Below are 139,081 nucleotides of genomic sequence, written 5' to 3'. Positions count from 1 at the left end.
TTTTTCCCCCCTCAAAAATCGGGACAGGATGGGAGATTTCTCTGGATAGGCTCAGTACCCTGACCCTTAGTACCCCTAGAGCAGCATATGTATCTCATGAAGCATTTGTGTAGCTCCCTCCGCCTAATGACCACAATGTGGCTGGACCAAGCCTTGACATCTCCTGTTAGTTTTAAATACGTGTGATGCTTATAGCAGCCCATATCACATATTCACCACAGATGTTGAAGGAAGTAACCTCACTTCAGAATAGTAGTACCATTATTTTTGGAGCTTTTCAGGGTTGGTGTGGAAAGCTGAAGCAGCTTCCCCTGGCTGGGTCTCAGTACCAGAGATGTTCACATCCATGATCTGTGAGTATGTGCAGTTGGGGGCTCAGATCTTAGCCTGAGATTTGAACTGGGCCTGGGCATGCCCACCCTTGCTATTTGAGTATGTTGCTCCTTTTTTATTTTTATCTCTTTTCTTCTCCCTTAGAAAACAAGAGCCTCAAAAACCAAATCCTGTTGTCTTTCTGTGGCTCCAAAGGAGAAGGCACGGGTGCACACTGCAGAGTAGCCACTCCGAGCATCCAGTTTCAGAGCACAGGTATTTTGAATAGTTTGTGGTAGCAAATCTATGTCCCTCTGGAACAATGAGTGTCCTGCTGCTTACAGGAGTATTTGTAGAAATCTGTTTTGAATGGAGTGTAAGGGATCTGTTTTTATAGCCCCAGTTTTCTAAGTACTTTGAAAAGATGTGTGGCAAAACCACAGACTGTTGTTTCTAGTGAATTTTTACTGAAGTTATGCACTGCAAAACCTAGCAAAGTGGAGAAACAAGTTCTGAAAAATACCTGTCTGATGCCCTGCATTGAATAAGGAAGTCTGAAAAACAGCTAAAGTTGTTGGACTTAATCCAGGGATTTTTAAGTAGAGTTCCAGGTCCTCCTTGAAAAGGGTTTAAGAGTAATTTCTGATTAATCAGCAAGCCCAGATTTAAGAAAAGTGGCTAAACTAAAAACACCTTTAGAGTTTGAAACAGCCCATAAGGATTGCATTCAGCCTGCAAGTGAGCATTCATTTCCAAGCTGAAATGAGCGTTCAAACTGGGAAAGAGACAACAGTGCAATAAGAGGAGAAAAGTTGGATCAAAGGTTTTGTTCCGAGCAGCATTTACTGCCAGTGCCCCCAGTTTGAGGGAAGGGAAAGACAAGGTTTGAAGTAGAATTAAGTATGCATAGAATGATGGAGTCAGCTTTGAATGACTTGGAAAACTTTTAGAAAACTCTCAAACAGATTGCTAGCTAGAGAAATTTCCACATAACCTCAGCAAGCGTTTTTCTGAAGGTAGAACTGGCTTTTAATTTCCCCTTGCCTTCACCCCTCACCCCCTGGCTCCCCTTGCCTTTTGGCAGTCCTTGGATTATGCGAGGTTGCTAACTTGGAAATGTACTGTTGAAACATCACCCTGTTAAACTGTAGCCCTGTCAGCTCTGTTCCCTGTGAGCACCCTCCAGGTTTTATGTGTGGTCTGAAAAGAGACAAAGGAAAGGTAACACCGTGAAGTGACAGTCCCTCTCTGGTGAGCACTTCATCTAATTCTGCACTGGTTTAAAGCTTCGTGGAAGCATTTGTAGCCTTTTATATTGTGTCTCTGTAGTTCCTGCCCTAAACTGGTAAAACTGACTGTGAATTACTATCCATTATTGCCTGCAGATGCTTGTGTTTAATAAGCAGAGAAGTTACTTTGACTGCTGAGTGCAGTACTGAAAGAATTTGTCAAACTTGTGCTTGCCAAAGTCTCTAGCAAAACTCTCCTTAATTTGGACTGTGAGGAATACCATATATCAGCATCATTCTACAATTTTTTTTTTTTTTTTTTTTTTCTTTTCAATAACTTTAGGCCAATCCAAACATGTCTTAAGTGTGAGCTGATTTCTTTGCTTTGGCCTTTTATATCTTCCGTCATTAGTCTTCTTGTTCTGTAATTTCTGTTCATTCAGTGTAGGGATTTCCAAAATATGTTATTTTTATAATATTGCTGCTATTGGTAACTCCTGCATCTGCCACACTTTAGAAGCTCACAAATTTAGATAGAGACAGTCATTGACAACAGTATGCTCTGCAAGTGGTTTCAAGCCTGAGAAACTGTCAGGGTTGCAGTGTGGAATTAGTTACCACTTTTCCAAAAAGCATGTTGATGGCTGCTTGAAAAAAGGTCCAAGACGGACACACCATGCACTAGAAAAAGCTTAAGCCTTCCCTGTCATACGATGATACGAGAGAGAGAAGTAATGTACTTTTGAAGTTCCCTTGCCCTTTTCCAGTCTGAGTCAGACTGAAAGTTCTTAAAATGTGTGATACATTCCCTATTCACTCCTTGTCTGTACATCTCCTGCCACAGACCCGTATTTCCCAATACCAGACGCCCAGTCTGCCCTTCTCACTGAAGCCTAAAGCCAGTGAGGTGATGGTCAAAGATGAACTGAATTATCCTAGATTGTTCTCACCTCCTCTTTGTATCCCTTCAAATTCAGAAACTAGTCCTAACATTTGATCAGGCACAACAATAAACTGCAATGGCTTCCTGGTTTTTTTAAAAAAAAGAGGATCCCATAGTTGCAAGTAATATATTACTGTTAAGGTATGTACTGAGCAACTTGCACTGCAGTCAAACTGAGCAGATGAAAAGATTTCAATCTGAGTTCTCATTTTAATTCCAAAATTATTATTTTTATCTATAGTCATTATACAAGCTGTTTCCTAGGAAAATATCTTATTTGAATCTGCTGATTTATAAGAATGACAGTATGTATATGTACTCCATGCATAGGTGATTTATGCACACATATATATCAATACATAGTAAAATTGCATATGCATAGGGCTGCATATTCATGTTAAACCTAATTCTGTTCTCATTTATGGTAATGTAAGTTGGGAGCAATTTCAATGAATTCAGTAGAACAGGGCTTATAATACTGGAATCATGTCTCAACAAGGATCATTAGTTACATGTGTGAGTAAATAGGCCCATGCTGGCTGCTTTGTAACTGCTAACTTACTAAAACAGGTCAAAATATTACACTATGAAAGAAAAAACAAGTTTTTACTCATTTCTACACCCCCGTCTCCACTAGAAATGATTCGTTTGCAGGCAATATTTCTACATGACCAATGTAGCAACTGTACTAGTGTTATCTTTGCTGGTAAGAGAGCATGAAACAGATCCTGCACAGATATAAAGCACTAACTCTGAGTGAGCTTGGCCAGTTTAGGCAAGTTTAAAATCTGGACAGATACGCCTTATGACATTCCGACAGTCTCCAGCCAAAAATGCTCAAAGAGAACAAAATGTGTGAGTGTATGGCATATAGAGATGTGGAAGAACCAGGAGCAGCCAGAGTGACTTCAGAGGAGACGCTAGGAAAACAACATAACTTACTGGAGAGGAGACATGTTATTGCTGCTCTGGGAAGCCAACATCTGCACCTCTGTGTGGGATGATATAAACCTTACGTTGGATTCCTGAGCACAGAGAGGCCATGTGCAAGCGAGAGGTACACACAGGCTTCTCAGGCTGTGAGAGCTCCAAGGGAGCGTGCCCCAAGCCAGCAACTTGTCCAATGCTATCCTGTGCAAAGTATTGCAGGCTTGGTAATATCTACAAAAACGGGGGCTCCTCTCTCTTCAGAAAGTCGGTGTGCAGAGCTTCCACCTTTTGCTAATGGCCTGTAGATTGTGAGCCCCTTTGCCTTCCTCACCATGTCCAGGAAAAACTCCTTTGAGTGAAACCATCTACTCAGCTTTCCCAGCATTCTGCCTCCCCCTGCTTTAGCACAAAACGCCTTCACCCTCTGACTACAAAGGGCAGTGTAGATAGAGCTTCTGCTGTGCCCATCCTTTCCTTCAGCTGTTTCATCTCCTTCCTCTCCAGGGAAGGTGAGGGGTTGGTGGTACACCTAGGTTTTTCTCACTTATGAGGAGTTTGATGAAAATCTTCAGTCTCTGTGTTTCTTTTTCTTGCACAAACAAGAATGAAGAAGAGCAGTAGCTGAGCATGAAACTGGGGGACTGTAATTTGGAGAGCAGCCACAGGGTGGTTCCAAAAGGGGAAAGCGTTCATGGAGCACAATTACTGTTGTGGGTGGCATTTGTGCACTTCTTTGGTTACCACCATTCACAGAGAGAGAATCTTTGAAGAGCTCCTTCTTGAAAATTATTTGTGGTGGAAAGGGAGAAGATCTTTCTTTGTTGAAAACATTAGGAACCAAATGGAGAAGAACCCATTTTGGAAGCTATGCAGGCAAGAACAGCTACTGCCAGTGAGTGGATGGGAGATGAAGCAGAAATGGAGGAATAATCTTTTTTCTCTATTGCTACACTTTTCCCTGTTGCATTTGAGAATGCTACTCTACCTTCTTTTTCCTGTATTCTGCTATGAATGTATGAAGAAACCTGTTTCAGGGTACAGTTACAAAGCAGTCTCAGTTTCTCACCTGTATCTAAGTTGTATCTCTGTATCTTTATCTCTTTATGATAAAGGGATGGGGTTTCCCCCTTATTCAGACCATGCAGTACAGCTGGAAACAAAACTTAAAAAAACCCACCCTGTGCCTGTTCTCACTTGGAGCTGCCAACACTGCATTACACACGCTCTGCTCTCTTGCTAGTGCCCTTGAGCAGATGTAAGATGAGTCTGGTGCGTGCTCTTCATGCAGAAGAGGGGAAGGCTATCTACAGGTAACTGAGCTGGTTGGCATGAAAACTCCAGCCATAACTCTTAACTTTCTGTTTAAAATTAAGCAAAGATCTGCAGATGCATTTTACTGCACACTCAGAGCAGTAGCTTTTGACCTCATAAGAAAATCCTGAGAGTAACACAAAGGCTTGGGTGTACACTGTGATATTACAGAACATTTATGAATCTGGTTCCGTAAAACCCTTTTCGTGTCCCTATGGAGGATTATTGCAAATCTAGTTTTTGCATGACGTTACATTCCCCTAGTCTTTATTTTAAAAAAATCTCAAGAATTCACTAACAATTACTTCCTCCATTATTAGTCTTTTGTTTACAGCAATGTGAATTACTGGGTTTAGAGTTAAGGAGCAATAGCCACTCTTTGGTCAACTTCTTTCTATTGCCCTTTTCTGTGACTGAAAGAAATCAATTTGTTGTTAATTGGCATTTACTTTGTTATACATGTCAGACTATCATTGTAGGGAGTTGGTGAAATTTAAAAATTTTTTGGCCATTTTCTAGGTCTGCCCGCTGAGGACACGTTCAACACAGGTATATCCTGCTGCACTCTTCTGGCTGGAATTAGAACTGGCCAGAGCAACATTTCATTGCTAAGAGCAGGAGGCGATGCTGGCTCTGCCACGTGGTAGATGCCTGTGTAAAATCTAACAGAGGCATGCTTTAGAGAACTAAAATCTAAATTTTCTTTTCCTTTTATATCGAGTGGCTCATAGCCATAATACCCCAGGCAATGCCTCATTGACATGGATTCCTCACAGCACCTTGCATTTTCCTGTGAGGCCTGTTGGTCAGTGTACCAGACCCAAGGTCATGGAGTGTGGAGCACAAACCAACTGTTACCCCTCAAACATCGGGATAATAAATATACATGATCATGTTAAGTAGTGGAAATATATCTAGTGTTGCACATCTGGTTTCAGGGATGCATTAACCCAGACAAAAACAATAGTGAAATAGGGAAAGTAGAATAATTTCCAGGTCAGTAATAATAACTGTTCACACAGCACTCAGGGGAAATCAAACACACATATTTGCATTCAGATATGTACTACAAACACAAGAGGTCTCAATATCCTTCTAGAAAAGCATGCCAGATCTTCTTTGAAAAGTTGTGGTTTTAATCACATTAATTACATGTTGGATTTGGGCGGAAGACCACCATCATGACATTACATCAACAAATTTTGCACTAACATAAATACCACAAAGAATCCTGCAAACTAAAGTGAGCACTCTGTCCCAGAAATCTCTGCAGAGCGTGGTTTAGCAGAGCAGATGAGCAATGTCGCCCTACTTGGCACCCTGCTTCTGAAATTTAGAGTTCCTTATGAAGTAGTGATGCTTTTCTAAAAGGGAAGATTTCTGATTTCCAATTTCTCATTTTGTATTTACAGTTCCTATCTTCATATTAAATCACTCTTTCCTGGATGTATTTCTCTTGTGCTTTAACATGTATGTAAGTAGAAAAAACCCAAAATTGCACAAATTCTGTGGACAGCAAAGAGTACACCTTTTTCCTAACTTTCATCAAAGGAGAGTCTCTGGGCATTTTAAATGAAGATAAAAATGTTTAATTCTGCTTACAGAAAATGCTTTCAAGTGAAACATACATTGCAAAGAGAATGCTCCCTCCCTAGAATTTTGGCCTTGAAACCTCACTGAAGGCCCAGAACTGAGTCACAAGGACAGTTTAAATGCTGTTTTGTTTCTGCTCTTGGTAGAATAATTATATGCTGCCATGTTAGCAGAAGAAGGTTACCATATGGAAGAAGCAGCTAGGGGTAAGTGGATATTCAAGAAAGTTGTAAGCTTTATAGGAGCTGTGTTTGACCTGGAGGATAGTCCAAGTTTTGGGATGCAGGTGGGTGATCCCGTGTCCGTCCTGGTGCAAGTTTCAGCTTACAGCCTTGTTGTGTCTTCAGGATGCCTTACTGCATACAAGGGCATGCACCCAGGGTTATTTTCATGCAAACTTCAGGGTTTGAAGTGCACTGACAGTATGGTTGGGTTGGGTGTACTTTGAGGCTTTTTCTGTGTGATACAATGACTTTTTCATCCCCCTTTTCCAACCTAGGATCCTGGCACAAGGTGCTGTATTCTTCTTACCAGCTATGTGGCTTCTTTGCACCAAAGCAAAACTTCAGAACTATAATTTAATTAAATGAATAGAAAGGGGGGTTACTTTTAGTCCTGAGAATTCTTACAGAATCTAAAGCTAAGTGGAAATAAAAAAATGTGAGAAAAAGGACCCAAGCTTAGAGAGCTTAGTGCCACCAGCACATTACAGTAAATGTGGTTTGGGAAAGCTCAGATATTTATCATCGTATTCCACCAACCAGCCAGTCCAAAACATAATGCATTATAATTTCAAGTGTTGGTAGTATTCCATTTTTATCTGTTGTTTACAGTGTGAAAACCAAGCCCAGTGTTGCATCCTTACTCAAGGACTATGTTGCAACATCTTTCTCACATGGACTGTGACATAAGGAAAGATTATTCACATAATCAAATCATGGCCTTCCTGTTTCCTCAGGCCTTTTGCCCTGAAAAGGTGACTCTCACTTTTAGAGTGCTAGCTGTGAGTAACAACACACAGCAAAAGTACATTATTTTTTAATTTTTAAATTAATACTGTCTGAGCAACATCATGATGCATGAATTGACAGGGACTGTTAGAATTAATGTCTCATCAGTCAAAAGCATTGAATTCACACCAGCAGGTAACATGCTCTGACAGAGAACAAAGAGGAGAGAGTTGTATCTTCAATGTCTTCCAGGTCTGCAACAGCTGTCTAGGAGGAAAGAATCAAACTGCAAAGTATCAGGACTGGAGTTGAACCCTGATAGCCAGGTCTGCCTGTCATCTCACCATTATCGTCACAACACATTTCTTCAGCTAAATTCAAGGTGGAAGGAGAGGTTAAATTATGGCACATTCCCAAAAAAATGAACGTACCACCTTAAGCCAGAGACAATACAAAACAAGGATCAGCTTTAGATGGAATGTGGGTATTTGCTGGAAAAGAGTGAGTGAAGCATGAATCAAATTCTACCCAGAGTTTGCAAATCAAACAACTACTGAATTACAAGTGACTTTTTTCAAAGGACTGCAAGAATTTCTTCTAGATTACCAAGGGACTCTGTCTCATGGTGAATTATAAGCAGAAGACAGGTGCAGGCATTGATTTGCCTAAAATATTCAGTTTGAGACACAGTGGAACTTTCTGCTGTTTGGTTAAAATTCCTTGTCCTAAATCACAAGCAGTTCTTCCTCTTTCACTTAATCCCAAAGGGACTGTTATAGCAGTGGACACTGAGTAAGTGAGCACATTATCAGTCTGTTCATCCAATAAATACCCCTTCTGCTATCTGTGCATGAACAGAAGGGAGTGAGTCAAAGCTGAACAAAGAATTACAGTGCTCTTGGAATTCAGCCTGCAATCACTTCATAGAATGCCACCTGAACTCCAGTATGAGTTATGTTGTAGGGTTGGAGTAAATTTTGCTCCTCGGCTAAGGTAAGTTGTAGGCCTTGTGCCAGGTGTTGCAAAGAGCATTAATACATCTCATCTTGCAACTGTTGTTGTGTTCTAAGGCTGAGTCTGTTTTCAGTATTTTTCTCAGTGCAATATTTGCAGCTTCTAGTACTGCCTCAATGCCCCGACTTGTAATATTTTGCGGAAATGAAGGGGCTGAGAGCATGTACATATGTATATAACATTAGCATATAATAATGGTATGTTTTATGACATGAGTAAAAGCTGCTAAGAAACTGGCTTGTAATTCTTCAGGCATTCCCCACAAAAACTACTGCTGAGTCAGCCCACTGAGCTGGGTAGGATCACACCTTGCACATGCTCCCATGGTATTTGTCCATTGGTCTTGTCTTTAGAGAAGCTGCTGGTGGTGACACAGATTGCTGGACTGGTCACTGGCCTTGTTTCAGTTTCAGAAATACGATCTTCCATATCAATTTCAGATATAGAACTACGGCTTTTGAACAGCTGGAGATGAAAGGAATGTGCACCTTTCACATCTCAGTTGAGAGACTACACCAGGATATGATTGAGATGATTTCAGGGTGAGCAGCCATTAGCAGCATTTTGTTGTTGTCCCACATTGACTGTGATGTCCTACACAAGCAGGTGGTGTAGTTGTACTGTGAACTGGGGAAATCATGATGGTTCTGCTGCAAGATTCTCATGTCACACCATCCTCTGCCATAACAAAACACCAGCAAATGGCTTGGCACAGAGAAGGGTAAGGTTCTTTCCTGAGGTGAGGGAAGGGAACATGCCCCACCCTGATGATATTGTTTGAGCTTCAAAAGAGCCTCTCTTTGAGACTTCTTAATGTTTCTTAGTAAATTGAGGTGCTGCTCAGAGCAATTAGAGACCTGACCTCAAGGGAGAAATGATTAATCCTTATTTTTAGCACCTTGCATTTTTTGAGTGCATCCCATAGAGTGAAGTAGATTAGTAAATAAAAGAAAGACAGGGGAATGTAAGCATAAAAAAAAATAATTTTGTCATAAGCAGATGGTACACTTGTATTAAAGCCAGATGAGATGCAAAGATATTGTAGCCTGAAAGCTAAATGTCTCTTGGAGCAGTGCCCCCTAAGCATAGTTAGGTCTTAAGTTAGGGATCACAGTACTTTCTGAGAAGATAGAAGTTTATTTTCCTTGCTTCAAATGAACTTACCTGTTTGGCATGCAAAAGCATGATATTTATAGTTTAATAATCCTCTGATGAAGTGCTCTTAATTCTTATTTAAAACTGGTTTTGATGGCTATACATGCTTAAGAGAGTTATATAAGGAAACCTTTCTTGAAAATCTGCGTATGTAACAGATGGGTATTACTGCCCTGTAAAATAGATTATGATTTCCCAGGCATCAGATTTGGGAAATCTTGGTTTTGTTTCTTACTCCTGTGAAGAGACAAAGCCTAACATTGACTTGGGAACCCTGTGCATAAGCAATCACTGGAATCATTAGTAGACAGAGACCTCTGGTGGAAACTGTTCAGTACTTCAGGGAAATACAGATCTGTTTTAGAATAAAGCTTGGAAAACCCTCCTGGTGAGAAAGGTCAGAGGTCTGGGAAGGACTACATTAACAGCAGCATAGATATTTTTTAATGTGGCTTTTCTCTCTGTCCTTTCTAGGAGAGCTGAATGGCTCTCTTTAAAGAAAATAAACTAACTTGGATCTGTAGACAAGTATAACAATGGCAACCCTTCAAGCTGCCTCTGGGAAGCAGCAGTCCGTTTGACCCAGCAGTTTGGCACACTGCAGTGTGTCCAGGGTGCTGGCAACAGCCATGCTGGGAGTGCACCTTTGGCTACCGCAGGGACCCCAGGGAGAAGAGAAAGTCCAGATGGCCAAGTCCTTCTGGCGTCTGCACCATGGTATAGCACGAGCATGTGCTGAGGAGCTTCAGAGAGAGCCATTACCATCAGCATATGACTGGCGAGATGTTGAAGCCACAATTCCTGTGCTAGTCTGTCTTACAGAAGCTTCCTCATGGATATTTTCTTTTATTAATAGTTGTGCTTTTGGACACAATGGACAGCTTGCAGTACAGTGCTAGTGCCGCAGCTCACAGCAGGTTGAATAAAGCTAAAGCAGGGCTTGACCCAATAGTTCTTCCCAGTAGGTTGCAAAATTTGGCAGCTGTCATAACTACTAGCTTCCCCCTTCTGAAAAGGAAACTGGTTTTGCTCTAGGACAGCAGGAGAGGAAAAAAAAAAAACCAGCAAAGCCCCCAAGAGTCAACAATTGTCCACCACACATGATTCTGAAGAGTCCCAATTTCATTTCTTGACAACAGGATTCAAGCTTAAAAATACAGGAACACTTCTGAAAATCCAACTCACAAGCATCTGCTTCTGTTTTCTCCCCAAATCTATAAGAATTCGCACCAAACTGTCTAGAAGTATAAACTGATCGGTCAGTACGTTAGTCTGGTATGGTACAGAGCTACAAGCAGTATAATCAATGCAGTTTGGAGTAAATTATGCAATAAACTGGCCTCTGTGAAAAGTTTAGAAGTTAATGGAAAGATTTCTCCTGCCTTCAAGTTTTTGATTGTGCTCAAAGAGAGCATCTCCACCAGCTGCATAGTACACATACATTGTAGATGCATTTCAGCAGTTTCCCAGGGCATTTACAATTGCAGTTTTCTTTGCCTTAAACTCAGCAGAGTGTAGCTGGTGGCCATGTGTACAAGGAATGGTAGAGTATTTTTCAATGTGAGTGACAGTTTGACGGACATCTTGTAGCGGTTGGGATATTAGTTTCTAAACTTAAGCTTCCCAATGGAGTTCCCATTTTTTGTAAAAAATCTGCAAAAACTTTCTTGTCTTATCTTCAGACCAAAGGCCAGTTTAGAAATCTCAACTTGGTAGTATTTTATAGTTCTCTTGGTTAAAGTTTCTATCAGTTAATTTTTATACAAACACATTCTTGCTTCTGCTGACAGAGTCAGTACTGAATACTCGTGAACCACTTTAGTTCACACATGTCTTAATTTAAAAGAATATCAAGAGTCACAGTTTTTCTGTTTAAAGAAAAAATTAGATAATCTTGGCCTGAAGCTCTCTCATCCAGTAGCCAACCCCAAAGTCCAGCCTCTATTGCTTGTTCAAAATTCCTTCTCAGTCAGTTTTCAGGCTTCAGTTCTGCCTTATTATTTGACAAACCACTTCTCACCAATCCTAGATCTACCTTAGGAATTCCTGGGCTGCTTGGCTTTTGATTTTCAGGAGAAACCAAGGGTCTTAAAACTTCTGTCTTACACAAAGAGACCATTGATCAGTCACTGATGTTTAACGACGTCCTCTAATACTGCTTTCCTAAAACATTGTTTGACTCTTCTTGGACCTACACTAACACTAGTTTTCTCTGGTAGATGGAATATGAAGTCTAGAATACTTAAAATAAAATGGATATAATCCCTAAAACACAGAGTTGCATTCATACAGATTAGTGTCCCTGTCATGCCAGAAAAAATCCCTCCTAACTCTTACATTATTTCCTACTAATCGTAAATAAAATTCACACTGTGATAATCCTTGCTGTGGTATTTGGCTTGAATGTTCTTTGTTTCTCCAGATGCCATCAGTTTTTATAACCTGTCTGTACGTAGATTTTGTGACAAACATTTGTCACAGATATAGTCTCCACTGGGCTGTGTGTTAGACATGTGCAGAACAAACAAATTTTCTGAATTTTTCATACACTCCACCATAACATTTTCAAAACCACATCTTTACTGAGATTTGTATTGCTTATTCCTGTGAGCATTCAGATCTGCACTGACATTTTAGGTAACTTAAGTATTCTGGTGGCCATTTTAGTGTCAAAGGAGAAAATTTAATATATATAAGATGTTCTGAGTGTTTGGTTTCCATGTCATTCTCAAAAATATTCTGAAAGGTTGAGTAATTCAAACTGAATATAATTTGAACATTTTTTGGCATTACAATCAATGTTCATAAAGAAACATGTGGCCAGCTTAGGATCATCAGTACAAAGCTGCAAATTGACTCCATTATTTTACAGAGGATCAAACACTAGACAAAAGTTTACTGACAATTATTGTGTTCAACTCTGATGAAACAATGGAGATTGCAGATGGAAGGAACATGTAGCCCATCAAATCCTTAAAAATACCCATTGTTTTCTGTTAGTGTTTTTACCTGTTATGCACATCATTAGCATTGTAAGGAAAGCAAGAGTCATAGTACATACATTCCTGAAAGTAAGCCAGCTTTAGAGAAAGCCAACATTATCTTCCTTTCACCCTGCAAATAAGAGAATTAGAAGTATAACCGAAAGCAAGAATATTTGCAAAGTCTTGGAGGCCACTTTAAAAGCATTTGTATGTTACAAATGATCACAGAAGTGAATATTAAACTATACAAAGCTGAATTTTGAAATTGTAGAGGTTTTGGCAAGCAAGTAAGAAGCCCTTTTCACATAGTGTCATCTGTTTTTACTTTTGCACTAAAACAGTCCTGCGGTATCCTTTTAAATAGTGCAGGAGCCCTCAGCTGGGCCTCCCTGACTTGTAGCACAGAACCCACCAAAATGTAGAAAAACTACATAAAAACCCTCTAAACAGCAAGAGCCATGGGTCAAGAGTGCATGTGTGTATGCCAAAATATAGGGCAGGGCTGTGTGATTTGTGTAGATTTTACAGACTAGAAATTAAGCCAGTTTTGTCACCATTTTGACACCTTCTCCTAGATGAAGAATTCAAACCAGCCTGAAAACAAAAGCCCAGCCTTTGAAATTGAATAAATTAACATTTTAAAAGCAAACTCATTCCCAGCAGTTTTGTTAGCCAGGAAAGGGAAGAGTCCACTAAATCCAGTAGAGATTCAGCTTTTGATACTGCTCAGGCATATCCCAGTGTACAGTGACACAAAGTGAAGAGATGGCATCTTCAGCCTTTTGAAGTAAGAATGTCTGGTTTGCCTCCATGGGCTGTTTCATATGGAGATGTCTCTACTGCAACATTTGTTCTAGTCTGCCTGGAGTTTCCTGTAGGACATCTGAGCGATTCAGTCAGTATATGGATAGACAGTAACAATACAGCTGCAGGCCTTAAGAGCATCATAGCATAAACTAGATTCTCATCAATTGCAGTAATAATTGTGCATGTTCAGCCTTGACTTTTGCTCTTTTGTGCAGCAGCATCACCAAATGCCACTGCCCATTCCATGGAAGACTGGAGCTGACCATGCTATGTGGTGGGGCAATAGCCTTTGACATGCCTAGCAATGAGCATGCCGTGAATCTGAGAGCAAACATTTAGGGGCTCAAAGCCCTAGTTTTCAAGTGTTTGAATCAAGCTTCAAACAAACGAGCTTGCAGGAGCGCTTCACTAAAAAAAAATGAGGGAAATGGAGCATTTGTCCTTAATTCAAACCAGAGTTGTTACTGACAGAAGAAGGACACTTGTAAAGATCAAAGCTATTGCCAGAAAAAAAGGGGTAGTTAAAGGAGAGGGTAGTGCAGTATCTTCATTTCTACAGATACTTTGCTGTCTGCAAAACACTGAGAGAGACTGCACATAAACATTTTTACTGTCATGTCACATGATGGTGCTGCATTGAAGGTGATAGATTTCCTGGCAAACGTTTGTGTGGAAAGGCAAACATATGGCAGAGTGATCTACTATGAGACGGCTCTTTGGACCTCGCCAGTCCCCCAGGAATGCTCGGGATCAGTGAAAGCCAGTAGGTTCCTTCCAGTGTGTGTGTGTGTGAGAGAGAACATGTGTGAGAGGAAAAATGAGTTCATATTCAGTGAAATAAAGGAATGTCTGATGTCTGAGGGTTTACATTTGTGTGTATACTTTGCGGCATACCATTTTACATGATATATGTACACAGTTTAAGCAATATGCAGTATAAATTTCATCTAACAGTTTTTCATTAGTAGTCTGTAAATGCGCAGAGCTACATAGTTTTTTAAGACTGAAATTCTGTCCAGAGAACTCAAAAGCAGGATCTTTCTGGTTGTGCAAGAGCGCAGTGAGCATTTATGGGAGCTTCGCATTCGGCAGGCTTGTGTGAGTGTGTTTCCTTTCATTGCCTTGTGCAGCAGAGAACTGGGTACACCACATACACAGTGGCCAAATTATTTCTTGTATTGCCGTCAGCAAAGCTGCACCAAGACAGGGCCATTTGGTCTATTGACCTTTGTTACAACTGCCATTACTGTAAACTACTTATTTGCTGAGAAAATAATTCCTTGCTTTAATCTGACACTTTATTAACCTGGGAAAATTAACACAAAATAGAACCATTTTTACCTGTTCATTTAAAGCCTCATTGCTGAAACAAACAGACAGACAAAATGCACAAAGTTTATATAATGGCCAGTACTAGATATAAAATAACTTACAGCTTGTGGTATAGAACAGCCTGTTGTTCTATATTCCTTGTTCATATTACTGCCCTAAATTTCAATTCTTCTTATCCCCTGTTACCAATGTTAATTTTGTTATGTGGACAATATTGATATCCATGTAAATAGTTTATATTGGTTTGAATCCTTCTATATTGGATGCTGAAGTCTACATCCTATGAGTCCCCTAAGATACCATTGTAAGGTAAAAACCGTCCTGGAAGATTGTGAGTGAGGACACTAAATGGGAAAGCAAACTGCAGCTCATTTCAATTTCATACTATTGCTGCCTGAGATTTGTCCTTCACACAGAAGTATGGAAAAGTAGATCTTTTCCTGTGGCAGGTCCAAAATAACATGTAGGTCCAGAGCTCTGCTTAAACTGAGGCTTGTGTGGCAGCACAATTTAACTTAAGGTCTGCAGTGTCTAACTAGTTGTATCAATTCTTGCCTTTCTACTGATCTTCTGCTAGCCATGCTCCAGATGTTCACTGTTGATCACTGGATGACAAAAAGCAGCTGTGAATGTTCAAACTATTTCTCCTCTTTAGGCACCATGGCCCACTTGGCAACAAACTCTGGCTTTATCTTCAGAGGGCCAGCATCTGCCCAGCAGAGCAAGCTGCCAGGCCCTCCAGCTGCCAGGCCCCATGAAGTTGCAGAGGAAGGATACAGCACAAGCAATTAACAGAGGCATTACATGAATGGGCAGAAGATTTGGGTATTGCTTTTGGTCCCAAAGTTCCTGCTCAGCTCTGGACTGGCATTGTGTCCTTTGAAAGCTTTAGTGGGAGGTTTGCCTGAGTAAGACAGGAGCATCATGTCCAGTGGGAGTAGCAGTCTATTAATACCTCTCCCTTATAAGACTATCCCTGCCAATTCTGTTTGGCTGCTTCATCTCATGATATTCACTTTGACTTTCTTAATGCTAACCAGCCTAAATATTTTATGCTTGTCTTCCAGCAATATACTAAGTCCTCTGCTGATACTATTCAGTGAAGATAGGTTAGCATTTTTCTTCTGAAAACGTTTTTCTCCTGAAACATTGTAGTTCCCTGAACTGCAGTGGGAAGGTTTGAACTGGGGTTCATGTTCAGTAGGATAGCATCCACTTAAATGTGACAGCTAAAGAAGAAAAACAAGTGGACAGAAACAAGTAATTTCCTTATGAAGCCTCTTTGTTCTAATTACATAGAAAGGCTGTCACTTCTCTAATGTATGTTTCCTGGCTTATAATGATGTCTCTGCAAATAATACACATCTGCAAGGACGTGTATTATTCTGTAATATTTATATTGGTTTTGTATCTTACTGTGATTTTACATTTTGGTAACTCAGTTTTACAAATCAGTGATACAAATCAGAAGCAATTTCACTGCATCAAAGTAGATAAAGTGGCACAAACAGCAGCAGAAACAGACCTTTGACTTCTAAGAGGAGACCTAGTGCATGTTGGCTGTTTGCTAGCAACTGCAGTAGCCCTGGGTTTTATTGTAATATTTATTATTTATAAACGTGTAACTTTCCAAACTCAGAAGAAGAAGAGGCCTTCTTTGAAGAGGGCAGTGTTGAGAAAAACAAAGTCAGACTGTGTGGAAAAAGATACATTATACAACAAAGTATCACTGAAACACTGGGCAAGGTAATATTAATTATACATTTTAATCTTAAGTGTTATTAAGCATGTTAACTTCCTTTCCTCCTCCACAATCTACTCCTGACCTTTTCTTTCCAGCCTCTGTAGCACTTAATTCCAGGTTCCTATGCTAACCCTCACTCATTAGAGGTGTGGTAGACCTAATAAGATATCCTAGGTTTTCTGGGAGGGATGGAGTTTTGAGAAAGGAATTCAAAAGAAAAGAGGTTACAATTCTTAAAAGGACATATCATGACCAGGAGTACAGGCTGCAGATCTCTGAGAGACAAATAGGTGAGCAGGATACGAGGTCTGGTTAATGGAGAAACAACCAACATGTGGCTGCCACATGACAAGATGTAAGTAGGAAAGGGCAGACTTGCAGGCCATCCCAAGAAACATGATCTGGAGGTAGAGGGTATGTGGAATGTGTGAAGAAATGTGATTTTAAGAAGTTCCCATGGGAGGCAGCTGGAACCAGTTCTTGCATTGTGCAGGGTGGTGTGCTGATCTTTAAGAGTACAGCACAAGGTTTAAGCAATAGAATGTCAGACCAAGTGTGGTGGTGGTGGATTCAACCACTTTGGTTCCTGCATCCCAGCTTCCATCCTGCCCTGGAGAGGAAAGGAATGGCTCCCCAGAGAGCTGAGTCCTCATTTGTTGGCAATGTTGAAGGGAGAGAAGGTAACTTGCCCTGTTTTCTACTTGATCAGTGATGACTTACTTCCCCTGCAACCCATCAGGTGTAATACCATCCATGTCTACTTCCCCAGGCATTTCTTCATGCCTGTTTTCATCCTGGCACCCAATGTGGTCATCACACTCAGCATCACCACAACCACAGAGCCTGAGGATTCTCCTCAGTCCTTCAAACCCAATGGTATCTCAGTCCTTACCCCCAGTCCCCCTTTGAGGACTCACCATCCAGGAGCCATGGGGATGATGTAGTAAGTCTGGGCAGGGTGGGGGTGGTAACATGAGAAAGAAGTTCTGGTTTTGGCTGGGATATGGTTAATTTTCTTTACAGTAGCTCATATGGTGCTGTGTTTTGGCTCGGTGACCAAAGTGATGCTGACCACACAGAGATGTGTGGGACTTGGCTGCCTACTGGAGTTAACCCACAACAAAGAAGCAGCAAGACGCTCAGTGCTGTGAAGCCAAGGTGTTAAACACAGGTATGACAGGAAGAGGATATTTCCAAGAGACTCTTGAGCAAAGCAAAGTGATTATAAAGAATGGCCATATCCTCAATGGCACTGCTTCACATGAACTGGAGAAAAAGGGCACATGGATGAGAAAGGTCAAGAAAGACCTACAGAGGTCATATCTGGACAAAAGTGCCTTCACAGAGATGAAAAATGCTCATGGAAAAAGGTGAGATCAGTGAGATTTGGCTGTGGCCTAGGTAAAAGACATGGAGGGAGATGGGCAAAAGACGCAGTTTAGTGATTTGAGTCACTGAGAGTTTGGGGATGTTGCCCATGGAATAGAGAAGGATGGTCTGAAGAAAGTTCCAGAGGTGACATGCTTAGAGTTTTTCTGCTGATTTCAACACAGTTGGGATGACAGTCTTGTGTCATTTAGTTTGCCTTCTATTAAACTCTTGCTGATGCCAACCTACCCAGGAAGAAATTCCTGACAGAATTCTTTTTTTCCTGTGATAACCCTTACACATTAGACTGCAGCACAACATTTTGAGATTCAGGGCTTGGGTTCCGGAAGTGTGAATCCTTGAGCAGTAGGTACATCCCATCGTCAAACTCTGCTGCTCTTGAGAGAGGTTTTATGGTACAAAGCAGCAGCAATCTCCAGAAATTGCATGCTAGCTGCATTATTTCTTTCTGTTTCCTGGCTTCTGACACTGCCATTCAGGTAATACAAAAGTGAAGTTACAAATCTCCTTAAATAAATATGTTCTGTTGTCCATGTTGGGATGTAATTATTCATTAAGTCACATTTCAAAAGGCTTTTTGATTAATGTACCAGAGGCATGTGAGAGAAATCCTTTTCTCCAGTATTTATGAGGGGAAACTACGATGGGGTAAGTGTCAGGAATCTGGCACTAAATTTATTGTTCTTGTCAACTCTCAACATACTTCTCACCCAATAAATCTCTGAGACTTTAGATGACACATCTAAAATATTTCTCCAGAGGAGGAATATCTGTTGCAGGTTTTCTTTCTTAGGTATCACAGCTTTATAGCTTTGGAGGTGGAGTTTCTCACCTGGCCATTTGAAGGAGTATTTTATAGATTAGCATATCAAATGGAAATGAGAGAGACTAGTTTCATTGTAATGAATGATATAACAAACACATAAAATTATGGGAATATCAAAGTAAATTGTGCAACTTCTGTCCATCAAGATAATCTTCATATCATGTGTAATGTTTATGGAAGTACTAGATTTTGATGAGTGTTTCTCAATAAATAACTGCTAAAACATTTCACATGCCACAAGAGAAAATTCAACCAGTGAAGTTGCAAAGTCAGGTAGTTAATGTTGTGAAATACTCAGGTTACTGGAAAGGTTTGTGATACGATCTTTAAAAATATCCTTCTGATTTGTTTTTTTCTCCCCACCCCTAAAAAATCTCAGGCTGGTTACCACTGAAGAGCCTGGTAGGTCATAAAGTCCAATACCTTTGAATGCAGTGTGGATTTCCACATAAGCTGATGAGCTAACTGACAGCACAGTGACAGGTCATTAGACTTTGTAAGGAGAGCTTGCCAGCAGAGAATGAGATGTACTGGGCAACAGATTTTGTTAGATAATGTGCAGGTTTTCTTGATTTATACTAAGATACTCTGAAATCTTTGTCTTCTTATACACGTCTGCTTTTACCTCTCTTTCTTAATCCCTTTCTGCTTTTCTCACATCCTTTCCAGGCTTTAGTTCCTGCTTCCCTTCCAGCTTTCCCCAGTTCTCTCACAGGGAGCCATTTCTTCCTCTCATGAGCTTTGCTTCCACGGTCATCTCCAGCATGAGCTGAATCACATTCACTTTAGCCTAGAGCATGTTTAGTCCAGACAGAACACGAGGCTTGTTTATTAATCCCTGTTCAGTGTTTACAAATGCTTTTCAGACACTTGAAAATCAGCTACATTTATATGGTACCTGGAAATTCGGTAATTTTACAATTATTTCTTTTACTGTCATTGTCAGAAGAGTTTTGATTCATTGAAAATTTCAGTTCTAATGGTTAAATTATGAAAGATACGCAAGAAACTAGAAACAGAGGTTTGAGTTGGAACATGTTAAGCAGCACTGACTGTAGGCATCTTTTGCCTGCTGTAGCTTTAGCTGAAATGTCTGTAGAGAACAAGGAATAGCAGCAATGCATACTTGCTAATAACATTTCCATCCCATGCACCTCTTTCCAGCTTAGAGTGGAAAGCTCCCAGCCAGAGAGAGAGTTAATTCTAACTGAAGTGCTTCTATCTCTTCTGCCTCTAGGATACGTGTTCACACCTCTGCAACATGTAAAGCAATCACCTTAAAGATTGTCTAATTTAATATGATTAGGAGTGTGTAACATAAGAAGATTCATGAAATTGAGTACAGATAACTTGCTTCAGCTATGATACACACCCTTCTCCCTTCTAAGCTTATTAAAGAGAAAGCTTGAGATCCCCTGGTGAGCTGCTTATCTCCAGTAATTAAGAATATCCTAATGGGCATGGTAAGTGCCTTTCTATGCATGTTGGGATGGACATAAACCATCATGGCCTCTTTCTGCCTGACATGAAGTGGCTCTGTGATTTCAGATAGTGCTCTCAGACATGTCTTGCACAGGGGAATGGCTCAGTTGTGATTCAGAACAATTTCCTATTAAAATATTTTACACAGAAGTACTACGTTACTGTGGTCATAGGCAAAATACTAGTCATGTTAGTCATTACTGACACTTTTATATACAGGAAAAGGAAATGCAGAAGGAAAGAAAATTATATCAGTTTATATTATACTATACTGATATAGTTTGATATATCAAATATATATATCAGTAGGTAAGTAAAAATAAAGAGTTTTGTTTCATTATTTAACAGTAAAGTTGATTGTACAGGTGGCCATGCTGCAGCGCATTCACAGTCTGATCTCAGAAGAGATTTCAGCAGGGAAAGCAAAAATTGTGAGGTGGCCAGGGACATAATGTTAGAAGCAAATGTAATAATCCATGTGGTTTCAACAGACACAATATAGGCAGCTTCTCAAAAAATGGCAAGTGCAAGATACCAGTATGAACAGGATTCACACTCCAGACTGTCTGCATGCAAATAAGTGCGTGCAAAACCATGGAGTATTTAATGCAAAAACTTAGGTATGATTAAACATGTATTCAGGACTTTGGAAAGTTCTTTTGAAATTAAGCCCTTTTTGTCCACATGCTCTCTTCTTAAATATTGATCTACACTTTCAAATCAATGAAATCTTTTCACTTATGAAAGTTTTCAACCAGCAATGTGTAGTTATTCTTTTCCTCATGTGCACTGGAGAGAAATTATCGGAACTAGCTGAAAGCTTCTCAATAACTCAAGAACACTGTTTCATGGGAATTACTGGGAACTCAAAATTCAGTAGTGTGGTAATGACTTCAGAGCAGTTATCTCAGACTCCATCTGTCCTTGGTGACTCAGGGTTTCACTCTGATCATGCTGCTGGCCCTGCCACCTCTCCTGCAGTCCTGCTGGGCCTCTGTCATTGCCATCTCCCCTGCTCATACCTGTGTATACTGCCCTGCTCTGGGAATAGAGCACCTGTCTGGCAGGGGGAGAGAGAACTTGGTATGACCATTCTGAGGAGTTCAGGGAGAAGGAGACACCCATCCCTGCTGCAGGTCTCCCTTGCTCCATGAGGACATGGCTATTGCTGCGTCTGTGACCTGCTGATCATTGTGCTCAAGGCAGACACAGCTCTTGGCTTCTCTAGACTTAGGCCTATGTACATATCTCATATATATGTGCATATCTCAGCAAGCCTCTGCACCCCTCCGCTCACTGTTATGATCTGAAACTGCTCTTGAAGTGTTTGGAAGAAACTCTCTTCACTCCTCTTTTCCACTTCTGTGTGGAAGGAGTAGATGAACTCTCCTTTGTAAGAGAAGAGAAAGGAACAGAATACAGGTGACCTAGCAGGAGATCTCAGGCTTTGTGTGCTGTGATGAGAGGCTGAGGGGGTTATGCACGCTACCAACTCCTTTGCGTTTTGTGCCAAAGTTCTTTACTTTCCTCTTAATGTGTGGAACATTTGATTCGGTTTTTTATTTGTCAGCAAGGGAGTTTGCTTTTTCTTCTCCATTTTATCCCAGCATCTTAACCACAGCTTGATGGAGGAACTATCTGCAGAGTGTTTTAAGAGTTTTCAGCTGGCCAAGCCTGAACAGAGTTCTTACCTTAGCAACTCATTTATCCTTTGCAGTCTGTTCACGAGATAAAGAGAGCTGCATCCTTGCATGTCCATGGGATGAGTTTTCTTTGGAGATCTAGTGTATTATTATCTTCACTGCAGACTAGAAACAATATTAATTCACTGCATTCTCTGCAGACACCAGTGTTGGGACAAAAGGAAATAAAAATGTGCACATTGCAATGAGATGTTTCAGTTCTGTATCTAGTCACTTCAAATGTTGCTATTTTGACATTAGCAATAAATTGTTGTTTGGGTGTGTACATAAAGTGTAGAGTTTCCTTTTGTAAGAAACTGGCACACATCCCACTCCTTTCTGATTTAAGGTCACTACGTAAGTTACTAGAAAGAGCTGTTCATATCTGAACAGCTGAGATGAAAAGCAAACAATGCATTAAAAAAAAAAAAAAAAAAAAAAAAAAAAAAAAAAAAAAAAAAAAAAGCAGCTCCACTCCCTAGTATTTTGGAGGGGAAGCTGTTTTGGGGAGGTAATCCTATGTGTGTAAGACAGCACACAGGATTATTCTGGAGAGGGTCAGATTAGAGCCCCCAGCTCCTATACTCAGAGATTTTCTATTACATTTTTCTGAAGGGAATTAGGTATCAATTTAAGAGGATACAAAATCCTATTTGATGTGAAAGTGAAAGTGAGCTGTTTGGCCAGATGTGTATATACTGCAGGTGGCTGCATTGGCAACCCTGTCACTGATCAGTACTTCAGAACAGTAACAGCACTGAGCACAGTGCGGGCTCATTATCTAAATGTTTATCCAGCTTTTTGGAATTCTTTTTCCATTATTAGTCTGCTACTGATACCTGAGCTAATGATTTTACAGCAATGCTTCCACCAGCAGTGAAGTGCTTATCCTTTTTTATGACCCAGAGCAGAAACTTTCCTGACTTACATTTTTGCAACAGCAGCATTTGGGCTCCAGAGCCACATCTGGGGGTACCATAAAAAGTAAATCTTCTTGGTCCTGTGCCAGCCCGGGAACAGGTGCTAGAAGAAGCATTTATCTTATTTTTCTGCCATTACCAGCCATTGCAGACTGGTAGTGCTCTCTGTGGTCCATCTTCTCCCTCCCCAAAATGTGACCCTGCGGTCTTCAGCCATCCATTTCCTTCCTCATCAGCAGGAACTGCCTGTAGCCAGGTACTTTCCTTGGGTGTCAGGGAAGCACCAGCCAGAGCTGTCTCCCTAAACCCAGTTGCCATCTTAAATGTGGGAGTGGTTGGGGAACCTATTGCTAGAGTTTCAGCCAGACCTGCAGAAAAACCTTTCCTAAACTTTACTGCTTGTGACCCACCTTGCAGGTGCCTATCTAGTTTTACTAGATACTTGAGTATAGTAAATGTCAATAATAATTGATGTTTGAACATTACAGCTGAACTGATAGCATTATGGTAAAAGCAGCAATATCTGGGATTTGTGAGTTACCAAGGCTTCCCTTTCACGGGGAAAAACTGGCATCACCTGGCAAGCAAGAGATCCCAAACACCCTGTGAGGGGAAGTCACCATTGTGCAGCTCCAAGGTCCATGGCTCGGTGGATGTAGGTTTTAGTTTTAAGCTGAAAAGGCAGGTGGAGGGGTCTTTAGTTTTAAGCTGAAAAGGCGGTGGAGAAGAGGCTGGATACAGAAATTGGGACAGCCTTGTGCTTAGGAGCCAGGCCGTTGCCGAGGGTCTGCACAGGCTGCTTGGCATGGGGAGGGCTCGGGAGGGGCGTGCAGGCGCCCGGAGGAGCCGGTCCGTGCTGGGCCTGGACCTCCGTGACAGCCGGGGCCAGGGCACCCCCAGGCCCGAGGGCCGGGCGCCTTTGGCCGGGGGAAGCGGGCGCCCTGCCGCCAACACCGGCCGGCTTCTCCTCGCCGCCCTGCCTCCATGTCGGGCGCGCATAAAGAACCATGTCATGCTTCAGCGGGGAAGGGAGGGCCGGGCGGGACTGGAGCGCTCTCTGCTCTCCTATTTTCATAGAAACCGATCTGTGTACCTAGAAAATAACAGGAAGGGAAAGCGCGGGGGGAGGCGCGGGCGGGGTGGGGGGGGATAAGAAGATCCTGTTTTCGGTCGCTGCCCGAGGAGTAATTCGTCGGAGACGGCTCCATATTCCCGGGGCCGCGGCGGCTGCGGCGGGGATGGAGCGGGCGGCGCGGGCGGCGTAGCCCAGCGCGCACGGGGGGGCCGCGGGCAGCGCCGCGCCCGCCGCCGCCGCGGGGCGAGGGCTCCCCGGCCGCCCCCGCCCGGCCAGCCCGCTCCCTGGTACCGGGGGCTGCTGGGGTTGTGTCCAAGGCCTCCCCCTCCCCCGCGTACACACTCACACACACAGACACACGCGCACACACTCACACTCACACACACACCCCATCTCCTCCCGCCGCCGCCGCCGCCGCCGCCGGAGAGATCGGGGATCGCCCGCGGCCCGGCCCCGCTCCCGGCTGCGCCCCGTGCCCGGGCGCATCGCACCCCGCGGGGGGCTCGCCCGGCTGCCCCCGGGGCGGCGTGCGCGGGGCGGGGGGACACACGGCGGCTCCCGCGGCGGCTCCCGATGGCTCGTCCGCGGCCCCGAGAATACAAGGCTGGAGACCTGGTGTTCGCCAAAATGAAGGGGTACCCGCACTGGCCGGCCCGGGTGAGTACCGCGGCGGGGGCGCCCGGCCCCGCGCCGCCGCCCCCCTCGCCCCGCGGCCGGGCGGGCAGCGGCCGGGCCGCGGCCAGGAGCCGCCGGAGGCCCCGGCTCCGGCCCCGCCGGGCGGGGGGCCGCGGTGCGCGCCCACCCCGCTATTATTGTGCATCTTTTCTTTGATCTGTAGATTTCTCCCCGGCCCCCCGGGAGGAGGAGGAGGTGGAGGAGGAGGAGGAGGAGGAGGAAGGGGGAGGGAGGGGGGCGAGCGCGAGCTGTACCTGGGTTGTTATCGCGGGGAGGAGGCTTGGGGAGCCGGCAGCCCTGCCTGCATGAAAACGATGCTGTTTATCATGCGCCCTCCCTCGCCCCGGCCCCCGGCTCCCCCGGGAGGCAGAAGGGCCCCGCCGACCCCCGCGGCCCGGGGCAGGGTGAGGCCGGGCACCGCGGCCGCCGCCCCCGGGCACCGCGGCCCAGGGACCGGCCGGGACAGCGCTGCGGGCCGGGCCCGGGGACCTGCGGGGAAGGGGCTCGGCCCGAGGCAGGGACAGGTCTGCAGGGGGCGAGGCCCGGGGTCAGGCGGTGTGTGTCCCCGGGGCGGCGGGCTCGGCTCGGGGAGGCTGGGTGAGGTGAATCGGGGTCTGGCTCTGGGGCAGCCCTCCAGCCCTGGTGCCACCCCACTGCACCCAGGCTTTTTGGGTCTCTCGCACCTCCCGCCTCACCTTGCCCTTTACTGGGTTGACTTCCTTTCGTAGGCCTTTGTCATTTCTTGTTTTACACTGCCTTGGTAACAACTGAGGTGCAAAGGCACCGTGGTCATTTGACGGTCAGATAAGCGCTGATTATGCTTGAACATCCATTTCTGGTGCTGCTACAATAACGCAGGGCAGAGCTTTCCCTGGGGGGTCTGGTGCTGGCATATTTACATGGCCCGTCCCTTTCCTCCTCTTCGGTCACTGTTGTGTAAACTCACTAAGTAACACGTGTTGTGGGAGCTCTTGGCAGGCATCAAACAGTGAGTCTGTATTTACTTGTCTTCCCCAGCCTTGCTGGGATGACTGGGTAGTGCTTCATGCCATCATTTGCTAGTCAAGGAAACTTGCTGTTCTTTGTAGACTGTAAAAAACATGAAGATAGTGAAGAGTTGTATGCAACCTGCAGGGAAACATGGATGAGCAGGGTAGAGATGGACTGACATTTAGCATTACCCTTGGCAACACAGCCCTGGAAAAGGATGGGTGTAAGTGCTGGGAAGGTGTCCCGAGCAGAGTTGGAAGCAGAAGTGGTGGTGGTGAACAACAGACACTATACAGGGAGGGAAGGCCAACACAGCAGGCTTAAGCAAAGGTTGGTGAAAAAAGAATAGCGACAGGGTTCTAAATATCCAGAAGCCTGGTAATGAGGTGGTGCATGCAATTATTTTGGCAGAGCAGGCTAAAATTAGCATGCAAAAGGCCGAACGTAATCAACAACGGGTTGTGGTTTTGTAATTCTATCATTATACAGGTTGGTGGATATACTACCTAAAAAATGGCAATTTATGTCAGCAGAACAGCATGAGCCACTGAAAATTGACTTCTTTCCTACCTCTGTCATGGTTTAATTTACTGTGAAAATTTTAATGTGAACAGTTGAGACCATTACCACGTTGAAGCATGTTAATCCCTTTCCTTTTTGAGCCTTTGTAAAACTCACATTTGTTTACTCAGAAGCAGAACAGGGCCTTTTGTTTTAATGGCATTTTCTTCCCTTTCAAAAAAATCATTATATTCTATGCAGCTGGTCATAGCTTTTGACTGGGTTACTAAATAGGTACCTGAATGGCAATAATATCCAACAAAGTACATCTTGACTAGGAAAAAATAGGTGTGCTGTTCACATAACTCACTTCCTTTGTGCAGACTAACAGGATGTAAAGTTCAAGTGAAGACAAAGCAGTCTCTAGTTTCAGCATGACTTAGCAAGTAGAGGTAGAACCTATAGAGAGCCCAGATTCTACCATCAGGTAGGAAGAGAGCTGTCAGGAGAGGGGAGCATTAGTACTGCGTGTTAGTTCAGCGGAGGGTGCACAGAATGTGCTTCTGTAACTTGTGATGCTGTTACATACAACTTCATGGTAGATCAGGCTGATGTCTGCCTGAACCTTGTTAGATTTACAGTTCATGCCATCTTTGCTAGGACTTTTCTTCATCTTGGTTGCCAGGTTTTGCCTGATGCACATTTTCTTCAATGAAGGAAAAACCTAGTGAGAATATCAGTCTTTATTTTGTTTCTCAGAAAACATTATGGCATACAAATAAGGAGAAAAGAAATATTTGGGTTGAGAATGCAACTCAGACACTTCTGATTAACGGAATGCCTTTTATCCAGGGGATTTGCTTCCTTCCAGATCGTTGAGTGGTTGCTAGCTACTTCTCTATTCATTATCCAATTAGTGTATTTGATCTTTGTATCCTCATAAAAACTTATATATTTCATGCACATATAGTAGCTTTAGTAATACAAGTAACAATACATTTAAATGTCAGTGTTATTGCCCCTACCAAGTGGTGTTTGGCATCAATGAGACCTTTGGCATGGATTTCCTGTCTAGGGACAAACTTCTTAAACTGTGTTTAATAAACTTGCGAAGTGTTAGAGCAGGACAGAAGTGCTCTGCCTGCCCTCTAATGAAACACACAGACGTAACTGACCTGGCTCAGAATCAGCTGTGTATTTTGGTGCACATGGGTAGTGTCATGCAGAGCAGGTACCTCAGACCCCAGAGGCTCCAGCAGCAGGATGCAGACGTGTCCCCAGCTCAGTGACTCCTGTCTCTCACAGGGAGCCTGTGGGCTCAGCCAGCTCCACGTGCCACAGCACCGCCAACAAACCCAGCACAGGCAGCTCTCTCGATCCCTACGTTAGCTTCCCACCCCCTCTCCTTGGAGCTGTGTTGATCCGGTGATCAGTAAAAACAAGCCTGACAAACCCGACTTCCATCCCTGTGAATAAAGAGAGAAAAAACATGCAGAAAGTGGAAAAATAGTGATGAAACGCTGGGGCACCATTGGAAAATTGTGTCCTATAACTGATGGAGTGCTCTAGCACTGCATTTACCGTTTCTTTGTGGATTGGGCTAGAATTCATTTGAGAAAGATGGAATTTGCCACACTTGGCCAAAACAATAATGCCCAGATCCCTGATGGCTGAAAGAGGTCACTTAGGTCTTATTACCTGGAAGGGTTGCTTTGCATTTTGGTATCACATTTTCTTGTACAAAGCCAAAATTTCCTTTAGCTTGATTGGAGGACAACAGATAGGTTTAGAATTGTATTGAGGTTTAGTAATAATGGTAAAGGAAATACAGTTTGGTTTAACATGGTTTTTATGTTTGTCTGTGATGTCTGTTGTCTTCAGATGTTCATCAAAAATGCAAAATAAATACAAACTGGCCAGGTTGTCAATCCAACAAGTAAACAATTGTGTATCTAGAGAGCATGCAAAAATAGAGGGAAGATACCATTGTGATTAAAATGTAGAAAATAAGAATTTAATTTGTTGTACATTTGATGAGTGGTCTTTGGCTTTGAAGCAGTAAATCCCCTTGTGTTTTACTTCCTTGTTTGTAAAAGACAGTTAAGTCTTGTGCCTTTACAAAAGTGTTGTGGAGACAAAATCCCAAACGTTTATGAGTTTCTCTGATACTTCTCTGATAGGAGCTGTAGTAGCACACATAGACAGAAAAATCTCTTTTTTCAGATACCCTAGTTTATCTAGGATAAATGTCCTGGTTTATTGAGAAACTGCCTCTTGAATAGTCACTCACATGAGATAAAAGGGAAAAACTAGTGGTAGATTCAGAAAGATCAATAATGGTGTTTGTTTTATGAGTGACCCTGAAGAAACAATAGGCACTTAGTTGCTGAAATTAGCTGTTGATTTAAAAATAGGAAGGAAACTGTTAATGCAACTGTAGGAGCAGAGAAAAAGTCTGGAATGACCTCAATAAAATAAGAACATGCCCAAATAAATGGCTGATGCCATTATTGAACAGAAGTTTAGGATTGTGCAGGGGAGACAAGAACTGTATTTGGATAAGCAGCAGGACTTTGTGTAGGGATGGCAAAGTTTATTTGGGATAATACAAGAGACCCAAGCAGGTAAGACAATGTATTTTAATGTAAAACACATGGATGTTTAAAGCTGTTTAGAACATGTTGTACTGAGAGGAGGACACAGCCTTTAAAGTGTTGGTGTCACACCATTATGAAGGTGTATTTATTATCTTGTCTGGGTGAAGTTCCTACTTCAGGACTCCTGTTTGTCTTGTCCACTTCCTTTATTGCTACTCTGAATTAATACATACTTTAACTCCAAATTTGCTACTTAGCTAACAATATTCCTATGAATGCCACTGTTAGAAAGCATCTGCCAATAGCAATGGCAGAATGAGATTTGAGGCACTTCAATGTATTAGTTTCAAATGGATGTGAAATTTTCAGTATATTGCTTAGAGTAATACATAGTAAATGCTGTCATTTTAATGGGAACTAGTGGCAGTGGCAGGCTGAGCCATCATAATGTAGTGATTACATGGTAGTTTTTAGCTCAGTATTTTCAGTGTTGTTGACTGTGTCCCCTCTCCAAAAAGGCATGAAAGTAAGGCACCTGAAAGTATGAATTGAAATAATTCAAGGGAAGGGTTTAAAGGTAAGCTTCTGCCTAAAGACTTTGTTAGGTGATGGCCTAGAAAGGCTCATAACATTATAGTATCATAATGTATTGTTAGACAGTATTAAAAAAAATTACTGCTACAGAGGAACAGAGGATTTTCAGTGTCAAAAAAAATTCAAAAATATATTTTGGACACCCTTATGCATACATTTTAGTAAATAAGCCTCTGTCATCCAGTTCAGTGAAGTGTGGATGGGAGCCAGTGGTTGATTTTGGTGCAGGTGTAGGTGTAGGACCAAGGCTTAAGTTCTGACATCATTTGATAAAGTACAAGGTACAGAAACAACTTTGGTCTGTTATAATGGCCAGTATGACAGCTTGCAAATATTGAACTCTCCAACACATCATAGAAGAAAGGATCTGCTTTTTAAGTGTTTGATATTTAAAACAGACCATTTGTTTTTGTATTAATATAAGAATAAGGGAAGGTGGGTTTTTCCCTGGCAGGTTTTATCGTTTTTGGCAAAGAATGACAGACAAAAATCAGATTAGATCCAGAAAACTTCAAAGGATCTATCGAAATAGACAACAGATCTTTCTCTGTGTTTTTCTGCCAAAACTTGGTCTGCAGTCTTTTGAGCTTTTCTCCTTGGCCATTTGGGACCTGTCCAGTCCTCCACCATATGCTTTTCTCCTTTCCCCCTTTTGGTTGCTCTGGTTTATGACCTCACTTTTGCCATGTTACTAAATATGAGTCCCCTGTGACTTCTCCTTTACCAACTCAGGGCTTCTTCAGTCTCTCTCCCTCTTTAATTATGTACCTCACTCATACATCAGTCCTTGGAGATCTGCAGCAGTTTTTCCTGGCGGGTGTCTGTTTGTTCCTTTCTGAGATGAGACATGATTTGCTGATCACTGCAAAGGTCTGCCTTTTCCTGAGAACTGATGGTGAGGTCATGGCTTCTTCAGGAAGCACTTCCATGAGTTCTGCTGTGGTGCATGGGAAAAGAGCGCATTTCAGGCAACGAGTCCTTTACGGAATTGTTTCTACTTTCTAATTCTTCTGCACCATGTTGACGCATGTTGCTTAAACTTAAGGCATTTAAACTTATTTGCAGATACCTATTTGTCATATCCTGGAGTAGGGGTGAATGCATTCTCAGTGGCTTAATCAGTTCATTGAGTACTGATTCCTTCACTTCCTAAAACAAAAATAACAAGGAGTGAAGTATTAATTCTCCTACTGTTTGGAAAGTAGGGAACTTAAGTAGCTGATGGTCTTTTTCTGTCCTGCAATCAGTTTTGAGTGTGAATTAAAAAGATTTAATCTGAGGATTATAGCATAAAATGCCATCATTTTATACATGAGGTTGAACCATAGTAAATAGTAAAACCTTTGCTCTTGTTTGGCAAATGAATCACTTAGGGGCCAAGATGTTCTGTGTTTGTTGTTAGCACAGCAGGGGTATATGGGGGGAACATCTTTAAAATTCAGTTCTTTAAATCTCCCAATTGGTTTTTTTTCCTCTTAATTTGGTTTAAATAATTAGCCCCAAATGTGCAAGTCTGATCTTTTTGTGTAGATGACAATAGATGAATACATTTTTTCTTGCAGTGTCACAATTTTAAGTCCAAATGAAGCTAACACAGAATACAGTTCTCAGAAATTTTGAGGCAATAAGCAACTAAAGTTTTTCATACCCATGTTCTACAGACCTTTTGTTAGATACTTTTCCTTGTTACTTTGAAGCCATTGAATAATTTTCATCATCTGATCTCATGGAAATTGTTGGATATGTATTTTGGACGAAGGAATGGTGCCCCTTTCAGTCAAATCTGTAGCCTGTCAAGTCAATCTCTATGTTGCTACTACAGAAAGATAGGAGAAATATGTGTTTCCCCTCATTAATTGTCAGATCTCTTTTTTTAATTGGGTAAAGAACCTTTTAGGACCCCCAACCAGAATGAACTTTTTGTAGACAGCAAAATGAAGACAGAGTGTTCAGGCTTAACTCTTCATTTCCTGACTTTCCTGTCATAATAACACATTAACAAGTCTTCCTGCATTTAGGATGATAAAAATCTTGTAAGCAAGTGATTGCTGACAGTAAGTTTATACAATTGTCATTTGAGGATAGATGAAAGGACTTCATGATAATGTTGGAGAGGTGATAACAGTAGGGAGAAGTTGGACATTTTAACTGCTCCAAGTGGTGGTGCCTGGGCAGTATAAACCTTTCCACTGTGTACTTGAGAGGCATAAGGGAGAATGAGGCTGCCTGAGGCCTCTCAGTAATACTGTAATTTGAGTGATAAATATAGCAACAAACGCTGGGAAGTAGTGTGTGTGGAGCAGACAGGAAGAGGTTGTGGAGATGGCTTTTTAAAGGTGTTGGGAGTTAGCTGAACGTCAGTACTGTGCTGATTTTTAAGTACCTTGGTACTTTTCCAGGCTGCCCCTGTGCCATCCCATGCCTGCCTCCCATGGATGTGTCCGTGTGTGTGCAGACTCACCTGTCCTGTGCACAGGTACACATGCTCCCCTGGAAAAGGTTAGATGCTCAAAACACAAGTGTGGCACGTGGGCAGGGCATCAGCTGACTCTGGACTCTAACAGAGGCAGCCTCAACAGCCAGCAGTTTGGCTGAAGCACAATGGACAATGAAAATGAACCATTATTTGAAAGATTCCAAGAAATATTTGGCAAACAAGACAGTATCATGAGGTAAAGCTTTTAAAACTTAAAGAAGGAAACAGATCTTTGCTTCCTCCTCTTGGGAAGGTCTCTGCAGTACTGGCTTTGCACATCTGAGATTGTTTCATTCATTTGTGTAGCAGCCAGTTCTCAACCTGATACTGAAATTGGATATAAACTGCAGATTCATTTCATTTTCCTTTCTTCTGCTCAGACTGTTTGACATGACAGGCTTGATAATACTTTTGCCTGAAGGGTATATGAGACCTGGCTTTGGGGAAAGGTTTAGTTTGTTTGTTTGTGGTTTTTTGGTTCTAGAAAACAAAAGGAAGGTAAGAAATTTGAGTAAATGCTGCAGCTTCTTAACAAAACAATGTGATGAACTTCCCATGTTATGAAGTAGTTCCTATTGTCCCAGTCTGAAGTGCCCCATCCTTGAAGTGGTCTCAGGTCAACCCAAATATTATCCTTGGCATCAGTGTTTCTCCAAAAAGACACATAATGTCCTTGAATTTCAGAAGGATTTTATCTCTGCCTCCTGGCCTTTTGTAAAGCTCTGCTGAAATCTGAAAATGCCTTCAGAGTCAACATAAAGGGAGGACATGACGTACTCTGCTCTGGGCCACACAGAGCCCAACATTAGAAAGGACAGGTGTCCATAGATTTTGGTCTCTGCCTTAGAAAAGTACATTTAAATCTCTTTCAGCTTTCCATCAGCAGATTGAAAGGTTAATTAGCATACATCTGTAGCCCCAACAATGCAAACTGGAAAAAACTGTTTATTTTGCCTTGCAGCAATGTGTAAAAAACCTAGAGAGAGGATGTTTGCCAGCTCTGTTTGGCTGCCTGAAGGGAAGACATCATATAACAAAAGAGGAAAAACAGGGCAAGGAATATCATGCACCAAAGAATTTTCTTAAGACCATCAGTTAACAAAACATCCTACCTGCAGCAGAGTAGGGCCAGGGAGGAAGGAAAAAATTCCAGGCTGTAGGGAGCTTACAGGTGTCACTGTGGTGTCACTGATGTCAGCTAGGAAACAGTGTGTCAGCCTTTAAAGTCAGGAACCTTGTCCTCCTTGGGCTTGGACGGCACCTAGCTATGAAGCCACTAAAATACAGAGAGTAAAACTACACCAAAGGCAATGAGTAGAAGAAACTTTAAGTCTGGGAGAGCTCAAGATACAATTGTACAATAATGCAAACCATTTCTGGGAATCACTCCCATATCAGACTGGATTACTGAATGTACTAAATATAAGTACATATTGAAACTTAATAATAACTCAGGGAGTGACCTTACAGAGATGTGTAGCATGAGTCTGGAGATGCAATCCAGGTGGGAGAAGCGGGAAAGTGCAAAGAGAGGAGCAAAACCTATGGTTGCAAAGGACAGTTCTGGAGTTGCTACTATTTCCTTGCTATGCTGATGTGTTTTCTATACAAGGTCACTGGAACCAAGCCACTCTTTTTTGCTAGTTTTCCTTCAGCCTCACAAAACTTCTGTTTTACAGCATTCACACCTCCATAAAGGGTTCTGTCAACCCTTTCTTTTAATTCCTGGAGGACAGAGTATCTTCCTCATCTGGACTCTCTTCCACATGTAGAAAACAAGAATCCAAGTCTCTATCCCTGACTGCTACCCTAGTCTCTAACCCATTATAACTAGGAGGCAATTCCTGCAGCTCCTCTTCTGCTTACTCCTCTGGGAGATGTTTGGATGTAGAGCACTTACAGTTCACCTTTTGTATGGCTCTGTGGGTATCTTCTGTGGGGTGGGAGCAAGGGAGGGAGGCACCCATGGAGCAGTGTTTGGAGTCACATGTGCCGAGGGTTGTCTGTCCTGACACGGCAGCATAAGGTGATGCCAGAAAGCAGAGCACTGTGCCTCAAAAGACTTGTATTCTTCCTTCTCTTCAGTTTTGCTTTTTTCTTTCCTACCTCTGCTTGTGCAGAGACAGCCAGGCACAATGGCTGGGGGGGCTCCAAAGCGAGCAGACATGGGGGGCTGTGTGTGGCACCCCATAGGAAAAGCAAAGCTGTCCATGTATGGCTTCCTTCCTTCCTTGGGATAGACTTGGTCGCTGAACACTACATCAATCCCACCAGCCCCACTAATTGCTTTCAGTGTGTGCATTGCCCTAAGTAGCTGTGTATTTTTCCTTAGCTCCATTTCCATGTTCCAGTCTGTCCATCCATGTCGTGCACGAGGGCCGGATCATTCTCCCAGGTGCAGGTGCACCCTGTGGGGCTCTCTGCCCATGCTGGCAGGATGTGTGTTTGTATATGGGATTGCTGCAGAGTGCCATGACCTTTGCAGCACACTGGTTATTCAAATGTAACTTGTGGTCCACTATTGGCTTCCTGTAGTACTGCCGCTTCCAGCTTTCTCTTTCTGACACTGCCAATCCTTTTTCCCAGCTGTGTTGTGTTTTTCCTTTTGCAGACTGAATTTCAGTTTACGTGCAGCTCGTATTTCTCACAAACCCAGGACTGTGAGTCAGTTGTCACTGGGTTTACAATCACTGGGTGTAGGGAATTGACTGCAAGTTTCTGCATACACACCTACGAGCCTGAGACTACCTTTGAATATCTGCAAAGGTTCCCACCTCGCTGTCCCAAATGCCACTTCCAGAACATGGAAAAAGGTGCTGAGGGAGGCAGATCCTGGCAAGAAATACACCTTAGCAAGGCATCCCATGCCAGGCACAGTGTCCTACTGTAGTGGCATCTTTTGTCATCTTTTTCTTAAACTAATTAGTTGCTTGTTGGTTTTCAGTCCAGATGTCATAGTTTCCATCTGAGCCAGTGTAAATTTGTGTTTCTGTAAGGATTTCTTCAGACTCTATTATCTGGAATCCAATTAAGTAGCGTTCATTCAGGATTGATCACGTGTATGTGTTTGCAGAATTGAGGTTCCTGTGTTCTTAGCAGCATACCATTACTGCTGTATTTCATTATCCCCCAGTAGGAAAGGACTGGGGAATTTCATGTATTCGTTGACCTGCACAGATCCACTGCATGGCTGTCCTTGGTGCTATGGAATAGCAGAAGGAAGGTGATACCTTATCCCAATAGTTTGCTCTCTAAAGACCACGTCCCAGCAGCAGAGAATGAGTTTGACTGCGTAAAGATTCCCTTGATTTCAATAAAACTGCTTTCATGTGTGCTGCCATGCCTGTAGAAACATCAAATAGGACCACAGCCTAAGGGAGAAGGCAGACGTTCATCTTAAAAAAAGAAAAAATAAAATCTGACATTCCTTACTGCAGTGCCTCTCCAGATACCAGGACTTTTGAAAGATATTAGTGGTGCAGCAAACTCCAAGGATAATTCTTTCCATATGGTGTCTGGATCAGGTGACTTACATATGTGCACATTTTCAGGTACCCCTTTTGCTGCTTTTTATCAGAAGTTCTTTTCCAAAATCTTCCTCTTGTGCAAATTTTATTTTCCTTTGTCACGGTCAGTATTTCTGTCACAGCCTGTAGAAGAAGGTAGCATAAAGCTATTAAGCCTCGTGGTTAGAATTTTAATGTCTGCAAAGTAGCAAGTTTGTTCTAACTGATAATTTTTTTTTCCTTGCATTTATTTGTGCGACTCTGCTTTGGAGCTTTTTAATGTTTGTAAGGTAGTGGGTCAGTTTTGTGAACAGATTTTTTGAATTGGTACTTCTGGTAAGATGACAATAACTCCTTGTTAAAAGATGAAAACAGATTAGAGAAGACACATTTGTCAGATGGGGCTCTTCAGCATTAAAATGCTGTGAATGTTTGCTCCTTATCTTTTAGAAGATGCTTTATGCCATCTCCTGCCTTACAAATGAATGGATTCACCTGTGTATATAATTTCCATGTTATTGTTCTGGATGGGATCTGATCATACAAAGACAATGGCTTTGTTTATGCTGCCAAACTGTATGCCCAGCTGTGCTTGCTGGATCAAGCCTCTAGCTGTTAACTTTCTAGAAGACCATAATAATAAAGATTTTAGTGGCAATATGTTCAGAAGAAATGCCAGCTTCTTTAGCAGATGTGGGAGCAAGGGGAACAATTTTTTAATGAGAAGCTTATACTTCTTCTGAAACATTTGCTGCTAGATGATGGTGTTAGTTTGCTTGTTTGTCAAATGTCAGCTAGGCAGTGACCTGCTATAATGACACGGGTGTCAGGGTTGGAACCAAGACAGATTTATTGAAAATTATGCCATCCTGAATGCTGCATGTGAGGCTGAATTGGGGATCTTGACAGGTAAAAGCAGTGTGAGCTAAAACGCTGTGGTTGTGGAGCGTGGTTTGGACACATCATGTGTCACCACCATTGCACTAGAGTAAAGGCAAGTGTCAGAATTAAAATTTTCAATACTGACATAAAGGCTTTTGGTTAGATTTTCTTAATTTGTATGAGGTCTGTATAAACACTGTCTGGATCCCAGTAAAAATCTGTATGTGCAGTGTTCCCTAATGCCCTTCCTAGTTCCACATATGTGTATTGCAAACCAAGTCCTCTTTTATATCTAATTACCTTTTCCATTTGTTTGCACAACAGGAGTTAGAATAATATGCTGTTTCTTTATAGCTGCTTTGTAAAACAAAATAGCAACCTGATTTAAAACATGCTTAGTATGGATGCCATCCCTGATTCATAGGTTTTAAAAATTTTATATTAATGTATGTGGGAAATAGTTAGTACAGTTCCACACGTGTAATTTGTTCCTTGACAGCCTGGATCCCTAAAATTAATCTTCTGGTTATCTCTCCAAGTCTGGGATAGAAATGAGCAGCAGTGATGGCCAGAAGGTATAGAGATGGAAAGTTAGAGAAGATCAGAGGAAGAAAGCAGATTCTGGAGTAAACTTTGTGACATAACTGCAGCTGAGTTACTGGGTTTTGTAGGTAACTTGTGTTCATGGCAACACCATATTCTGAGAGGTTCTTTGGGAGTAGCACAGAATACTGACAAATACTTCATACATCTATTCAGCTTAATGTACTGGATAGAGACAATGGATATTAAAAAGTAACTCTTCATCGTACACAAATATAAATATATAGGCAACTTCAAGGCCATGATTAATCCATGTGAATTAAAAGAGAGTACTTACATGCTTAAAACTCGTATTTAGAGGTTTTGATGTAAAATACATTCTTTATAATGATGGACTGCCACCCTAGCAAATCTGGTCACTGCCATATTGATGTGTTCATCTTGTCTCTGACATTAATGCCCCTTGTATTTCTAAAAATACATTTTTTTGTCTTTCATGTTTTCATTATTTCATTTGAGTTTTTTTTTTTTTTCTAACATGGTTTAGTAATTAGGATTTAAGTTCATAGGTCTACAGGATATAATGGAGTGCTTTGTATATTTTAATATAGTTTCATTCTTGTAAGCTGCTTCTTGAGTTTGGGAGGGCTGGGTTTGAGGAAAATGTTCATTTTAATAAATAAGGTTGCTATTCTTTTAGGGACTAAGTAAATTTCAGCAAGATTATATTTAGAGTGAAAACTAAATGAAAACTCTCATTCTGAGGTTTTTGAAGCAGAAAAATGGGCAGGTGAGGAGGGGTGTGACTTGACTTGGAAAAACTTGTTCCTGAGTCTCTAGGCAGGGGGATTAAAATTCCTAAGAGTTTAAGCTAGACTGAGGGGCTTTGCAAAGACAGCATTTGATGCCCCAATGGCAGCTCCTGGAAATAGGAACAGAGACTGAAAGCAAACCCTGTAAAAGTACAAAGCTGGGTCCAAGTGCTGCATAGAGACCACTGTGACTCCATGAATCTTTTTCATTCCATGGTTTTGGCAATCCAGTCAACACAGGCAAAAGTTCCATCTTAGCAAAATAGTTTGGGAGTTTATTGGCTTGTTTTGTGCCGTAGAGGGTGGCTGAGGCTGGGGGAGTAATGGAAACAATTATTTACAGAGAGTTGTTAGGTTTAGAGTGACCAGGGACTTTCAGACACCCTGAGCCCTCCTGCAGGTACGAGTTTGCATTTTGGCAGCAGAGTAAACAGAAAAACCTGCCTTTGCAGAATTATTGCAAATGACTCAATTTCCTTGCCTTTGCAATTAGATTTCACTGCTTCTCATTGCCCCCAGCTTGCGTACGTGTTGCGTTTTACAACATTGCGTACGTGTCGCTTGCATCACAGCAAAACAGCTGACCTGTGTGCCAGTGATGCTGGGTGATTAGACACATCCCTAGCCCCAAGATATGGACTGAGGCCTCTCCCAGTCCACCATCTACCCATGGGATGTGGTGCTGTGAGCGTGGCTGGCCGCTGCAGTCGGCCCCAGGCTGTAGAGCCCCCCGCACCAGCCCCTGCGCCTGCAGGAGATGCGTTTGTGTGGCTGCGGCGCTGCGTGCGCAGCTCAGCCGGTGCAGGCTGCCTGTGCCTGCGGAGGGCTGGGTGGGTAACAGGGTGCATCAGCTCATGAGCCCAGGAAACAGAACTTGATGTTTGCAGGAGTTGCTTAAATCCTGCAAATAGATGTTCTGGTGTGAACACATTAAGACCGTGAGTCTCTATGTTCTGTGGGTCCACAGAGAGCAGCATAATGAAGACAGATACATTGGCTTGGCTGTGTCTCCATTCCCTTCAGAGGACTGGCAGGACACTCGTAGTCTCATCTCTGCTGCTGCACCTGAACCTCAGAGGGTCGCAGGATACTAAAAATGCTCTGTGTTTTCAAGGGACAAAGATTTTGTGTTCTTTTCCTGGGTAACAGTAAGCATTTTCTGTATGCAGGCACTTGTTCAGTGGCAAGGAGTGTTTCAGACCCCTGATGTCATATCCCTTAGCTGCAACTGATGGTAAGGAAACAGGTCACAGAGGAGACAAGCACGAGGGTTTTGTGTACTCAGAAGCCCAAATAACTGTGGAATCTCCAGAGTCTCAAGCTTGAATCCTCCCTAAAAGGAGCCAGAGGCTGCAGTAAGTGAAGGAGGCTGTTCCTTTCTTTGTCTCTGGTATGTGTGTGTGTCCCTCCTGTCACAAACTGGAGGGCTGTGTTCTCCACTGCTCATGTTTCCTTACCCTAAGCAATCTTAGCCGCAAATTGTAGTGTCATTGGGGTTTTATGTATTTTTTGGGAAACTGGACCAAATACTGCACAGGGATGTTCTGTATTCTTTAGCCTGGAAATATTGTGTAAATCCAGTTTTTTAAACTGACTTTTTGGGGTAGAGGATGATACTGGAAAAGAAAGTAAAATAGGCCAGCCAAGTCTAGGAGAGCACAGTCTTCTGGAAATTTCCTTACCTTTTGGCTTTAAGTGTGCTGATAGGAGTTGAAGGAACTACCAACACTTCTTTTAAAAAAAGCTTGGACAGTGGAATATGGAACTTTGGGTGGAACAAATGAGCCTCATGTATAAATTCAGTTGTGTGTATTTGACCAAATGTCAACGCTCTAGGCCGGCTGCATCTAATTTAAAGTGTTTTGATCAAGTTAACTGGCAAAAAAATCCTACCTCATGAATACAACGCTCTTCCTTAAAACTAAACAAAATCAATGAAGTAGTAACATTCTAGTATAAATATTGAGAGGCAAAAAAATATTCCTCAGTCTAAAGATTCCTTATACCATCCATGCACTCCTTCGGGCAGATGAGATCCGAAGGTGGCTGGGTTTATCTGAACACTTTGGGGAGGAGGGTTATATGACTTCTCACGTCTCTTTGGTTTTTAAGAAGAGAGTAGTAGGACAGGAATACAATGTTTGTAAATGTCCAGTCCCTGAAATTTCTCACTTATTGATGTCTTGACTGGTTAAATAATTTTTATTTGCTGTATGTCTTCTAAACACATTTTTATATGTGCATTTCTTGCGCACTTGTATATTTAATTTCATTTCAAACTGCTTTCATTAGGTGTTAGTGGGCTCACTCTGATTTGCTTTGGTGGATGTACATTGCAAACAACATTTTGATATCTGAGAAGTAATTCAGATGGAGAACCAAGCCTTCACTGTGCTTAAAGGGAAGAAAAGCAAAGGTTAAATACCTCAGAGCTGACAATATTTGTTTAAAATAAACAAGATTTCCCCACCCATACACAAATAAAAAGTAATTTTGTGAGCCATGAAACTTAAGAAGTTTATTTTTCTCTGGCTTGCCTTTATGTGGATTTCCCAGTGTCTGATGTTTTGATTCAGCCTGCGTTGCAAGCTGTCTCTTAGCATATGGACTACTTGTCTGCCCATCTTCTGTTGGACAGCCTATTTATCACAAAACATGGGGAAACTTAATATCTCTCTGGCCTTTCTCCTTTTGTCTGGTTTGGCAAAATTGTCTGATGTGTCTCTGAGTTATTGCAGGTAAGAGTCAGAAACAGTGTGATCACATCCTTTTCTTTCCTTAGGGAAGAGACTGGGAAAAAAAACGAATCCTAGTGGTAGCACCATTGCTTCATTCACAGTAGCAGGGAAACACTTCATTTGGAGAAAACTGAGCATTTCTGCAGCAGCCTTACTTTGGGGTGTGCTTACTGGGAGGATTACAGTTTGGTAACCTGAAATGCAACTCTGACAGAGCTGGAAGTGTGCATTACTAGGAACTCCTCTCATTTTAGCAGTGGACCTCAAGTGCTTTATAAGGAGAACAGTCCCATAGTCCCCATTCATAAAAGTGAGACCGAAGGAGATGCAGTGATTGATGTGGCCAAGGTCATCCCAGGGGCCAGTGGCAGAGAGAGGATTTGTCTTTGTATCCCCTGAGTCTCCTCCTCTGACAGTCTTCTGTCCACCAGCCCCAGAAGTGCAGAGAGGACTTGAATCACATGAATAGATCAGTTATCTACAAAGTCATGCATATAGATACCAGTCACGCAGAACTAAGCTCTGGCCCCATTTTCATATTGGAGATTAAAGCAGCTCTGCAGAAAGTGTATTTCAACTTTCTGTCTTAAAAATATGCTGCTAATTAGGGATGTAAAGGGGCTGAACTCAGCTACAAGACTGCTGATCTTTCCTAGTGAGACATTGCTGCCAGCATTGTTTGGACTCCAACTAACCCTTCATTGTCTTCTATCTTGTTGAGGTCCTGAGCATGCACAGAAAAAAAAAAAAGGAGGATTGATGTCTTTATATTGTCATTTCTGGCTGTCTGCAGGATACCCTTCAGCCATTTTCAGCAGTGCTCAAAAGTATGCTCTGCTGGTTTTAATCTTGTTTTGCTTTTTGTTTTTGCTGGTGGCACTCTTCCATGCCCAGAGACATTTTTAAATTTTACTTTTGTAGCTGTGCAATTCTACCTTATTAAGTTGGATTCTGCTTCGAGTCTCACCCTTCACAGGGTTATCTCTTTTAATGGGTAAAAAAGTGCATATGCCAGCATTTCACACTACGAGTTCAGGTATGTGATGTACATTGGGGAGCAGTGCTCTGCTTCAAATATCAGTCCTGATACATGAGAGAAGTCAGCAGTCTCCAATCAGCTTTAGTTGGATTGCTCTTCAATTTAAGTACTGTGGAATTTGAGTCACAATTTTTAGCTTAAAGCAGGTTGGATTTTTTTTAAATTATTTTTTTACATTTTAGGATCCTCTGGGGGAAAAAAAAATTAATATTTTACATCTTACAGAACAGTATTTTAAATAATGGTTTAGAAAAGATACTGCTGATTCCCAGTAGCATTAGCTATTAAAAAGCATAATAAATCCATTGGAATAAAAATGTTGTAGTGAAGCAAAATATCCTGTTTTAATAATGGATTTTGAAGAGTATTGCTTTTATCCATCTAGAGTTCTGCTAATAAGCTAACTGCAAAAGATCAAGCTGCTTGCATGTGTTGGGCAATAATAAGCAACTTGAACCACTTTCCAGCAAATACCACAGGCCTCTGCTCGACTGCTGTGCAGCCCAGGGATTTCAGTGGGAGATACGGATCTCGGCAGTGGTTCTGTGTGCTTTTGCCAATCAAAGGCATTTACACCATGTCAAAACAATCAGCGCTTACTGCTCTGCAGTTTTAAGTCCTTCTTTTTGCAAAATAAATGGAACTTGTTCTTGTGGTTTCGGTGCCCACATAAGCATCCCTGCATGCTGATTTAAAGTTTTCTTTTCTGTAAATGTGGACCCGATAAGTATTTTTGCGGTGTACTTTTTTTTTTTTTTTTTTTTTTTTTGTGTGTGTGTGTGTGTAAAATTCTGTTGGAACGCGATTAGGACAGGGTCTGGTCGAGAGCCACCCCGACAGCCTGGAATTCCTGCTTCTGAACAGCAGCTTATGCACAGCACAGAGGTTTTGTGATGCCATAAAACGTGACACCTGCTGCCCCTCCAGCTGGAAGGAGATGCCTCTGGGCTGCCCTTGTGCCTTGGTGGGCAGAGCAGCCCCTTCCCGTGCCGCTGCAGTAACATCAGCCTCCCCAGAGCGGCTGTGCGAGCGCGGCGGAGACAAAGCGTGCCGGTCTCTCCGCGTCTCGCAGAGACACCGCTTCCCGTTTTGCAGGGAATGCAGAGCTCTGCAGAGCACAGCACCCGGGAGGGGGTGCAGCTTCCTCTGTTCCTGCACCAGCCCTCCCAGCGAGCTCCTCCGCCTGTCAGGAATATGCCACGTTATCCCACAGGCAGGCACGGGGATGATTTGTGCTTGTGGGAGCCGCCGCCGCTCCCTCGCTGGGCTCTGGCTCTGCAGCGTCCGGCCCACCCAGCCAGCGCCTGGCTCCCCAGGGTCCCTGACCTCACGGCAGCCGGGAAGGGAGCGCTGCGGTGTGAGCGCTGCCAAACCCACCCTGTGACAGCCACAAATACTCCCTGAGAAGTCGGCGATGGCTCGGCACCATCGAGAGCGAGATACTTGGGCTGCACACGCATCCTAACCGGTGAACCACAGTGTAAGGATCCTGACAGGTTTCTTCCCTCCACGTTGGTAGTCACTAGCAACACGGTTTGATAAAGCCCCGCTCTGGTTGGAGAGGACCGAGCTGAATTTTCTGGTCGGTGTTCTTGACCCTAGAAGTCAGGCATTTGTTTACTGGAAAAAACCTCGCAGTTACATCTTTAAAGCTCTGCTGCTTGGTTGGCAAAGAAATGCCGGGCAGTGCAGCTCTGCTGAGGCTGTGCAAAAAGAAAGCAATTGTTATTCATTAAGCAGATGACAGCAACGGGAGCTAAGGGGATAAAACTCGAAATCTGAAACCACCTGCTTTAATTTTAGCCATAATTGAAGCGGCTACCCATGGTGTTGCTGATGCACATATCAGATTTGCACGCCATGCGCTGCTCACACTGATTTCTGTGGCAGCAAGCTCCAGCCCACTCTGGCTCAGGCAGGGATGGAGCTCCTGTTTGATTGCAGGTTAGAGCGGGTACTTGAGAATCTGTTTGTTTCCTTCCAGGAGCAAAACACTGTCGCAGTCTGGCTCTCTGATAGACAGATGCTTTAGTCATTAGTGAGGTTTCTGTGACTACAACACTGTGTTCTAGTATGGGTGCTCTTCCCTCTTTTGTTCCTGGTTCAAGGCAGCGATGCTTTTTTTCGCTCTTGTGCTCATGCGCTCACTCTCTTCTTCTCCCTCCCTCCCTCCCTTTCTCTCTGTCTTTGATCTTGCTGATATGGGGAAAAATATCGGATCCAAATCTGCAGCATATTTAACCAAAACATCCTGTAGAATGGGAATAAATTGTGACTGAGTGCAGCAGCAGGAGATTGCAGTATGGTTGCTTGTACTGCTTGCTTTCTGCTACAACAAAACAGCAGCAATTGTCATGGAGTGCCAGGCTTGTTCTGCAGCTAAATAAGCACATAGGGACTCCACATTCACAGAGGGCTAAGGTGGCTTTGCTGGGTATAGGGAGACCGGGCAAAGCTCTCCTCTCACAGTCTCTAATGCAGGGATTTGCGTGAAAGAGGTAAAACGGGAAGAGATCTGTCCTAATGGCAGAGAGGGTCTCATCCTTCACTAAATTCCCTGGAGTTTTTGCCGCAGAGTTCAATGGCCCTAAGATAACACTGTCACTTTATATCCAACCTTGTTACAGTACTAGCAACATAAGCCCCAGAGCTGGGGAGCTCACAGCAGTATCAGTGAAGGCAGGAAAAGTCTTGACCTCAGCTGCAGAGTGAAATGTTAGAGTGGGAGCATTAACAGTCTCTCCTTGAGCTGTTTGGTGCAGATTTATACTGCATGTGTTTGTATGTGTATGCCAACTCCCAAAAGCTATGAAAAGCTTTTTTATGGTTTCCTGTGATGATACATAGTCAGAAGGGATAGCTGGATGAATAAAGAAATATGCCACAAAATGGGGAGCAGGTGAGCTGCGTGACAGATGTGTGTTCTGTCCTTTGTTGGTTTGGTGCTGCTCCTTAGCTAACAGTATTAAGTGCTGGGAATAAGACAGAAGGCTTAACTCCATTTGGGATATTGCTTAGGAGATCCTCATTGTGTGATGTAAGATCCCCAATCCCTTCTGATCAGCATTCCCTAGTAAGCATGTCTTCATTCCCCCCCCCTTACTGATCATTTGCAGCTGTTTGCTTTATTTCATGAGAGATTCTGAGAGGACTGAGGCAGTAACCGGGCTGGGCTGCTCTGTAATGCAGCCCAGAACTGGCGCCGTGTTTCAAGTGGCCAAATGAGATTTGCACTCAAGTCGCAGCAGACACTGTTTATCTCAGTCAAAGGAGTCCACATTTTTCTCAGGTCTGGTATCTGTACATCTTCCTTGTAACAGTAAAGAGGAGGATGGCTATGGCATCCAGACAGTTGAGGTGTGTTACCTCTCCCTGTACTTGGTAAACTGCCAGCACAGCCTTTTTTGCTCTGACATGTAGATACTTCCATCTTTAAGGAGGCATAAAGTGTTTTGCAGACGTGCGGTATCTCCCTGACTTGCTATCAGTTTGAAAAGGGAGTTGCAGTGTTTTTAACCTGCAGTCTTTTTATCGCTCTTATAATAAGTCTAATACCTGTATTTAAATAATGAATTGTGAGCAAATAGCAACATTATGGGCACTTTCTTAAAAAAACAAATAGTTAATGTCAGAGCTCTAAAGTAAATCTTAGACAGCCTTTCCTCTATGTATTCCTGATGATAAAGAGGACACCAAAAAGCCTGTCATGTTGTTTCAGTTCCTCCTTTCACTCAGCTGAGCTAGAAGTGAATGCACGTGTTCATCCTCCACCAGTGTGTATTTTCTCTCTATGTGCATTTAAATAATAGACCCTCTTTTTATTTATCAAATTATTAGCTTTGTTAAGTACAAGAAACAGGTAATTGCTGTGCCCACGAGGCATGTGACACCTGTGACAATCCTGGGTTGTCTTCTGCACGCTGTGCTGGGCAGTGGGTGCATGGTGACACATGATGTGGTGTGCCAGAGCCCCACCATACACATCCCTGAGGGAATGGTTTGGAAGTGCTCTCAGATTTCCGGATTTTGGTGCAGCTTCAGAGAATGTTCCAGTTAGACCTAAAAAGTCTTAACTGGAACATCCATTTCTTCAACAGAAAGGAGTCCTGTGATGTTACAGTTCCACATGTGGCTCTCATTTCTCCATCCCCAAGGGGTGTCCTTGCAGAAAGACCAAAAGGGTTTGAATTCTTACAAAAACTCATACTCCTTTGAAAGCTACGTAGCCAAGCAGATGCTTTACCGTGAAAGAGGACATCCTTTGAAAACAATCTGGTGCTTATTAATCAATAAAAATTCAGTGTTAGGGGTCCTACAGCAAGAAAAGAGAAGGGAAGCACATGTGGGTCTGACCTCCTGAGTGAAAACCTGCAGGTTCCATCCCTGTGCTCTGCTGAGGAGCAGATTTTGTATAGCACTGTTATGTCAGCACTTTGCTCTCAGTTGCAGTGACATTTGGCAGGATTTGATGTGCTTATGTTGAGAATGAGTTGCCTTAGACCAGGCACCAAGCCATTCACCTGCTCACTGGTGCTGCCCTGTAGATAGCTAGATTCATTAGGCTCTCTCTTAGCCAGAGCTCTCTGGACACTTAATTTCACACACCCACATATGCTCTGAAGTGCCATTTCTGGGAAGGAAGGCTCTTAGAACTTATTTAAAGCTTTGTTGTGTTTCTGGTTTATGTGGGTAGGCACCTGGACTCTCTTATTTCTGCTTGTTTCGGACTACAAAATTAGACATAGACTGGATGAAGTCCTGGGCCTCACCTCCTGCCTAACAACCAATGCTCTCACTCAGACATTGGGAGAAGGGGTCTGGGCACTGCTCAGCCTGAGGGGGTTGTTCCAAAACCAGCTCTGTCTCAGGAGAACACCCTCAGCATCCCTCCTTTCACTGCTCTGCAGCTGTATCCTGAGAAATACGAGGCCAGGATTAAAATGCGGAAGAAGAGAAAGGGTAGAGAGGGGTAACCAAAGCCAGTTACCAGGGTGTTGCAGAGGAAGGAGAGTCCCTGGCCCTCCTCCCTGGCGTGCATTACACATTGTACACTCTGTACCACCATCACCACAGGAAGCACCGCTGGGAGATTGTCCGGTTTGCCAGCTGCAGGGTCTCAGAGATACCATCTGGTCCCCATTTGTTGCAGAAGTTATTGAGGTGGCTGTGTGAGACAGGCAGGATTACCCTCTGGGCTTCAATGCCTTTGATGAGGCAGCAGCTGAAGTTAAAACTTAAATTAAGCAGACTTGATTTTATTGCCTTTGTGTATTATAATGCCCATGAAATCATTAAAACTTTGTGCGTGCTCCTGGGTCTTCTGCTGTCTCCCTGCGGTGTTTCAGTCTTTTGCTGACTTTGTATGACCTGCCTGCCTGAAGAACCAGCAGCTGCCTCCCCTTCCCCACCCCAGCACACAGTGGCACCTCTCAGGGCTGCAGGATACCTGTGCTAGCACCTCCATGGCTTGGTAGGGATTCTTGGATGAGGAATAATCTTTTTTCCACTGCTTTCTGTCTTACAGATTGATGAACTTCCTGAAGGAGCCGTGAAGCCTCCAGCAAATAAATACCCCATCTTCTTTTTTGGGACTCACGAAACGTAAGTGAATGAACATGACCCGTTCCTTTGAGAATGTCTTTTTCCACTGCAGCTAACATCATTTCCTCTGATTTTATTGGAACAAATCCTGACCGAATCCATTGGGAGCCTAGAGATAGGTCCTGCAAGCCCAACTCATTTGTATTAACAAATGGGAGTGAAAGCTGAAAGTAGTTGGGAATGCTGCTGCCTTCATGGTCTACCGTGAGGTAAACATAAAAGCCTGTGTTTCCTGTAGAGAAATGTGTTGGCATGGATTCATTAAAGGGTCTGAAACAGCCCTGAACTCTGAGGCAGGGGCAAACATTTTTTACTTGGATGTCCATGATAGCAGAGATCAGGCTCCTGTGTTTGGACATGTTTGAGCTCACGTCCTGTGTGAGAACTGCCTTGGCAGTCTGTGATGCGAGAGGAAGCAGACCCCAGAGTCTCAGGCATCCTCACAGAGCTTGACAGTGTGTGCATTCCTGGGAGACTTGTGCTGGGGAGACTGTAGGATGGAGCTCACAGAAGTGATAGAAGAACTGAGCTGGCTGAGCTGATAGGGAAAGAAAGGAATCAGCGCACAAGAGGTAAGTTAGGTCTCATCATAGTTTCAAGGCTACGTGTACATGTCTCTAGTTTAAACTATGTCTGAGGTAGCTAAAAAATGTCACATTCCATTTTGCATGAAATATCTTAATTTTAAAACTTTTCCTTCCCCATTTGCAGGTAACATGTTTTCTAGAATTCTTTTAAAACTGGAAAAAATGAAACTCTGATGCTATTTTAAATACAATGTTAGAGGCTTGAAGCTTTTAAAAAAATTATTATTTTTGAATTTTAATATTATTCCAGAATATTATAAGCTCCATAATTCATACATCACATTTTATTTTAAAAAAAAATTCTTTAAAGGCAGTTTCTGCTTTATAAAGTTCATAAAAGCCTCTCTTTAGTTAAAATAATTCTTCCCATTGCTAGAATGAAGTAACCTGATATTTTGATATATTGTGGTCTACTAGTACTGTCACAAAATAATATGAAAAGAATAAAGTTCAAATAAACTTAGGATGCTTTCAAATCAGAAACCAAAATGTGATTATTTTTTGAATGGAAACATAATTTTTGAGAAACGTTTAAGAAAAAATTTGATCACTTTTATTCCAAAATGAGTGAATCCCAAGCCAATAATCTCTTTTGTTTTGGATTTTGTGAGCTCATGATCTCACTCTGAAACAGGAAAACAGTTTGTGGTTCCTGCCTTATAAAGGTAAAACCCTAACTGTTAAAAATGAACTGTAGGTTGCAGCTCCTTAGTTTTATAGCAGAGCAGTAGAAACTTATACTCTCCCAGTGGCAATGAATGTATTTCAAGCAAAGATGTAGACAGTTTTTCAGTGTTTACTTTACATAAAACTTTTCCATACATTACTGTTGAGCTAAGGTAGCTCATACTAAGTTCTATACAGTTTTCCTTTGTTATTTGTGTTAGAACTGTTTGTTTATATTTTTGACAACAAGAAGACATCTCCTGGTATTAGCAAAAGCGTAGATAACGTGATTTATTCAGTGTAGCATTTAATATTAACATGACATCTGTTAGTTTGGAAATCACTGTTTGGCTTTCAGGTAGAAATGCATTCTTGGCTTTGTAATTATATAATTAAGATATTTCTCAATATCCAGCTGATGTGGATCCCATGCTGTCTCACGTGGAGTTAGAAGGAAGCTCTTTCCTCAAGGACTTGTCATCTGATGCCTTTTTAGCAACCAGTTGGCTCTGCATTGGCAAACTGCTTGGCCAGTAGGATGATTTAAGTGAATGGAACTTCGCACATTCATAAATGCTGGGCATAAATCAGGCATTAATCTGAAATAATGATTGCAGAAAGGAAGAAATATGATCCTGTGATTAAGGTATTAGACAGAGGAGAGCTGGTTTTTCCTCTGTGCTTTGCTATCAGTTTGAGTTTGACCTTGGACAAGTCTTTGTGCCTCAGAAGCCCATCTGCAAAAAAGGGCAGATTCCCAATGTCATGGTGAGGTTACAACAATAAATGTGTTGGACATGGTGGAGCTCCTCAATCCCATGGTAATGGAGACCAGAGAGTTAACATGAATTGTGAGGATCATCAGGAAAGTAGGACAGTGATTATGGTGAAGGACACTGGGACTTGCTCAGCTCTGGTCATTGATGACACAGAATCTTTACATGTGGGAATGAAAGGGTCTTTTTGCCTTCATTGTTTTAATTTAACTTGTGATTACAATCTGAATGTCACAATGTAGATACAGTGGATGCAGATACCCAATGGAAAGAAAGTTATGATTCAGTTTAAAAGTTAAGAAGGAGTTTTACTGTAATGTGTATAGAAAAAGCAGGACAAATCATCACTCTTCTTCTTTTTACAATTATTTTTCCCTGCACTGTGGTGCTTGTGCCTGAAATTAGTTGGCCCAGTGCATAGCTGACTTAGGCAGCAGCAAAGCACAAAATCCCTCCTTTGCTGTGCTGTCTGAAAAACTATTTGGCCACAAGCATCCTCTGTGTCTCATTGTTTCCTTGTATTACTCATCTGCCTATATTCATCCATTGTTTTTTGTTCTTATATGAAATTATAAGATTTTTGGGAAAGAGCGTTTTTATTGTGTTTCTGCAGAATTTGGTATGTGGGGGGCTAATTCCAAGAAAGCAGCTCCCAGGCTTACTGGCAGTATAGATAACAATAAATGCCACTGCTTTTTCTATCCCACAGACAAGGGATACATTTTGGGTCCTCCTGGGTCCTAGGCACTCCTTATATTCTTAACTTTTCATGTGGCATTTTTGAGGCCTTTCTGGATTTATAACCCTAGGATTGGAAGTTTGGTCCCTTGCTATTGCAAGCAATGACATCATAAACTGTTTCATAAACTTTCATAAACTGTTCAAGTGCCAGTTCCCAGCATTAGTTAATAAAACAGAGATGTTTCAGTTGTTTCTGGGTATACCCAGCATGATTTTACTACATCAAACATCAGGATGGTGAGCCACTCCATTAAATCAGACTCACAGCAGTAACTCAAAGCCAGTGTGAGAAATAAATAAACAAATAAATAAAACTAGAAAAGAAATGATGGAATGAGCAGAAGAATAGGGAAAACATTTGCACCCATTAATGTTTTGATTTTTTTTGAAGAGGAGGGTGATAAGTCCTTTTTTGAATGTTACCTCTATTAAAATGCAGTGCGTTCCTGGGGCCCAAAGACCTTTTCCCGTATAAAGAATATAAAGATAAGTTTGGGAAATCGAACAAGCGAAAAGGATTTAATGAAGGCCTGTGGGAAATAGAAAACAACCCTGGAGTAAAGTTTACTGGATATCAGGTAAATAACTTTCACACCTATTCCTCTTTATCTTTGTTGTTTTCTTCTTTTACTGTTTGTCAAAGTGAGCATTTTAAGAGTGATGCGTAAGGTTCTGGTTTTGATGGAGCAAGAAAGTTTCACAGCTCTGGTAATTGTGTAATGTAAAGACAACTGTGGTCTCACGCTCTGTGACAAATGGAACTTTAATCATACTGCAGAGCCTTTTGCTTTCTATGATATTCTGGGGTGGTGAAGTGGAAAATCCTGCAACACATTTAGTTAAATTAAAAATGGATGGGTTTATTTACTCCTGTACAAACATGAATAATTTCTGACTTCTTCTTTCTGTTGTTTATTTTTACATCAGGCTCTGTGTATTTTACACAGACCTTAAGGTCACTGCACTTTTGATTTTTACATTGGTGATGTATAACACGCAGTGCCAAAGCTAAGGGGAGTGAGGAGGTGGAGGGTTAAGTTGCTGTTAGGAGACAGTTGCTGCTGTACAACAGCTCTCCCTGTTGGGTGTCCAGAGCAGAAAGTCAGTGAAGCTGGAGGGGGAGAAGAGTGGTTGGTGGGCTGTACAAAACAAAGAACTTTTCTCATTAAAAAAATGTGGTCCTTTGAAGGCAGGAATCACCTCCAAAAGAAGACAAACACCTATTACATTATTATCACAAAACCCTACAAGCCAGAGATACAGACCACCTGCAGAAAAGCTGCCGCTTCTCTCAGTTCCTGTTTCATATTTTCAGCCCTACACATGTTTTGCGTACACTTGGGGATTTTAAAAAAATCCAGTGAATAGTCTGTGGGAGATGAGCTGTCAAAGAGTGCTCAGCCTGCTGGTCAGGGTTTGCTTTTCCAAAGCACAGAGATCTTGCCCTTTGAGGGGAATGTAACAGCCGTCTTCTCTCACAAAAAGGGTCTCCTATTGCAACCAAAGTCTAAAAGTTTCAGTAGTTTTTCCCAAAGCAGAACCTGCCAGGTCCCTCCACAGAACAGCCCTTAGTTCTCCTCCAGCAAACACATTATTGTGTATCGGATCCTCTGTTTCTGTAAACCCTTCAGAACATGCTATCCCAGAATCTGCATCTGATAACTGAGTTCAAGTGGTGACAGAAAATTGCCTTTGCAGCCCTTTTTCCTGATAATTGCAAAAATAACATGAGCTCTTCCTAGCTACAGCAACTGAAGTGTAAGCTGTCCATTTCCACTACTTCTATCTTCAGTGCAGAACAAACATCAAGTAATAGGTATTAGTGATATTTTTATTGTTTATGTTATTATTGTTGTTATTTTAAAGGCAATTCAGCAACAGAGCTCATCAGAAACTGAAGGAGAAGGAGGAAATACAGCAGATGCCAGCAGTGAGGAGGAAGGTGATCGGGTAGAAGAGGATGGAAAAGGAAAAAGAAAGAATGAAAAAGCCGGCTCAAAACGGAAAAAATCCTACACTTCAAAGGTTGTCTTCTGACTTTTCCTGTTGTTAACTCATGGGCATTTATAATTGCAATACTGTTCACCTCATGGAAATTTGTTCTTCCTCCTTTAGCATTTTTGATTCTGATACCATAACAGTGATGTTCGAATAGACAAAGGGGAGTGCTCTTGCTTTGCAGACAGCCTTGGTGAGACACCAGTTGGAATCCTCTGCCCTGTTCTAGTGCCCACACACTGAGAAGAAGGTGAAACTAGGGGAAGGAGATCAGAAGGGCAGGAAAGAAAACCCATGCAAAGATGGATTGATAGGTTTAATCATCTCAGATAGGTCTCTCCCCAAGAAGAAGAAGAAAGCCTTAGGAGTGGGCCTCCTGAGAGTCACGAGTTCAGGTTTGGTTCCTGTCCAGGAGAATTGAAGCTTCCCTTGCCCATCTTCCAGAAAGATGTGGTAGGCTCAGATGTGCTCAGCTGCTCCTCTTGTAGCTGAGTGTAAAATACTGCAGTCCAGGATACAGAATGGGAAGGAGGAAGAACTAATTCATTAAGCAGGGAGTAGGATGCTCAGTTTGTAGATATAAGACCTGCACTGTAGTACCTACCAGCCCTGCTAATGTCTTAAGGAACAGTGTAGATCAGGAAGTTAAGAGCAATGAATGTGTCTGTCTCACAGTGGCTGCTGGACATAATCCCCTGGGAAGTGACACCCTTGGCCTCTCACTTGTCACCTGGGTGAAGGGGAGCAACATTATGGTCACTTCCTCTGGTTCTGTGTGTGCCTCCAGGGCTGCACTTCACCTGAAAAATTGCGGGAAGTGCGGCAGAGTAAATTTATTCACATTCATGTTATTCTTCTCTGAAAGTGAAAACTAATTGAAATGAGAAGAAGCAAGCAAACAATCTGATCCAGGCACAGTTTGGGGGAGAGTGTGAATTTTTGTGGTTGATCCACCGAACAAAACGTATTTCACCCCTTTTGTGTGTTTTACATTAGAAATTCAGGTCTGGTCTACCATCTTCTTTCCAGAAGACTCTGGGCAAACAGAGGATTATGAAAATGGTGGCTTAATGCCACAATTTATCCTTTTGTACTGTAGAATTGCATAACATAAAGGGAACAGAAAAGATGTATTGGTTCCACATGGCTCTAATGTTAATATATTAAAGCTGACAGCACTAAAAAAAAAAGAGTATGGAAAGCAGCTCTGCTAATGTTATTCTCATTTTACATCTCTGTGTTTAATCAAAACTTTTGTCAAGCTAGCACCATCTGTTTCATTAACTAACAAAACCTACAGGTGACCCAACACTAATACCCAGCTCCTATTACTGTGTCTGTCTTTCAGTCAATTGAGCTGCCAACCTGTGCTGAACTCAGAATTTCACAGAAATTTCCTTCATTGGTGGCAGTAACTCCAGCTACTTCACCTGACAAATGCTTTTCACCCCACGTATCCTCCCCAATGTTCACCTTGAACAGGGAAATCACGATCAGACAGTATTCCACATACATTTCAGAAGTGTATTTCTATGGCTGAGGCTCAGATTTTAATTTTAACTTTGTTGTTGATCATTTTAGAAATCCTCCAAGCAGTCACGGAAATCTCCTGGAGATGAAGATGATAAGGACTGCAAAGAGGAAGAAAATAAGAGCAGCTCTGATGCTGGGGACGCAGGCAATGACACAAGAAACACTTCTTCAGATTTGCAGAAAACCAGTGAAGGGGTAATCTTCTCTTCCTGCCATTCACTCCCCATGTAGTTTGCTCCCAGGGGGCTTTGGAGCCAGGGGTGACCTGTGTGTACCACGTGCCACCTTCTTGGGTTTCATTTCAGTGTTCAGAATGTGTCTGGAACAGAAACATGGACTTGGTGCCTGCAGTGGTACAAATTTGCTCTAAAGAAATGGCTGAAAAAGAGCATTATTTTTGTCCTGACATATGCATAGATGTCAGCTGAGAGGAGCTACTGAAAACCATGAGCTGGGATGATGGAAAATTGATGTAAGAGCAGAATCAGATTGTTTGCATAATGCATGTTGGCTCACTAACAGGGGGAGCCTGCTTGCCCTTTCACACTTGTTTAATTTGTGTGGTCCCAGGGTCTCCTTTGGAGTTCATGAGGGTTCATGTGCACATTGCAGACTCTGCATACTGCAGGTTCCAGGGCAGATGCTGCCCTGGGCTATGACCTTCCAAGGACAGGATATACAGTCTGCTCCAGAGCAGCTTCACACAATCTCCTTGTGTGTTTGTGTCAGGTGTGTGTTTGTATCAATATTACTTTGTTGTGGCCACAGCAAGAAGACAGGAAGGCTGCTGAGCGGGGGGATTAGCATGGCAACTGGTTACTCAGCCCCTGTGAACAAGCCCTGCTATTCCTGAGCCTTTGGAGCAGCACAAGCCTCTCTGCTCCAGCACTTAGAGCTCCAGCTCAGAACCAGTCCTTGTGCGGTTCCCGTGCCAAGGCTCTGCCACGTGGGCAGCAGCCGGGCTGGGCTGTCACAGGAGCTGAGTGACACGAATCCCCAGGTGTGAGGGGAGGCCAGCCAGCACAGCTCTCATCTGACACTGCTGAGGTGCCTCAGCACCCAGCTGCGTGCTCAGCCACAGCCCTTTCTCACAAAACACAACCTCTGTGGAGCTGCTGTTGTCTCCTGCTAAAAAGCTCCTCCCTGAGCTTCCTTCCCCCGTGTCTCTCTGCAGTGCAGTGTGGTTGTTCTGTGACTCTGCTTTATGAAGACGTTGATAGGTGGCTCAGGAGGTCACAAGGAAATGTGCCCTGAGTACCTCCCATTCTCTCTGAACGAGCTGCTGGCTTGAGCCAGAGACTATGCAAGGGGACACTGCCCAGCTGTGCCCTCCCAGCCTCCCACCAGGGACCAGTGAGTGTGGCCCATGTGCTGTTTGTGAGCCCTGTGACACTTCCATGTCTTCAGATAGGTATTTGAGTGAGAAAACTGCTTGTAAGATGCATCCGAGGTAGCAAGAGGTTCAGCAGGGCCTGCTGTGTTTCCCGTGCTTGTGGCAGTGACAGGGGACATGTCTGTGAACTTCAGGCACGTCTTCCATGTAAGGACAAAATGCTTACTGAGTTAGGTCAGTCACAGCCTAAGTGGCTAAAACGTCACACAGGATGTTGGCTTTGTGGCTGCTGACATTCGTATGGCTCTTCTGGGTGTGACATGCTTGTGACATGCATGGGAGGCAGAGCCCAGCATGCTACAACATCGTGGTGCTTCTCAGCATTTTTAGGATTACAGAAATTTTAGCCTCCGTGCTGAAATACTCAAACACTGTCAACGGTCTTATCCTCCAGCGTTCCATTGAGGTTTTTGTCAGCAGTGCAATTCTCTTTGAGGACCAGGAGGGGACACTCCATCTCCTGCTGCTCCTCAGAGCCGGACCAAGTGTCTTTATAGAAAACACAGGGTACCTGGGGGAAGAGTGGCAGGTTCTTTTTCAGTTGGTGTTAAACAACAGTCCCACAGCGTGTCCAGAGCAGTGAGCTGGGGCACGGGCCAGCTGTCCTGCTGGACACCCAGCCTGAGGCTCTGCTGCAGGGCATGGAGCTCCTCCAGCACACACTCTTGGACTTCTCTGCTGTAGCAAGGAAGGTTGAAAAAGACCGACATGTACCTGCAGGGCTGGGATATGATCCTTCCGTTCACGCACATGAACTCAGAATTTCTCGATCTGCTAAAAGACACCGCCACAGATGAGATAATGGTCTCTTTGGAATCACTTAGCTCGTGAGAAGAGCCCTGGGCAGTGTGAAGAGGATGGGCTTCCTCCCCTGCAGTGTGCAGAACCCACGGCTGTCCCCCCGCCGGGGTGCAAACCGGTGCTCACTCTGATGAGGCATAGAAAGGTACCCTGAAGGCACAGATGCAAAACGAGGGTTTGGGGCCCTGATCTCAAGGACAGATGTGTTTCGTTCCCGTGGTTTTGCCACTGTGACCGGCTGCTTTGAGAGCTGCCTGCTCACGGAGGCCAGGCCGCCTCTGGAAGGCACACCTGGCTCGGCCACCCTGCCCAAGGTGCTCCCCATGGGCTGAGAGCGCCTTTGGCCCCCTGCTCTGCACCTCCCAGGCCTCAGAATGTGCAAGAGGTGCCTCGAGGAGACAAACTTTTCTCTTAATACTACTAATAATGAGGTAGTAATTACCTTTTATAATGCCTGGACTGTAGGCTGAAGACACATCTCCTCAGATCAGTTGGAATCCTGCCTTGTAATCACAGTCTCACCCTCAGTATTATAGGGATCTTCTTGTAGGGCTAACAGCCGAAGTCAAATGATTGCAGGAGCACCTTCACCTATATTTTTTAATGAAAAATCTAACCTCCAGGTGGTAGAGGTAAGCTTGAAAATGTGAAGTGATGGCATCCTGAAGACTCAAACCCAGAGCAAATAAAAGTACTTTCAAAGCTATTATATTTTTTCAGTCAATTTCATACTGTTCAAGGGCTCAGCTTGTGATTTTCTTTATATCCCTTGGGTAGGCAAAGGTGCTTGCTTTTTTTATCTCAATCCCTTAGTTTCTGAGCTATTCTTGAGTACTACAGGCACTCTCCAGAAAGAGACATTTCCTCAGTCCCAGCCATAGTTGGTAATTGTGTCCTGTCACTACCTGTTTTTCAAGCTTTTTATCTAACTGCTGTTCTTTCTCTGATTCCTTCCTCAGAAAGATGCAGAGCCTGAGCCTCAGGGGTTAATAATCCAATATTAATTAACTAATAATGTATTAGCTAGGACAGCCCATCCCAGAGTTTGCTCAAATCTTGACTCACAGAATCCCCCCAGAACTGTTCTCTGCTGTTAAATACTAAATTGTTTCAGCTTTCTCAGAATACCATGTAAAGAGAATTTTCTGGTGGAAAGGTATTCATGGCTCTATGTTGTTTACTTTCATGGTATTAAATTAGCTCATAAATCAGTGAATTCATGGCAGGAGATTTACATTCCTCATTTTAATCTCTGGTGACTTGTGTCTTTAGTTCTTGGCTGTTATAACTCTGAATCTTTGTAACTGAACACCTAAACTGCTTTTTGCTGTTACTTTTTGGATGGCCGTGTACTCATGTTTGAAAGCTGGCTGTGGTTCTGGCCTTCTTAGAGAGTGTTTGAAGGTCAGGGTCAGCACACAGTATGTGGGAAGTTTTCATTTTGGTGACACTGTTTTAGTGACAGTCTGGGCAGTGTGTTGGTAAAGGAGGCATTTGGTGTACAGGTGCAGGAGGTGAATGATTTTACTGTCTTCAGAGAAGAATAAATTTGCTGAAAATTAAATACATTTTCTTGTTCCTGGTACAGCCTGAATATTAAAATGGAGTAAAGGGCTGTGATCCTTTTACTCACACTGACAATCAGTTACCAACTGAGTCAGTGGATCTATTTGTGGAGGCAAGTGCCAGCATGAATAAGGGGATCAAAATCTGGTCCAAAATTATTGCCATCTGACACCATTGCATTTGGGAGAACATATTTAAAACAGCCTGTGTCCAGGCTTTTTTGTTGTGGCGTTCTTGTGGGGTAGCAACAATCTCAGTTGCTGCTGTGAGGTACAAATGCAATGGCCAAACTGGCCAGAGAAACACGGGTTCACTGTGTCCTCCTGATGTGGTTTTGAGATGTTTGGTTCCTTTGCTTTTCTTTACCTATTGAGAGTAACATTGGTCAGGCTGCATAACAGGTTTAGGGGGTTATCAGCATTGAAAGCATAGCATTTAGGGCTCAGTTCAGTGCTGCATTTTGTACAAAAAATGAAAACAGAATATATTCTTCTGCCTGATTTTCTTTTCCTGCAATTTGAGGCACGCTAAAATCTACCCTTCAAAGCAAAAGATAACATTTGTAAGAATGTGTCTAACTATTGCACAGTAAAAATTTCTATGTTAAAATCAAATAGTGGCATAGTGTGTGGTGTAAAGAGTTGTGTTGTCTGCTGCCTTCCAGGAGCATAACAGCACTGCTGGCTAAGGACAGGGGACATAACTCAGAGGAAGCATAAATGTCTGAATGCAAGTTGATATTAAAGCAGCCAGTACAGATGAAATATTTGCAGCGCTGTGTACATCAAATCCTGTAAGCACTTTGACCTCAAACCAACACGGAATAACAACTATTGTACAGAGCGAGTAAACAACGATCCTCCTGTCCATGCAGTTTTAAAGTACAGGATGGCTGAATTAGTTGCCAGACACTGTTAAGGAAGAAATTTTCAGTGCCAGAAAAACAGATGGCAGTTTGTGGATTTAGTTTTGTTCCCTGCTCTGTTTTCTCTGCATTTGTACTCAAATCAGTCAGATCCTGTGCTCTTTCCTTTGTGTGCAGCAGCGCTGGGCAGCGTGGCACACGTCGTACCATAGCTTACAGTGAAGCTGAGAGACTTGTTCAAACAAAGACGTTTGAGGGTTGATCTGTTTCTGAAGAGATGTGAAACCATGGAGACCATGGGATGTGCTCAGCTCTGCCGCATCCCCGATCAGCGGCTGCGGCACTGGGAGCTGCAGGGCAGCGCCCGCAGCGAGGTCTGAGCTGCCACGCTGCTCCTGAGGCTCTCTGCTTCTGGGCACGAGGCACCTGCTGACTTCTGGGGCACCTGGGAGGCAAAATGTGTGCCATGACGGAAGATGGCACTGGAAACTGAAAACCCTAGAGGATGACTGGCATTATCTGTCTCTTTGTTGTCTCTCCTGTGCCACACTGTGGCCCAACAGCTGTATCTGTGAGACGGCGTGGAGGAGAAGTATTAATGTTCCCAGCGCTCCACGTAATCTTCTGGACACAGCCCAGAAGGGAATTGCGGTTAATAATTGCAAAGGTTTCATATTCATACTCCTAAAGGACATCTTTCTGTATTGGATCTGAGAATTACAGCATAGGAACCAGCTGTGTTACCCCCATTTTTCCTGTCAGTGCTGGGCAGCAGCTGCCAGTGGGATCCTTAGCAGAAAGCAGGGTTTGATTGACTGATCAGTGTAGTTATTTTAATGGGTGTCTGAGTCTGAAGGGAAAGAAACAGCAGTGAACCTCCCCAAAGCATCTCGAATATGATCTCACTGACTGAAACAGGAGAGAGGCCTCTGCAGTGTGGTGTGCTGGATGGGCAGCACATGGTTACACCTTTTGGGGGAGTCAGGGCTCTGGTAGTTCCTGTAAACCCTCTGCTGCAAGCCTGGGCACTTGGTAAAAATCCCTGATTGTGTGTCATTAGTCAGGATGTAGCAGGACCTCCCACACGGAAAGCACAGGTTTCCATTTTTACTGTTCACAAACCACTTGTCATAGGAGAGAGCTGCACTGACCCAACACAGGGAAGATAGTGTAGTATTGTAGGAGAAGAGATGCCTTGGCCAGAGGTGAGTGGTCATGGTGCACTGCATGCTGTCATGCTGCTGCCTAATGTAACATGTCCCAGGACCATCAGGTGAATTTTGCCATCTCTGCTCAATTTGAGGAAACTGAGACTTGTAGATACTTGCTGTGATCATGCGAGGACAGTCTGATCCTGATCTCGCTAATGTCAGGGAAAGCAAGAGCTGACCTTGACTCAGCCGTGGAAGTGAGAGTTCCTTCCTTTTCTGTCATCACCTTACAGCGAACTGGAGCCAAACTGTTTCCTTTTCAGAAGCAGCATTTGGATCCCTTAGCAATGAAAATGTTTATCTTTGCTCATGCTTGCTAAGCTTTCGTGTATTTGAACAAGAGGGTGTTCTTGTGGCTGGACACCCAGGAATGCAGCAGTACCTGAGCTCCTCCTGAAGCCCATCAATGATTTAGTGCAGTGGAAGAAAAATTTTGGTTGTGCCTGAAGTGTGCTACAAGGTTTGTAATGGAGTGATTGGGGGAAAAAAACCACATACATCACTGGAGCTGCTTATTGAATACAGCCCTAAATGTTTACTTTAAAACCGGGCTCATTGCTATTTTGTAGTGATATGTTTTGTTGATGTAACAAAGCAGTTTTCTCTAGAAAAAAAATTGTTTGAACAGACCAGGTGGTTACTTGTACCTGTGATTACTTGTACCTGTGTCGTGGAAGTGTGGAAATACGACATCGGTTGTATCAAGTTTGATGCAGGATGTTATTTCTTACATTAAATGTTACTTTTTTCTCTTTCTCTTTCAGACTTAACCAACATAATGACTGCTGAATATTAAGGGAAAACACAAGAAGGTTACATGTTTGGTTGTCTAATATTCTTGGATTTGATATGAGTCACCACATCTGTTCATTAGTACCATCAACAGCATCCCAGTTTGTATGCACATTATTCACATTCCTATCTGTTGTGTTTGCAGAAATGACATTTTTACCCTTTTTTCTAAGGGTTACTTTTTGATTTTCATATTGTTTGGTTGCATGAAGTTGCCCTTTTCCAGTGGCTGAGGTTTATGAAGATATCGCATACTTGAACATGTTTTAGATTCCTTTTCTAGACAGAAAAGGCATAACTCCAAATTATGTCATTCTAAATCAGCATTTTTTAAACACAGCTAAATCTTAGAAATAAATCCCTGCCATACAATGCTACAATAATCTGCCACATACAAACATAATTTTAAATTTTCCTATATCCATTCTCTCCTGGGTTTTGATCAGTTTACAACATAAAAGAAAAATTCTTCTTCAGTTTAAATCACCGCCAAGTTCAATAATGTAATAAAATACCTTTCCTTATTAGAAGTACCTAGCTAGTTATACTCTTAATACTTCTCCAAACCATGATGTAATGTACACTATCTGACTTAGTTCCTATATGTGGAGTTAGTGAAAGTCTTTTTGTGTTTCTTTAGATTAATACGAGGATTTTTCCAATGCCAACACAATTTGAAATCATTCATTTGGAGGCTTTCCATTTTTAAGCTTACTGTGATATACAGCCCTATGGGAAACCAAAACAAAACATCAGTTTTAAATAATGAAAGGCTTAAAAAAGGATGCTGTCATTCTGGCTTTTTTTTTCCTTTTGGAAATAGAACTAGACTAGTAAGTAAGCATTCCAAATCCATTACTCTGTGTACATTATTGTTGCTATTGTGATAATAGAGATTTTTATTTATTTTTATGCCAGCTTTTATTGTGAAAACATATTTAGTCTGGTTTTATCAATCCTTGTTATGCTTGTCCTTGGAACATCTTTTGCGTATTCAAGGTTTGTAGTTGATGAGTTTACTGTAAAAAACTAAAAAAAAAAAAAAAAACCCGCAAGGAAAAAAAAAAAACCACCAAAACAAAACAAAAAGGAAACAAAAAAATTGTATTGTTTTTACAGAATAAATTTATTGGAATGTGTATTGGGAGTAAGGTTTGAGGTTGTAAGCAACTAAGTTAGCGTCATATTTGGCTTCATACGTGTAATAATGTGAGGTATTAATGTAAGTCAAGTATTAAAGCAAAACATTCTGTTAACATGAGTTGACCATAATAGATACAAGTGCAGGTGAGATCTTTATTTTTTCTGTACTTTGCCTTTTCTGGATAACAGGAGGTCATTAAATTCATCTTGAATGTATTCAAAGTTTCTTTAAACACATCAGAAGTAACATCAGAGGCTCAAATACCTGTTTGTGAGCCAGCCCGGCAGCGCTGCGTTTGTTTCCCTGGGAAGAGGCACTGGGATGGAGCGATCCCAGAGCCTGAGGAGCTGCACCAGGGGTGCTGGGTGCCAACAAGCACTGCCTGAGGTGCACTGTGGTTGTTTTGGACCTGCCCCTTTGGCTGGAGGTGTAAAACCTGGGGCCTCTCCTCGGACTGCTGCTGGGAACTGCACGGCAGTGTTCAGCAGGAGAATGTTACAGCCTGAATTTCTCAGTGCTCTGAAGGTCCCCTCGTGCAGAGTGCAACACACAGGCATGTGAACTGCTTCCTTGTTACTGATTAGGCTTAAAAATAAAATTCTTTCAATCAAAACACCAAGAAGTCAACATACCCAAATAAAAGTGTTTCCAGTTAAAATCTATCAGCTAGTTTCATCTGTGAGAAAGGCACTAGGTGTACTGCTTTTAATATAAATACACATAGAAGGCATAGAAATAGCTGTAATTGCAAATAGAAACATAAGCTGCCCAAACCAAGGTCGCTGTGTTTGCTGCTGCTTGTTTCTGAGCCAGCAGCGTTAGCAAAAGTAGCTGCAGAGACACAGCCAAAACCCCTCCTCTCTGGAAAGGCACGAGCAGCCTGAGCCCAGTGCTCGCAATCCTGAGCCCTCTGTGCCCGGCCCACAAGCCCTGGTGGGCACCTGCTCGGCTTCAAGCAGGTGAGCAGTGCTTGCAGGAGTGAATCCTGAAGAGAATTAACAAAGCTATACGATTCGCTTATCGTATATGGAGTCTTACCGTAAGAGTTGATTGCTTCTTAAAAGATTTCTTGGGATTTTTAACAAGGTTGACCCCACAAGACATACTTTTTGACGAATAAAACATGTGCATGTGACAGAGTTATGTATGTTAATTTTTCATGCTTCACAATGCTGACCTTCGTGTTGTGCAGTAGCTCTGTGCAGGGACTGCTAGCACTGCTGTTCTTCAGCGTGCGGAGGCTAAACACTGACATCATTATTATTATTTAACTTCATGCAGTATTTCTAAAACTGTCAAAGCAGCTTACTTAAAAATAGCTGTGGGAACTGGCAATCCACTGCCACGCAAAGTCACAATGTTGAGAAGTGGTGCTAAAGGCAGTCGTCTTTATTTTCCCCTTCTCAGGAGGATAAACAAAGCAGGCCGTGCGACTACACAGTTGTGCGATTTTACACATCTTACACGCTTCGTTTGGGCTCCATTTGAGCAGTTCAGTTACATCCCAACCCAGTTATGTACATAGCCAAGGACAGGAGCTGGAAACAGTTCTGCTATTCTGCTTTTTCTTCTTCTTTTGGTTTCATAAAAAACTCGGGCTTGTTGACACACCTGTAAGCGAACAGCTGGGGAAGAATCCCATACATTATGTTCAATATCAGGAAAAACTCTTTTGCTTCTTCAGGGACTCTGTAGATGTAAGGAGTTCGAGCATGAAGAGAAGCACCAATATGGGAAAATTGAGCCTGTGGTGTGTATATAACACATATATTAAAAAAAGGTAAAGTTGATGTATATTTTTGGAAAGATGGCATAATCTGCATGCAAATCCGCATCTCCAGTGACATTTTCCAAGCCAGCCCTTATTCTTATTTCAGAATTATCATACTTTTGCAGTGGTATAAAAATACAGTCTAAACTAAAATCATTAATATCTTGCTGTATAAGGCATAACTGGAACCGTTATCAGTGGCACGGTAAGAGGTTTGTTTTATGCATATGGTGGCACTGATCATTTCATCAGGTACAGGATTCTGCCCTGGCTTTCTGGGTCATAATTTGTCCTAGAGGGTCCATGATCCTTCCCCAGAAAAGTGGCCACATCCCTGCAGAGCCCGGTCAGGGGGAGGGCTCTCACCACCTGCCTGCCAGGGTTGTTGGGAGTTAGGCAGCAGTGGGAGCAGCCAGACACTCACCCTGAGTAAAGTTAGAAAGGAAAGTCTTGGAACCTATGTCAGTTCTGGTTTGGGTTTGGATTTTTTAATCTTAAACCCAGATTCTGATCCCAGAACTCCTGATGATTTCAGAAAACGTCTGCAATATTTGGGTTTCGGGCTGGGGCTGTTCTGAAGTATAGACTGAGCATACAATGAAGGTTATAGACACAGACAGGCTTGCTGGCCTGAAGCATATTTTTAGCATAAACAAACATTTAAAGATAGAAGTGTCAGGATCGTTGGTGTCTTTTGTTTCCATCTGTTACCTGCTATTTCAAGCCACAGCTCATTCACATTAACTATTTTGTGGCCAATTTTTTTGTTACTATTTAGTTAGTTAGCAGTGGAGGAGATCTGAGAAGATAAACATCAGTTTGAGCATAAGGAGAGCACTGGGACACCAGGATTTTAGGAAGACAGAGGAGTACACTGGCCAAATCACATCCTCTGTTCTGGTTTCAGCAGGAGTCATTCTGGCCTCAAGAGGAACATGGTTCTGGTCACAGCAAAGTAGAAGGGGAAATAAAGTGCAGGTGTTTACAATACACCACCCTAGCAAAAGGTTAGGCTGAGACCATCCATCAAAACAGAAACAGAAATTGGTTTTCAGGTGATTCCAACCACCTCAACTGAATTGGGAGAGCTCGTTGAGCAAACCTGAGCCGGGAAACAAAGCAATCAACGAAATCAAATACAAACACACTTCAGCAGAGTGCCACTTAGCATGTTCCTGTAAATAGCTATTGCACAGCAAACAGATGTTCAGGGGCACACTGTCAGCAGCCTTTTTACATTGGCCTGGATAATTCACTCTGTCTCTTGCAGCCCATTTGTTCTCACCTGCCTCAGGCAGGCCCTGCCTTTGGTACCTGGGTGGGCTTGCTCAAATCCCTGCTGCTCTCCTGCGGTGGGAGCTCTCTCAGCACAGGCAGGCAGAGCAGCTCAGCAGCAAAGCCCTCACAGCACAGGGCAGCAGGCTCCTGGACAGATGGACAGACAGCTGCCAGCAGGCTGCAGCCAGGAGATTTGGGCTGTCTGATGTTCCCCCAGACACTGAGAGCCTCTGGGTTGTGTTTTAGAGCTTTGTCTGGGGTGAAGAAGCTGCAAAGCTGCTACTTCTCTCTGGAGGATTGTGAGGTCTGCCTGTCTGCAAGAGTGGCCAGCTGTGCATCAGAGTAAGTTGACAGTAAATTTCTCATAATTCATAGTAAACCTTGTCAGAAGGAGCTGTAAGGGGATGCTTCTGAGAGACCCAGAACTCCCAGAGTCTCCAAGATGCCTGAGTATCTAAGTCTTACTGTGTGGTCTTGTCTCTTACAGGAGTTGTGGCACATTAGTGAGCATTAATTGTTGTAAAACCGTAAAGCAGTAACATGATGTCCTGTCTGTGGCCTACAAAGATTTTTAGTAGTTAATGATGCACCATGTAATGAAATTATTGTTTATTAGACTTGTTTTGCACTGTAACACATGGCTTCTTCTTCCATTACTGAGGAGGATATTTAGGTCTGTAAAGTACTTTTTTTTTTTTTTTTTTTTTTAATTTATTTGATTTGCCTTCGTGACAATTGTGTTATGTCTTTAATCTCCTGTGTTTCTCTTCTATGACTGTTCTCTGCTGCTACTTCCTTTTTCTTTCCCCTCTTTTTTTTCCTGCTTGGAGCAGGGGATATGTCTTAAAAGCAGCTCTCTCACTCACCAGTAGCCCAGTCCTGTTCTTCCTTCAGTACCAGGCAGGCTGGCACCAAACCCCTAATTCTGAGCTGTCAGTCCCTGCAGAGCTCTGTGCCTGCGTGCAGCAGGCTGGTGCTCAGTGAGAGAAACTCTGAGTTTGTTGTGTTACCTCGCTGTGATTGGGGTCTCTCAGCAAATAAGCCATTCCTTGGTGCTTTCTGCTTCTGATCCCCTCTACAAGTGGAGAATTTTGAGGCTCCAAAAAAACCCCTGAGCCTTGGCTGAGAAATCAACCAGATGAGATGCTGCAGGTCACCTTCTAAGGTAGCCTTACATGCCCAACATCATCCAGCCTTTATCACCCCCGAAGCCTTGGCTGCTCTGCTCCTCAGGCGTTCCTGCCGCGGTTGGAAGCTGCCCGGTGCTGGACGTGGCACTGCCCAGCTTGGCAACTGCAGTCTGTGCCTGCCTGCTTCTCACTGACCTGCTTGTCTGTGTGAAGCAGTCTGGATTTGGACTTTTTACAGTACTTTTTGCCTTCTTGCCTAATCGTAGGCAGTATTTCAAGTATTTTTTTACCCTGCGGTTAAGGACAGAGAAGGACCCAGAAAAAGAGAAAAAGGTTAGGAGTCCTTCTTCACTCTGTGCCTTCTCTCTAAGACTGACTAAAATCAGGCAAAGACTATCACTTTGGAATGTCTCATGAGCCTAACAAAGCCATCAAATAGAGGGAGAGTAACCTGGAAAGAAAAATACATTCCTTGGGTTTAGGGTCTGGTAGACAAGAAGCGCTGCAGAAAGTAGCCACCAAAAATGGCTTGGTTATGGAACACTAAGCAGGAGTAGAGGTAAACTTTCTACATTTGAGAAAACAGAGAAATGGGCTGCAGAGAGTGGGTGGGACAGATTGATTTTGACTAGCAAGGCTGTGGCTCTTCATCCCTTCTCACATAGCTCACTCATGTAGGGAAATACCAATTTCATGAAGTTCAGAGGCTGTTCCGACCCTTTTGTATAATCAAAGCTCCTGGTACTTCACTCATATGAAATTCAAAGAGCTCCTCCTGAAGCTTCAGAAAGTCTAGTAATTATTGGATCACAACTGGTTTTGGAGTCTGAATGTTAGTAATGGAGTCATTCAAGCTGAGAGTTATTTGTAATTCTGAAAATCAGTAAATGTGTGTCTGTGTGAAAGGCTAGTAGGTACTTTGGAGGTTCTTAGTTTAGATGCATCACATGGTATTTTGTGACTTGTTTTTGTAAAAAGTACATCATAATGATAGAAATAAAAACAATTAAAATCTCCATGTTTCCCATCTGTAGGAGCAGTGTTCATTCCCAGGGAGCAGTGCCCACTGCTTCTACCATCAGATACTTACCTTTATGGGACCTTTGTGTGTGAGAGGAATCAAAAGGTGTTTTGGTAACTACGTATGTTTTAATTATCAAATAAGCAAGTGTTCTAACTTAAGATGACAGTAGAAAAACCTGTAAATGTGTTTTTTGCCTCAAAATGACAAAACACCCAAATAGGTTGGTCACAGTTTATGAAGTCAAATCAATTAAATCCCATTCACTTGTAGGATGACTGAGGTTCATCCTGCAGTGCATTAAGTAAAAATAACAAAAAAAATGCCCTCCCAAATGTCAAGAACTGTTTTTTGAAGCAAGATAAAATATGAAGAGTGCACAGCAACACTGAGTTCTCTTAATCAGTTTCTGCCAGCCCACAGCATTTGCTGGTGCCACGATGAGCTTTAAATAGTGAAATGGGAAATTTTGGGTGTTAGTCCAATGTGTAAATGGACATCCTGAGGCCAAACTACAAACAGCTACAAACAGGGGTTTGAGACTTCAGCTACTAAGTGTAGCATTCACACATCTAAAAGGTATAAAGGGCTGTTAAATAAAAGGTGATTATTTGCTACAGGAAACATAAAAGGGGAGGAAATAAAAAACAACAAACCAACAAAAAATCACCTCCAGAGTGGGAGGCTGAGCATTCTGGTAAGTTTGCAAGGTTGTGGGTTGTGATAATCAGCATACTCTGACTTCTTATATACTTTTTCTTGTGTTAAAAAAATCTTTGAAGTAGTAGGGTTTTTTCCTGATTGTCTGGGCAATTTATGGAACCTGAGTAATCTGTCAGTAGAGGAAAGTTCCTGACACAGCCTTGCCTACTTAGCTAGCTTGTGGTTTTGTTTTGGTTTTTTTTTTTTTTTTTTTTTTTTTTTTTGCTTTGTTTCATTTTTTTAATTAGATTTTGGCCAGACACAGTTGTACAGTATTTATTATACCTTTTGATCTCTAAACTTCCTCATTAATGTTTGCCACTTTCTGTTTTGATATCACATGATAGTTCAAGATTCTCTGTAAACTGAGAGAGAAGAAAAAAGAAGTCCTATTCTCTGTGGTAACTGCTCCCAGATAGAAAATGTCACTGAACCCTTCTTATTGGGCAGTTAAAGTGGATTGTAGTTTTTATCCATAATTATCTCAGACCTGAGGAACCAGGTGTTGGTTTGTGTTTGTCTCATAGTGGTATTGGAGTTACAGTTATTGTTGTGTCCCTTTGTTGTCACTATTGAGGCAGGATTATCATGCTTATTTTCTGCACTGTCTGGATGTTCTGAGTACACACATTTCATTTCCTATGTACAGAACAAAGCAATTGTCCCTGTGTCTCATCTGTCTGTCATAAGTCATTTACTAGTTCCTGTTGAATTGTTTTGTTTTGGTCAGTCTTCTCATAAGCATCAGCTCCATTTAGTAATTAACTACAGTTGTTTATTTATGATAACCAGGATGGAATGAGTAAAAGAAATATGATCAGTTTCTGCCTTTGGCAGCACAAACAGGACTGGATGTTACTGTGGTTTGTGGCCCAGGAGGTTCTCTGAGTTCTCTCAACATCATCCACTCATACTGTACCTTTTGTGTGACAAGGAGATACTTTTTCCATTCATATATTTCAAACTACCTACTTGGCCAACACATATTATGGAAACAATGTATTGTGCTGTTGTGTTGTGTTGGGGTTTTTTTAGAATTGACTGTCACAGCTTTAAGATGGTCTTCCTTCATGATCCCAGCTAAAGAGTGCATGGAGCTTAATAAGGTTTAAATGAGCCTGCTAAAGCAAGAATGTGGTCATTGGAGAGTAGTAGATTTGATTCTTCACTCCCTTAAATTAAGGGGCTTCTACAGATAAAGGTGACCTGAGTTACATCAGCACAAAACCTGCATGGGAAGGTCAAGCCCTGGGCCCCTTATTGATTCCATAGCTCACTACTTATGATGATGTAATTTAAAAGTGAACATTTTGCAAAGAAATACCTGAGCTAGTCCTCCAGCATGAATAAGGGTCAAATCAGGCATCCAGGAGCAGCCAGGCACCAGCAGGCCATACAGAGCAATCACATAGTATGGCACTGAGTAGAACATGTATGCCAGCATCTGCGTTTCAAACACAAATATCAGTTGCTTTGCAGTGGGAGGGAGATGCATTTAAAAATCAGCTGCTTAATGAGAAGTTGAGACTACTCAAAGCCATACTTCTGGCAACAATGATTCCCAGGCTTTTTTGTTACATCTGGATACCATTAACTGCTACCCTAAGGTCTCTCCTAATATGTGTGGCTGTTGTCTCCTTGCCCCATCCATATCCTTCATCCAGGACATGTATTTCTGCCCCTTACTACCTTGAGGCCATGCCAAAAAGCATGGACTGGCTTAACTCCTTATCCAGGCAACACAGGGAGCCTTTGTCAGGCCCTGCTGCACTCTCTTTTGGGAGCTGTGAGAGACATCCATGTCCCCCCTTTCCGTGAAAGAACTCATCCAGCAGTGAAACTTTCTGCTCATTTCCTCACCCCTGTGTCCTCTGACTGTTTGGGCCCTGTCCTCAGGCAGCAGCCAGGTTTACAAAAGAATGTCAACATCAAACGCTACAGACCTAAAGCACATTCCCTCATCTGCAATGCTTTTTGTATGAAGTTCCCTTTTTCAGGAATGTGTAGCTGGGAATGGAAGTGCAGTGTGAGCTTAAGGACTCTAGAATTATTACACCCCTTCTTGCTCCATAATTCCAGACTGAAAGTCTACTTGGCCTTTCTAAGGAAGGGAAATGAACATAAAAAGCATGCAGATCTGTTTCATGAGCTGTATTAAAAGAACCCTGAGTAATTAAGATGTGTAGCTCCATGTAACCAGTTTGAACCTAAGTTAAGCCTATCACGACAAGGAGTTGGTATCCTACAACAGCTAGAAATGGTACTAGAAAATACCCTTTAACTTGCCATGAATGATAATTCCCATATTGATCTTGTCATCTCTGAAAGCCACGGCTCCATCTTTGCCCCAGTTTACAGATCACTCCTTACCGGTCCGTGGTCAGTGCTTTACCTGAAGCTTGGGATAAGCAGCAGGATCTTTTATGTAGGGCTCGTGCAGCTGAATGTACAGGCGGCAGAGTTCAGCAGGGCAGTCCAGGGCAATCTGAGGAGAAGTGTCAAAACTTCAGTGATCAATTTGTTCTGAAACCAACCTGACACGTGTTACCAGCCCTAGAGGTGCACTCATGGTCTGCAGCACAGCCACCCTGGAGCTTGCCAAGGTGATGCATGTGATCACCAATTAGAAGGTGAAATGCAGCCTCCTCAGTGGGTTTGTGAGGAAATGCTGGCAGCCTGCTTTGAGGATTTTGACTGGAAGAGAATTTAGTCAGTTGGCTATGCTGTTGTAAAAGTATAATTGCTATTGATTAGCTCTGATAAATAGCCTTTGATCTCACCAAATGAACTTTCCAATGGAAAATTTCTCCAAGACTGGAAACTTCAGGATAAGCGCCTAGTTTTAGGATAGGAAGCTATAGATGTAGCCCAAGAAAAGAGCTGCACTGGGACAAGGTAGCAGTGGAGAGCAATGCAGGAGACAGGTGTTACTTAAAGTAGTAATTTTTAGTAGTAAAGGAGAGATTATTGGATTTTACATTCCCACAGGAAGAAAAAGTTCCAAATAAACAGGGAAAGATTGCAAAAATAGTTCTCTTTTTTTTTGTGGTAGGCCTTAAAACTACTACAAAAAATTCTCCTCTAAATTGAGCTAGCAATCCATGTGAGCAGCTGTCCCTGTGGCATTGTTAATGCCTGAGCTACAGGGCTGAACAGTAAGTTTTGCACTGCTTGATTTCATGTGCATTTGTTCTGTAACTCTAAGGGGACAATGCAAAACTTTACAAACAGTAAATATTCTTCCCTGTTCTTTTCCCACACGGGTATCCAAGAAGCAGGGGTGAGTGGACTATAATGGAGTGTGTTTTATGGACTTTTGCAGAAAATTATGGTATCTGCACCTTACACAGAGATGTTCAGTTGACCTCTGTATGTATAAGCAAGGTCTGTAAGCAATTCCTCCTTGAAGGAAATATATAAGGAAATTACCATAGTCTCAAAATCAACAACAACAACAAAACAAAAACCCTCGGAGAAATGAAGTGGGACTGCAGAACCAAGTAAGACCATGGGACCAACATTTTCCACAGTGAAATTACAGGTAAACCAGATGATTTAACCTGTATCAGTGGTGCTCTGAAGTAACATGATCTATAAGAAATAAAGCAGTCTGACAAATTAGAAGAAAAATATGTTTCTCAGAGGCAAGTTTTAAGAGAAACAGGAGGTGAGAGAAGAATGTGAGCAGCACAACTACAAAAGGACAATCTGCACTAGGTAAATAAAATGTTGCTAGGTATTTATCATCACCTCCTACTTGAATTATTCTAGAAAGGATCAAATCTACAAATCGAGCAAGCAGGCAGTTATCTGAGATGCCTAAACATTTGAGCTGTGCTCACTGAGTGATACACAAGTTCCATTCTGCCTAAGACAGAAAATGCATTAGAGCTGACAAGGGAATAGATTTACCTACTACTGGACTTACTCCTGAGAGCATTTTCAGTACTGCTTCCTTCCCTCAGAAATTTTAATTCAATCAACTATGCTTAGAGAGCAACCATTTTTAAAATTGTCTCTTGGTAAGTAGAAACAATGTGTGTTGTTCAGGTAATGTGAATATTTCTTTTTCCTTTTAGGTGGAAATGTTCTCCTCTGTCTCATGCAGTGTAAGCTAACTTGGTTTTGTATATAATTTTAAATATGCATTACTGCCTAGAAAAACATGAATGCAGAATTAATTTAGTTGTTTTGTCTCTGTGTTCTTGGCCAAAAATGGAACAACAGACCAATGAAAACAGTTTTAGGTCGCGTTGACATACTCTTGGGATGGTATTTACTCTGGTGATTGTACACCTCCTTTTGAAAAACATGCTGGGCACAGCACAAAATGGAGAAGCAAAGCACCAATAGTTGGCATATATAATTTATCCTTCTATATCTAAGGCCTATTTGAACTCAAATGTTACAGGATTTCCCTGACCACAATATACATGCTTTTTCATACGGACTCAAATTTAAAAATTCAACTGAAAATTGGCTTAAATTATAAAGTATGTTCAACTTACCATGCCCCTAAATATGCAAAATCCCGTGGCTAGAATGAGGTATGCAGCTAGCATTAAATCTATTGGTCGTCTTAAGAGTCCTTTCTTCTGGACTTCCTGAACCACCTGCAACACAGAATGTGTTTAGTACGTACATCCTGGTTCCATGCCACGTGTATTTAACTCCAGATCAGTCACTGCAAAGAGGGGGGAGTGGTGAAACGTCATGAAACATCACATCTATCCATTGATTTCAGAGACAGAAAGATTTCCACCTAAAAAGGTGACTCCAGACTTCAGGGGCTGTAGTGAGGAAAATTAATCTGAATAAATTCTAGAAATGGATGGATCCAACTGAAGCCATTTCAATACAGATTAGTGTCATTTTGAGCCACCTAAATCAAATGAACACTAACTCTGCAATCACCTAAGGCTTTAAAGCAGCATAACATCATCAAAATTGTATTTTTGTAATTGGAAATAATTTGTTTTCCTGAATGTCCCTATGTAGAAAAGCCTTGGAAATGTAGGTTTGTCTCAAACGTTTGAAGTTGAATCTAGTATGCTTTGTAAAAGGACTGGGTCCATCTCATTATTGAATGCTGGTTTTCAGCAGCTTGTGACAGTATTAAAATTAATGGACTATCACTGGCATAAAATAAAAGCTTTTCTGTGGCTGGTTGAGTCCCCTGCTGAGTTCAGTGAGCCAATATTGTATCTTAGTGTGCAATGCAGAAATAGAGAATGAAATGTGTGTGTGTGTGGAGTATGTGGAAACCCTTCCTTTCCCCCTTCTATCACTGAACACTGTGAATTCCTGGGACAGCACTGAGGCACCTCCAAAGTCAGGCTCTGCCCCTGTGCCTGCTTTCCTCAGCACAGGAATCCCCCTTGCTGCAGGGACAGAGGGGAGGGTTCACTGAGAGCAAAGACCATTTCCAAGTCCAGGGGAAGGTGGTTTGGGGGAACCCGAGGCATATTTTTGCCTACAGAGTAAAACCTACAAAGCCCGTGGCAATAATCTGAGCTACACTTTCTGCATTGTGTAGTCCCAGACAAAATTATAAACACATCAGAGTATCTTTCTGTAGTTCAGAGGGAAAACTTCCCCATGTATATTTGTTACTCATTTCCTCTTCCTTTTTATTGGCCGTTTGTTGGCATGCAGACAGCGAAAGAAAAACCTGATTTCCTTCCTGTTATACACTTGTGGAATTGTCTCCAAAGTGCAAAACAAAAATTAGGATGCAGGGGCACAGTTAAAAGCACAAAGGATCAAGAAACTCATGATAAAGTTATTGAAACAGGAGAACCAATGTTGCAAGCACAATTTCTGAGTAAATGCTACAAGATCTAGATTACAGATTAACTAAAATAAGGCTGTGGGAAACAAGCTGTCCCTTTCATAACTTTTTTTTTTTTCCCCCCTGATTTCCTTTGAAAGGATCTTCTTCAGGGGAAAAAAAAAAAAAGTGACACCTTTGATTTTCAAACACAAGTACCAGGTTTTGGCAGTATGGTGTCACTTCACAGTATTCAGAGTACTGGTGTAGGAGTATTTTTAATATTACCTTAAAATAATGCCTATATTCAAATATTTATTTCTATAAAAGAGAAAGGTCGCTTATGGCTGGGTTATAAATAATTTTCAATTGTAGACTACCTCAGATAATGAAAAGCTGATATATTTTCTTCCCCTTTTTGGACTGTGTATGAAGCTTATAGATATATAATCTCCTCTTTTCAAATATTTCAATATTCCTCTTTAAATATTAAATGCATGTGTGTATTTTCTGTAATCACAAAGCTGCAATAGAACTTTGTGCTTTTGAGGGTTTGGAGACAATGCCAATGTAAGTGGAAGCAACCTTTGGTGCAGTGCTCGTTTGTGAAATTGCCAGGGTACAGAAAACTCACACCTTTTTTCTTTATGCATGCCTGCAAACAAAATGAAAATGCAAAGCTTAAAAAAAAAAAAAAGGAAAAAAGCAGAAGCAAGAACTTGAAAGACAGGATGCCCTTTGCTGACAGGCCTCAGCTGCAGAGTAGTTTTTCCTTACCTTTCTTTTCCCCAGCAAAGCCCCATCACCCCGTGCTAAACTGAATTACATGTTGAGAACACTGGCCAAGCAGAGCTGGCCTGCCACGGGTTTCCCGTGTACTACAAACAACGCTGAACTCTGCACAGATCTCTGCAGCCCCAGGGATTCTTTTGTGCAGCAAGGAAGTGGGTAGGCAGGCTTTGCAATTTCTCTCACTTCCAGGAAAAAGCTATTTTCTATTACTTCTGAGAGGCTTCTTACATCATCAGTTTTAAGGAATTGGAATAATCTTGTGTGCTGTCTGTAGAAGTCAGTCCCCTCAGGATTCATGTATAAATCTGAATTTGTGTATTAATTTTGTGAAAGGATTTTAGATTATATTAAACTTCTCTGAGCTGATATACTTGCAGATAAATCTGTTGGGTTTTGTAAAGACTGCAGCACAGCTTGGCTTGATTCCAAATGAGGGCATAGCTCCATTCCACTCCCCTCTATTAGCAAACAACCAAAACTTGAATACCTCTCCTCTGCCTCCACAGTAATTTTTTTTTTTGCCTAAGTGGTTTGTAATAATATTACAGCAACGTATACCTTGACCAACAGAATACACTTTGCTTCTCTTGCTTTCATGTAGTATATTCCTATATACTAACAGTAGCATGTTTAAAACCATTGTTAATTTTTTTTCCTAAATCTTTTAATGCCAACTCTGAATAATTACAATTTAAAAAAAAAGTTAAATTTTACAGCTCATTCCAAATGATCTACTGATATGTTCAGGACTTACAATGATTAGTGCACTGATTAGTAGCATTAAACACAATTATTTCCTGGAAACAATTCTTAATTTGGGACTGAAAGAGTGGCATGAAAAATTCATAAGTAGTTAAGATTCAAAGGCTTGCTCAGATACGGAGCATAATTTACCTGTGAAGATTAAATAGAACTTCTGAAAAACAAACAGCTTGGATGGGCTATGAGATCCCAGTGAAAGGAATCAAGGCTTTTTCTATAACCTTCTGGACAAGGAAATTTAGGTTCCAAGAAAGTATTCATGAAGAAGTGCAATGTTAAATTTTCAGGTCACCAGCTTTTCCTGCACTCTCTTTTTGAAATGTAACATTAAATCTAAATCTCTGAAATATATAATAAATTAAAATATCAAACCTAGGTAAGCAGTTTATCTCGTGGCAAGCCCAGCAGACATGGTTGTATTTCAGTAAGTAATCAGTCCATCACCTATTTTCTATAATGTCTACTTCTGTAGCATTCTTTTTAAACTTTTTTTTATAAAACAGTGCATAAACTGTTAATGCATTGTTTTGATGGGTCAGTTAATCTTATTACAATACCCATCTATTTCAAAGGCAAAAGTCTAAAAGGTTTTAAGTAAACATTTTTACAGATTATCAATTTATGTACAGTGTCTCACCTGTAAAATCTAATATTACAGAAAGGACATACAAAAATTATTAAATTACATTAAATCTGTAAGTCCTCTTCAGAAGAGTACTTTCCTGCAGTGTTTCTACACGATTTTTTGGTGCTTTATGAAACTGGTAAATGCCAATATTTTCATCAGCTAGGAAACTGAAACAGACAGAAACTGAATCGATGGAGGGTAGAAACACAATTACACCTATGAATGGGCTCTTTACTCTAGACATGAGATTCTTTTGCTTTTTCTTTATTCTACCATAATGAAATAGTCCTGCAATATAGATATTTTTGCAGTCTTCAGAGCCAGACAGCAATTGCTGTAAGAGTGAACAGTCACAGCACATTCCATGCTCACCAGGGGACCTATAAAACCCACCAGAACCAGCCAGCATCTTTCAGCTGCCCTCACAGTAGCCAGCACTGAAATGCAATAGAATTACCTTGACTGGAGTGTCGTGAGTCACTGAAGGTTGGTTATAAATTCTGAACCCAGCCCATATGGGGAGGCAGATATATGGTATACTTAGGAAAATAGCAGGACACACTTTTGCTCCATATTTGCCTGTTAAAAAAAAAAATTATTACAAGATTTATGAGAATTTGTAAGCTCTGTTGCAGAAGAATTTAAAAATATGCTATGTAACATCAAACCTGAAGCAACTATGGTAATGTAAACAAACATAAAACATTAGAAATCACTGTTAACACACAAATCCTCTTGAAAATCACATGCCCAACAGAAGCAGAGATCCAGGTTAAAGAGAGCCTATGAGACAGGAAGCCATTTCAGAATTAGGGACTTTTTGAGAAGATGGGAAGCCACATCTGTCACTGCATTGGGTAATCCTATAGGATGGGACAGCTTTCAAATCTCCCAATAGAACCTGCTTCAAAATAGAGAACTCATTCTTTTTAGAACTGCGGAGGAAAATGTATCCATTTTTCAAGATCTGATACTGCATTTGTTTTCCAAAGTGCTGATTTGTCCCACAGGCCTGTACTGAGGACAAAACTGAGAGAGAGCTCTCCTCAGCCTCAGGTAAACCAGGAAAATGTGTCTTTGACACTGGCTACTCCGTGTGTCAGAAAGGAAGGTGGCAGGAATGCTTTTGAGAGGTTTTCTAAGAGGAGAGAGGAAGGGACAGCCACACTAAACCTGTTTTCTGTAGTGAGTGTATCTTCAGAGGAGGGAGCTGGGCTGGCCCCAGCCTGCACCATGAATATTCCTCCTCTGGCATAAAAAGCAGGACCAAAGTGACCTTCCTGAAAGCTGACTGCAGGATTTGGACTCATCAACGTTTTGGTAACATCTAGGAACATTAAATTTAGTTTGAAAACAGGATAACTTCCAGATTTTACTTTTAAAAGTGATTTGGGTGCCTCTTGTAAGCTGCTGGAAGGTCAGACTTCTAAGGAAATTCGAAATTTTATGCAAAGTAAGATTTATATTTTTATGATACTAAGAGACATTACTGCCTCATGAATTAAACCCAGCTTAGATGAAAGTCTTATAGCTATATCAAAACACAATATTTTCTTTTTCTTCTCGAAAGCAAAGTAAATTTAAAGGGTTGGGGTTTTTTCCCAGTCTCCATCTTTTCTTCCTCATATTAAAATTTTAGTATATCTTGTGTCTCTTTACTGGTATTCCTAAAATTCCTCTTTCATATTATTATAGAAATGAGCCAACACTGCACTAAAATATAAATAGCACAATGCTGAATTTAGAAAATGTTTCACAGGAAAAAGCTGGTCATATAAATTACTTCCTTACCCACAATATTTCCAGGCATAAAGACAATGATGCTCATGATAATGGAACCCAGCCAGTAGAGACCAATCGTTCTATAGCTTTGTCTGTTTACAAAAGAAAACAAGACATAATTATTGAACTGTTTCTAAAAATTCCCTACCCTAAATATTATACTCATTTCTGTGGTTGTATTTTAGCAAGTAGAGGCTTTTAAAATCTGTACCACAAGTCAGGAGTGGATTGTTGCCTCTGAAAAGGGGTCATGGAGAAATCCTGCATTCGTGTGGGACAAGGTTATTACATGGACAGTACAGGCTTTGGGCATACTCAGTTATTTGCTGTTTCGTCACTCCTCTGAAAGCTGACTGTATGAGACAATAAAACAATTAATAATTAATTTCATACTGTTAATGATGCTATTACCAGCAGGTACATTTACCTCTGGAACTTAATTACTTTTTCCCTCAAACTCTTTATTCAACAGCAAGAAGCATAAGAATATCTAGAAATAACCTTTTGCTCTTAAACTTTGTGTAACAGGGATGAGAGATCATGATGGTGTTAAGCAATACATTATTCCTATCGTTTCACACATGCTTTTAATGCACATCATCTTTCAGCTTTTAGCTAACACAAAGCCTGCAGACGTGCTAGACTCTGCTGCGGGGTGAAGACAGGATACATCTCCGTGCATTTTCTGGGCTTAGTCAGCTGAGAGGAAGGGTAATTTGGCAAGGGTAGAACCCCTGAAAGTAATCAAATTTTAACAGCATTGCTTTGGCCTACAACATGAAAGCACCCCGAAATAAAAATCTAAATACTGCATGGAAAAGAAAGGCCTTTGTAGATGATACGAGGATGCAAGCCAAGTGAAGCGTGCCCGGATCAGAGACTCACTCCCAGGCAATAGCTGCCACCATCAGCAGGTACATCAGGTAGTGCGCGGAGCCGTCCCAGTAGCAGATGACGTGGCCGTAGGCGGTGTTCAGGTACGGCTCACCCTGGGGGAAGATGCAGTGCTTAGAGCAAGAGCAACCATTAATAAAGAACAGCAAGAAACAAGTTCAGAAAAGTGTAACTGGCCTTCCTTCTGGCAGTGGTATGGCTTCTGACTGACAATACACATTTCTGAGCGCAGAGCTGACCTAGGCAGGATCAGCGTAACTGAATGAGTTCTACGTTTGCAAGAGAGGGTGCAGGGTGGAAGGGGAAACTCCAATGTGTGACTGTCAGCATTACTCTGCCACATTATGAAAATGTGACTTTTTCATATCTTAGTGCTAAAAACTACCAAAAAAAGATAGATTTAGCATAGAACAAATACAGATATATTTAGCAACCTAGAGATCCACAGCAGTACTGAATATATGGATGTCGACGTATAACCTTGTAGGGTCCAACTCATTTCATACTTAAGTTCATGGAATCTTTTCAATGACTTCAGTGACTTTCCTGTCAAGCTCTTACTGAGCTATTTTTGGTGGATGTTGATATTCAGCAGCCAAGAGATTCTGCTGACTAGGTATCTGGCATCATCATTTTTGAACTCTAATTCCTTTTAGTAAAGTGATTAGGCAAAGATAAAGGAGCAGTTTTGTTTTCTTCTCGGTAACACATTTTGGTGTGGTAATTAATCCACTCCTGAGTGCTATCTGTGGTTTTCTCCAATCATGTGCAGTCCCTTCAATTCCCATAGAAGTTAACACAGAACAGTGTTACTGAAGTTGGAGCTTGAAAGCTACATTATTTCTCCCAAATGAGTCAGTAGATTGCAAGTCAATGAGGGTTTTATCCATAACAATAACAAAGCAGGTCAACTACAAAATTCAAGACCGTTTTGAATGTGTAAGTGGCTATTTTTCTGTGACAAATACTACACCAAGTTATTTATAGTGAAGATTTTATTTTCATTTGTAAGCCAAACTATTATTTACCTCTCTCAAGTAATGAGTCATGAATCCATCAATAATTCCATCCTGTTCCAGTCCAATTATTAGATTCACTACACTGGTAAAGGCAAATACAGCATAAACTGTAATAAGAAAAAGGGGGGGGAAATGAATTAATAAATACTTGGAATCACACAGTTGCTTCACGGTCCAATAAATTGTCAGGCAGAGATCTATTGAACTGGATATTGAACTTTGAGGTCACAGATATTTAACACACTATATGATTTTCCCATATAGCTCAGGATTTTTTAATTAGTGGTTGGTCAGCACAGCTCTTCGGAAGCTGTCCTGAGGAATGTGACATTCTGTAGAGCTGTAGGCACAGCCTCCATGGAAAGTCAGTGTCGGCAGCAAGCGCTTTCAAAAATCTTGGGCACATGAAGTTTATAGCCTTGACTGTGGTCATCACTTGGAAAGGAGAAAAGACAACAGAAAGGAGGCAGAGAAGAAAAAACCAACTTGTCATTTTTGCAGGTGAGCAAGGCAAAGTGCATGAGCCACAGCAGCCTAGAGCAAAGCTGTGAGTGAGCCAGGACATTCAGCTTTACCAGCACATACCATAAAACAGCGGGTCTTTGGGTGGCTTTCTCTTGACAAGGAGACGAGCCAACAGAGCAATAAGAACCAGAACCAGCAATCCGACTGCAACGATTACCCAGGAACTGTAACAGTATGGAAAAAAAAAAAAATTAAAATAAAAATAGCATTTTGCTTTGTCAGCCAGCTGTCCTCAAATGCACATACTCATAAAGTAATACTTTTTAAAGTTTATTGCATAGTCTGCCATAGTATTCATCCTATAGTTTTGCAGAGTTTATGCGCCTCTCTTTTCACATGTGATCAGCTAAAAAAAGAAAATACGAAAATAACTAGATAAACAACATATCCATAAATCTAGATTTGTCTGACTAAAATCAGTTTTCATAATAAAATAAACAGAAACTATGGGAAAATTAAAGGGCAATGAAAGGTGAGGATCAAACCAACAGGCATTTCAAGGCGAAAAAGGATCATTAGGGACATTTTGTCTAACCTCAGCAATAAATTATCTACTGAGGAAATTACAAATTCAAAAATAAATCACATCAGTCCCGTGGAATTGGAGTAGCAGTGTTAGGCGCCTCTGATGGATCTGGGATTACTGTTCAGTTATGGAAGTGCTACCAGAGGTCTCTCCAGCCCTACAAGGCAGGACCACTTGAGCGGGTCCAGAGATCAGCGCAGGTGGGCTCAGGCAAAAGGATCTTTTCCCTGGAGATGGAGCTATAATGTTACTGCGTGAACAGTAGGAGTGGCATAAAGCACAAAAAAAAAAGTCTTTGGCACAAAACAAATTTGTCACCTTCCCCAAGAAAATGCAGGCTAGGAAAATCATATTAAAAATGCTTCATAGATCTAAGGGTGTAAATTATCTTTAGCTCTCTTTAAGGTAAGATTCTCCTCCCTAGTCTTCACTTTTGTCCTTGTGCAATGGAAAAAAAATAGAGGGGAAAATTAGGTAAAGTCCAGAAGCATAAGCTAAAAATACCTGGGACATCATTTTATACATAGTACCACCCTGTATCAAGAAAACAAGTTGGGCATGAACAAATTATATTGTGACAATATCGACCTTAGTGAAACTTGACTTAAAATTATTGCAAAGAATTTGCAAGACCAAATATTTCAGAAAATATACACACATACTTGCTAAGTCAGGTTGAGCAGTACTAGCTTGTTGATTTATTTTATGCTTTGAATCTTCTGCTCGTCTGTTTTCCCAGTGATGAATTTCTTCACACCATTACAGCTGTTAATATTGCAGTGACTTTTCACTGCAGTCTATCAGTTTGAAATAAATATTGGCAGTTAATCAAGTAAGTCACCATGTGTTAATTTGACATTACTCTAGCAATGAGAAACAAAAAATTCAGTTATGGGCCAGAAGGAGGAAAATGAGGAAGGAACAGATGTAGAAAAGCCCTAAAAACAAGAAGCAAATATTTGTGCAGTAAAGTTGCAAAACACCCCGGGCCGTGGGATCACAAAATACCACACAGACCTTTAAGCGAAGCGGGTTTTGCCATGAGGAAAGACTCCTTTTCCAGACCCGCGGTTTCTCCCGGGATCCCGGTTTTCGGCAGAGCGAGGGCGCGGGGTCATTTCCTGAGGGTGCCCGCGGGCAGCCGCGGCTCGGGAGCTCCCCGGGGCTGCCCGCTTCTCCCGCTCGCTTTCAGAGGGAACCGCATTTTGTCCGTGGCGAGTCCGCGGGTCCCGGCACGGAGCGGGCGCTGCTCCGCGCCCTCGGCGGCACCGCCGGCCCGGGGCGGCCGCGGGCGGGAGCGGCCGGGACACGCCGCGGGCGATGGCCACGGGCAGCGACAGCGTCCCGGGGCGAGCGGCCGCGCTCTCCGCATCCCGGCTCGGCTCCCCTCAGAGGGCGCCGGCAGGACCCGGCCCCGCTCCGCCGCCCGCCCCGTCCCTCTCGTCCCGCAGACCCCGCCGGGCCCGTCCCGCCTCACCTGCCGGTGGCCGCCAGGCAGTTGAAGAGGTACGTGACGGGGATGGCGGTGAGCGAGAGCACGAACACGCCGGTGGCCGCCGAGGCGCTCATCCCCGCGGCGGGCGGCGGCGGCCGCCCTGCGCCCCAGCCCAGCCCTGCCCAGCGCCGTGCCCGAGGCGCCGCCTCGCCCCGGCCCTGCCCGCCCCGCGCCGCAAAGGTTAAATCCGCCTCGGAAACCGGAGCCGCCCGGCGCTCCTCCGGCGGCTCGGGGAGCGCCTCCGCCAGCCCCGGGGCTCGCCCCGCTCCCCCTCGCCCCTGCCCCGCGGTCGGGGGCTGCCCGACGGGCGATGCCGCTCCCCCGGGACAAGGGATGCGGGTCCGGCCCCGCCGGGACCGACAGAGGCGGCGTGCCGGGGGGCTGCTGTGACAGCCGAGCTGAGCGCCGCCACAGAGCCGCCGCGGGTTAACTGCGGGCCGACGGCACGGCGAGGAACCGCGGCCGCGACAGCCGAGGCGCGGGGCGGTGGATGGAGAGGGGGTCCCTTGGTCCGGCTAGTGCGGAAATCCCTGAGAAACCCGTGAAAAAAGTATGCGTCTCTTTTGCGTCAGTATTTCGATGGGTAATTAAGAACAAGGACATTAGCGTTTTTAAAATGTTGCGGGGGGGAAAGAGTTCAGTTTTTTCCATTTAAGTGCCAAAAAAAATCCTAGCATAAACTAGGTAAAGTTTGACTTTATCCATCAGCCTTTTCCTTCTGTCTTCAGACTTTGCCTATACCTCAATATCAACACTGAAGTGTCAGCGGTGGAAGGAGCCTTGTGTGCAAGGCAAACAGAAATGAAAACCGCTGTTCCTAGAAGTTACTGAGCGTTTAATCCCAGGACATTGGCAAGTGAGAATGTGTTGCCTGAAAAAAATAGCAAATGCACTTCTAGCATGCCAGGCAAACTCTTTCTGGAAGAATTAACACGGTTGTAAAAGCACTCTCTGCAATATTGGGCACAATTCAGTTTCATTCGTGTCGAAATGATACAAAGGAGGACTGCCAATGTGGCTGAGGAAACAGGGCACCTGTCTGTCAGGAAAGGCTGAAGAGCTTGGCTTAGAGTGCTCTCTGTAAATACTTGAGGAGTTAACACCAGCGAGAGAAAAGAACGCTTTAATTTGAAGGACGAAGCTGTGAAGAAACAGTCACTAGTTTTCAGAAACAGCTATGGGCAATAAAGGGCATTCTAAGTGTTTTACAGTAAATTTGGTCAGTTTAAGCAATAGACTAATTGATATAATACCTCTCACAGAAAGGAACTTGGTGACCCAGAGAGCATCTATGCCCTATATATTCTATACAAGCAAATTCTTGCATAGTTATTTCAAGTGAGAAAGATCAAGAATCTGGCCATAGGCACACAAATGGGTTAAACCATGCTCAATCAAACTATCTGGTAAAAACATGATGCAACTCCTAAAAGTAATTTAGTCCACCCAAGTGTCAAAATTGCCATTGGATGAGTCAGGGCTAAATTTACCACCTCCAAATGCCTACCTTTCAATGCACAGCCGGTTTACTTCTCAAGCTTTCAAATGTATAGGCTGCTTATTTGTATGCAGCTGCCACAGCGCAGTCTCAAGATTCATGTCTCTAGCCTCACTTCTCAGTTCCTGTGTCTCTGAAGTCAAACACTATATGGAAGACTTCTTCCTTACCACTCTGCCAGCATATTCCAGCTCTGATTTACATCCAGCTTGCTCCTCAAGTCCTATTTAAACTTCCAAGTAGAAAATATCAAGGCACATCCCGTGGTAATCACAAAGCAACCCAACAGTAGAGATGCATTGTTTGAGTCTTTTGTATTGAGATCTATCTACTTTTGATTAGAAAAATAATCATGAGCATCTGATAGCAGAAGATACCCCTGAAATGGGATATTTGAAATGTTTGTTCAAAGGGCATTTTTTCCCCTTTCATTTTCATCTCTCACCCTATGAAAGAGACATTAGTGAGCCTACAGCTCCATCGTTCTTTTCCATGTCCTGACAGAGGAGGCCCCCAAGTCCACCCATGATAGTGCTGAACATGTGGATTCTGGTGTGCCACACTTTCCATATCAGAAATCTTTTTTTTTCTCACTACGGTTCCTTCTAACTCTGGCCTTCCTGCTCCATGCCAAAATATCCTGGCTTCTATTTCAGGCTTTAGGAAGAAAATAAAACCACCAGCATTCTCGATGACTTTATTTTTACAGATGAAACCAATTCTAGAGAAAAAGGAAAACTTGCTTGGTTGGCCAAGCCCAAAACCACTGACCAACTTCCCCAAAGGCAAATAGTTCAAAATTTGGCTTAAGTTAGCAGTTAAGTTAAAGAGCAAACAATCTCACTGATCAAACAACACCCTCACTTGGAAACCAGGAGTACTCAAAAACTAACACATGCATTTTTTGACAACTCCAAGTGTTCTTGTGGGGGAGGAAGGGGAAAGAAGAACTTCAACTTCAACTGCTTGTAACACCACCCTCTATTCGCATGTACCAGAACAGTGATATAAAAATGAAGGTAGGAATAGGGTGTCTTTAACAACACAATTACTAATCAAAGTGTTATATGAAAGCAGTGTTGATAAGCTGCTGTCACCAGAATAAACGTAACCTCCCAGCTCCCTGTCACATACTCAATTATATTCATTTATTGATGTTGCAAAATATTTTTTTATTCCCCATTCCCCCCTCCCCCCCATTTTATAAATGGTAACATCATCATGAGACATGTCAATGCCCAAACTTGTAGAAAATCAAGCAACTATTTAACTATATAGCAATATTAGATGTCAGGATAACATTGACAAATACATATATCCTACACAAACTGCAGTGAAGCTTAGGAAAGCAAAATGGAGTAATGAAAACCTGAAAATGGAGACTCCTTCCCATACAGAAATCGTCAGAGGATCATATTTATTGACAACAAGAGATTCCTAGAGCTATGAACTTATGTTTCATGTGAAAGATAGTCCCTTCAGCAGCATGGTGCCAAAAGTGGGGATCCTTGACCACACTGCAACATTCTTGTGTCAGAAGCTACGTAATTTCTGTCTAAATATTCTTTTTAAAATAGGCAACCCAACTCTGTCAAATCACAAGTATCAGCCTCATGCCACATGTCAGACTCCTCACTGGGAATCCTGGCCACAGCAAGAAGTTCCATTTGTGTGGCCAGTTCCATTTGTGTGGCCTCTCAGCTGGCAAAGCTCAACTCACCAGCAGTAAATACGCTTGGGCTGAGGTTTGTTGGCATCTTGATTAGAACATTCATATCCTATCATATGGAAGTTGTTTCTCTCCAGTCTCTGTACTAAATGGTGGCAGACCAGTTCTGATGTCAGGACTGAGAAGGCATTTGTAAGTGTGCCAGCAAAAGAATACTGTGGAGAATATAAAAATAGGTAATTTGTTAATGGTCAGCTACAAAGTAGGAGATTAACTGGCCACTAGGTCTTTGTGTCTAATTTTAGCCTGAGAAACAGCTCTTACCTTTAATAACGGTCCATTAAATCACAACTACTTGTGGGATTTAACATTATATTAAAACATGGTTGTCTTAATTTTGAATCAAAATCACAGTAATTTAAACAAACATAGGTAGCTGAACCTTAAGCAGGCTCATGAAGATCAATGCAAGGATTAAGAGACACTATTTATATCTCTTGGAAGCACTGCTCATGTGTTCACACAGGGCTCTGCCAAGCAGCAAGCTTTCATTGCATTATGATGCCAGCTACAAAATGCCATCCTGCTACAAAACAACTTGTGTCATTCAATTTTTATGGAACCGAGCTGATACATTTTGGAGGCTCTACTTTCCTGTATATGCAAGTGAGTTTTTAAGGCAAGAGAAGACAGTAACCAAAAGTACAGATCAAGATGGTGGATTAAAAGGTGAATTAAGAGATTATTTAAATGCTTCATGTTTGGGTCCTTTGTTAATGTGTTAATTTGCTGAGAGAGCATCTTAGACCAACACATAACTGCCACTCTCTAACAGCTTTAAAGCCAATCTCTTCTGTTTCTGAGTTTCTTGTTAGCTGAGGATGTAACAGGTAGTAAGCGATGCTGTATTGTAAATCTCAGACTGCATGGTGCATCAGAGGCAACATAATGCAGCTCACATGGCATGCACTGGGGGTCAGGAGGCCGTGTGCTGATGATCTGCTGAGGATTTGGGGGGATTCACCAACAGCAATCACAGCATCAAAGAAGAATCCAAAGAGGAATTAGTGATCCATGATCATTCTGCTTACAAAATTGAGCATCAGTACCTCAAAAACAGAGCTGATTTTTGTGCTACAACCTCTCTATTCACCAAACAATGATGTTAAGAGGAAAAATACATGCCAGAGTAAAATGAATAAGTGTTATATTAAAAGGGAGTGTGTCAATTGTACTATTTGTCTTAAACTGGAAATGGCAAGTGTGATTTCTCAGTAAGAATCTCATTAATTATGTGGAAATTAAGCTGCTAGCTAAATACCCTAGTAGAAGTGTAGGAAATAAGGATTTTGTCTGGAACACTGCTGTGCCTCAAGACATTTAGCAGGATTGAAAGGTAAATAGCTTCACAAAATAGCCACTGGTTAGTCATAAAAGCATGATGGTAATAACAAACAAAATAATTTCTTCTCCTTTGCTTCTTCAGCTATGCAGTAGCAGAATATTTTTAATTCTTTAAAATATATGTCAAAGTATAGCATTTTCCATAGAACCAGCCATGTCAGTATTTGAAATTATATGTAAAACAGGTATGTGGTGAGTAGAATCTTTTATGGCTTAAATAATTGGTTTTGTTTTGTAATCACTTTCAGAGAAAAGATGTGATGAATGTTGCTGTTGTCCCTTGCTGTATGTTTTTGAAATGCATAAATGTGCCAAATGAGAAATGAAAGAGCTGCTTCCACAACTGGAGTCCTCAAAAACTTCCATGTCACATTTGTAGCAGATGCACACATCCCTAAGCCACAATTCTGAAAAATTTCACAGAAATGCTTTGATTAGCAGGAATATTTATGGTAACAGTGTACTGTAAGTAATAATTACTATACAGGAATAAAAACTAAAGTACAAGTCATTAGTACTGTCACTAAAAATGAGAAAAGTATCACTATAATAGAGGGCACAAGATACATAATTACCTTATTACTCCAGGACACTTAGCCAGCACAGCTGAAAACACAAAATAAAGTGCTCAGATACAAGAATTACTTGTAGAAATGACAGCACAAAAAATTATTATGAATTTTTAAAAATCTGAGAATGTTTGATTCTTACGAGCTGTTTTAGAATACAGGTGAATTTATACCAGTGAAAAAAATACCAGTTTCTCTTATTACGGCTTTTTAAAATCAGCATTATATAGGCACTTTACAAGATATAAGAGTAAAACTTAATCCCTGCCCTTGGCGTTACTCAGATCTAAGACTGAGTTTTCTGTGCCTGAGCAGATCCTGTGCACCAAAACCTGGATCTGTTATCTGCAGACCCCACGTCACAACACTACAGGCTAATGCAAGCCAGAGAGAAGATAACCATAACAACCACAAGAAAAAGCCCAAGGATACAACATTGTTTTTGTGGTTGTTATTAACTGTAGTTATTAAAAATTACACATCTGAACAACTGTAATGCTACTGGTAATTCAGCAATGGGAACAGTAATATGCATGCCTGTCATTCACAGCAGTGGCATGGATCAGACGTAGGGGATTTTAAGAGTCTAATTGAGCAGGGAAAGGAAAATATGTCATCAAATGGCCCCAGCCAGGAAGCTTAATCAGAAACAAATCTGTGATTTACTATGAATTATTCCCTTCCCTCCTGAAGCAGAGAAAGGATGCTCACTGCTTATGAGAACAATCGCTAATCACTGTGAAAAAATGTGCCAGCTCAAGAACTCTGATCATAACAACAAACAGCTCCTTGGAGCATACACAAAGCTGAGTTCATGTGGGGAAAAGAAGGAAAGGGAGGAGAATTTAAATTATTTCAGGAACAAATGGTTGAAAACAATACTCTTAGTAACCTAAACCTTTTTGATGGCTCTCTGAGAGCTGGCTCTGTTTCAGGGGCAGGGGAGGCCAGGGCCACTGAGCCAGCATTCCTGTGTCTGGGACATCCCTGGCGTCACAGGTATCTCAGAAATCCCTGCAGTTTGATCTGCATTCTTTGCTTCTTCTTCAGTATGTGTAAACACACTTTGTCCTCTCTCTCCCTGCTGACAGGTGAAGGAACCTCAAGACTTGGAGAGTACTTCCTTCATGAATTTCCACAGAAAAAAGGCACCAGGTCAGCTTGGGGTTGCTCAGGCTATTATGTAGACCTTGAAAATTAGCTGCTCAAAAGTGTAGACACTCCCTGACCTTCTGTTTTGCTGGCTAGAGATCAGGACAACCCTCACTACATAATATAATACTGTTGAACTTTTGTTTGCAGCCCTTGATTTGTAACCATTTTGGTATGTGAGATCAAACAAAAAATGTCTTCTTGATCTGCTTATATAAATATTTTTATTTTATTCTATATTAATTTCTGCTCTATTTCCTAGACAAAACCCGAACACACTAAGAAACCAAATAATGGGATGGCATTTTAGTGACATTCATGTGTAGCCCTTCTGGGAGAAGCATTGTGTATTATTTCTGATCTGGACTGGCAAATAAAATCCCATGACATCACATTTAAAAATGGCCATGATCCACCCACTGAGAATGCCACAGAAAAGCTGGCTGATTTTTTTTTTTTTTCCCAAGGAAGCTAGCACAAAGATTAAAAGGTGAAACAAATGTCTGAAGCACATTGTCTACATGAAGAAAAGCTCAGTGTCAAAAGGAAATATGTTACTTAATATTTTCTTAGTTCTCACTTAGTTCTCACTTCAAAACTGTTTCAAGTAGTGCATTTGGCATTTAGCTGAACAGATCATATGGACATCCTGGTCACATTTCTCCTTTTGTTTGTCCCCTGTCTTTGTCTCCTTTCCTGTTTTTATTTTTTTCACACATTTATTTTATTTCATTTCTGTTTCTCTGCACCCATTTTCTCTCTCCATTTTCTTTCTTAGACTATCACACAGGTCTTTCCATTTTTCTCCTATGTTGCACAGCTTTGCCTTTTCATGACTGTTTTCTCATCCCTGAAGCTGTCTTACACAATTTTGTCTGTCCCAGCCGACCTCCTTTTACTTCTCTGGTGAACCTTTACCTTTTTCCTCAGCCCTCTTCCATCCCTGTCAACTTCCTCTAGAGTGTTACTGACACTTTTTGCAAACAAGGTTCTCTCCAAGCAGAGCAGTCATTGCTGTTGGCTCTCAGCTGACACATTAATCTGTGAGTGAGCACGGAACGATAAAAGCAAAAAGACAGCAGTGACAGAAATTCTCATTAATACCCAGGCCATCTCATCACTGAAAAAAATGTCCCATTTAAATGAAAATTTTCCATGTGTGCCCAAGGTGTTTCACATCTCTGTCCCTAAGTTATCACAAGAGCATGGGGCTCTCCTTCTTTCCCTTCTTTGTCCACCTTGGAACAAGAAAAGTGCAGAGATGATACCTTCGCTCTTCTAAGTCAGCAGGATGATTTTATTTTTAAATATAGTCTCTGTGCAAAGCTAGCCGCTGCTTTCTGGTTGTTACATTATATCTTCTGGTGCCCTTTCCCACTATAGTTTACCCTGCTGAAATTGCTTCCATCTTGCTAAAGGTTCTCAAAAACTTGTTCTGCGAAACGGACCACATTTGCTTGGTCTCAGTTTTGTCCTAATTATAAACCTGAATGCAGAGCGGTGACATGTTCTATTCCTCTTTTAGCCACACGCTTCCATAAATGCTGACAAGTCGGGAGCGGTGACAAACAGCTCGCAGCGCCGCCGCGGAAATCGCCGCTGTGGTTACAGCACAACCCCAGCAGATGGCAAAAGGAATCGCCTCAGCTCTGCCGCGGCTTGACAGCGCTGGGAAAACGCGAACACCTCTTATTCCTTTCCTCTTTCTTTTCTAAAAGCACGGCCCCCGAAGGTTAACCCACCGGCCTGCACCCCTGCTCCAAGGGCGGTGAATTGTGCGAGCTGCTGGGGCACAAGCTTTGGCTTCTCGGAAGTCACAACACGAGATGTCGAGACACACAGTACGTGCGTAAGGACTGCAAGGTGTACGTGCCTTAAAAGCCGCCGATGTTTCCACTTCATTTCAAAAATATTTAAAACAGGTCACCAGCCCTTGTTCTCCCTGTTACCGCAGCGAAACGGGCGTTATGAAAATGAACTTGCATTTCACGTGCCTAAGCACAATCGCAATTTATTCGCTCCCACGGGTAGCGTTATCGGCTCCGTGCCTGCCGCGGCGCTCTGTGCCCTGCCCGTCCGCTTGTGCCGCTCCGCGGCTCTGGAGGCGAACTCCCGCTGCACAGGCGGCCACAGACGCCTTGACGGGCTTGGAGAGTGGCACAGTCCCGGGGCATATCCCGGGCACATCCCGACGTACATCCCGGGTACATCCCGGGGCACATCCCGGGTACATCCCGGGTACATCCCGGGGCACATCCCGGGTACATCCCGGGCACATCCCGGGCACATCGCGGGGCACATCCCGAGGCACATCCCGGGTACATCCCGGGCACATCGCGGGGCACATCCCGAGGCACATCCCGGGTACCTCCCGAGGCACATCCCGGGTCAGGCCGGGCTGCGGCTCCTGCCGGGCCTGCGCGGGCAGCGGCGCCTGCGCGGGGCGGGGCGGGCCCGCGGTGCTGACGGACGGAGCGGGCGGTGCTGACGGACGCAGCGCCCGGCGCGGCCCGGCGCGGCCCCGAGGGCGATGGCGGCGGCGGGGGGCGGCCTGGGGGCGCCCGGGGAGACGCCGCCCGCCACCGCCGCGGGCGTCGCCGCCGCCGAGGCCGGCGCGGTGTTGCAGCGGGAGCCGCTGTACAACTGGCAGGCCACCAAGGGCTCGCTGCGGGAGCGCTTCGCCTTCCTCTTCTCCAACGAGCTGCTCAGCGACGTGCACTTCGTGGTGGGCAAGGGCAGCGCCCGCGGCGGCGGCGGGGCGGCGCCCCCCGGGCCCGGCCAGCAGCGCATCCCCGCCCACCGGTTCGTGCTGGCGGCCGGCAGCGCCGTGTTCGACGCGATGTTCAACGGCGGCATGGCCACCACCTCGGCCGAGATCGAGCTGCCCGACGTGGAGCCCGCCGCCTTCCTGGCGCTCCTCAGGTCAGTGCGGGGCGGGGGCGGCCGCGCTCGGACGGGGCTCCGCTCCGCGGCCCCGCTTGGCCGCCGGTGCCTTTTCCTCGCTCCGCGGCCCCGCTTGGCCGCCGGTGCCTTTTCCTCGCTCCGCGGCCCCTCCCGGCTCCTGTCCTCACAGAGCCCGGCCTGTCCCTGCTGCCCGGTCCTGGAGTGGGATGCAGGGAGAGCGCGGAAATACTTTGTGGGCTCCACGCAAGGTCACACCGCCCCTCCAACGTGGTTTGGTCCCTTCTTGCTCTTTGCCCTGCGCTGTTTTCCCTAGAGAAGCGCCCTAATTCCATGGCAGCTGACTGACTGTTTAGGGAAGCACTCGGAGGGGTCTGGTGGGGCTCTTGGATTCAGCGTTATGGTTTGTTAAAGGAAAATTATGGGAGTTGGTGGGACCCCTTGGTGTTGCAACTGTGCAGCCATCTTCTAATAGTAACTAAGACGGGATAAGCTGTTTTACCAAGCTTTTAGTTTCATTTGATACTTACCTAGAAATTTGATACTTACTTTGAAGTCTTAGTCATCTTCCTGTTCACTTTTCTTTGTCAGCGATGATAATAAGTTATGTCTTTTTGCCATAACATCCATTGTAACCGTGCTTGGACAGAGAGGGAACATGCAGCAGAAGGCAGTAACCAGCTCATTTTTACTCCCAGACCATCGGAGTGTGAGACTGGGAGCGCAGGGATAGCAAAAAGGGGATAAAGTGTGTTAGTGATTTCTGATTGGGACGGAATAGGATCTGCTAGTTCGCCTGCTCACAAAACTGATGAGGTTACCTACCATTTCTCTTTACTCAGTGTAGTGACAAATAATATTTATGGTGTTCATAGAAACAATTACTAGGAGTTTATTTGTGCCTCAGGCTGTGGTGTGGTAATACGATTAAACTGCATAACCTTAAGGTTTTTATCAAAGAAACCACTCTGCTAGGGAAAAAACATAAACTATAAAATATAGAAAACAGTTCTCTGTAATGGACATTTGGGAAAAAAGTAATATTATTGCCAGGAAATAAATATGTAGTGTCTCAAAGTTTTTGTAACAGGAAAAACTCCAAAGTCTTGGCAACTTTTTTCTTTTGCTGAGGCCTAAGAGATTGGAACAATTAGAGGAGTCACCTGGTCCTTAGGTAATCACAGGCACAGCAGTTAAAGTAAGTGATGTGCACAAAACCCAACAAACCCCCATGCAGCAGCAATCTCTTTCTCTTGCTGTTAATAAATGAACTGTTCTTTGTGGATTTTTTGTGCAGAGGAGCAAGAGGTAGTGGGAAGTGTCTTTCAAGCAAATGGGTTTCAAAGGTTAAAAGTAAATGACAGTGCACATTGTATGTGTTTGTCTATATTTATGTGGAAAAAACGCTGGACAGTGCAAAGTGGATATAATAAGAGAAGTCTGAGTAAAAATAGAACGCAGAAACAGTTTTCTAAGAGATTTCTAAGTAAAGATAAGAAGGATGGTATTAGAACACTGTAGAAGTGAATGAAGGGATGTTGTTAGAAGCAAACAAAAGCATCTTGTGTTGGTGGGGTACAATGGCCACAGGACTTGCGTCAGTAAACTGACTGTGCTTGTATCTTGTCTGCATATCACCACACTCGTGGGCTGCTGAAATATCTCAGGTTTCCTGTCTATGCCAGCTCTTCAGGACATTCTTCATGCTATGTATATTTATTTGAGCTTGTATTGAAATAAATATACATTGCACTACCTTGTTAAAAACATATCTAGGGAGAACTTCTGTAATACATGACAGTAATGGACTTTTTCCATGCTGGAAACAACATCGGCTCTTTTCCTGGTATTAACTGAAAGAGGATGGAATGATACCTTGTATTGTTGGCCTCTTCTAGCTATCATTAGTAAATCACTATGATAATGATAGTTACCTTTCACAGGACATTTCTTCAATGTTTGCAAATCCCAGTTTGAGTTGGCTAGAAATTAAGTCAGGATCTTTGAATATGAATAGCAAATGAGCATCAAGTAAAGGAAATGTTTAAGTAATGCAAAATTTTCTAGCATAATGTACTAATTATTTAATGTTCCTCAGCTCATTTCCATTTTATTTACTCATATGGTTTATTAAGTTGCATCTGTAGTTTATGTGTTTCATACAGATCTACTGACAAACGCTATTTGTAAATTAAAGGAAAAGATTTTTTTGATTAAAACAAATTAAGTAGTTTAACAGATAAATCCTTAGGAGCTGAAATAACGTCGAAGTCACAGTTTGAATCTACTTCCCACTGAAGCAACTTCTGTGTGTGAGTTTTTAACTACAAATTGAATAGCAACAATCAAGAAAATTCAAGTTGTCTCAGTCGGGTTCTGCTTTATGGTTTCTTTTTGATGGTTTTACTAAGTTTTTTAAATTATTATTTTCATTCATATTTTACAATAAGCTAACTTGTCCTTTGATCACAGAATAAACCAAAATGATGATATGGCACAAGTTAGCAGTCTGTCTTCCAGAAATCTTTTCAGAGAATTTTGACAAGAAGTAAATAAAGGGGTAATCGTGACTGACTTGAAGAAAAGATTCCTGTGTGCTTCTGTAATGGTGAAAACATTTCAGCTCCTGAGAGGATGCTCACACAAGGAGAGAAGGAAGTGCTAACCTGAGAGTAAAGAAAAGTAGCATAAAAATGTATGAAAGGCTTATATAGAGTGAATGATTGAATGCCCACTTGGAAAAATTGTTCTGGTCACAAAAAATACTCTTCCAATATGCACATACATCCCCCAGCTTCCCATTCCCTTTTCCTGGATGCCAATAAAATTAGGTTGTTTCTGTCTCAAAGGGAAATAGAGGTGGGAAGTCATCTTCAGTCCCACTGAGTTAAGTGGAGGAGGAGCAGTGGTGTAAACATAAAGCTGTGCTAGTTCAGGCGTGCTGCAGAGGGGAGAGTTAACACAGACATGGGCAAGACACACCTAGGACTGCACCCTGTTTCTTTGGAAGGTATAGCAGAAAGTAAAACACAAGCCAGCAGAGCCCCTCTGGTGTGTCACTTCATTGGCTTCAGATTGGATCCACTTAAAGAATAAAACTAAAACCAGCTTGGGATTTGTTCTTTTGTGGTTAGGTAAAATGCATACTGTAGTTTGCATGGCGGTATTGTTTTTTACAGCCTATTAATGAACTTTCACGTGATTTGGACTCTAAGCTCCTATAAAGTCATACAACAAAAGTAATGGCATTTTAAACTGATTCTTTTAAATCTTAGAACCAAAACGTAAATGCACTATTCTAATGCTTTAATGAAGAGCTTGTCAATTTAGTATGCAAAAGTATACTTGTGAAATATTTGTTTTTTCAAAGTAAATTTGTCAGCAGTTGTGGTGAACAAGTCAGCCCATCAACAGGTAATAATAGTTCATAGCTTTCATAAATCAGTTCTAATTGAACTGTATGAAACTTTTACTTAAAAAAAAAAAAGTTAGCATTTAATTAAATTAATACTTCCTAAACATTGTTCAATTTAAATCCAATTAAAAAAAAATTAATCTAGATTATCTTTCACATCTCCAAAGTGATGTGCAAGCTGGCTGTTTGAGTAGACTGGAGTCTTCTAATGGTAAATATGTACCTGTATCGTGGCAGCAAATTTAATGTTGAACGCCATATTTAGTTATGTGTTAGCAACTACTGAGAATTAGAGTTTTCTTGGAATATAAAAAATAAAAACAGTGAAGAACTTCAGTTTAAACTTCAATTTTGGGTTTATATTACTTCAGTTTCTCTGTGTTGCAAGGAACTTTAAGGAGTCTGTTATTTTCACAAGTTTCTCATGTTAGTATCTAACTGCTGATTGCTACATTTGAAAACTGTTCTAAACACACCTGTCTGTGTGTCATTCATTTCCAGGATGTTCTGAAAAACAAATATTAAGAAATGCAAAGAAAAGACTTGGTTTTCATTGTGGAATTCTTGCATTTGCTAGTGTGCCCTGGTTTATTATGTTTAATTACTTATGTATGTTGGGGACAAATGTATTTTTGTAAATCACGGACTATTCTTGATTGTTATCTGAAAGGCTGGTGAAATTTTGTTAAAATTACCTTAAGTGTCACCCGTAAGAAAAGTTATTCTTAAAAAGTCATATTTTCCATACAGAACCTTAAAATAAATCTTACCTTGTCTAGTCTTAAATAACAACTGCTCAGGAAACAGGGGGGTTTTTTTCATGGTGTTGATGGAGGCTCCTATCTTCTGGTTCACAGTTTATGCTAAAATCTCAACCAATCCTTTTGCCTCAAGCAGTGGAGACAAGAAACAGTGTTTTGCTGTGGCAGGAATAGAAGAGTCAAGGTCATCGCTAGAATGTCCTCCCTTTCCTCTCTGAGTACTACAGAGGGGTAACTTTGACGTAAGATGTTCTCACAATCTAAGTCCTTGACACTATTTCCTCATGGAGGGGAAGCCAATGTGCACTGTCAGTAAATGAACTTCAGGAATACAACCACAGAGGATTGTGCATTGATGTTTTCCTGATGAACTGAGAGCATGCATTCAGCTGTTGTTTACAGTTGAGGAGCTATGTATAACTAGGACAGCCAGATCAGTCCTAGGGAGTGATATATATTTAAAACAAATGTATGCCATTAGGTTAAAATTATAGTCTTTCTTGATCCTTTTAACTTACCTTCTTTATTTACAAAAATGCTATGAGGTCAGCTGTTGCACTGTTCACAGTGCAAATCTTTGGCCTGTTTTCTAAATGCAAAGAGATTGCTGTGTTTGGCTGCCCCTCTAAAGATATGTTTTTATGATCTGTATCTGTGTGTTGATTTATAGGTTTCTTTATTCAGATGAAGTTCAAATTGGTCCAGAAACAGTCATGACTACTTTATACACTGCTAAAAAGTATGCAGTCCCTGCCCTGGAAGCACATTGTGTGGATTTCCTAACAAAGCATCTCCGAGCAGATAATGCCTTTATGCTGCTTACTCAAGTAGGTAAATTTAAGCTTAGTTTTGATTTACTAGGAGAATTCCTAATTGGAGGGAAATTACTAATTCTCCTTAATTATGTACTCCTTTGAGATTTTTAAGTACTCTTTAAGGTATAAACACAAAGAGTACTTAGACGAATCAACTTATTTTAATGTATGTCTGTACTAGAGGTAAAATGCTTGCTTTTTAAGATTAGCAGTTTGACAACTTCATGCTTAAGATGTATTTCTTTATCTTTCCAGGCTCGTTTGTTTGATGAACCTCAGCTTGCTAGTCTTTGTCTCGACACGATAGACAAAAGCACTATGGATGCCATAAGTGCAGAAGGCTTTACAGATATTGACATAGGTAAGTCACTCTGTGTGTCCTAAGCATGAAATGACACTACCCCAGGATAGTTCCTTCCCCCATCTGAGTAAGCAGAGTCCCAAGCACTTCTTCCCTTCTTGACCATCCACCCCTGCAGTGCTTTCCTCTGAGCTTCACTCCTGAGCTGGGCCCCACTGCACTGTCCCCATTTGAGTAGTGGTGGAGTCCCGGGGCTCCCACTGTGGTAGCATCACACTTAATTGAAGTCAAAGCTTTCACTTGCTGAGAGTTGTGCTTCATCCCTGAGGCATCCATAGCTGCTTTTCATATGGAGCAGGAGTCACTGTTTTGTTGCCATGTGGTATTTATCTATTCAAAGTTGCACAGATCAGGTACAATTAATGATATCTCCTTTAAAAAATGAATACATAAACTGCTAGTTTCTCTTTTTAATCTTCTATCAAAAGCTAGCAGTTTTAAATTTACTTACTCAATTTCATTGCTACTATGTGTATCTAAGGTTTTACTCCAGTTCAGCTAGACTGTGGGAAAAATTCAGGCTGAAGAAAGGTGTTTCACTGCTTAAAGAAATTTTAAGGCCGTTATTAACTTGTGTTTAGTAGGATTTGTACTCAGACTGTGAGTGATCTTTAGTCTTGGTAAGTCTCAGTCTCTTTTGACTTTCCAATACGCCATTTTCTATAATTGCAAACATGCCTTACTTAAATTCAAGGCAGATAAAAATTCCCCAAGACCGAAGATTTAGAATGTAAAAACCCATTAATTTTTTGACTTGTATTCTATGCTAATTTGTGCATACCTGTTATTCAAAGAAGTTCAGAAGGCATAATAAATACAGGATAAGTCACTTTTTAAATATGTACCTTGCCTCAGATCTTGTGTTTCACCTTCAGGCTTTGTGGATAGCAAATAAGTCAATACTTAAGATGAATTTCATGTATCTTTAAACTGGTTTTTGTGTACCACTGCTGCTTGTGGCTATAGTGGATCCAGATGGGCAGGTGGCTGCCCAGTTGAGAATATGACACTGTCATTGTGGGTGACTTGGTTTTTTAGTGTCATCATGAGTAACTTGGCTTTTTACTAGTGTGCATTCACTGTTTGGTCACTTTCAGTTTTGATCTTGCCCCAGCAATAGAAATTCTTGAGAAGATTTGTTATCACTACAGAGATTAGTTACACTACTAGGAATCAAGAAGAAAGCTCATATCCTGTCTTCATAGTAGGAAAATTAATTTTTAGTTTGAAATCTATGTGTCATTGAAAGATTACTTTTTGTGTAAGATAAATTATGTTCAATATATATACACACATATACAATAATAAGACCGCTAATAATCTTGTTATGAATGTTCTTAATGTGTAATTAGTATTTTAAGTTTACATAATGTAACACTGTTACTGGCTTGGATGAAAACCGATCTAAAGCTGCTAACATTTTCTTCTTTAGACACATTATGTGCAGTTCTAGAAAGGGACACTCTCAGTATTCGAGAAAGTAGGCTCTTTGGAGCTGTTGTTCGCTGGGCAGAAGCAGAATGTCAAAGACAACAACTGCCAGTGACATTCGGGAACAAACAAAAAGTCCTTGGAAGAGCTCTTTCCTTAATCCGTTTTCCATTAATGACCATTGAAGAGTTTGCAGCAGGTGAGTTTTGGAGTTCTTAGTCTTACTGTTAGACCATCTCTCTGTTGTACTAATAAAGAGTTGTGATGCAGAAATGAAAGCAAAGCATTCTGCAGATTATGCTCTGGCCATTGGAAAATATTATTGTTGTGTTCGGTTTGTGAGTATGTGTGGTTTAAATACAATGGCTGGAGTAATCTTTCAGGTCATTTTAGAAGTTTTATGTTTTCACAGGCCCTGCTCAATCTGGAATCCTGTCGGATCGGGAGGTAGTAAATCTCTTTCTGCACTTTACTGTCAATCCTAAACCCAAAGTAGATTATATTGACCGACCAAGGTGTTGCCTTAGAGGAAAAGAATGCAGCATTAACAGATTCCAGCAGGTGGAAAGTCGCTGGGGCTACAGCGGAACAAGTGACCGGATTAGGTAGGACTTCAGAAACTGTTTGAAGGAGAGACAGAAATGTGTGGGGAGAAAGGGAACAAATCGTTCAACTTTTGACTTTTTGGTATAAGATACAGCAACAAACGTGCTGGCTCTGTTGCACAGGTTTGATCTTTCCCTTTTTTTTTTTTTAAATAAGGCTATTACACACATAAAATACAAACAAGAATAAGGTTCAGGAGGATTGGGTGCATTCTGGAATGACTATTATCTGCATATTTCTTTTTGAAATACTATGTCTTGATTTGTTTTTATTTTGGAGATACTGAGAAGAATCTGGTTATGTTTTGTTTAGTAATACTGAATATCTTGAGGAATTAGCAAAGCTTTTTATTTTTAAGAAAAACTCTTTGTCACCTATAAAACTGACAAAGCATTTTTCTTAGTATTGAAATCTAAATAAAAAAATGCTGTAAAAAATGCAATGCTATTCTCAGTTTACATCCCTACTCTTCAGTTGGGAGTCTTTTTTCTACTTGAAATACGGCAACACACTCACCACAGTTGTTTGAACTCCTTTCTTGTGTTTTACCAGGTTCACAGTTAACAGAAGAATTTCTATAGTGGGATTTGGATTATATGGATCTATTCATGGACCTACAGACTATCAAGTTAATATACAGGTACAGTATATTATGTTTAAATAGGCTTGTACACTTGTAGAAACTTGCAAAACAAAGTTACACTTGTAGCACTGGCAAAAGGTTTGGTCTATATTTGGGAGGGAGTAGTTGATAGGCCAGGAGTGTAAGCTGTGTTTTGTCACAAGTGAGTTTTGTCACAAGTGGGTGACTAGGCAAAATAAGAATGCTATGGAACTCTGCTCCCTTTCTCCTATATTCTTCTGTCCTTCAGTCATTTTCAGTGTAGGTGTTTCCCATCCAACTTTTTTCCCCTTTTCTCAAGCCTTTCCTGATATGAAATATGTACTGATATTGTACTTGGGTATCTTATGTCCTTCAGTAACCTGCATGCTTCTTGTAAAGATTTGATTTTTCATAATTGTTCCTTTTAGTTTCTTTTGAACAAGCTTCCTCACTTTCCTCTTTTAGCACAGCTGCGGGGGATTTGCTTTTGTTGTTCATGTGGGTGTGTTGACCCTGAGTATATTATGGACACTGTTACATAGTGTTTCCATTATGAAATTCTGAATCTGATCCTGCTCATCACTCAGTACCAAATCAAGGGTTGCATTTCTTCTTGCTGGGCAATTGGTTAGCAGGCTCATGAAGTGGCCAGTGATAGCATCTAAAAATGTCCCCTTGCTTCATATCCCGATGTGACCCTTGCCTGGTCCCAGTAGGTAATTGAAGACACCACTAAAATTGTATTTCCTGCTCTAGTAGCCTGTTAGATCTCTTAGCATGTTGTGATCAGGCTTGTCTTCAAGTAGTATTGATCCAGCACTATATTTTTTGTTCCTTTTTGAGTGTGGAATTTTAGTCTATTTGAATTCTTTTTCTCGTAGAGATTAGTTTTGTTTTGATTCTAAGCTTTCTAACAAGATATTAGGATTCCATGACTGAAACAGTTTTACCCTGTGCTGTGTATTTCATAATTGTACTATAATGTCACATTGATTTATTAGATGCATGAGAAATTTTGTGAAATAAATAGTCTGTGACTTCATGTAGGGGCAGAAATTAGATTGTCCCTATCTTTCTAGACTTCTGGCACATGCTGGAATTGCTGTTTGAGTTCATTAGTGGACATTCTGTTTAAATGTCAAATTGTCTTCTGCTTCCTATTTGATGATATTATTATTTGACTATTCTGTACTTAAGGATAGGGATTTTGTGTCTGTCTCCTAAGGAAAAAACATTGTGCCTTTCCTCTTAATGATGTTCCAAACAGAATTTATCTGGAATGACATTTTTGAAGGAATTTGGCTTTTCCACATTCCTCACTTTAAAAGCACACTTGCAAATTCCTCTATTTGAAGTATCTTCAGTTTGGTTTTGTCAAACCCTACATCCATGTAAATGAGTAGCATAGTGCACTAGACAGGATCTTTAGAAAAAAAGAGTTGATTTTGGGAACCTAGCAGCTACGCTAAACATACCTGGGGATTTTTACTTCACATAAACCCTTTTTTGAACCTCTCAGCTGAATTCTTGTTAGCAGATGCAAGCATTTGGTGTGTTCCCTCAGGATGTTTGCTGGATTTATTTAATCTGAAAAGAATTTAGATTTTTTCAGTGCCAACCAATGCATATTAAGTGGGAATGATTGGAAGATTGACTTGAAAAAGATCCTCCTGATTAAAACTGAAAGGCTAAATAAACCTTTATGGTTCATATTAAGGCCATCCATCTAATATAGGTTCTCTATCCTGGAAGTATCCCTAATTGACGAATCTGAAACTTTCTTGTCACAATTTTTTCAGTTACTTAAGTCTTGTGACTCTAACTTTCTTTTTGGCTCTGCATCACTACTAGCAGGGCTTCAGAGAGTTAAACATTTAAAACTTGCCATAAAATAGTGATAATGTATACTTCAAATACATGTATTATGTGAAAAGGGTTTAAGTCTTCAGCATGGTAATTGTTAATATTTCTATTGATTGTGGCTGGGGAAAAAAACTAGAGTATGTTTTGCTTAGAATAAAGCTTCATCTCATGCATGGGTAATACTAGAAATTATATGGCAAGTTAATAAGAAAATATAAAAACGGATAGGATTCTTTTTAGTGCAGTAATCACAAGAAGTGCTGTGTTCCAAAGCTCTGATACTCAACTTCTGCAAGAGGTATTGGGCAGCATGGATTAGGATTGCAATCTAAAATGGGAAGGAATCTGCTATTACTACATTGGAACTAGTGATTCTTACAGCTGAAATTGAAGGCAAAATAAATATTGTATCATCCGGGTAGAATTTTTTTACTGAATCAAGATTAGAAATAAGTTGTACAAAACATAACAGCACAAGTTCTTGTTTTCTTTTATGAAGGTGTCATTGACTGCCTACATTATCTGTAAAAACTTGTTTTCTAAACTAGCCAGAGGCAGCAAATGAGATTCCCTCATGTGGGCTGTGAACGTGTACAGAGATCAGCAAATCTGAGCACAGGATTAGATGTTGTATCTGAAGGTCGAAAGCTGAAGGTCTGAGAGCTATTCTCCATCTCCCAAGCAGAGACTTAAACCTGGCTGGAGCTGTGCCCGTGCAAAACCCACGAGCCATCATTCCAAGCTGCTGCGTCAGCTCCAGTGGTATCAGGAAATCACAGCTCCTTCCCAGCTGAGATTGCACCGTCCTTGCAGTTAGGCTGGGTGGGGTAGGCAGGTGTTTGCTTGTAACCTTCTCATGTGCATACAATCAGAACCTTTCTCACGCTTGTAAACATAACTATAAAATGTTCATGCTTTTGTCCAGATAATTGATTATGAGAAGAATCAGACGCTGGGACAGAACGACACTGGATTTAGCTGTGATGGAACAGCCAGTACCTTCAGAGTTATGTTCAAAGAGCCCATAGAGATCCTGCCCACCGTTTGCTACACAGCTTGTGCAACGTTGAAAGTAAGAATGTCTAACAGTACAGAAGAAAGTGCTATGTTGATGCAAGAGTTATTCTTCTGAGGGGAAAGTGTCTTCTAGATCTTGAATTTATTTTAAGTTTAGGGCTAAAGAAGGACATAGTTAAAACTCCACTGTAATTTGTAAGACTGCTACATCTCTTCTCTGCCACAGCATGGAATTCATGACTGATCTTTGTGTCTTCCCACTTTTTTGCTCGATGTAGGAGTTAGAATGAGTTCTAATGGAAGTCACTAGTACTGTGTGGGGACAAAAGCACAATCTAGAAAATGTAATCTGGCGGCTCTCTATCAAAACTTAAGTCTGATTTCTTTTATTAAAGATATTCCAACCACTAGCTAAATTCAAGAAAACAGCTTTTTTTTTTGTCTCCTTTTATATACTAGTGCTGAAATAATAGGCGGGAATTACTTGTTCTTAGAAAGTGTCCCTTTAGTGTTGTGGACAAATTTATTTCTCAAAAAAAAAGTTAATATTCTTCTAAATATAGTTCCTATACAGAAATCAGAGTTCAGTGAGTTGGAAAAAATATTGTACATTAAAATCAGCTGAGGCAGGGAACTAAGTAAAAATACAGACAACCTGTGTGATAAGGAGAAATAGTAGAAAGTATTACTAGTTGGAAAAAAACAACTGTTTTAAATCTGCTGTCAGAGAAATATATTTTTGTTATTTAGACATAGGGCCCTTGCTTCTGTTGCCTGTGATTTTGTGTATAATTTATATGATGGGGGTACAGGAATTTTGTACTACTAAAATAGTCCAAGTCAGTTGTGTTTGACCATCAGCCGTTTTTGGGTATTGCCCACTTCCGTTCTGTTGCTAATCCCTTGTGATGTTTTTCAGGGTCCTGATTCCCACTATGGAACAAAAGGTTTGAAGAAAGTGATCCACGAATCTCCTACTGCTAGCAAAACATGCTTTGTCTTTTATAGTTCACCAGGTAACAACAATGGTACATCAATAGAAGATGGACAGATACCAGAAATAATATTTTATACTTAGCTTCACCTAATGATCTGGAATGTGTTGGTCTCAGTGGACTTCAGCTCACTATTGGCAGCAGTTAAAAAATTCTGTTGAATTACTTTAATGTGTAAAAACAAAACTTAATTTGTTTGAGGGGTACCAGAAAAACAATTTTTTTTCTGCATTGTTATTGGTAGATTGTAATTTAGCTTTTCCTCTAAATGAAACGTTAAGTGGAATAAGTACTCTGTATGTTGAAAAGTTTGTTTTAAGTAGTATCTTGTGGTTAATTACTTTGTGTTTTTACCCCTTTGTTTCTCATGTAGTAAAATTTATTTTTTGAACTGGAAAAATCCTTACTTGTTAATGAACAACTTGTATATGTTTTTTCCAATCTGTCCTTAAAAGACAGTAAAGCTGCTGCTGTAGTCCCATCTTGCACTTCTTTCCAAAATGACCTTGGATTGACCCTATGGACATGGATTGCTATGTATTTTCTTGAAGTACATGAGCAAAGCTGCATTCATATTGCCATCATCTTGACTTTTTCCAAGAGCCATGGAGAATTAATGGACTTGGCACTGCAGAGAACATCTGCAGCTGCACTGAAGAAATAAATATTAAGTCAAATTCAGCAACAAACAGATCTTTCCAGAATCTCTCTTAATTCAGAAGGGCTGCTTTGGAATATAGAACTGGTTATACAAATAGCCACTGTATATACATATGTGCCTATAAAAAATGTATAATGTAAAAATGAGAATACAAGACTTAATAATGATGTTATTTTATCATTGGATATTCTAGTAGTAAAAAAAATTAGTATAAACCTAAGGGTTATTGGTGTGCACCGAGTTTTACAGGTTGCATACAATAATTTGATGCAATTGCTGTATGTATATAGTATTCAGTGTCTTGCAGTATGTACCGTGTAGTAACAGAACGGCTTCATGTCCGAAGACCTGTATCCTCCCCCACATTATACTAAAGTAATAATTTGAGAATGCAGAAGACAAAATAAGAACACTTCCTTTCTTAAGGAGGAAAAGGGGGAGGTCACGCAGGTTTCCAAAGGTCGTGTGTAGAATAAGTGTCTGTCAAGCGTCCAGGTGTGTGCGCATTCCGCCAGCGCTGTCCTGTCCCTGGGCGTGGCGCTGTCCCGAGACACGGGTGGGGACCGGGCCCGGCGGTGCGGGAGGAACCTCAGCGGGCACAGGGCGAGGCGGAGCCGGAGGAACTTCAGCGGGCACAGGGAGAGGCGGTGCGGGCACAGGGCGAGGCGGTACCGGAGGAACCTCAGCGGGCACGGGGCCCAGGGCGGGCCCGGGCCGGGCCGTGCGGAGCGCGCAGGCCCCTCGGGGCGGGCCCGGCGCGGTTGCCGGAAGGGCCGCCCCGGCCATGCCGAGCCTCGCTGGGTTCCTGCGGGTGCGGGCCGCGCCGGTGCGGAGCGGCGGGGCCATGCCCGGGAAGGTGCGGGCAGGGCCCGGAGAGGGAAGGGGGGGGCGGGGACAGGTGGTGCCCGCGGTGACCGCGCCTGTTGCTCTGTTTCAGGGAAAAGCAGCCGCCAAGGGCCCCGCGGAGCCGGGCGCCGCCGCGGGACCGGTGGTGGCGGCGGGCGGCGGCTCCGTGAGGGTGGCGGTGCGAGCCAAGCCCGGCGCCCGCTGCAGCGCCGTCACAGGTGGGTCTGTGGGCCGGCACCGGGCTCTGCATCGCTGCGCCCTGAGGAAGCAGGGGCGGAGGGAGGGAACGCAGAAAATCCCACCCGAAAACTAAAGCGAGGCGTTCGGCTCGCCCTGAGGAGTGGCTCGTTCTCGTTCCCGCTGTATAGCGCTGGGTGGCGCGGTGAGCACGGCGTAAATCCTGATCCAAAACCCTTCAGTTTGGCGTCTGTGGTTTCGTGCAGGCCGTTCGTGTCTCAGGGGTATGTGCGGTTTTATTAGAGCGATAAAAGTTGGATCTAATAAAACGTCCTCCCTCTGCACCCTGGACTTGCCCTGCACGCGTTGGGACTGCTTTCACATCCTGCGTGTGTGCGGGACCCACGGGCTGTGGCAGTGTCCAGACCGCTTTGGTAACACAGGGAATTCACTGACAGCCTAGCTCTCTAAGCACACTGATGTAGTAAGCAGCTTTTGGGGTTGGGGGTAACCTGATTTCAGTCGTGTTACATGGTGCTAGGTAGGACAGCACCAGCACAGGAACGGGCAGTTGAGGGGAGCTCAGAGCGGTGCCCCCGTTGTGAGAAGGCTGGTAGCTCATGACTACACCCTGCTGCAGCATGAGTGCTTCACACTTGTGTTGTCAGGAGTCTATATTTGATTGTACTGGCCGACAGTCAAGGGAATTTATGAAATGTGAAGATGCCATCACCTGCTAATCTATACATTTACTTGGTTTTAAATTAAAATGCTTTAGAAAGCATAAACATTCATTTTTAGGAAGCTGTGATTAGTTGTTTTGAGTATTTTGAGCATAAAATCCTCCAACTGTCTGTTACAGATGTGACGGCTGAGGCAGTAGGTGTAGCTATTGCTGCACCTCCATCGGAAGGGGAGGCAAATGCAGAGCTGTGTCGCTACCTCTCTAAGGTGCTCGAAGTGAAGAAGAGTGAGGTTATTTTAGAGAAGGTACTTATTTTTTCCTTTCACTCTTGTACTACTGCAGTTGAAACTCAAGATTTTGACACTTACACATTGAGTATAGCGGGCTACTCCAAGTTCAGTCTGAAAGACTCTTCAAAAAGTTTAGTTGAGTTAGTGGAATGATTCACTGAGAACAAACTTAGTGTAAGGAAGAACTATGGCTGATCTTGAGATCTTTAAATGAGAAGAGTTATGATAATGTTTTGCAAATTTCTGTAGTTCATGTTTTCTGTGTTCTTCAATTATTATCTTATTTTCATGTCAAATGAGTTCACAGAATTTGTGTTCTGCTGAGAATGTGCATTTTATTAATAACTTTCCCCTTTTTTAAAAAATAACTTGTGTATTTAAATCAAAAGATTCTGATGTTTAACTGTCACACATAAGCAAGAGCATATGTAAGCACTTGGGTTTTAGCTGGGCCTCAAGAATTTCTCTGTACTAAAATTTACATCTCTTGACTTTGGTGAGCGGAAACTCTTTGTTTTATTCATTGCACTGAAAAAATAGTTTGTTTTATTAATTCATTGTGCTTGAAGTCAGTCTTTCCAGCTATTTCCATTTATAGTTTATGAGCATATGAGCACAATGAAAAATGGTGCTTTTTATCTATTGGTTTAATGGAGTAGTTGTAGAAATCTTTTAAAGAGTAGTGGTAAAGAATAAGATGACCAAGGAATTGAGCACTGTGTTGTGGAAAGGTAGAGACAAAATGATGTGAGTCTTGTTTTTCCTGAATCATGGGCAGACTACTTAATTTGTTTATCAGCATTTTACAAAGAGCACTGTTTTCTTACCTTGAAGGGTGATTCTCTGAAATACAGTTTTTTTCTGTGTTTGTCTAAACCAGGGGGGTAAATCACGTGACAAAGTGGTGAAGATTTTGGTATCAGCGACACCAGATGAGATTTTAGAAAAACTGAAAAAAGAAGCTTCCAGTTGACTTAAAACAGGAGCAGGAAATAGGAAAAAGCATCTTGGTATATGGACTGATATTCTTTCTTACTTAATGTATTGCTGTGGAGAATGTGGGAAATGACTACAGGAAGATTATTTTTTCCCCCCACCCCCCTGTTAATATAGGTGCTGTATAGTTGAAATTTTTCTGTAGGTTTGGTTAGAAAACTGAGACTTTGTATCTGCTTCTGTCACTTACAGACTTCCTTCTGCTCTGGAGAGTTTCCTTTGGGTAAGATTTGTCCTCTTTCCTGCTCCCTAAGCAAATGGTTTAGGAAATGTTTTTTCTCAGTGGAGCAAACACTGGTTGACCAAGTGAGAGGCTTGGAGTGACAGCCTTCCATGTGGGAAGTGGTACAAAAGGACAAATCTGGATGGCAGAGACATAAAGGAGACTGTTCTCTGGTATCTCACAGCAGGTACTATGTGCAGCTTTTCACTGTGGGCACTTAGAGATATCGAAAATAAATGTCTTTGAAGCCAGTCTGGTGTTGTTGATCACAGACAAACTGAAAGTTGAATCACCTGAACAACTGAAAGAAATCCTGAAGTTTTCAGTCTGAAAAACCAATGCAGAACCCAGTCATTGCACACGTGGGGTCACTTTATAAAAGTCTGTAAATAGTTTCCTTAAAAGTAGAGCTATGGTCATATATATCTTTGCCAATTGTATGTCACCTGTAATGACTGTTTTTAATAAAAGAGGCAAAAAATAGTATCAAACTTTGTTTTGTGTTTTTGTTTTTAACAAAGAAAAAAGTTGTTTCCTAGAAGTCTCTTCATAGAATGCTACTTTTAAACAGCCTTTTTTTGCAATCATTCTTTGGTCTAAAAATGAGTATCAGTGCAACCCCTAGAGAACTGAGCAGAGTCATTTGTAGATAAGAACAAGAAGTCTTAAACAAAATGGGCAACTATACTCCAGTTTCAAGGCTGATGAGAAAAAGGTTGAACGTCTCTATTTATCGTGCTTCAGAGGTCAGAGTAAGATTTAACTGACATTTCCCAAAAATGTGAACCTCACATGTTTCTGGTAGGATTTTGTTTTTACCTCTGCATTACTGCTGAGGTCTGAAATGGTCCTGTATTTGTCCTATGGTTGTCCTGTTAGAAATAAAATAATGGCTAAAGGAAAAAGATGAACTGTTCTGAAGGTTTGCTTAAGGTTTGTCATAATTCTCCTGGAAAACAATGTTATGAATGAATAAGGATTTATGCAGGTGCATTACCAGATTGATGCAGTACAGGCTTCATCGCTCATAATTTAGCTTTTTCGTGGGCAAAAATCCTTTGCTTTTGGGAATTCTTACAGTGTGCTGTTTTCCTAAATATTGCAATGGGTGCTTTTGGAGTTAGAGGACTGGTGTTTGTCAAGATGACAGTTTTTTCAAGGTGACTAATTTTAAAGATGTTATGAAAAATGTTACTTTCTGGAGAAATAAGTCTAAATTTTGAATTCTGTTTGTTTAATGGTTTGTACCTGAGCCCCTTATTTTCTCAGGCATTTGGGTAGCCATACATAGCCTCAGTCGTCTTTCCTTGCTTATCTTTCCAGTCTGCACAGGCTGATTTTGTTTTACTGTTCCATCAGTTTTGGGTCACCCCTCCCTGCTGTTAGACCTGCTCTTGTCCAGCAGAGGGATGCCGTGTCTTGCAGAAAAATTAAGGCAAGGCAAACCAAGACAAGGTGTTTTGTTGTTGGGGATTTTTCCTCTTATTTCCTAAACTCCTTATCATAAGTAGAAAACGACAATAAAAAGACTGAGAAAATCTGTATTTATAAATTACATTTGGAATTGGATGCTGCAGCAGCCATTATAATTTTTTTTTTTTTGAAAGCTAATATACTCTGTTGAAATAATGTATTTCATTGCACTTTCCTGTGACTTCAGATACAGACTGAGGGAGGAGCTGTGTAGACTGAAGTACATTGATCTTCAGTGATGATTACCTAAAATAGCCAATTTTTTTTTTCAGTGCCCTCTCTGTCTTGTCAATATGTTCTGCCTGGGCTTTGCTGGCTTCTGCCTTGGCTTCTTCACCTTTCCTGAACACCTTCAGCTGCCATTCTGCATCTGTTCTTTCTGATCAGTGAAAGTAACTTGAATTCCTGACAGTGTGGCAGATAAAGACTTTACATGTTGGGAACGTACAATTTATGTCATATGATCAACCTAAATGATTTTGAATGGTTGTATAAGTAACACTGGGGTGTTGCCATATAGAATCATATCTGGCAGCCTCTTATGGCAATGTTTTTTGTGCTGCCCTCCAATTATATCCTTAATACCTTGGTTGTGGATTTATGTAACCTGGTCAAATGCCTGGGAGGGAGGAATTGCTGGTGCATTGTATATCAAAAGAGGTAGAGAAGAGCTAAGAAACTTGTGTGACCAAACAATGCCAAAACTGTGACTTAGGCCTAGCTTCTGCAAGTCTTGCATTGAAATCCTAACCTGTCAACTGTCTCTTCATGAACACAGTAAAATGTCTTTCATTCTACTGAAAAAATTGTGGTAGCAAATATCCCTTATTTCAGCATAGTAAGTTTTAATAGAGCAGAGCTTTGTGACATTGTGGGAAGTTTCTTCTGGGAATTTCAAAATACTTCACAAATCCCTGCTCAAAATAAATTCTTATTCCTGGACCGATTTAAAAACAATGAGCTGCCAGTTGCTGCATAACTTTTACCTGTTGGTACCTGCTTTATCCATGTGCATTAAGCTACATGATTACCCAACTATTGAAATCAAACACTGTCCTCTTTCCCTAATGCGTGGTCTGACCAATTTCAGTAAAATCCATCTAATGGTGATTTAATATCTGACTGCTTGAAGACCTGTGCAGTCAGTGCAATTTTTAGGTGTAATTAAGTTATTTAAGCATTAGCAAAATAAAAATTATCAGAATAAATTCTATGCCAGTCTTGTGGCATAGAAGGGTCTTAGTCTTTCATCCACTCAGTTATATTTATTTTCTAAAATCCAGCTTTGAAAGTCAGTTTCATTGTAGTAGTGTAATATGCTAATTAAGGATATTTAATTATACCCTCTGAAACTGCCTCTTTGCTCTTTTTCTTTCAATCCACTCCATTTATCATCTGCAGCTCATTCCAATCTCCCCTTTTTGTCCCAGGTGTCTTTAAATCCTCATTTCTTCAGGTATCATCAGTCTAAATAATCCTGGATAATTGACAACTTTGTCGATAACTGGCAGCAGCAATTTAGCAGAAAGCGTAGTTTAATATCTTCCTGCTTCCAGCTTCCAGGAAGATAAATACACCTGATCTTCCTGCTCAGTACTTCACATCTCTTTCTTGTTTCTCCTCACATAATGTTTATTTGCATGTGTAAAACTTGAACCAGCTGAGTTTTTAATTTTTTTCTGTATTACTTCTACCTCCTGTATTCCCCTCTTAATGTTTTAGTCTTTATCTTGGGAGGATGATTCATTGCCATATTGATGGGTTTAAAAATGGGCTTCCCTGTCTCCTCTGGGGAACAGAGTGCTTTATTCTCCTGTAAAACCTGTCCTGGTTGTTACTCTCTAGGAAGGGGCTGCACTTGAGGCAAAGTGCTCTTAATACAACTGATGCACAATAAAAATCTGCTGATGAAATGAAATGTTTGTCTGAAAGGAGGAGTCTGGTATATTTCTGAGATACTGGGAATTCGTTTCTTCCTGGTCCCTTTTATACTGGCTTCTCAAGTAATTGTTACTGAGCTGTGATAAATTTTCCTTCATCTATAAATGCTGCATTTATTTATTCTTTCAAGAGCTGGGGAAGTTAGAGTGATGAAGTGTCCGCTGTGCCATCTTACTACAGCCTGAGGGTAAGTTTTTGGAATATTGTTTAAATAACATTCTGAGTTTCCAAATCTGAAGTATGGCAGGTGAAAAGGGAAATGTATTGACTATCAATTCAGCAGTTGATCACTATAGAAACATGCTGTAAGGAGAGCAGTTAGCCATGGACCCAAGGAAGAAAGAACAAACAACAGAGGGTCAAAGCCTCATTTTATGCTGCTCAGATAAAGTAGCTGTGTGCCTTAAGAGAATAACCGGGGTTACAAACTATAATTCTGGGGTGATCGTCATTAAGTTGGTTTTTCCCCAGTTCCTCGTGAGTGTGCAGTGCATGTGGGAGGGGCTGCAGCAATGCTGTTCCTTTGGCCAGCTTTTGTTGCTGCAATGCTTTGCAAAACAAGATGCACTGAGGCATAATTTGTAAAAAATTCAAAGCTCTCATCATGTTTTATGACATCCCTTGTGCCCAGCTGTTTGACAGGGGCATTGCCAAGTTGAATTTTATAAAACAAGCTATTTGTGCAGAACAGTTTTTTTTTACACCAGTGCTGCTTTCCCTAGCTCGTCTTAAAGTCTGCGAAGGTTATTGCTTCCTTTCTGATGTTCAGAAGGTTTGTGGGGTTACATTTGATGGAGGTATCAGCGCATCCCAGCAGCCACCTTCCTACCACATCTGGGTGCTCTTGCAGCCTCTCGCCTTCAGTTCTGCTGCTGCTGTTGCAGGTAAGTGCCCTCCAGCAGGACCAGGCTCTCTGGGGTTGTTTCTGCTCTCTATTTGTCACATAGCATTGTTGCTGACACTTATCTCCTTAGATACCACCGCATTTCTTTTTCAGTTTTTCAGGCCTGACAGCCCTTAGAAATGCATTCATTGAGGAAGGAGGGAAAAGACCTTGTGATACAATCTTTGCAATCAGAGGGCAAACCTGTCCCTTCCAGTGAGGCCCTGTGGCAGCTCTTTGTAGCTTCCTGGCGTTTGCCCTTTAATGAAATGTCTCCTTTTATCTCCAGTAAATCTGATAGCAATCAGCCAGCATGTATGTGAGGTCATGTTCCTGCTATGAGGAAAGATTGCTGGTAGCTACTCAGATACACTTCTGAGAAGGCAATTTTCTTCAGTTTCTTAACTGCCTTCTTACAATGGAAGTGCAAACTGTTACTAATAAACCTGATAGATTTCTGGGTTTTGAGGAGATTTTTCCTTTTTGTTTGAAAAACCTGATTAAGCTCATCACTGACTGAATATAAATGCTAATACATAGAGGGAAGCAGCCAGGCAAATTGCACTTGGTTAATTTTACTTAATGAGAATGTCTGATTCTGTTCAGTCACTTCCTCGCTGAGTTCAGGTTCAGCTGCTAAAGCAGACCCAGGAGCTTTTTGTTTAAATGTTTTTAAAGTTGATCAGCTTATGATGATGTCCTCAAAGTCTACAACTTCTGTTTGCTGTGATTGCTGTGATATATCAGCTAGAATAAATTTTTTGCTTTATTTAATACCATGCTGGACAATGTTTCTGGCAGAAGATAAACAGGAAAGTAGAACATCTGAAAACATTAATTTGACAGTAGCTGCTGTTAAATTGTGAGGATGTGAGGCAAGGCCTGACTTTTAGTCAAGTACCTGTGTGTGTAAAAACAGAGATGGTGTAAGATCTAATTAAACACTACTTTCAGTAGTCTGAAAAGTATATAAATCCTAAATACACAAAAAAAGTAAAGTGACCCTGTCAGAGGAGGTGTTGATATAAATCTTATGCACTTAAAGACAAAAAAAATGCGTTATACCAGAGCCATAAGCCGTTCTCCCAGCATTATGGGGCCCCCTTTGCAAGTCTGAATTTCAAAGTTTGTTTTGCCACTGATCTTGCTGTAAGGTAGGCCTCCACAGGAAAGCTCTAGGAAACTTTTGGTTTCTCAGCTGCATATAATTCCTGCTCACTTCAGTGAACTGACTTGATCTTTTTACCTAGGGAGGAATTTAGTGAAGTGCTCCAGGTTTTACACACTTGGGCTTCCAGACTTAAATAACCAAATCCTGTTAGCTCATTTTCAGGACTTAGTGATTTTCAGGTTGGGTTTTAGGCTTTGCTGTGTGATTATCCAGTGTTACCTTGATCAGACCATGTGAAGAAACAGACCTTACTTGTGTTACTCCTGGGTTTATGTAACAGGTTAATATCTCAAATCAAAAACTAAAATAAAACATGATTGGGAGGCATGGAATGATTTTGCTGAAGGGTAATTTATTGGGCTAGAAGCAATTTTACTTGGCTTATGGGCTTTGCAGGCTTGTCCTACATGTCCTTCTAAACTCTGCTGGGAAGGAAGATACACAGAATAGAGGGTGTGATAGACTCTTGATGTTTTATAGCACCTCCTCTGCTGTTTAGCACTCAAGTCAGAATGGGGGAAAAAAACTGTCAGTTTTTCAAAGGCTGTAAATCTAATTATTTGCAATGTAAGTTTCACAGTTATTTCTTACTAGCAATCTGTGAATCTAGGTGGTAAAAGGATGTTACCTATGGCCCTCTTAGTGTGACTCCTGAGTCCTGCCAATCTGAAATTTTCTTACAGGTAAGATTCATCTTCTGAAATTACAGGTTCTCGTGAGGGCCATTGATGTGAAATATAAAAAGAGCATCTATTGATATTTTTGTTGTTGAGAGTTGTGTGGGTTAAAATACGAATTCAGATGAAAAAGTTGATCAACTGCTCCTAAGTATTTAATCTATTCTGCCTTCCCATCTTAGTTAGGTAAATTGATTCTACAAAGGCAGCTGCATCTTGCCAATATTTTTTTGTGTTGGTGGCTGAACTATTACCCCTCACAGCAAGGCAGGGCTAACACTTTGTAATTGCTGTGAGAGGCTGGCACATCTCCTTTACACCAGGGTCGGCCAACTGCAGCTCCCAGGTCTTGTCTCGTCTGCAGAGCTTTGTCCAGAGTGTTGTGAGACCTCCCACAGGCTCACCTGATGCTGAATTGGTGGCCCTGGGAGCCCAGCCTCCTTTTTATCAGGAGGAGCTGCTGCCAGAAATGCTCAGTCAGGTTAGTGGATATGGTGAGCTGGCTCTGCAGGGGAAGTGAACTCTGGACTCTATTAAAAAATGTTTCAAAATACGAGACATGCTCTTCTGTGTCAGAAAAGAAAGTATTACGATGCTAATTAAAGATAGATTTTGACTTGGAAAAATTCATGCCTGTCATTTGCACCTTTCATCTCTGAATTTCAGACCTAGCCCTTCTGCTGCGTGGATTGTCACTGCTGGAAAAAGTACAAATACCAAGAGAGGATGACACTTCACGGTTTAAGTGAAATCACTTGAGAATGGTTAAATCAGGTTTTCTGATTAACTGACTCACTTGATAGTGTAGTGCGTGAGAGAGTGAATCAAACACTCCTTTTCCTTTGCTCTGCTGTCTGTGAACTGCGTCGAGCACAAGAGACACCCGTCTGTCTTCCAGGTTATATGCTTTCTCCACAAAGGAGCCTTTGGTCTACTGCTACATGCTTGTTCAGTTTTAGAGGATAAATACAGCCCACAGTTTTAGAGGATAAATAAATTAGTTGCAGCAAAAATGTGTGACTGGAGGCAGGTTTGGCAGCAGAGAATAAGGTATCAAGTTATGTCACAAATGTTGGATTGGCAGCTGTGGAGATAACTATCCTTAAGTTTTAGAGAAGGACTTGTCCTAAACAGTAAGGTTTGAGCCAATTGTAGAGAGTAGGATTGCTGATTATCCTATATGTCTTATATGTGCATTTTCATGAGGGAAAGAAACTTTTCAAAAGAAAAATGTCAGAAAAGTAAGAAAATAAGAGTATATAAATGAGGTGTAGCAACCTTTGTGTTTTGCCCCTTTTCTCCAGTCTTTTCTGTTTATGATAACCTACAAATTCTCATTCTAGATTAGGTGGGGGTTCTTGAAGATGCACATTGCTCTGTTCCTTTGGTAAAGCTCAAAATCTCTTGTTGCCCCTGTAGTACAAATAATAATATGAGCGAGCATAATCAAGGTAGTATTTGTTTTGTGATTACTCGGAACACTGGAGAATAACAGTAATTATAATACCATTAAATAATAATGGAAAAAGATTTAAGAGTGGATCATGAGACTCCTGGAAGGAGATGAAAATCTTACTCAGTTTTCTTCAGTACTGCATTGCATTCCTCTCTTTTATGGCAAAACGAGGAACCTAAAATGATTTCCAGAATGGTAGAGGTTAAGAGTGCCATGTAAGAGACAGGTTTGTGTGGGAAAAACTTAACAGAAATTAATTTAGTTTCAATAACTAGTTTCCTGTAAATTGAGCAGTGCTCAGAGACAGGAATAAAAGTGTGAAGAAAACAATTCTTCCATATACTTCTATAGCTCTCACTGTGCAGTCTGATTGCTTTATAAGTCTGTGCAGCTGGTGTTTTCTTGGAGTGTGTGGATGTGAAAGCAGTGTGTGATATGGCTCTCTGACCCAGATCTTTGCTCCATGAAACAACAGTCATTCCCTAGACCATGACTTGTACAAGGCAGTGTAAGGTGGTATTTGTCTCCAGTCTTCTTTCATGATGTGTACATCTCCTGTCACGTGCTTGAAACTTTGTGTAATCCGAGCGATAAGGACACTGTCCATCTGGAAGCCAGGTAACAGAATTTTGTGGTAACTCTTGGGGCAGGATCCCTCAGGGGCAGAGGTGTCTGTGTAATTTCTGTGCTGTGCATGCAGGACAGACCAGCTCCAAAGAGCCTTGCAGCAGCTATGAGGCCATTGCCTTGCCCTTGCTTTGGGGTGGGAATGTTTCAGGAAAAATCGGGTTTCTTTTGTGCAGTTTAGTCTGTCTGCTTTGTCGTGTGTGAGCCACAATGTGTACATTGGGCCCTGATTATACAGTGTCTCTGTGAATGTTGCATTGTTGACAGTGTTCATTTGTGAGGGAGAGATGATATACATGACCCTGGTTAATGATCCTCTAACACTGTGCTTCCAGTCCAAACTGGAAGACAGCATCCAAGGAGAAGGACAGGCCATGCATGATAAATACCTCTCCAACTGCACAGGCAGAGTAGGCTCACTCACAAATGTGAAAAAGGGAACCTCATTTTCCTTGAGCTTTTTAATTTCTTGTTAATACCTTTCACAGAGGGAATAAATTTTTTTTGTCAAAATCATTATTATTTAAAGCCACATAAATTTGAAAGCTCTTAGAAAGTTACAAATGTGAATTAAAATACCCATTTTAGTTTCTTCAGTATATGATCCTTGGTTTATTCCTTCATTTCCTTCTGTGTATAGTGAAGTTTCCTGACAAAGAGTCAATGAAGAAGATTTATAAACTGAGATTAGTGTAATCACATTCTGGCCTGTATCACTATTCAGGATGTATTGCTTATCCTTATCTGAAGTGATGTGTTAATTTGACTTGGAAATGGAGTAAGATGTGGACACAGATTTACACTGATCGGTAGTTATGATTTTATTTAATGAATTAAGTAAAATCATAACTACAGATCAGTGATTCTGCTATAGTGTTTTGCTGGTTAAAACAGAAGGCCCTGCTGTTACTGCACGGGAATCTGCAGTTTGTCAGCTGCTGTTAGCAAACTGTGCCCAGCCCAGCTCTGCCTGCAGGCTGGCAGTGTCACAGAGGCCCCAGCGTGGCACTGCCCCACCCCGCTTGTGATGCAGATGTTACACACACGAGATCCTTCATGCATTATAACATTTATTTAGGCTCTCAGCACGCTGCAGTGGACTGACTGCTCCTATATATTTATATTGTTATGCTCATAGAAAAAAAAGTGGTTTATTTAGCAGCTTAATCCGTAGGAATTCAAATCAATTCTGCTCTTTGGACCCTTTTCTTGTTTTCAAGCCTGTAGTGTTCTCCACCCTGTCTGTATTAACCCAGGTAACTCCCAGTGAGGTGTCAGTGATTTTTATTACCTACAGTAATTTTCTTTGTTTAATAACCTCCTCTCAGCTTTTGAAACAGAGGCACTCTTGTGTAATTTACTGAGATTGTCATATTAAACTCCCTTTGTCTCTTACAAGCAATGGTAGGGGTGCTCCACGGAGATGTTGGTAGGTGCTGTAAGGATCCTGAACTCAGCTGGGATCTCTGAATAAGCTGCTTTTATCCCAGGTGGTGCAGACAAAAATACTACAAAGTCACTGCCACACACTGTTCCACAATGAAGCTATCCCAAAATAACCAATCCATAAATTGGTTAATAGCTGATGATAAACAGTGTAGTGGGTGAAGAGCTCTTGGGCTTAAGCTATTGTTGAGAGAAGGAATTGGAATGAGCTCCAGGGGTTTAAAAAACAGCTTTCAGAGGGAATCGTGAAAGTTTCTACACTAGCAGCAGAAAATATGAAGAATCTGAGAAGAATTTCTGAGCCATGTCTTGGTTGGCATGGTTAGGAACAGGTTTCCACCTTTTCAAGCATAGTATGGGAGGTGTGATTGGAAGAGACAGAAGCCGTTCATCAATGAGCCCATGTTCCTGGCACTGCTGTGTGCATTATGCACAGTAAAAGTGGAGTTCAGCCAGAGAGCAGCTGAGTGTGTGGACAGCTTTGAATCCAAAGTCATGACAGGACCTGCTGGGATGTCTAGGATCCTCCCCCAGACCATTAATGAGAAATAGATGCCATATGGAGGAATCCTTTTGCCAACGGTCTGTGATGCCATCTTTGTCTTCCAGTTCTCATCAATTACAGATGACTTTTAAATAGATTTTTATTTTACCTTCAGTTATATGGTTTCATCTTCTCAGCTACTAAGGATGCTGACCTTTCAGTAAACTTTTCTGGAATTAAACTGTATTTCTGATAAGAGACTTCTGTTGCAATGGCTGATCTATCACTCTTTTCATTCACCAGTCCATCCCCTCTTCCATCATGGCTGACTCATCCATTCCTCCCCTCTCCCCTCTCCCCTCTCCCCTCTCCCCTCTCCCCTCTCCCCTTTCCCCTTTCCATTCTTCTTCTGCTGTGGGCACAAAGAACAACTTTACCTTTTATGTTTTTCGAAACTCAGATGTTGAACTACGTGATTTTAGTTGTTTGCATTAACATTTTTGTATCCTCTTGTTTTTTTTTAAAAAAAGCAAGCACTGTAATACTTCTAAGGATGTAATTTTGCTCACCCTTGCTGTGACTGTATGGTATGTGTGAGAATGTTTATAAAATCAATTAAATATACATGAATAGCATGTTCAATACAGTAACTGTCACAAGTTTTATTGATGTGAAATCTAGTTTGAGTAGATTGTCCCCTTGTTTTTAATTCACCTCTATATAATTCAGTGTTAACTGTCAAGCTGGACTACCCACACCTCTTAGCTATGATGAGGCTGTTTTTATGCTATTTAAATTTTCTACTAATACCCACAGGATTAGAATCACTTAGTGTTTACTGCTGGTCTAGCTTTGAGAGCTTCCTAGGCTGCAGAATCCCATCAATATATATGCTATATAACTATGAAGTGACATAAAGACACTGTTTAAAACACGTCACTGCCTTCATAGTATCTTTCATTTTAGTTAAAAAAATATTTTTAAATCAACAAACAAATTAATTTGTTCACCAGAATGTTTCTAATGCATTGTGTTACAACATACCAGACCCCAGCTGAGATTTTTGCACCATACCTATGCTTTATATGGAGTAGCTGCTGCCTGGTGGGTTTGTAGCCAAAATGCAGAGCACAGAAGAGGAAAACAAGTCAGAGAACCACAGTTTTACAGGTGGAAGCTGAGACAACCAAAGCATTAAATGTGATTTGTAGCTTAGCATGTAACACACTTGTCTGGTTCTATTTTTGAAAACATCCTTTTCACTTTATTTTTAGTTCTGGAAGAATGACTGGAACTGTGGCAAAATTGTCTTTTTAGAATTTTAAAGTTGTTTTAAGGGTTCTTGTCTTCAGCAGTGCTCAGAATATGAGAAACTAGTAAAACAGCTATGTCTGAAATAAGTGGCCTTGTGCCAGGAAGTTGCAGGGATAGGAAGGCAAGAGTTATATCAGTATCTAATTTAAAAGGCATTTTTAGGTCGGTAGTAAGAATATGTCTAATGCAGATGTGGAGAGAAATAAGATTAGGCTTAGCTCTTATTATCTAGCACTAAATCCATTTTGTCTCTAAAAACTAAAATCCTACTGGGTGGACTCTAAAGAGCTTCTTCAATTGGATTTACCCAGAGTGCAGGATATGTAATAAACAGTGATTTGTTTACTGTCCCTTGGATCTGCCCACCTTACTTAAGGACTTAAGCCATGCCAGTGTAATGGGCCAGCTGCTTAACTGTTTCCAGATTCTGCATTCTGCCAGCTTATTCTATGACAGAGAGGTCGTTGGAGTCTGTGGAGGAAGGAATTTGTTTTGTTGTTGGGATTTTTTTATTTGGTTGTTTTTTGTTTCCCACCCTCCAGGCTGTGATGTGGCCATAAAGTCACTTGATGACCAGCAGTCAAATATCAACACTTGCTCTCCTTTGCAGGATACGTGGGGAAACAGCCACGAAAGAATCCTTTAGCTCAGCTATGCTCCTACCCTTCATTGCCAGCCCTGTAACAACACCTCTCCACTCCCAAGTTCTCTTAGACCATAAAAAAAGTGAATTACTCCTTCTGATGGAAGTATCCTCTGAGCCACAAGCCTGGAGAAATAGGATTTGCCCATGTTGGCAATTTAAGGTAAAGCTCCTTTCCATTCTTGTTCAGCTGAGGTTTAGAGGAGCACATGTGTACCCCAGGCTTGATGCTCCCTGAGCTCACTTCAGAGCTTGTGTTTCAAGTGTGTGGCTTGTAAATGAGTAATATGAGCTTGATCTGAGGAGAATGTGTGTCCCCATAGAGCTCTTGCGCTAAACTGATCTAAACTCCAGAGGTTTGGTATGCTGTACTTAACTGCTTATACCGTTAAAACCGCTGAAGCAGTATTCTTAAATGTACTTTGGTTTAGGTCTCAGTGGCCTTTATAAATCGAGGTGACATGATGACTGAAAACCAGGCCTTTGCTGTGGAAAAAACCATTTTCTTGTTATGTAAAAAGAATATTTAATCATTTGGGGCTGGTTGCTTTTGGCAATAATTACTGTGATTTTGTTTTTCTTGAGCACATTTTCAGTAGAAAAATGTAGCATTTAAAAGATTTCTTCAGAAACAAATTTTAGGCATGACTTTGGACAAAAAACGTCCACTTTCTGATCATGCTAAACCTGGCCAAAAGCTGTGTGAAATGTCTTACAATATAGCTGGGCTTTTAACTTTTGCCTCAGCAGTACTGGTTATAATCTTAAGTATTTAATTTATGTGGATATATAAATACCATATTGCCTTTCCGTACACAGAACAGAAGCAAGAAAAAGCTTAGTGTCTTAATCACTCTTTTAACATGCAACATTTCCATTTGAAGATTCTGCTTGAATCCTTGAATTGTTCATTTCATGGATGTGATTGAGCATTAATTATTTTTGTAGTTCCATAACAAATAACTAAGTTATTTTCATGACTTTAACTCATTTCTTGAATAGATAAGATTTTTTTCTTCAAACAATGAGCAGAAGCAGTTCTGATCCTTGTTATTGAGACACCTTTTATTAATCAAGCAAAGTTTGAATTATACAACATAAAACAAAACCCCTGAAAATAAAAAGGGGGTCCATACTTGGGGGGGAAAGCCAGCTGCTGAAGTATGATTTGATTTTAAAAAAGGCATTTCTCTGTTAGGATAAAGACAACATTCATTTCTTTTCATGCTAGTCACAGATAACACAGAAGTTAGGCATTGAGGATGGTAATATGATTTCTCCTGTTGTATGTTTATTAAACTTGGAGTAAAACGTAGGTATTAGCAAGTTCCACCATCTCTTCTAATAAATGTGCATTTTAACAGGGCAGGGTTCTTGGTCAGGGGTGAGCTGTACAGAAATAACACTTCGGCATCGCTGTTTCATACAAGCAAATGAGGACTGACAACCACTAAGTGCAGTCCAGGCTTTCTGAAGAAAAATATAGGCCATGGTAAACACAAAAATACATTCCAGCCTGCAGGGCCTAATCGAAAAATAAGCCTCTTGAGAGGCAAGATCACTGTGCACCACCACAGCACGGTTGCCATTGACTCTCCTGGCAGTGCTGGAGCCACTGGACTCAGTTTTGATCTCTAGATTTAGATTTCTCTGTGTCTCAAATCAGGCTGCATTTTCCCTGGGTGCTTTCAGGAAAACCTTATCTGCTCTATAATCTTGCTTAGCTTCTGGGCATTAGAGCGTCAGTGCTGTGCATAATTCAAGCAGGGTTATGTAGCTCTCTTCTAACATTCAGGGACAAGGGGCCAGATTATAGCAATTTTTCCTGACTGGCAAATGAAAGGCAAAGGAGATGCAGTTTTGCCAAATTGCTCCCAAGGCAGACAGAACCTGTGGTAGGGAGCAGTCCTTTTTCCCTTCCTTCTTGCTTGATGTTCATACTCTGCTCATTTGAGCATTTGAGAAGGTGTGACAGCACAGTTGGACCAGCCAGAAAAATTCCCCAGTGTTGTGTAATTCAGGGATTTTTTGTTTTACCTAAGGAATAGGGGTGGTAGAAGAGAAAACCTTCTCTTTAATTTGACACAAAAAGTTTTTCCCTTCCAGCATCTCAGTATGAAGCAAATGTGGACATGTTCCTTGGTTAAGCAGAATACTAGCAAATTAACAGTATGAGTTTAAATATATTCTAATCTATAACTGCTACAATATATTAAAATATATTTAAACAGTAGATTAAATATCTTCCTTGTTCCAGGAGTTAAATGTTGATTATATTTATATCACAAATGACATTTGTCTGCCTGGCCTGAAATCTCTACTAGAGAGCTTCTTGAAAGTAGTTCAGCTTCTAACTAACCTTTCAAAGTACATTTGCACATTTCTGTTCCCAGCTGCAAAGACAGAATAAAATAGAGGTTGAATAGCACTGAAAACTTGTAAAACTGGATCTCACAAATCTGAGTGAGATTTTTTTTTTGCTGTGCACATTCTTTTGCATTCAAGTTTCTAGGGGCTTAGCTGTGATTTGAAAGCCTTTAGCATTTTTTAAAATACTAGTTATGAAATAGTATAAAAGCTATTGCTTTTTCTTAGTTATTCCCCACAGTACTTGTAATTTGTTACGATTATTCTTCATTATCAGTTAACAATCCATGCAAAATCACTGTATGTGTTCAGGAATGGATTTAGAACTGCTGCAAAGCCTATTCAGAACTTTGCATTCACACTCTTGGTAACATGGCAGTCATTTTTTAATACATAACACTTACCTTTGTTTTATTCATGATAATAATGATGTCTGAGCAAATGTCAGATGGAATAGAGGTCCTAAAGTCAGAATCCAGACACTGAATTTTAATGTTTACCCTGCAATCTCCAGTATAGTTAAAGCAAATAATTTCTGTAGTGTTTGAAGTTGCAAATATTAAAGTTACCCAGCTTCAGTTTTATCACCTGTAATACACTGTAATGCACAAACTGTAATTACAGGCAATACTCGACTGGTTTGACTTAGCTTGACAGAGACAGTAAACTGGACTTTATCATAAATACAGTTAATCTAAGTGGAAAATTAGGCAATATATTTTGAATTTCATTTATTTTTCTGTCTGGTGCATGTATTTAGCAATGTATTCCTCTCCCCATGCCTCCCCAAATTAGACTCTTGCCATAATTGTTCCTAGGAAATTGTTTTGTAAATAGTACAAACCCTTAAAGTTGAATTGAGAGCTCTGCTGGTAAGGCATATGGGAATCATGAATATAAAATCACAAACTTGGAAGCTGCACTAGCCTGTCTCTCTCCTGATTTCAATCAAGAAACTCAGAATAAGAGAGCCAAGACCATGAAATGTGTGATTCTAATTCATAACTTCCACCTAGACCATCCTGATCTATCTGCTTCTACAGTTCACCCACAATGCTGAAGATTGGATTTGCCATTTTCTGGAATACTACACCACCTAGCATTTCTTTGGCACGCTTTGCTGCACAGCCAGCAAAGTGGGATTCATGATGCTGTCATGAAGACAGGGAGAGAGCTGGAAAAGAATCTGAGGAGACCTCAGAGTACCTTCATTAGAAGACATGCTCTTCTCTTCCTAAGAGACCTTAGAGTACTGGAGAGGGACTTGAACAAAGACATGTAGTGACAGGACAAGGGGGAATGGCTTCAAACTGGAAGAGGGCAGCTTTAGATGATACTGGGAAGAAATTCTTTCTTGCAAGGGTGCAAGAGACACTGGCACACATTGCCCAGAGAAACTGTGGACGCCCCATCCCTGGATATATTCAAGGCCAGGTTGGATGGGACTTTAAGCAACCCATCTAGTGGTAGATATGGCAGGGGTTGGAACTAAATGATCTTTAAGGTCCCTTCCCACCCAAACCCTTCTTGGACTCTGTTCACTAGCTGAAAGATGATCAAAATAATGAAATAGTTATTGAGCTTCAGGAAAGACAACAGATGAAAGAGATCCGTTCTTTCTGCTGGGTTTCATTTTGACCTGAGATGCTACTCCAGATGGTGTGGAAGAACATCCTGGCACAGCCTGGCTTCCGTGGCAGAGCTGGCAGTGTCAGGCTCTTTGCAGGAAGAGATGCTCTCCCTTCTTGGAGGGGAGCCTGGGGTACTTGGCACTTTGCTCACAATTCTGAATTAAATGGGAACTCCACCAACAGTACCAACGTGCAGGTTCTCCGCAGAGTACATGTAAGAACTTTGCATGATCTTGTATCTCCCTATGTAAAGGCTCCACTATAATAATGAGGGTTCAAAGGAGTGCATTTCATTCAGTAAAGCTCCTTAGAGGAAAAACAAACCTCTTGTGAGAAGATTTCTAACTGAATTCAAGGCAAATACTTCAGAGAGTAGGATATTAAAACCTCTATCTGAGCTAACAGTATTATATGAAAAGCAGAAAACAAATACTTAGCAGGTAGGTGAAGACACTTGTGTATCACAGCCTATGTAAAAGCTACATAAGCGACTGATTCTGTGTAAACACACCCTTTAGCTCTTAAAAGCATCTGATGAGCTGGGGGACTCTGCTTTTGACTTCTGTACTTTGTCTTTAAATCAAGATGCACTAATTTGTGCTCCTTATCACATAATGCCATGACTTTTACAGCAGTCAGTAGGGATGGGGCCCTGTTCCTGCACAGCAGCTGAAGAAAATGTCAAGTACAAAGACATGCACTGCTCCCTTGATACAAATTAGCTGATCACGTAAAAGGGGAGACAGGGAACTCTGACCCTATTAGAGCAGAATGTGGATAGTGGATTAATGCTCCAGACTTCTAATTAATCACAATGTGTCTCATCCTTCTGATTGCAGCTGAGTAGGCCATTCTTCCAACTTAAGCCCACAGCTGCCCAGTATTAGCAGTTATCTGGCAGTTCAGCTCCTTGTTCAGCTGTTGGCTGAGGAGACAATGTTGCAATCTTGAATGTCTCAAAAGTAGGTTTCAGAAATACTCAGAAACATCCTTACATGTGAACTATACTTTTATTGTGTGAATGTTTAAAAAACCCCATAAATCTTAAATTCTAAGAACTGAGTAACACTCTGCACTGTTTATGCTATTTTCCTATACAGAAAAAAGTACAGACCAGTACTGATCATAGTTCTTTTTTTCTATAACATGCACAAAGTATTTCGTACAAACTACAATAGCATCAAAGTTTACAGCTTCACTGAAATGGGAATTCCAAAATTTATTATGCGCACACTGAATTTATTTGAAGATGACATAGATTAATCTAAGTTTGATATTACTTCTCAGGTAAAACTTATATATCACCGAATTCCTACAAGATACATATTTAACTACTTTTTTTAAAATCCAACTTTTAGACTGCTTTTTAAGAGGAATACTGCAAATACATTGAAGCCATTAAGTCAACACGCTATGCCAACCCCATAAAATACTTCAGTAACAGGATCTCTCTTCTCAGTCTTAAGGCATCTGAAATTCAAACCAAACTGAGCTTCTAACTGTCGAAAGCCAAACTAAGACATTCTCTCCACAGAAAGACAGTTATTTTCTTATTTTCAAAAAGAGCAATCTTGAGGCAATGTGCCACTGCTACAGGCTGCATAGAAACCACAGCTATCCTATCCTCCCCTCATCTGTTTTGGTTTTTAAAACGTAACACAGAGAAATCTCAGTGATGGAAGAAAAAATGTGCACAATACATATTCAGACAAAAGAAGATGATAATTTATTCTAAAATCTACAGACTCTAAGCAAACTCCATATAATACGCTTTTATTATTCATAAAAGGGGTTCCCTTTTTCACTTCACACTACAGAAAAACAGCACTGGACTGTAACACTGATTCTTCAGTTATCTATAAAACAGTGGAAAAAATAAGAAAACTAAAGCTAACTGAATTTGTTACATAGCATCACTGGACTTTCAACCTCCAAGGATATCAGTAGGGATGGTAACGAGGCCCAGGGTTGTAGGAGTTGTAGCCATACTGTCCGTAGTGGGATGAGTAGGATTGTCCTTGTCTGTGCTGCTGGTAGTTGTTACCCCAGCCTCTGTCTGGCCTCTGATTGGATCTGTAGTCACCTTGCCAGTTGTACCTGTCCCCTCTAAAATATCTGCCATCTTGAAACCTGCAATGAGAAGATATGTCGAAGCCTGACATAAATTATATCAAGTCTAAAATAATGAATTATCATGAACTCTTATATTTGGCAGTTTTCATGAAAACTGTCATGTAACTGTTAATACACTCAAATATTCAACTGTTTACATGACAAACTCATGAAAACATACCTGCTGTCATCTGAGATCACTCAGGAATTTCTTACCCAACACAATATTTGGACAGTCTGCTTCCTAACAGAAAGTATTCCCAGACATTAGGTGAACTGCTGGAAGTTTTAACAGAGACTCAAACAGACCACAGATCTAAAAATCAACCTCAAGGCACATCCGTAGTGCATCAAAGCCAGGTTCCATGCAGCAGCTTCATGGTTGAAAGCTTTGGCAAATCAGGCTTCAGTACAGTTACAGCTACCTAACAGCACTGAGTCCTGGAATTTGAATATTCCCTAAAATACATACTACTGCTAAAACCCGGCTACCACAGTCCCACGCTCAAGACACTGTTATTAGACTCAAGATACAATTTAGCATTGTTCAGTCCAGATTGTGTCTTTGCAGCCCTATCTCAATTCCTGTCAATGCTTGAGCTGCCTCATAGTCGTTTTGTTTGCAAATGGTGTGGTGCAGACAAACAACATTTGCAAAAAGTTCACTTTGTAACCATAGTGTAGGTGTAAAACTTCATCAGTTCAAAGAGCCACAGAGTTTTTAAGAACATCTTAAACAATCACCTGTTTTTAATCTGTGATTCTGCGTTTAACTTATTGACAATCTTCTAAGGTGAGAAAAAGTTACACTGTTTTCCTCCTTTTCTTCGGATAAGGCACAAATCCTATTTAGATATTTAGCTAAGGAGGTTTCCCAACTGTTGGCTGGACTGAGTTTAACTGCTTTATGTTAAAGGCTGATGTTAGTATTCCCAAATGTACTATATGCTGTAATTGTTGTTTTTCAATCACTCAAAGATCTGTCCAAAATTCAGTAAAAAGCTGCAATTACATCTTGAAGAAATAACTCAAAGTATTTTGTTATGGCAGGTAGCACTGTACTTGCCAGATAGATTGGATGATTGATTTTACAGTCACTTCTACTGAATAAAAGAAATACAGGCTAATCTTAAAAAAATACAGCAAATACTTAGCTTACAAATGAAGTGTTTTCTGGCCAGCTAGTAACAGATAATCACACTAGTAGCTTGTTCCTTTGCACATCTTTCTGCCAGTTATCATCCAACATAAGATAGGCTGCTTAGTTTTGCAGAAATCTCATTATTCTATACTAAAAAGCAAATAATTTAGTACTTTTATACACAATGCAAAAACTTTGCCAGTCAATACAGAGAAAATGTAAAAACTCATTACTTTTCAGAGAAGACTATTATTTCTCTTAAACATAGTTACCTACAAAGTAACAAGGAAATACTTCACTGAACAGAACAGACTCCTGTACTTCTGAAATCAATTATCATTTAACTGTATTTGTGAAATTACCACGATTAAAAAGAAAAACCAGTACCGATCTCTGTTTCTCTGGTTGCCACCGGATCTGTTTCTCCATTCTTCAACTATAGGAGGGGGATCTGCAGGGCGTTTTAGATATTCTTGGTATTCTTCATCATCCGATGTGAATCGATGAGCAAACATCATTTCATAGTTTGGGGGCATGTCAGCCAAGGAAGTCATTCTGAAAACTTTAAACATGAACACAACAAAAGTGGCTTTAGCAATGGATGAAGACTCCCATCATAATAGCTATCAAAATCTGTGTAGTGAAAATGAAGGACAAGGAAAAGTTACACTCACAGCTGTTGTTGGGTTTTGGGAAGACAGCATAGATGCCTCACAGGAAAATGTTCCCTATCTACTCCTGATACTGACTTTTGACAGGGAAAAAAATCCTACGATCACCTTCAAAAGTTTGCTAAGGTAGAATCTCACGCAAAGCCTACAGATACACCAAGACAGGCAAAATAATCAGATTTATTCACAGTAATGTATGTGTTAATGAAATGATTTAGGGAAAGGTCAGCACCTAAGAGGATGCTAAATTACCTCAAAGTATGCCTGTCTGATGGGATTTGTGTTTAAGGCCTTAGTTTCCTTATTTTTATATATATGCATTTGCCATTCAGACGTTGGTGTTATCTGGTACTGTCCATCAGCAAAATCTGGTCTTAACAGCAGGCTCTAAGCCCACTGTTTTAACAAGCCCCACATAATTTAGAGCATTGACAGTATCTTTCTCTGGACTTCCAGAATAAGCCCTTCTGCTGTCTCCCAAAGATTTGCTGGCAGGGCCCCAAGGGCTAGACTATACAAAATACACATCCTCAATGACCCAGCGCAGTCTGGGGCTCCTGCCCGCTGTACCCACGAGCAGCCTGGGCCTCCGCTAAGTGGGGCGTTCTCGGGAATCCGTGCAGTGCTCCTGTGGCCTCCGTTCCCCTTCAGCAGCCTCAGACATTCGTGCCCGCTGCCTGCAGAGCCCCTGGGCAGCCTTCCCCCGCCAGTGATGCCGCGCACACCTCCCTGAGGCACGTGTAGGAGTTATTCCTGCAGGATGCAGGAATAACTCATGCTCCTTTCCTCTGCCAGGAGCTAACCTCGTTAGTTTTTTATTACGGGCGATCTCCAAGGAACTTCACTCCTCAAGTCTATGGCAGTGGGGGTGAGGGCGGCGGGGGTAGCACTGCCCTGGGGATCCGCAGCTACAGCTTTCCCTGAGCAGCTGGAGGTGCTCCCCTCACAGTTTATCCTCTTAATGCCATATTCATCCGCGGGGGCCCGTACCGGGGACAAGGCCAGAGAGCGACGGAGGGGGCTGTCTCCCCCAAGAGGGCTCCGCCGGAGCCCCCTCCCCTCACAGCGGGCCGGACAGAGCTGAGGGAGGACGCGGGGGTCGCTCCCGCTCCCTCCTCCCTCACGGCCTCCCCCGCATCCCGCCCGCCGCCCCTCACCGCGCCTCAGCCGCCGGAGCCGCCGCCGCGATCCCGCCTCTTCCGGGGCGGGACAGGGCACACAGCGGGGCGGGACACGGGGGACACCGGGGCGGGACACGGGACACAGCGGGGCGGGACAGGGGACACAGCGGGGCGGGACACGGGGGACACAGCGGGGCGGGACAGGGGGGACACCGGGACGGGACAGGGGGACACCGGGGCGGGACACGGGGGACACCGGGGCGGGACAGGGGACACACCGGGGCGGGACACGGGACACACCGGGGCGGGACAGGGGACACCGCGGGGCGGGACACGGGACACACCGGGGCCGGATAGGGAACACACCGGGGCGGGACAGGGGACACAGCGGGGCGGGACACGGGACACACCGGGGCGGGACAGGGGACACACCGGGGCGGGACACGGGGGACATACCGGGGAGGGACAGGGGACACAGCGGGGCGGGACAGGGGACACACCGGGGCGGGACACGGGGGACATACCGGGGAGGGACAGGGGGCACAGCGGGGCGGGACAGGGGACACAGCGGGGCGGGACACGGGGGACACGGGGGGGACACTGGGGCGGGACACGGGGAACACACCGGGGCGGGACAGGGGGCACAGCGGGGCGGGACACGGGACACACCGGGGCGGGACAGGGGGCACAGCGGGGCGGGACACGGGGGACACAGCGGGGCGGGACACGGGACACCGGGGCGGGACACGGGGGACATACCGGGGCGGGACAGGGGACACCGGGGCGGGACACGGGACACACCGGGGCGGGACACGGGGAACACTGGGGTGGGACGGGGGACACCGGTGAGGAACGAGGGGCACAGGGACGGGTGGGGAGGGCAGGAGTGGAACCTCTTTCCCTCAGGTTAGACTTGGATACAAAGCGCGATGGCAGGAGTAGTATTGAGGCTGCCACGAGAAGGAAACCAGAAATGTTTGGGTTTTAACCGAAAGGTGCAAATGAAAAAGGTGAAGTCAGCATGGCGTCTGTGACTGTCTATAATGCCATTTAAGTGTATCTCTGGTATTAAAAAGCTTCGGGATGTGTTGACGTGAGGAAGGTAAGAAGATGTGAAGATTTTTGGCAGGGAAATAACTCCGTGTACACCAAAATAATTCTGTGCTGGCTCCAGCAACACATTTACGCTGCCACCCAGTGCTGTAGATAGCGGTCAGCCTCGTCACCCTTAATGCAGATGAAGTTATGTGTGAGCCTCAGAACTTCAGGCTTGTCACCTTTAATACGGGTGAGGTTAGGACTGGTGGCATCAAGACCTTCCCGCAGCAGAAATGGTGTCGGTGTCCCTGGTCCCCAGTTTGCCTTGTTCCCACAGCGCCGATGTCTTTGCAGTGCTGAGTAATTTCCACAACACTTAAGCCAATGGTTTTTAAGCGGTCTCTTGTGCTGTGTATAAGAAATGGGGTTTTTTTGAAGGACCCTTTCAGAAAGCAATGGTTTTTACAAGCTCTGCTAGAGATTCTATTGCTCACAGGCACTAGCAAAGCCTAGAGACTGATAATCAGGTCGATTGCTTGAAACAAAATACCCCAGCAACAGCAATAGCAGCATCCAAAACTCCAAAAATATTCGCAGGAATAAGTGCCCTTTGTTTGATATAAACAGCAATAATTACAATCTGCTCTCCTCTGTGATCTACAGCAGGTGTGTATTGTCACTTGCAGAATAGGAAACTATGACCTCAATCCAAACAGCATAATAAAAATGCCTTAGCCTGGATAGCTAGTTCTAAGCCAAACAAATTGTCATTGAGGCTGCAAGATAATATCTTTTTGCCTAAGTTTTCTCCTTATAATCCCTCTCCTACTGACTGCCTCTTTGAAATGGGCAGAACTAAGTAGGATTTTATTTCTTCTCCAGACATGTTTCATTTTGATCACTGGATATTGCAGTTTCAGGTGTGTCTACAGAGAATTTAATGCATAAAGTTAAGGAGATGATTCTTAATAAAAGGTACACACTTCTTTATTTTTGAGCCTCTAGTCTGCTGTTTCATGGGTGACATTTTTCATTAAAAGATCAAACTTAATATTAAACCTTTAATTATAGACCCAAGTCATCCATACAGTTAAGCATGTTCATAATTTAGGCATAAATATAAGTTCTGTTGAAAGCATGGGCCCCTTGTAATCCTATAAGGTGTATATTTCACAAATTACAGTTTTGGAAAGGTGCTCTCATCAGCATATTTTGCATAGAAAAACACTACCAGGGAATGTCTAAGCCAGAGTGGCACACTATTATATATAATACATATTTATACATTATACTTTTGTTTGGTCCTTTTTCATCATGTCTTTATGCCTGCTTTGGGTTATATCAAGAAGGAGATCATGATCCAGGCAATATCCTAAGATTTCTGATAGATGTTATTCTGAAATTCAAACTGCATATAAAAAAACTGAAGTGACAGATGATTTTTAAAGGAATAAAGGCACTCAGAAATGAGCATTGTCACTGAGTAGAACTTTCAACACCCACTAAATGCCTCACATAGCACATACCTACAGACTAGGTGCCTGAGTGCTTAAAAGGTCAAGCTCCAAGTGTTGTCAAGACAGAGAAATTGATAATCCACTCTTGCAATCTTTCTGCTCACTTCAAGTCTCTCTGAGTAATTAATGTGTTGTTTTTGTGTGAACACAATCTCATAATCAGCATCTCTGAAGTCTACTGCAGTGTGATAAAGCCTCAAAGGGTTTGCTTTTTTTCCTGTAGATTTCATTATGTTAAATAATGTGTTGTTAGATTAAGTCTTATCTACTCAATTTTAGACTAAGACTTTTTCCTTGTAGCCTATTGGAAATTAATTAAGCTTTTGTAGAATGCATCTTCCTGACTGAACAAAGGAGTATGTGCTGAAACTAGCAAAGTCTTGTTTGCCTTGAAACAATGGAAAATGACAGGGGGTTTTATAGCTATTTAGCCTTGATAACTCTTGCTGTTCTGTCACAGGACTTTGATATTTTGCCTAAATCCCCAGCTTCTGGACTCATGTGTTTTCATTATACTCAACTTTCACTGGAAAATTAATTTCTAGCCCTTCTTATTACAAACATTTCTTGGGTAAAGGGGTAAATCTGCTCTACAGGATAACCAGCCTGTACCCAGGAGCAAAAGGAAAACATTGTCCAAATTTTATTTGCTTAAAATGTTATGTATTTTGCAATTTTCTATTGTCTTTAAGACTGTGTTCATTGTTCTGTCTCAGTAGAGCATGACAGCTGTGACATTTTTAATGAAAAGTCAGCATGTGTCTATCTCAGTAGCAAGGGAAAATGAGAACTAATTTTTTTTATTATTTTTTTCCCTTAGGCATTTCTATATGTTTAAACAGGAGGAATTCCTCTCCTCTAGTGTTAATATATACTTTGAGAAATCAACTAAGAAACTAACATCACTTGTAATTGGGGCCTGTCTGATTGAGGGAATATTTGTCTAGAAACGAATAAGCAGCAACCCCCCCATAGATGGTTATGGATCCTGCTGGGGATTTTTAATAACATATTTTAGTAACATATCAGAAAATATTTTGTCTTCAAAACTCTGATTTTTTTTTCTTAGCTTGCTGAAACTCCTCAGCGGTTTCCTGTCAGGCAATTTCCCTATTTCCCTCTCCCCCTGCTTTTTTTTTTTTTTTTTTTTTTTTGGATGTCTCAGTTACTGTGTAACTGAAAGCCTGGTTTGTTTGTACAAGGAAACCTGATTTCCCCAGGTAATTTATTCTAGGAAATGGTGATGTCTGGCGCAGCTAGGGAGAGCAAGACTTTGTGTTCTGGCTCCAGCAGGTACAAAGGGCATGCGTAGCAGCCTTGTTATTGATTACACATAAAGGAAAGCTGTGTTTCTGTGGGCACGAGAGGCTGTAAGACCACCAGGGGACATCTGAGCAATAATGAGCGCCAAGTGTTTGCTCGATCACTCATTGCACTGGGAGATAGGAAAGCAGAGATACTGTTTAGCCAATCTGCAGAAATATTGGGGGTTGTGCTCTTTCCCCAGGACCTCCTGTGCTCAGAAGATGAGCTCTCATCATGGGATTTTATTCCTTTGGTTGGAAGGGATTATTGCCTAGATGAACCTCACTTAAATAACAAGAAAGACAGAGATACAACAGCTGCTGCTGACAAATGCCTCCGAAGCCCATGCAGCTCTTCTGTCAGATCTCTGCTTTGCATTTGCTGCTATACTGTACAGTATCACTGAGCTTCAGAGTGATTTTCACACACCTACATATGGTGTTGTAAAGTGAAGCCCATAAAGGACTGTATGTTTCTAACAACTTCACTAAACTAAATACAAGATATGTTTCCTTCCCATAACAATGACCTTTAAATGTTAACTGGCTAAAAAATAACATTGTCTTTTTTAAAAAGGGGAAAATGCAGCTCCTGCTGCTTGACTGTGTTACAGAATAACAATTTTGGTGCTATGGTGCCCATTTCCTTTGCATTAAGTTTATAACAGTGTAATGCTTGATTAGAAGGAATTTATTCATCTATGCCAGTATGAAAGAAGGCCTTTAATTTTCCTAAGAGCTACTTCTGCTATCTGCCTTTTAAGACTCAGTCACATTAAATTATACTTCTAGCATATTGTTCTTAAAATCTGACTGTCATTTATCCATATTTATATGCATATATACAAATTTAAAATCACTACATTCTAGCTGTCTTATTTTATTTTCACCTTTTAAACTGACCGAGCCAGCTGTGCCCTTTGGGGTCTATAAGAATGAATCATTTTTATTATTTTTTTCTCTCTCTCTTAGACAGTAATTACAGGGTAGTATGCTGTCTCTGGTTTTTAATATTATGGTGCCATTTTAATCCAAGGTGCAACACCATTAACTTCATCAGAGTTACACTAGCAATGAATTTGTCCCCAGGAGGCTTTTCTGAATGTTCAGTTCTTTCCTCATGATTACCCAGAGGAATGGAGAAGAAGAAGGCAAGACAGAGGACCCTTTGATAGGAGGAATGTAGTTCAAAGCAAAGTCTTGTTTCTGCCATTCATGGTGCTCCATATGTTCCTCATTTGGGGTGGGGGTGGGTTAGACCCCGTGGGGCACACATGCTGGGGCTGGGGGGCAAGCAGAAGTTTTACACAGCACATCTGGTACACAGGTTATGTCATTTCCTAGATGTAGGTACTGTACAAATTGGGAGGGGAAAAAAATAATAATTAAAAAAAAATTTTAAAAAAGGAGAGAGAGAGAAAAAAAGTGGGAGAAATATTCAGGCACTTGAAGTGTACTTCTGTGGAACTGCTTGAAAGCAGAGTAGCCAAATGCTTAGATATCAAACTCATCATGATCGTCAGGCTGTCTCAACTCCAACTCAGATGCTTTTTAGATGTCAAGTAATTCTGCAAGTGGGGATGTGTGAATCAGTGCTACCATGGATTACCTATTGTTAAGACAGTTGCAAAATATAAAGAAGGTACTTGCAGAAGCTTCTAGCACTAGGTTTTATTCATACTCAATTTTCTTTTACAGTTGGATGTTTAATTTCAGTTTTGTCTCATTTCTCTTGTCCATATCCAGTCTAAAACATTCAAATCCTCTGCGGTACGGAAACACCAACTTACAAGTCAAATACAAATCAGTAGCACCCATCTGAGTTTGGAAAGGGAATTTAGAGCGTTTCCTCTTTCAGGGAGGGACAGGAGGGCAGCATGGCCAGCAGGGTAGGGGCCCGTCCCACAGCCCCCGAGCGAGGCCAGCCAGGGTTGGCAGCCAGCAGAGCTCAGCAGGGCAGACAAGTTCACAGGGATGAGACAAGTCCAAGGCAAGGCAGAAATTCAGGTCAGCACGTGGGTCACTGCCCAGATGAACAGGCACAGCAGGGCTGGATCTGCGGCACAGCAGAGCGGGGCAGGGACCGAGGGCCCCCATGCCTGGGGCAGGGGGCCCAGGGCTGGTCACGCCAATTAAGGGCTGTCAGTGCATTCAGGGCCCCGACATGCACATCTGGTAGCAATTGCTGCTGTGTTTAAATCAGAAACTCGGATCCTTGCAAAGCCCAGGATCTAGCAGGGGGAAGTGGTTATGCCTTTCAGCAAAGGTCTAGCATTTCTCCTGGGCTGGACACTTGATGCAGTTTGCCTGTTGCACTCCAATCAGTTGCCTGGGATACAAAGTCAAATATTCAACCTCTATATCTCCTGTTTTCCTCCCAGAGTCTCCCTGCTCAGAAGGGTGACATTCTCTGGGCACTGGAGCATAGCCCCGAGGCTCCCGTGCTCACTCTGAGGCCCAGGTCTAGAACCTGCTGCCGGAGGTGCCATGAAGCCCCTGCCTGTCGTCCTGTCTGTGTGCAGTGCGTGAGCACGGGTTCATGTTCTGCTAAAGGCTCCAAAATAGAACAGAATTTCAGGGTCTTGTTCCCTCTCAAGTGGTCTAAGAAATGCTCCCTCCATCAGATGTTAATCATGGTTCTTCCCAGATGGCTTTACCAAAAAGCTGTTAGCACAGGAGTCGGCCTTGCTTCTTTCTCTTGTCTTCACATGTAAGGAGAGTTCCTGAGTGTTCTTTGCAGCTCCTCAGAAGTTTTAGGGACATTAGAGAAAGCAAGGGCTGAACTATAGGCCAGCTTTGTACAAACTCAAATTGAGAGCGTATTTTTAGTGTCAAGTAACTGTTTTTAAAAGTTGCAAATCCGAATTTTCCAGTCATACCAATTAACATTGAGCTGTGCTACAATGAAACGAGGTATATGTGAATTAGCTGAGCTGCAGAGAAGCCTGAAGGATTTTGCAAAGCTGGGCTGAGCAGTCTGCTCCCTGTTGGCGGCACTCCTCTGTGCATCCCTGCATTGTGCCTTGCCCTGCACAGAACCTGGAAACTTTGACAAGGGACTTTCTTTTCAGTTTATATCTGTGCTGTGTGGTGCTGGGAGCTTTTCTGGGGGTCTGGGCCAACACTGCTCAGAGCAGTAATAACTCTCCCTCCTGTTAGTAAATGAGGACTTGAGATCAATTCTTTCCAGCAAACAAGAGTTCCTAACCTTTCAGGAGATTATGTATTGGCTGCCACCCCTCTGCACCCCCTCCTGCCCTCCCGGGGCACCCCTCTGCCTCAAATGTTGAGGCACAGCATCCTTGCCTCCCTTAGTTCCGCTGTAATTCCTTCTCCATCTTTGCCCCAGACTCCTGCAGCAGTTTCCTCTCCTGGAACCTTTCCACAGTGCTGTTGTTCCTGTGGCCCTGCTCACCCTCCCGGTTTCAGGTCTCCCTTTCCTGCTTTCTTGAGCTGCTGCTGTTTCTTCCCTGTCCCCATTCCACCCGCAGAGCTCTGCTGTGGGGGCAATCAACTGCTTAGCGTGGCAATGCTCAGCTGAACTTTCTGATGCTGGTGGGGAAGTACTGCAGATCTTGCTGACTACTAGACAGCCTAAACTTAAAAAAAAAAATAGAGATATTATCACTGAAAATTCATGGTTCTGATGGAGCTTCTGATGGAGGCTCATTAAAAACAAGCTAAGAAAATCTCACGTATAAATGAAAACTACATAGTAGATCTTGGTGATATGCTGAATATGATTGTTTCTTATTATGCTATGGCTGCCCATTTAAAGAATAATACACAGTTATTTTCTTGCTCTTAAATGGTAGTATGGGGATATCACAAACCTCCCAAGTAAAAACTTTAATTAAAAAGTAAACATTAATCTCCAAGCAGTAGCATCTGCAACATATTCCAAGATAAGACTTCACCAACCTAAAGAACTCAGCATGATTCTAATTAAATCAGGGGAAAAGATGATGAACTAGATATATGATTTATTTAAGGATAGTAGTTATATAAGATACCAAAGATCTCATGGTTGCTATCTGATGGGAAATGTTGCTGCCAGATCTCACAGACTATTTCCAGGGAGTGAAATCCTTGTTCCACTTGTTCCAAGTACTGTTGTGATTTTGCATTCCACGGGGTCAGGACTTTGCAGTGGCTCTCTGTTGGACATGGGAGCCCTGTTGATCCTGTTGAAAGCTGCAGATGATCCAGCAAGGAAGCAATGTGTTCCCAAGGCATGAGGAACCACCACACTGCATGTGCTGCCGTTCTTCCAGTTAGGCACCAATACAAAGTCCTGACTATTTATGGTTATTTAAGGTCCCAGCACACCTTTTGAAAACTAAGCCTCTTAATCCCTGTATGCTGGCCAAAATCTATTATAAGTGGTGCCACTCAGCATTTCCTGTATTGTTCCAGATGGAGATAGTGTTGCATCCTGTTTCAAACTGCACGCTGGGCTCCTCTGTTTTGGAACAGCTGGTATTTTCCAGAAACACCATGCTGCACTGATGTGTGAAGTGATCTCTGTGTATCCCTCCTGTGTCACAGGAATGGAATGAGGATTAATCAATTATGACCAGTAAAGTCAAAAGAATGGTTTCTTTCCATGGGTATCATGGGGTCCAGGGCTGGCTTCTGTGTGGATACTATTTCCTTGAGATGCCTGCATGTAAAAACAAAGGAAAATGGCAAAGCATCGCCGCTGTGTAGTGAGAATTCCTTTAGTTGGAGAGAATGCATTTTAACAGCTCTTTCCTCAAGAGTTTAGTTACTTGTCACAGCAGGCATCATCATGCTCGAGGAGATTCTGGTTTGTTGAAAGTGGCTTCAAGCATGTGGTGCTGGCTGGCATTTGTGGCTTTGCATGTCCTGTGCATTCAAAACCTACTTTGTTATGCTTCCAGGGCTGGCTCCTGCTCTTTCCCAGAACAGCTTATGCTGTGGAATTGTATCTCAAAAGCCATGTTCTTAAATCCAGCAACAGTCCAGCTTTAAATATTGGAATACTGAACAATAGCTGCAGGTTATTCTCTATGACCAAGTGTTAATTATTTTGGTCAAACAAGCAGGATCTAAAAAAGACCAATTCTGGCTAGATTTCTAGGAGACTGCAAAATATTTCTTGCTTAGATCTTCTGTCACATGCTGCTTATGATGTCACATTTAGAACTGTAAATCCATTTACAAGTTGGACAAATGATATCACTGAAAAACATTTTTGGAGGATCACCTAACTTCTTCCATGCAAATATAATAATAGTACATATCTCATGCAAATATAGGAAAGAGTGGTCATGAACTATTTTAGGAAAAGGGTACTCACCAGATGGACATAGAGAGGATATTCAGTCAGAAACAGAGGAGCAGAAGAATGATAATAAATGTTATTAAAAGTGAGTATGGATGAAGATTAGCCCATTCCTGAAAAAAAAAAAAAAAAAAAAAAAAAACAACACCACCTATCAAATTAAACTTAGAAAATGTTGGTACATTCACAACATAGATCATGTGCTCTTCTGCAAAGAAACAGTAAATGAAAAATAGAGGATATGTGTCATCCATACTTTGTACTGTTGACTTCATTTTCTCAAGTATGTAGAAAAGGTTTTGATGTGTTGGCTAAAGACTAAATTAAAACAAAACACAGTTAAAAGCTTTTCTGGGAGTCATAAATTCTGCTCCACTTTGCTCAATTCCCAGGTGTTAAACTGCATTGTTTGGTGTCATCTCCTGTGGTAGTGCACAGTGACCTCTCCCCTGGCTCCAAAGCCCAAATTGAGCTGTGGATGAAAAACTTGGTTTAATATTACTCATGGATGCTGCTGCCTGCCATCCTTTTTCTTCTAAACCCAGGAAAGGACTCTGGATCTAGAGAGTGCTCCTCTGGGTGCTTGAGCTACAAAGATGTCTCTAAAATCTTTGGGTTTTTTTTTAAAAAAAATTTGAATAGATTAAAGTTTTGCTCTGATTTTTCAGAGTATGGATTTTATACATCCCCCCAAAGACCATGACATTTACCAAGAAAAGTGGAATCTGTGTTTACCATTAGATACAAGAACTTTATAATTTCTGTTATGTAGAATTTTGCAAGATTGAATTTAAGAGTGTTGGAAGTAGACACTTTCTGAGAAAAAAAATTCTGAGCTGGAAAAAAAGAAAAAAAACAATTATGTTTATTTAACTGATTGATAGCATTTATGTATTTTGTCGTCCAGGTATTGCTGCCAAACAAAGTAATATTGGGTAGAATTAGGAATGCAGAAACTCTCCTTGAACTATCCAGGAAGATACCCAGTCAAACTTGCAACCCTATTGAGGCCATTAAAATACATTTTCTCATCAAGGTATTTCTGGTATCTTTCTTTGTGGGAGCTGTAATCTTGTTATTCTGTTGTCAAATAGCAATTTTTTTACTTTTAGAGATCTGAGTTTTTAGTGTAGTAAAACTAGCATGAATTATGGCCCTCTGGCTTCACTTTTACCATTGGTTAATTATTGTAGTTTAGCAAGATTTAGACAAAAAGACTGGTATAAGTCAAGGTCTTTAAATTTCTTTAACTTTTTTGAAAGTGATATAAATTAAGGCCAGTCAGGTTTGTTTGTTTGTGTTTTGGGGGATTATTTGTTTGGTTTGGTTTTATTGGTTTTCTTTTCTAATGCATTTTGGAAGCATAAAGACATTATCCTACTTTCTAAAAGCATCTCAGTTGCTTTCCATAGGACAATCTGCAAGGTGAAAAGCTGAACACTTTTTTCAGAGAATGGTGCAAAATATAGCTTTTGTGGTGACAAACAGTTTTCTTCAGAAATGAAAATTATCCCTGTCTGTGAAAACCCCCCGATGTCCTGAGCCCTGCCAGCTTCCAATCTCTGAGCCAGGTCTGACTTCTCTGAAGTCAAGATATTTTTCACAACTGGAGGAGAAAATGCTTGTGCTGTGGTGCTACTTGTGTCTTTAAGAACTCGGGTGAATTGTTTGGGGTACTCACCACTACACCTCAGCCATCAGGTTTTGTAAATAGGCTTGAAATCCTGTGTGGCTTCGTTCCCACCTGGCACTGTCCGTGCTGTTCAGTCCTTGGAGAATTCATCCAGGTAAAGAATCCACACACCTCAGCCCACAAGGAAATGCATAAGCCTTTGGGGATTCCTGGAAATGAATGGGACCTCTGATGTGCCCAGGAAATGTCTTCCCTTTCCAGTCAGGCCAGCAAGGAGCTGATTACGGGTTAAAGACCACCAATGAGTGGGTCCCAAAGAAACACAAAGAATGAGGCATTTTGCACCAGCCTGAGGTACAAATTCCTACAAGCAGCCAAGGCGTCATTTCTGAAAAACTGAAATACTCTCAAATGTCTGGTCCCAGCCTCTCTTTCTCTACAGTGTTTTCTTGAGAGAGAGACAAAGGGGACACAACGATGAGTGACCATTCCAGAGGTAGCTGGGGGATAAAGACCTGCCTGCTGGCACACAGACCGAAAGAAAGATAAAAACACATTTCTCACTATAGCCTCCAGGAACATCCCACATTTCCTTCTCATTTGCTCCCCTGGCTCCTGCTGCTCTGCCCTCCAGAGCAGCTGCAATGAGCAGCTTCAATGAGCCTAGGGGGGAGATTTTCCACCTCTCCTCCTCCTGGGCAGGACCCCCTTGCCCAGCTCAGACCTGCTCAGACGCTGCCGCTGTCCTGGAGAGCCCGACACAGCCAGCACAGCACAGTGGGCTGATTGGGAAGGCAGCGTTGAAAATGCCATTCTGTGGTTGCTTGGAAATGAAATCCAACTTGAGTATTATTTTTGAGCTTTAGATTTTTGAATCCAAAATTCCATCTGACGGAAGAGATGGGTATTTAAGCAGATGTCTGCAATATCTTTAAAAAATAGAGATTGAGTTACAGATGGTAGAAAGGGCCTGAGAATTAAAAACTCCCGAGTGACAAGAACATTTACATGTGAGCAAAATGTTTTGCCGAAATGTATGGTCATACGATTCTGCATGTTTGAAAATTAAGCTTTTTTCACCAAAAAATGTGAATATCTTTTCTCTTTCCTATTATCTGCTTCTCTGCTGCAGCCTTGGCTGTCACCATCATTGTGACAGCCAAGTCGCAATATGAGATTCCTGTTTCTAACAGACAAGACATATAGTTCTTTCCTTCTCCTTTCTCTTGTGTAATTTGGCCTGCCAGGACCAACAGTTTTGATCTGAATTAGTTTAAAGGGAAACTAATCTACCCTGTTTGCATAATCGGTGCCTGATTGCCCTAACTTCCATTTTATAAAATGCAAATAAAAGGAATTTTATGATATAAGCCTGGAAGGAAAC

At 41.9% G+C, this 139,081-nt stretch overlaps 5 protein-coding genes across 14 annotated transcripts; 3 read left to right on the top strand and 2 right to left on the bottom strand.

Moving 5' to 3' along the window:
• The first annotated feature begins 24,181 nt into the window (after nt 1-24,181).
• On the top strand, nt 24,182-65,906 carry HDGFL3 (HDGF like 3). The gene is made up of 6 exons (XM_040077672.2): nt 24,182-24,335; nt 46,556-46,632; nt 49,842-49,980; nt 51,269-51,427; nt 52,982-53,128; nt 59,534-65,906. The coding sequence occupies exons 1-6, from the start codon at nt 24,252-24,254 to the stop codon at nt 59,537-59,539; spliced, it is 612 nt and encodes a 203-aa protein (XP_039933606.1). The 5' UTR covers nt 24,182-24,251; the 3' UTR covers nt 59,540-65,906.
• TM6SF1 (transmembrane 6 superfamily member 1) lies at nt 60,380-80,964 on the bottom strand. Of its 4 annotated transcripts, none has more exons than XM_040077669.2 (10): nt 80,783-80,964; nt 78,840-78,943; nt 78,264-78,361; nt 77,227-77,330; nt 76,351-76,433; nt 75,017-75,138; nt 71,116-71,220; nt 69,000-69,092; nt 67,932-68,051; nt 60,380-62,450 (listed from the first exon to the last, which is right to left on the bottom strand). In XM_040077669.2, exons 1-10 carry the CDS (start codon nt 80,872-80,874, stop codon nt 62,259-62,261), a joined length of 1,113 nt encoding a protein of 370 aa, XP_039933603.1. In that variant the 5' UTR covers nt 80,875-80,964; the 3' UTR covers nt 60,380-62,258. The 4 variants fall into 4 exon arrangements, with proteins under 4 accessions (XP_039933603.1, XP_039933604.1, XP_058278394.1 ...); XM_040077670.1 differs by having other exon boundaries at nt 60,380-62,330; nt 80,783-80,911; XM_058422411.1 differs by lacking the exon at nt 80,783-80,964 and adding an exon at nt 80,323-80,424.
• Nucleotides 80,965-89,542: 8,578 nt separating this feature from the next.
• BTBD1 (BTB domain containing 1) lies at nt 89,543-102,921 on the top strand. Its single transcript, XM_040077171.2, has 8 exons — nt 89,543-90,014; nt 94,840-94,996; nt 95,240-95,345; nt 96,778-96,975; nt 97,189-97,381; nt 97,935-98,022; nt 100,775-100,921; nt 101,786-102,921. Exons 1-8 carry the CDS (start codon nt 89,623-89,625, stop codon nt 101,942-101,944), a joined length of 1,440 nt encoding a protein of 479 aa, XP_039933105.1. The 5' UTR covers nt 89,543-89,622; the 3' UTR covers nt 101,945-102,921.
• A 379-nt stretch (nt 102,922-103,300) lies between these two features.
• Nucleotides 103,301-106,230, top strand: C13H15orf40 (chromosome 13 C15orf40 homolog). 3 transcript variants are annotated; one of them, XM_040077173.2, is made up of 5 exons: nt 103,301-103,378; nt 103,460-103,586; nt 104,408-104,535; nt 105,401-105,530; nt 105,709-105,845. In XM_040077173.2, the coding sequence occupies exons 1-4, from the start codon at nt 103,307-103,309 to the stop codon at nt 105,491-105,493; spliced, it is 420 nt and encodes a 139-aa protein (XP_039933107.1). In that variant the 5' UTR covers nt 103,301-103,306; the 3' UTR covers nt 105,494-105,530; nt 105,709-105,845. The 3 variants fall into 3 exon arrangements, with proteins under 3 accessions (XP_039933107.1, XP_039933106.1, XP_058278330.1); XM_040077172.2 differs by lacking the exon at nt 105,401-105,530 and having other exon boundaries at nt 105,709-106,230; XM_058422347.1 differs by having other exon boundaries at nt 105,401-105,847.
• A 16,613-nt stretch (nt 106,231-122,843) lies between these two features.
• On the bottom strand, nt 122,844-127,011 carry RAMAC (RNA guanine-7 methyltransferase activating subunit). 5 transcript variants are annotated; one of them, XM_040077820.1, is made up of 3 exons: nt 126,934-127,011; nt 125,493-125,667; nt 122,844-123,982 (listed from the first exon to the last, which is right to left on the bottom strand). In XM_040077820.1, exons 2-3 carry the CDS (start codon nt 125,657-125,659, stop codon nt 123,793-123,795), a joined length of 357 nt encoding a protein of 118 aa, XP_039933754.1. In that variant the 5' UTR covers nt 125,660-125,667; nt 126,934-127,011; the 3' UTR covers nt 122,844-123,792. The 5 variants fall into 5 exon arrangements, with proteins under 5 accessions (XP_039933754.1, XP_039933755.1, XP_039933756.1 ...); XM_040077821.2 differs by lacking the exon at nt 126,934-127,011 and adding an exon at nt 126,767-126,910; XM_040077822.2 differs by lacking the exon at nt 126,934-127,011 and adding an exon at nt 126,580-126,733.
• Between the last annotated feature and the right edge of the window lie 12,070 nt (nt 127,012-139,081).

Source organism: Hirundo rustica, chromosome 13 (assembly GCF_015227805.2).
Source record: "Hirundo rustica isolate bHirRus1 chromosome 13, bHirRus1.pri.v3, whole genome shotgun sequence".
Lineage (NCBI taxonomy): Eukaryota > Metazoa > Chordata > Aves > Passeriformes > Hirundinidae > Hirundo > Hirundo rustica.
This window is presented reverse-complemented; position numbering and strand designations above follow the sequence as displayed.

What these genes read in the sequence shown, in the direction of transcription:
- RAMAC (XM_040077819.1), bottom strand. Translation starts at nt 125,677, where the DNA reads ATGTTTAAAGTTTTCAGAATGACTTCCTTGGCTGACATGCCCCCAAAC. An exon ending in AACCAGAGAAACAGAGATCG is followed by an intron (nt 123,983 to 125,492) that starts GTACTGGTTTTT and finishes TTCTCATTGCAG; the next exon opens with GTTTCAAGATGGCAGATATT.
- C13H15orf40 (XM_040077172.2), top strand. Translation starts at nt 103,307, where the DNA reads ATGCCGAGCCTCGCTGGGTTCCTGCGGGTGCGGGCCGCGCCGGTGCGG. An exon ending in CCGCTGCAGCGCCGTCACAG is followed by an intron (nt 103,587 to 104,407) that starts GTGGGTCTGTGG and finishes TGTCTGTTACAG; the next exon opens with ATGTGACGGCTGAGGCAGTA. An exon ending in GTGAGGTTATTTTAGAGAAG is followed by an intron (nt 104,536 to 105,708) that starts GTACTTATTTTT and finishes TGTCACTTACAG; the next exon opens with ACTTCCTTCTGCTCTGGAGA.
- HDGFL3 (XM_040077672.2), top strand. Translation starts at nt 24,252, where the DNA reads ATGGCTCGTCCGCGGCCCCGAGAATACAAGGCTGGAGACCTGGTGTTC. An exon ending in ACCCGCACTGGCCGGCCCGG is followed by an intron (nt 24,336 to 46,555) that starts GTGAGTACCGCG and finishes TCTGTCTTACAG; the next exon opens with ATTGATGAACTTCCTGAAGG. An exon ending in AAAAATCCTACACTTCAAAG is followed by an intron (nt 51,428 to 52,981) that starts GTTGTCTTCTGA and finishes TGATCATTTTAG; the next exon opens with AAATCCTCCAAGCAGTCACG.
- BTBD1 (XM_040077171.2), top strand. Translation starts at nt 89,623, where the DNA reads ATGGCGGCGGCGGGGGGCGGCCTGGGGGCGCCCGGGGAGACGCCGCCC. An exon ending in GCCTTCCTGGCGCTCCTCAG is followed by an intron (nt 90,015 to 94,839) that starts GTCAGTGCGGGG and finishes GTTGATTTATAG; the next exon opens with GTTTCTTTATTCAGATGAAG. An exon ending in CCTTTATGCTGCTTACTCAA is followed by an intron (nt 94,997 to 95,239) that starts GTAGGTAAATTT and finishes TTATCTTTCCAG; the next exon opens with GCTCGTTTGTTTGATGAACC.
- TM6SF1 (XM_040077669.2), bottom strand. Translation starts at nt 80,874, where the DNA reads ATGAGCGCCTCGGCGGCCACCGGCGTGTTCGTGCTCTCGCTCACCGCC. An exon ending in TGCCTGGCGGCCACCGGCAG is followed by an intron (nt 78,944 to 80,782) that starts GTGAGGCGGGAC and finishes ATACTGTTACAG; the next exon opens with TTCCTGGGTAATCGTTGCAG. An exon ending in GTGGCAGCTATTGCCTGGGA is followed by an intron (nt 76,434 to 77,226) that starts GTGAGTCTCTGA and finishes TTTTGTAAACAG; the next exon opens with ACAAAGCTATAGAACGATTG.